General features: G+C 44.5%; 1 protein-coding gene across 1 annotated transcript; it reads right to left on the minus strand.

Moving 5' to 3' along the window:
• Positions 1–47,511: 47,511 nt before the first annotated feature.
• Positions 47,512–117,389, minus strand: tgfbi (transforming growth factor, beta-induced). Its single transcript, XM_055643202.1, has 17 exons — positions 117,197–117,389; positions 116,781–116,879; positions 81,459–81,523; positions 79,548–79,705; positions 76,791–76,955; positions 72,805–72,951; positions 70,699–70,840; positions 68,786–68,998; positions 64,619–64,756; positions 59,969–60,114; positions 56,620–56,756; positions 55,484–55,614; positions 53,629–53,744; positions 52,466–52,568; positions 50,358–50,437; positions 49,179–49,203; positions 47,512–48,891 (listed from the first exon to the last, which is right to left on the minus strand). Exons 1-17 carry the CDS (start codon positions 117,313–117,315, stop codon positions 48,857–48,859), a joined length of 2,019 nt encoding a protein of 672 aa, XP_055499177.1. The 5' UTR covers positions 117,316–117,389; the 3' UTR covers positions 47,512–48,856.
• Positions 117,390–144,179: the final 26,790 nt, after the last annotated feature.

The raw sequence follows: 144,179 nt of genomic DNA on the forward strand, positions 1-144,179 counted from the left end.
TGAGGAATGTGGACTCTATCAATTGGGAAGAGTAAAGTTAATTGTCACCATCCTAGAATCCTGCTCCCTAATTGAGATTAAACCAAAAGTGCTGCTCTTATATTGATCGTTGATTTATGCTTCTTTGGTGACTAAAGTGGCTTGTAAAATAACAACTCTGATCGATCCCAGCCCAGGAGTAAGGCCCGGGACCTCATGTTTAGTTTAAATTAGTTTAGTTTAGTTTAGTTTCGAGATAAAGTGCGGAAACTGGCCCTTCGGCCCACCTAGTCCACGCTGATCAGCGATCCCCGCACACAAACACTCCTACATACACCAGGGACAATTTGCAATGTTACCTAGCCAATTAACCTACGAACCTGTACGTCTTTGGAGTGTGGGAGGAAAGCGGAGCACCTGGAGAAAACCCACGTACAAACTCCGTACAGACAAGCAACTGTAATCAGGATCAAACCGGGGTCTCTGATGCTGTAAGGCAGCAACTCTACCGCTGCACCACCGTGCCACCATATAATGTAATGTTCTTTGTGGCTGAAGAACTGTGGTGCCCGAGAGCAAAGAGGGAAATTCTCTCTTGTGCCCTCAGTACAATAAAGGGTGTGCAACACAGTTAGAAGATCATTCATCACACAATTTTATTTCCCCACTGATATCTTGCAAAATATAATACCATGTTTGGGTTTGGCTTCAAGTTTGATGGGATGAGTAAGCCTGTAAAGCGTCTGGCAACTTTGTTGCGTCATCTTTTCCATTGTTATTCGATGTTATCCCTTTCCCACATCTATAAAAGAATGAAAGGAAACATTAATGCGAAGATCTTAATGGCCAACGTTAACCCTTTCAGCTTCCAACCCTAATTGCAATGAAAAAGTCAACTGAAAGCCAGATAATCAGGGAGTAAATTTGAGTTGAGTGTCTGATAGAGGCCTGGTTAGAGTGGATGTGGAGAGGATGTTTCCACTCGTGGGAGAGTCTAGGACCAGAGGTTGCAGCATCAGAATTAAAGGACATTCCTTTAGGAATGGGATGAGGAGGAATTTCTTTAATCAGATGATGGTGAATCTGTGGGATTCATTGCCACAGATGACTGTGGAGGCCAAGTCAATGAATATTTTTAAGTCAGAGATAGATAGATACTTGATTATTACAGGTGACAGAGGTTATGGAGAGTAGGCAGGAGAATGGGGTTAAGAGGAAGAGATAGATCAGCCAAGATTGAATGGCGGAGTAGATGATGGGCCAAATGGCCTATATTCTGATCCTATCATTTCTGAATTTATTATCACGTGTACTGAATTACAGTAAAAATATTTGTAGCATGTTGAGTGGCAAGAAATGAACACAATGGCAATGGTACACACTAATGCCCCTGTCCCACTTAGGAAACCTGAACGGAAACCTCTGGAGACTTTACGCCCCACCCAAGGTTTCCGTGAGGTTCCCGGAGGTTTTTGTCAGTCTCCCTACTTGCCTCCACTACCTGCAACCTCCGGCAACCACCTGCAACCTCCGGGAACCGCACTTACACCTTGGGTGGGGCGCAAAGTCTCCAGAGGTTTCCGTTCAGGTTTCCTAAGTGGGACAGGGGCATTACTCACTAATAATGGAAGAAGATGGGGATACAAAGCAGAGGACGGCTAAGGAACCTCTTGTCATCACTGCCACTGAATACAAATGTGGCTGATATTTTTCCTCACAAACACTTCCTATCCAATTTTTATATATCCATGGTATCCAAAAACGTTGCTGATATACACGTCCATGCACTTCCTCAAGATAGGTGCAGAAAACACAATTTCTGGGGCAGCACAGTGGCGCAGCGGTAGAGTTGCTGCCTTACAGCGTCAGAGAACTGGGTTTGATTCAGACTACGGGTGTTTCCTGTAATGGAGTTTGTACATTCTCCCTCAGACCACGTGGGTTTTCTCCGAGTGCTCTGGTTTCCTCCCACAATACAAATACATACAGGTTTGCAGGTTAATTGGCTTCGGTATGTTGTAAAATTGTCCCTAGTGGGGGTAGGTTAGTGTACGGGGTGATCGCTGGTCGGCGGGGAATCGATGGGCCGAAGGGTATTTTACCACGCTGCATCTCCAAAGTCGAATGTCATCCATGCTGACCAAAATGCCCTATCTAAACTAAATCCCATTTGGCCCAGATCCCTAAAGTAATCTAAAGTAAGGAATATTCCAATGAAAAATACCTATGACACTGTACTTGCACTAAAAGTTAAGAAACATACCAGAAAATCTTTCCCTTCTCTGTTATAAAGACATCATCTGATAGTGGTGAGTGATTGATTATTCATTGAGAATGTCCCTATCTCAAGGGATTTTGAAGGAAGCACTGAGCTGAAGCCAAAGCGTTCCCACAGGAAACAAAGTCTACTAATTCACCCTTGCGAACTTCCTGACGAAGATGAATAGAATAGTTTTGGCAGAGACTGGGAAGCAATTTGCCTGCCCTTCGTTTCCAGTGAAGCAGTGGCCTGTTTGTGTACAAATGCACTTTTCAGATTAACTGACCACTCAGAACTTTCAAGAGAAGTTGGAAAGTTTTGTCCTGTCCATGTGAAGCTGAGGAAAGCTCAGACTGACTACATTTGATGGATTGTTCTGAACCCATGACTGCATGTTTCCTCTGCCCTTCCCCGATGACCCATGGAATTACCAGCCTTGAGTAATCTTTTGAGTAATATTTAGTTTAGTTTAGTTTGGAGATGCAGCATGGAAACAGGTCCCTCGGCTCACCGAGTCCCAATCCCCGTACACTAGCACTATCCTACACACTAGGGACAATTTTCAATCTTTACCAAAACCATTTAAACTACAAAGCTGTACTTTGGAGTATGGGAGGACACTGGAGCACCCGGAGAAAACCCACGAGGTCACAGGGAGAATGTACGAACTCCATACAGACAGCACCCGTGGTCAGGATCGAACCCGGGTCTCTGGCGCTGTGAGGCACAGCGGTCTCTGCCGCTATGCCACCGTGCCGATGGTAGCACCTGGCACTGCATCGCCAACGTTCATTTAGACTGCAAGGAACTGAACTCCTGAGCACAAAAACAATAACCTTATTGCCTACAAATGTGGGATTTATTTTAAAATGAAGAATATATAAAATATACTGCAATATCGAAATGATATTGCATTGTGACTCACACCTCCAAACAAAACATATTGGTACTAAACTTCAGCAAGGTTTATACAATCTGACTGTTGTCTCACATGCAGTGAGTAAAAGTTGTTCGTCAATCTATAACTAGTTTTCAGTTTATTTTCTGCCAGGACCCATATATTTACACAGTAAAAATGTTTGGAGGTATTTACTTGAACTGTCAGTCTGAATTGACTTGAATTTAGCAAATGTTACAAACAAATCACAATAGTATAATGTACACGTTTTTGAATTTTGACATTTCCCAATTAATTATACCGTCGGAAATCATGAGAAATGAAAAACCCACTGAAGATGAGCAAATGAATGAATAATTAGTTTAGTATAGTTTAGTTTAGTTTAGTTTAGTTTATTGTCACGTGTACAAAGGTACAGTGAAATCCTTTTCAAGAGTTCAAGAGTTCAAGTTCAAGAGAGTTTATTGTCATGTGTCCCTGATAGGACAATGAAATTCTTGCTTTGCTTCAGCACAACAGAATATAGTAGGCATGAATACAGAACAGATCAGCGTGTCCATATACCATTATATAAATATATACACACATGAATAAATAAACTGGTGAAGTGCAAATAAACAGATAATGGGCTATTAATGTTCAGAGTTTTGTCCGAGCCGAGTTTAATAGCCTGATGGCTGTGAGGAAGTAGATATTCCTGAACCTGGTTGTTGCAGTCTTCAGGCTCCTGTACCTTCTACCTGAAGGTAGTGGGGAGATGAGTGTGTGGCCAGGATGGTGTGGGTTCTTGATGATTTCTTGCATGCTAACCAGTTAGTGGAAAGTTTATACATGATTACAATCGAGCCATCTAGATACAGATACATGATAAAGGAATAACGTTTGGTACAATTAAAAGTCCGATTAAAGATGGACCAAGGGTCTAGAATGAGGTAGGTAGAATGGGTCAGTTGCCTGATAACAACTCTACAGCCCTTCCCAAAGGCCCACCATTGTGCAGGTCCTGCCCTTGTTAGACTTTCCAAAATGCAACACCTCACACTTCTCTGTATTAAATTCCATCAACCCTTCCTCAGCCCACCTGGTTAACTATCAAGATCCGGCTACAAGTTTTGACAACCATCTTGACTATCTGCAATACCATCCTCTTTTATATCATCTGCACATTTGCTCATTTTGCCATGCACATTCTCATCCAAATCAGTGATATAGATGACAAACAGTAATGAGCTCAGCACCGAACCTTGAGGCACACCACTAGTCACAGGCCTCCAGTCCAGGAAGCAACCTTCCACCAACACCCTCTGCCCCCTTCCATGAAGTCATTTTCTGTCAATTCAGCTATCTTTCATCGGATCCGGTGGATGGTTAGATTGCATGTGAATGGGTGATCAGTGGCACGCATGGACTTGGTGGGCCAATGGCCTGTTTCCATGCTGTATCTAATTTATACTTTAGAGATACAGCGCGGAAATGTGACCTTCGGCCCACCGAGTCTACGCCAACCAGCGATCTCCCCAATCCTATCCTACACACAAGGGACAATATACAATTTTACCAAATCCAATGAACCTACATACCTGCACGTCTTTGGAGTGTGGGAGGAAACCATAGCACCCAGAGAAAACCCACGTGGTCTCAGGGAGAATGTGCCAACTCAATACGCACAGTACCCATAGTCAGGATGGAAACCCGGGTCACTGACACTATAAGGCAGCAATTCTACCACTGCGCCACTGTGCCACCCAACATAAATTCTCTAAGCTGCAGTGGAGCATAATGCGCCTACACCATTTTATCACTCACTTGACATGTTTGGCTTAGGATAGATTTCCGCCTGTGCATGTTTAATACCTTGAAATCTGTTTAATGGAGCTGATGGTTGCCCTTGTGATGAGTACAAGAATGTGGTTGGATGTGACTGTTTTTTCTCATAACACAGCCTGTCGACTCTCATAGTTTACATTAGTTCAGGACTTGGGTCAAGCACTAGGCTGCTGCTAACATACCTCCCACACTCTCCAGCGCGAGCCACCCGCCTCAACATAAATCACAGGGAAACGAGAAGGTGTGCAAACAAAATGTCTAATATGACTGCCTGCGGTCAGTGTTTAGCTTGCAAATGAAACTGATAATACCAACTGCCTACTCAGAGCAACAAAATATCCATCCGTGACTGTTAGCTTTGGTACTGAGCCATGCCAAGATGTTTGTTTGCAGGCCCCTGACTAAGATTTTTACACACTGTTCAAGCGTTTAGTGAACCATTGGCAACATGCTGACATTTTAATTACGGAGGCAGAATTTTAATCCTGTAATTTGTTGTGGCTCCCCCAATTTTACTTAGAAAAATTTTCAATGTCATTTGGGCAAGCGACTATGGTGGAAATGATAGGCTCAATGTTACAGGAGGCTAATCTTGCATGCCATTGCCACAGGGGGCAGATTTCTCAGACGTCGGTTAAACAAGGAAGGTCAAAATCTTGTCCAAACGTGATTTCAGAAATCGGAACTTGTCGAAAGTTCAGAGGACTATTTCATTTTTTTTTAAGTTTAGAGATTCAGCGCGGAAACAAGCCCTTCAGCCCACCGAGTCCGCACCGGCCAGCGATCCCCGCACATTAACACTACCCTACACACACACACACGGGACAATTTAACATATTTACCAAGCCAATTAACCTACAAACCTGTACCTGTACCTACAAACCTGTAGCGTGGATAGGGGAGAACCTGTGGATGTGGTGTATCTGGACTTCCAGAAGGCTTTCGACAAGGTCCCACATAAGAGATTAGTATACAAACTTAAAGCACACGGCATTGGGGGTTCAGTATTGATGTGGATAGAGAACTGGCTGGCAAACAGGAAGCAATGAGTAGGAGTAAACGGGTCCTGTTCACAATGGCAGGCAGTGACTAGTGGGGTACCGCAAGGCTCAGTGCTGGGACCCCAGCTATTTACAATATATATTAATGATCTGGATGAGGGAATTGAAGGCAATATCTCCAAATTTGCGGATGACACTAAGCTGGGGGGCAGTGTTAGCTGTGAGGAGGATGCTAGGAGACTGCAAGGTGACTTGGATAGGCTGGGTGAGTGGGCAAATGTTTGGCAGATGTAGTATAATGTGGATACATGTGAGGTTATCCATTTTGGTGGCAAAAACGGGAAAGCAGACTATTATCTAAATGGTGGCCGATTGGGAAAGGGGGAGATGCAGCGAGACCTGGGTGTCATGGTACACCAGTCATTGAAGGTAGGCATGCAGGTGCAGCAGGCAGTAAAGAAAGCGAATGGTATGTTGGCTTTCATAGCAAAAGGATTTGAGTATAGGAGCAGGGAGGTTCTACTGCAGTTGTACAGGGTCTTGGTGAGACCACACCTGGAGTATTGCGTACAGTTTGAAATGAAATGAAATGAAATGAAATGAAATGAAAAAATGATGAAAATGAAATGATTCAATTTATTGTCATTGTCAGTGTACAGTACAGAGACAACGAAATGCATTTTTAGCATCTCCCTTGAAAGGGAGACACAGGGCGTCGCGGTGTGCCCGCGCCTGCCGCCGTAACATTCCATTACAGGCAAAGGTGGGTGAAGTGTCTTGCCCAAGGACACAACGACAGTATGCACTCCAAGCGGGATTTGAACCGGCTACCCTCCGGTCGCCAGCCGAACTCTTAGCCCATTGTGCTATCTGTCGTCCTGGTCTCCAAATCTGAGGAAGGACATTATTGCCATAGAGGGAATGCAGAGAAGGTTCACCAGACTGATTCCTGGGATGTCAGGACTGTCTTATGAAGAAAGACTGGATAGACTTGGTTTATACTCTCTAGAATTTAGGAGATTGAGAGGGGATCTTATAGAAACTTACAAAATTCTTAAGGGGTTGTACAGGCTAGATGCAGGAAGATTGCTCCCGATGTTGGGGAAGTCCAGGACAAGGGGTCACAGCTTAAGGATCAGGGGGAAATCCTTTTAAAACCTAGATGAGGAGAACTTTTTTCACACAGAGAGTGGTGAATCTCTGGAACTCTCTGCCACAGAGGGTAGTTGAGGCCAGTTCATTGGCTATATTTAAGAGGGAGTTAGATGTGGCCCTTGTGGCCAAGGGGATCAGAGGGTATGGAGAGAAGGCAGGTACGGGATACTGAGTTGGATGATCAGCCATGATCATATTGAATGGCGGTGCAGGCTCGAAGGGCCGAATGGCCTACTCCTGCACCTAATTTCTATGTTTCTATGTACGTCTTTGGAGTGTGGGAAGAAAACTGTGATCCCGGAGAAAACCCACGCAGGTCACGGGGAGAAGGTACAAACTCCGTACAGACAGCACCCGTAGTCAGGATGGAGATCAGGTCCCTGGCGCTGAAAGGCAGTAGCTCTATCGCTGTGCCACCGTGCCGCACCAGTTGGTGATAGGATAGAAACATAGAAACATAGAAATTAGTTGCAGGAGTAGGCCATTCGGCCCTTCGAGCCTGCACCGCCATTCAATATGATCATGGCTGATCATCCAACTCAGTATCCTGTACCTGCCTTCTCTCCATACCCTCTGATCCCCTTAGCCATAAGGGTCACATCTAACTCCCTCTTAAATATAGCCAATGAACTGGCCTCGACTACCCTCAGTGGCAGAGAGTTCCAGAGATTCACCACTCTCTGTGTGAAAAAGGTTCTTCTCATCTCGGTTTTAAAGGATTTCTCCCTTATCCTTAAGCTGTGACCCCTTGTCCTGGACTTCCCCAACATCGGGAGCAATCTTCCTGCATCTAGCCTGTCCAACCCCTTAAGAATTTTGTAAGTTTCTATAAGATCCCCTCTCAATCTCCTAAATTCTAGAGAGTATAAACCAAGTCTTTCTTCATAAGACAGTCCTGACATCCCAGGATGGTGTATGTTATTCCCATGCTGTAAAATGACATTTTCTACTTCTACAACTAAGTGTTCGTTATATTTCCATTATTCCGTTTTGCAGACATGCCCTTCAGTAGTCTGTTGCTGCAAAAATAGACAACATCTACATGCACTCAACACAGAAGTGCCCGGCAACACAGAATACATTCTGTTTACCATATACTACACTTGCCAATGACGTCCTACTGGACAATTTTACGTGCACATTCAATCTCGTAAAGCTTAAATAATGCACGTTATGGAGCTGATTTTACTTTTGATTGTCATTTACTCAGAGACGATGAAACGATATATGCATTTCTTTTAAAAAGGGGATTACATGTTGAGAATGTCCCAAATGTGTTTTCCTCTGCCACTTTTGCGGGCTGGAAGAGTCTGTGTACCACGTGGAGTGCGTGACGCTGCAGCCACTGTTTGAATACCTAAAGGGGCTGCTCCTTGCCTTCTGGCTGCATTTTTCACCCACCATCCTCATCTTTGGACACCCTGTGCGTAGGGGAGAGGGTAGGGCTGAAGATGTCCTGGTTGTGTTGCTCCTGGGCCTGGCCAAGTTGACCATCCGCGAGTCAAGGCGCCAGAGGGTGGAGGGCTCTACCCGAGCCGGCTGCCTGCCCCTTTCCGGGGATACGTCCGTGCCCGGGTGCAGATGGAAAGGGAATACGCCCTGTCTACGGGCACCCTGAGGGAGCTCCGTGACCGCTGGGCACCGAGGGGGGTTGAATGTATCCTGGACAAGGATCGCAATATAGTTGTTTAGCAGTTGCTTAGCATATTTGTTCGTCTTGTATTATGGTGGTGTTTTGTTTTATTGTATTGTAAATACTATTTTAATATTTGAATAAATATTTTTGATTAAAACATTTTTTTTTAAATATAAAAAAATGTGTTTTCCTCATCCACTACGGTTTGCAGATAGACTGTTTATGTTGGTTTACCAAATATTATAGCAGTAGGGTTGTGACCAATGGCCCAAATCATAAAATAGTCCCTTGTTTCAAGAAGTCTGCAGCAGCCCATATGTTAGAATAAAGGTGTCTGTGAAGACTAATAAGGAATGTTGGAATACAAAGTGGGGGACTGTGGTTCACATTAAGTATGGTTACGTGAGAATTGCGATGTACTCCTCCTCCCTCCATCGACTGAATATTTTTGGGGTTTTACTGTGTGCATCGGACAGGAAGGCAACTCAAGCAGTCAAAATTAAAAATTATTTTGCTTTCAACCTTCCGAAGGCCAGTTTATCAGAAGGAAGTTTCCTGTAATGGGGGAAGGAGGGGGAGGGGTGGGGTGGAGGAGGGAGATGTCAGAACTTGGAATACTTTCAAGAACTGCAGCTCGAAGCACGAAAGCAAATCAGAAATACTGCAGGAAGCCTAAAATAGTGTGAGCTTCAACTTTCAAAATTGCTGAAGCCGAATGGTTGCAAAGTGCTGTTGGATTTTTTAAAATGTATCTGAATTAAATTTGCAAAGACAAGAAGTTTTTTAATTTCACTGGAATATAAATGAAAGAATTGACAAGTGAAAAACAACAAAGTAAAAGTGGATGGGCGTGTTGCAATGAGTATACTCACTGATGTTATGCAGTTCCCATTTTGCCTTGGCACCCGCAATGAAATATGACTGCTTCAGTTAAATGACCAAACCTGAATACTATTCCAATTCTCTGCAACTTCTCTCAATCACCCTTGCAGACTGAACTTCCAGTTGATTTTTCATTTAATTCTCTATTCCAATCCCAGTCTGACCTCTCATATGTATTTCCAATAAGGTCCAGTGGAAAGCCTTTCAGACTTTAGAGATGCAGTGTGGAAACGGGTCCCTCGGCCCACCGACCGAGTCTGCGCTGACCAGCGATCACTAGCACCACCCTACACAATAGGGACAATACATTTTAAAACTTTTTTATTTGTCTCCCTCTCTGCATAGTTTCTATTTGTCTCTCTGTCACTGTCTCTACCCCTGTCTCCGTCTGTCTATCTATCGCTATTGGAACCTATTCCAAATACATCAGTTGCAATAATGAATATCTCAACTAGCAGCACCGGCACTTCTTATTCAGTTTCTTCTGCTCTCTACCCTTTCAAGTCAAGTGTTTATTTTCATATGCACAAGTATGGGGAGGTGCACACACAATAGAAATCTTGCTTGCAGCAGCATCGCTGGGGCATAGACTCAGCCAATGCACAACAACAGAAATTATCCAAGGCAACATCATGAAAAGGAATGGGCAAAAAAACGCAATATTAGTGCAAAACACAGTTAGAAAACAAGTCTATGGCAGAGCGAGAGGTGGTCCACTGTATTTCATGGAGATGTTGCCAAACCAGGCTCTGATGCACCCCCGATAAGATGCTTTCTACAGCGCAGAAGTTGGTGAGGGATGTTGCATACATGCCTTCGAAGGACGTAGAGACATTGGGGTGTTTTCTTGGTGTAGGAAGGAACTGCCGATGCTGGTTTACACTGAAGATTGACAAAAAATGCTGGAGTAACTTAGCGGGACAGGCAACATCTCTGGAGAGAAGGAACGGGTGACGTTTCGGGTCGTGACCCTTCTTCAGACCTTTTCCGGGCTATAGCTTTGATGTGGCTGGTCCAGGACAAATTGCTGGCGATATTTATTCCGAGGCATTTCCTTGCAAACTTTCTTAAACAGAAGCAGAACATTAGCCGTCCATCAGTCTTCTGGCACCTGCCAAGTGACTTTCGATGATACAAGTACTCTACCAGTACCCCTGCAATTTCTTTCCCATCTTCCCACTATGTCCTCGGATACACTTGATCAGGTCCCATGGATTTATCTGCCTTAATCCGTTATGGGGAGAAGGCAGGAGAATGGCATTAAGAGGGGAAGATTGATCAACCATGATTGAATGGCAAATGGCCTAATTCTGCTCCAATCATTCATGAACTAATAAACTTCTGTAACGTTAACTCTCTGAAAATTAATATCTATTAATTTTCCCAAGTTCCCCAGCATTCGTGATAAATGCAGAAGAGGAATATTATAGACAATAGACAATAGGTGCAGGAGTAGGCCATTTGGGCCTTTAAGCCAGCACCGCCATTCACTGTGATCATGGATGATCATCCACAATCAGTAACCCTGTTCCTGCCTTCTCACCATATCCCCAGACTCCACTATCTTTACGAGCTCTATCTAATTCTCTTGAAAGCATTCAGAAAATTGTCCCCCACTGCCTTCTGAGGCAGAGAATTCCACAGATTCACAACTCTCTGGGTGAAAAGGTTTTTCCTCATCTCCGTTCCATGCCCATCTCCTGTGCCTCCACATATAAACATAATCCTTAATCTCTAAAGGGAGACTATTCCCTAGTTTTAGTTTTACTCTTAAAATATTTGTCGAATCTCTTTGGATTCTGTTTAACCAATGCTTTCTTATGTCCCTTTTTCTGACCTGATTTCTCATTTTACTATAATTAATGATGTCAATGAATGTGAACTTTCTTCCCTGCTGTTTGAAAGGTCATTAATCTTAAATATTTACTTCATTTCTCGAGTCACGCCTTCTAATCCTAACCCTTCCTGCATTTTTTAAATAAACAGATAGAGCCATAGAGTGGTGCATGCATCCATGTACCTGTCCACGTGTCTTTCAGATGTTGTTATTTGTGGGCCCCATCAATGTCTTGTACATCTGGAACATAAACGAATAAATCTTTCTTCTTCGCCAAATTTCCAACTATGCACATCTACCCCTTGATCCCTCTGGTCTGTAGCAGTCCCCAAGGCCTTATCATTCACTGTGAAGATCCTGCCTTGGTTTGACGTCTCAAAATGCAACGCATCCCACATGCTTGACCTCCATCGTGTAGAGATTTAATGAATGCTATTTTTGTCATCAACGGGAGTGGTGTTGATGTAAAAAATAAACTGCTGGAAGAATTCATTGGGTCAGTCAACATCTGTGGAAGGAAATGGACAATGTTTTTAGGCTGGGCCCCTTCTTTAGACCTCCCCCTCCATCGCCCATTCCCCACATGATCTTATATACCACTATATGATCACCACTCATCGCCCTGCGCTTCAAGGAACAAAGTCCTAGCCCGCCAAACCTCTCCCTATAGCTCTGGCCCTCAACTCGCTGCACCATCCTTGTAAATCTCTAACTTCAAGTAACCCCTACTTTCCTTCTCTCTCTGTCCCTCTCCTACACTAGTTCTCTGACTAGTTTCACTGTCCTCTTGATTAATGTTGCTGATTGTAGGCCTCGTTGTCACCTTCCCCTCAGCCACCAATGAACCATTCTCATCATGTGCTTTGATCTGTCATTTTCACATCTTGCCCTTCCACAAATATCTGGTCTCCCTCTTCCCTGACTCTCAGCCTGAAGAAGGGTCTTGACCAGAAACGTCAACCATCCCTTCTCTCCAGAGATGCTGCGTGACCCTCTGAGTTACTGTAGCATTTTGTGCCTATCTTCGGTGTAAACCAACATCAGCAGTTCTGTCCTACACTTATCAACATCCTTCCTATAGCAGGGTGATCAAAACTAAAGGCTGTACTCCAAATGCGACCTCACCAACATTTTGTACAATTGGGTTTTAGACAAGATTTTAAACAGAGTTTTAGACAAGGCGTGTATTCCCTAATGTAGAAGAATAAGAGGCGATCTCATTGAAATGTACATGCTAACTGTTGGGAGAATGTTTCTCTCTCTGAGAAGCCATGGACCAGTACAGGGCAGCAAGGTGGCGAAGTAGTAGAGTTGCTGCCTCACAGCCCCAGAGACCCAGGTTCAATCCCGACTACAGGTGTTGTCTGTACAGAGTTTGTATGTTCTCCCTGTGACTGTGTGGGTTTTCTCCGGATGCTCCCCAGTCCTCCCACACTCCAAAAACGTACAGGTTTGTAGGTTAATTCGCTTCAGTAAAATTATAAAATTATAAAATTACAATTACACATCCCTAGTGCGTGTAGGACAGACCTAGTGCACAGTGCAATCGCCGGTCTGTTTCGAAGGGCAAGTTTCCACGCTGTATCTTTAAAGTCTAGTCTAAAACATGGATCCCGAGCATCGGATACTTGAGTATAAAGTCAGGGATATATACAAAGTCACATTGAGTCGACGTTTCCCCATTGCAGATCAGTCATTGGGAAGAGAAAACTAATGAGTCTGACTTCTTCAAATGCACTCTCCAGCCCTGCTGTAAATGGAGTGGAAACCATGCCGAGCATGCTTGCAATTTGTGACACAGGTGACACAGTCAGTGGGAAGTGCACTCACAGCATCAGGTTAAATAGTCCAGTGCTTCAGGACGTTGACTCTAAATCAGGTTTGGTCTTCACAGGGAATCGTTTCTATATAACTAGACTTGTTGAAGGTCGATTTTTAAATCTGCTGAAAATTGTAATGGAAGAGAATTTCAGAAAACAACATTTCTATGTTGTAAATTACAGTGTTGCCTTACAGCGGCAGAGACCTAGGTTCGATCCTGACTATGGCTGCTGTCTGCACGGAGTTTGTACGTTCTCCCTGTGACCGCGTGGGTATTCCCCGGGTGCTCCAGATTCCTCCCACATTCTAAAGACGTGCAATTAGATCCTAAACCGAGTTCAGACAGGAGTAGTCTGGAGACTGGGTGTGCCGGTGACCGGAAATGTCCTCGTTCTTCAGGGAACAGAGATTCCCCTCCGCCACCATAGATGAGGCTCGCACCAGGGTCTCATCCATTCCCCGCAACACTGCTCTCTCTCCCCATCCCCGCACTCGCAACAAGGGCAGAGTCCCCCTGGTCCTCACCTTTCACCCCACCAGCCGGCAAATACAACACATAATCCTCCGCCATTTCCGCCACCTCCAACTTGACCCCACCACTCGCCACATCTTCCCATCTCCCCCCGTGTCTGCCTTCCGCAAAGACCGCTCCCTCCGCAACTCCCTTGTCAATTTTTCCCTTCCCTCCCGTACCACCCCCTCCCCGGGCACTTTCCGTTGCAACGGCAAGAAATGCAACACCTGTCCCTTCACCTCCCCCCTCGACTCCATTCAAGGTCCCAAGCAGTCGTTCCAGGTGCGACAAAGGTTCAGCTGTATCTCCTCCAACCTCATCTACTGCATCCGCTGCTCTAGATGTCAGCTGATTTACATCGGGGAGACTAAGCGACGGTTGGGCGATCGTTTCGCCGAAAACCTCCGCTCAGTCCGCAATAACCTACCTGAACTCCCGGTGGCTCAGCACTTCAACTCCCCCTCCCATTCCCAATCTGACCTCTCTGTCCTGGGTCTCCTCCATTGCCAGAGTGAGCAACACCGGAAATTGGAGGAACAGCACCTCATATTCCGCCTGGGCAGCTTGCATCCTGATGGCATGAATGTTGAATTCTCCCAATTTTGCTAGCCCTTGCTGTCTCCTCCCCTTCCTTAACCCTCGAGCTGTCTCCTCCCATCCCCTCGCCCTTGGGCTCCTCCTCCTCCCCTTTTTCCTTCCTTCTCCCCTCCCACCCCCCATCAGTCTGAAGAAGGGTTTTGGCCCGAAATGTCGCCTATTTTCTTCGCTCCATAGATGCTGCTGCACCCGCTGCGTTTCTCCAGCAATTTTGTGTACCTGTAATTGGAGACTTGCAGTTTAAGTTTTACAAGTGCAGCATGGAAACAGGCCCTTCAGCCCACCAAGTCCGCACCGACCGCCAATCACCCGTGCACCTGATCTCAGGCATGGAAATCGCTATCAAAACATGGGGAGGTGGGGGGGACACAATCTATTGGCGGCCACACGCGCGCGCGCGCACACACACACACACACACATACACACACACACACACACGCGCGCGCGCGCGCGCACATACACACACACACGCGCGCGCACACACACACACACACACACACACACACGCACACACACACACACACACACACACACACGCGAGGCTTCGGCCGTGGGCTATGTGGATGGTAACATCGGAAGCTGACCTGGTTGGTGACCGACTCCAGCAACAGCAGCTTCGTCCACCCCGAATCGTGGGGCTTGAATTGGCCCGTTCACGGGGGCTTTCATCAGCTGGCGGGGGCTTCAACATCGAGAGCCTCGATCGCCTCGATCGCCTCGATGCAGCAGTTTGATTTTAAGCCGTGCCGGGCGCTGAAAGGCACCGCGAACAGGCCGATTCAGCCCTTAGAAAGCTTCTGATGAAGTCCAGATTACAAAACATGGGGGGGAGAGGGGGGATTATCCCTCACCTCTCAAAGCATGGGGGGGGGGGATGTGACCTTCCCATCCTCCCAGGATTTCCGCCATGCCTGATCTATCCTACATGCTGGGGACAAATTACTGAAGCCAATTTACCTACAAACCTGCATGTCTTTGAAAAGTGGGAGGAAACCAGAGCACCAGGGGAAACCCACGCGGTCACAGGGAGAACGTACAAACTCCGTACAAACAGTACCCGTGAACCCAGGTGTCCAGCGCTGTAAGGCAGCAACTCTACCGCTGCGCCACTGAGTCAATTTGTTTTCCAATTGTGTTTTTTTATGCACAACCTTTTCTTTTCTTTCTCTGCCTTGTATAATTAATGGTTAGTGTGTTGAAATGTGATGCTGCTGTAGGCAAGATTTTTATTGCGACTACACCTCATTGTATTCGTGCATATGACAATAAATTCAACTTGACACTGACAATATGTTAAAATACTTTTTTAAAGAGCAAAATGTAGCTGGAGATGCAGAATTTTGCAATCTGCTTTGGATCGTAATGGATCCAGTCCATTGCCCAGGTCCGCTACCGATGAGACCCACAATCTGTAATGTCCCATGAGACAGAACAGGCCATGGTCAGTTGATCTCAAGGCTCTGAACCATGGAATGTCCCGAAAGCCTTTTGTCAGCTCACATCCATCATACAGTTGACTTGTTTTATTTGTATCCAATAATTAGTTAGGCGTAGAAATAGAAATAAAATAAAGAGGGAGTGAGAAATAGATGGAGAAAGGGATAGATAGTTAGAAATATAGAGAGAGATACACAGAGATAGATCAAGTACAATTATCTTTTACCCAGGGTAGGGAAACAAACAAATTAGGATATATGTTTATGGTGAGAGGGAGAAAATTTAATATGATCCTGAGGGGCAACCCCTTCACTCAGAGGACGATGAATATCTAGAACGAGCTGCCAGAGGAGATAGTTGATACAGATATTAGAACAGCATTTAAAAGGCACTTGGATGGGTGAATGGATAGGAAATGTATGGAGGGAAATGGGATTAGATTAGATGGGTGGCATTTTGAGTGTGTGGATGAGCTGGGCCAAAGGGCCAGTTTCAATGCAGTATGTCTCTATCCCTAAGAATGAACCCAAATTGCCATGATTTCAATCTAATCAGTCTATAGTCCTTCATTAGGACAGCACAGTTACGCAGTGATAGAATCACTGCCTTACGGTGCCAGAGACCCGGGTTCGATCCTGACTACGGGTGCGGTGCGTACCCCCGTGACCTGTGTGGGTTTTCTCCTGGTGCGCCAGTTTCCTCCCACATTTCAAAGACGTGCAGGTTTGTAGGTGAATTTGCTTTGGTAGAATTGTAAATTGTCCCTAGCGTGTGCGGGATAGTGTTAGCGTGCGGGGATCGCTGGTCGGCGCGGACTAGGTGGGTTGAAGATGTCAGTTTCCACGCTGTGTCTCTAAACACTAAGGGTGCCAGTACACATACCATCATTCCTTGCTCTTGGTGTCAATGGCAGACCATCCTGCCACAAACTGTGTAGGGCCCGACAGCCTAATGGGCTTGTCCCACTTGGCGGTTCTTTAGGCAACTGCCGACGACTGTCATAGTCATAGCAGGTCGCTGAAAAACCGGCGACAACCTCCAACAGCACCTACATCAGGAGAAGTCAAGCTATGCTCATTGGCGTTAAACCCACTGTTGCCGAAATGTTTTCAACATGTTGAAAATTTAGCGGCCTCAAGAAAGACGTTACGACTTTTTGTGCGACTGAGGAGACTACTCCCGGCGACCAGCGGCGAACATGTGGCGACAAACTAGTCGCCTGTAGTTGCCTAAAAAAATCGCCTATGTGGGACAGGCCCATAATTTACCTAATACATTTTATTTTATCGACAGGTGGCGCAATGGGCTAAGTGTTCGGCTGGCGACCGGAAGGTAGCCGGTTCGAATCCCGCTTGGAGTGCATACTGTCGTTGTGTCCTTTGGGCAAGACACTTCACCCACCTTTGCCTGTGTGTAAATGTAATGTAATTATGTGAAGCACTTTGGGGTCAATGCAAGTTGACTAAAAATGTGCTATATAAATAAGATTAAATATAATCTAAACTTTAGTAATCTTTCATTCCAAATTTTGAAACTCGAGTTTTGAACTTTTTAAAGAGGTGCCAGTGCCTTGTACCATCACATAGAACCATAGTCATAACGCACATAACAGGCCATTCGGCCCACCACATCCATGCTAACCATTGGGAATTCCTCTGATTTAATCTCATCTCCCAGAATTTATGCCTGGGCAATTTAAATGTTTGTCCAGACACATTAAACGCAGCCAATCAATCTGCATCCATCAGTTTCCCAGACGGTGTGTTCCAAGTACTCACTAAATCTACCACATCAATGTGTCAGGGTTCATAATTAACCAGACACTCAAGTGGACCCACCATATAAACACTTTGACTACAGGGGCACGTCAGAGGCTGGGTATCTTGTGGTAAATGATTCACTTCCTGACACTCCATGGTTTTTTCCACGATATTCAACATACAGGCCAGGAATGTGATGGAATATTCTCCACATGTCCGAACGAACGTTGCTGCAGGAAGTCTCTGGCGCCAAGTCGGCACCATCTAGGATGAAGCTGCCCGCTTGATTGGCATCTCAGCAGTCACCCGCAACCATCATCCCACCCAACATCATCACACTACGGCTGGAGGGTGTACCATCTGCTATTTGCACTTTCCACCCATGTGACATCTTCCACGTACACGTAGATCAGGTGGTCTCGCCCAGAGTATGGGAAATCGAGAACTAGAGGACATAGGTGAGGGGGTGAAAGATTTAATAGGAACCTGAGGGGGTAACATTTTCACGCAAAGGGTGGTAGGAGTATGGAACGAGCTGCCGTAGTTGAGTCAGGTACTTTCGCAATTTTAAGAAACATTTAGGCAGGTAGACGGATAGCATTGGTTTAGAGGGATATGGACCAACGGCAGGCAGGTGGGACTAGTGTGGATGGGACATGTTGGCCATTGTGGGCAAGTTGGGCCGGAGGGCCTGTTTCTATGACTCAATGCCTCCATCTCCAAAACCCATGATCACCCTAACCACCAATCTGAGATCCATGACCACCCACAATCCCATTGACTCACCCCACACCATCCCTACTCTTCATCCAATCACGACTCTAATCACCCATCGGTATGGAGAGAAACGGGGTCTGGCCAGACTTATCACGCCCCTCTTGGATATCGGGAGAGCATTGACAGGGGAGAGAAAAGACTTTGCCTTCCATCATGGATGGATGTTTGTGTGAATTAAATTGTGTGTATGTCTAGGAAATTGTCTTTGTTTGTATGGCTGTGGAAACAGAATTTCGTTTGAGCCTGGGGCTCAAATGACAATAAAATTGTATTGTATTGTATTGTTGACTTCCCCAACACATGACCCTATCAAGTCCCCACCATCGATACCCTGCTCTCACTTTCCCTGCCCGCTATTTGCCAGATCCCGTCATTGCCGGAGGTTGGACGTGTCCGTGGTGAGTGCTGGAGGTCAGTTGAGGACGCGCTGCTGAGAACAAAGAGGGGCCCAGCGTAGGGGGGGGGGGGCACCAAGAACCATGAGGGGCCATTAGGAACTGCATTGAACACCTTGTAAGCGCCCTTTACATGGTGACTCTTTGCATACTTTGCATATTGTACGCAAAACAAAGATTTTCACTGTGACTTGTCACGTGATAATAACGTAATAATCAATCAATCAATCAATCAATCAATCAATCAATCAATCAATCAATCAATCAATCAATCAATCAATCAACCAATCAATCAATCAATCAATCAATCAATCAATCAATCCCCACCTGTCAATCATGTGTAGCCTTCCCCCCAACACCCGGCCTTCAACCTTTACCACTGCTATACATAGAAACATAGAAAATAGGTGCAGGAGTAGGCCATTCGGCCCTTCGAGCCTGCACCGCCATTCATTGTGATCAAGGATGATCATCCAACTCAGTATCCTGTACCTGCCTTCTCTCCATACCCCCTGATCTCTTTAGCCACAAGGGCCACATTTAACTCCCTCTTAAATATAGCCAATGAACTGGCCTCAACTACCTTCTGTGGCAGAGAATTCCAGAGACTCACCACTCTCTGTGTAAAAAATGTTTTCCTCATCTCGGTCCTAAAGGATTTCCCCCTTATCCTTAAACTGTGACCCCTTGTTCTGGACTTCCCCAACATCGGGAACAATCTTCCTGCATCTAGCCTGTCCAACCCCTTAAGAACTGCCAGCACCCACTGTAACCTTGTCCTCCCATTCTGATCTGGAAACTCTCACCCTCCGAACCCTTAGGGCCTCTGTCCATTGCAATATCCTCACCTACCTGTGACCCTGGACCTATCTAATTCCCTTCACACTCATTGTACCAGCCAATTCAATAGCAACAAGCTCGGTGGAGAAGGGTCTTGACCCGAAACATCACCTTTTCCTTCTCTCCAGATATGCTGCCTGTGCCGCTGAGTTACTCAAGTATTTTGTGCCTTTCTTCGGTGTGCTTTGTGGACCAACACATTTACAAGATGTGGGCTTGTATCCAAAATGTTGGTGGATGTGGAATCTGTTTACTGTGTCTCTGCAGGCACGGAAAATAATTTAAGGCCAGTGAAATTCCAATAAAATTGCTACTGTGCTCGGCTATTAATTAAGGTTCTTAGAGATTTTATTAGAGGTAAAAAATAAGACTACTTGTGTTAAATTTCCTTTCCTGAAGCCAACCAGCTTTCTCTTGCTTCCAACTTCACGGTGCAATGCCAATCTCCTGTTACAGCTTCACAATAACTTCCTCGTTTCTTTCCAATACATTAAATATCTGTGTATTTCCATTGCCAGCTACTGTCCTTGCCATGGAAATACACAGAAAAGAGATTCAAATGTAGCTCTTTTAAAATAATTTTATATTGCAGCACTGTAGCTTTACAAAACTCTGGTTGGGCTGCGTTTGGCGTCTCTACAGAGTTTGTAAGTTCTCCCCGTGATCTGCTCTGGTTTCCTCCCATATTCCCAAAGAGGTGCATTTTGTAGGTTAATTTGTTGTGGTCAAATTGTAAGTTAACCCTAGTGTGTAGGATAGTGTTAGTGTTGGATACTGAACAGATCAAATAACTGAGACTATTTTATTTGGAATACATTTGTAGAAAAATAGGTCATACGTGAGGCTGACTATGAAAAGTGCCACAAATGCTGGAGTAACTCAGCGGGTAAGGCTTATATATATATCTATACACTAGACTAAGTGAAATATTAGAAAAGTTATGAAGGTTTAAAAAATCGTGAAATCAGCAGATTGGTCTTCTCGCCTGTCAGTCACCATGAAGATAAGGCCCTTTCCGTCACTGGCAGAGAATAATACCCCGGAGGCGGGGCTGAGTCCGTGAGCAGCGTGCGGGGAGTGAGCAGCGTGCGGGGAGTGAGTAGCGTGCGGGGAGTGAGTAGCGTGCAGGGAGTGAGCAGCGTGAGCCAGGAGCTCTTAAATTGAACCGGAAGTCTCTGAGTGAAGTCTGAGTGGGACCAGGAGCTGCCGCGTGAGGCTGAAAGCTGAAGGTGCAGGGTGAGCAGAGTGCGAGCTGCATCCACACCCCCCCACACCCCCCTTCCCACACCCCCCCCCCACACCCCCCCTTCCCCACACCCCCCTTTCCCCACAACCCTCCCACCGCCACGCCCCCCCCCCCCCCCACACACCCCCTCCCCTCCAGGAGAATGGTAAGGTGGCGAAAAATCATAGTGCTATCGTGTACCGTTTTTGCGCAAATCGGAAAAAAACGCAAAATCAGAAGAGCACAAGATTAGAGTTTTTGTTATGTATAGATAGAGGATATACAGTATGTGTGTCTTCTTTTTGCATATGGCGTGCATAGCCTAAAGTTGTAGGACAACTTGTTCTATTTGATCTTATTTGATTGTGCATGCCGGGTTGATTGCATTCGTCGAAACAGGGCGGACCACGTGAAGGTTGCAATCTTCCACCCCAGTATGTGTGTGTGTGTCTATACATAGTTGCACACATCCATTCAAACAAACATCAGATCCACACCTGACCCGGTGAGTTACTCCAGCACTTTGTGTCTTTTTTTTTGTAAACCAGCCTTTGCAGTTCCTTGTTTCTACATTAGAAATGAAGTAAACTATTTAACTCTAAAGCAGATGTTGAACTTATCTTGGTGCGTGTCAAAGAAACATCTGTGCTTTGTGGTCATATTCCATGGGAAGTGCCCTATTCCTTCTCCAACTTTGTGCACACATCCCTATAAGCCCACATCTATTGTGTCTTTGTTTAAGAAGGAAGTGCAGATGCTGGAAAATCGAAGGTAGACAAAAATGCTGGAGAAACTCAGCGGGTGAGGCAGCATCTATGGAACAAAGGAAATAGGCAACGTTTCGGGTCAAAACCCTTCTTCAGACTGATGAAGGGTTTCGACCCGAAACTTTGCCTATTTCCTTCACTCCATCGATGCTGCCTCACCCGCTGAGTTTCTCCAGCTTTTTTGTCTACTTTCTATTGTTACTTTGCCTCTATTAGAAATAGATCTGTGGAGATGAGTGCAACGCATTGCCCATAAATATGAGGTGCCAAAAATAAAAGTACAACTAGTTTCTCCCCCGCAACAGAAAGTGAGAGATTTTGTGCATTTCTCCAGAAGTTCCTGACCCTCACCTCAAAACCGCTGAGTCGAGTTTGGATGGTTGTTTTTCGCTATGTTCATTTTGCCTGAGGCTGACTTGGTTAATGAATCCCTCAAATCCTATCGTTATGTTTGGAGAGTTTGGGTAGCTGCATCAAAACGGTTTAAAGATTCGAGCAGCTGGTGCTGGATGCTGTCGTGTTTGGTGCTGTGGTGTCCTGTTTGGTCCGTTGCTATGCCGTCGCTAGGCTTTGTCTCTGTCTACGTGGCTTGAGCTCAGATGTTATATATTCAACAAAGGATAATCTGATGGAAGTAAGCAGATGGTAGGAAATCAGTCCCGGAGGAGAAATTAGTCAAGTGTAATCATTGAGTGCATATTCTCATAAATATTGGAATATAATTTAGCTTCACATCCAAAGAAAGAAGGGTTCCATATTTTTTGCCATCAGGTAAACTTCACATCTGATTGTAGACACAAAAAGCTGGAGTAGCTCATTCAACAGTACAGGCAGCATCAGAGTCTGAAGAAGGGTCTCCACCCAAAATGTCTCTAACCTTACAGCTATTCCCTTTAACCTTACACCTAAGCCCTTTAACCTTACAGCTAAGCCCTCTACCCTTACAGCTATGCCCTCTAACCTTACAGCTAAGCCCTCTAACCTTACAGCTATGCCCTCTAACCTTACAGCTAAGCCCTCTAACCTTACAGCTATGTCCTCTAACCTTACATCTATGCCCTCTAACCTTACAGCTATGCCCTCTAACCTTACACCTAAGCCCTCTACCCTTACAGCTATGCCCTCTAACCTTACAGCTAAGCCCTCTACCCTTACAGCTATGCCCTCTAACCTTACAGCTAAGCCCTCTTACCTTACAGCTATGTCCTTTAACCTTACATCTATGCCCTCTAACCTTACAGCTATGCCCTCTACATACAATACAATTTATTTGTCATTTGGACCCCGTTGAGGTCCAAACGAAATGTCGTTTCTGCAGCCATACATTACAAAACGGAAAAGACCCGAGACACAACACAATTTACACATACATCCATCACATCGCTGTGATGGAAGGCAAAAAAAACTTATCTCTCCAGTGCACTTCCCCCCGATGTCAGAGTCAAAGTCAAAGCCTCCGGCGGGCGATGGTGATTGTCCCGCGGCCATTAAAGCCACGCCGGGTGATGCAAGGTCGCGCACCGGGTCTTGGTGTTGGAGCCCCGGCTGGCGCTCGCAAAGTCCCGCGGCCATTCCAAGCCGTGCGGGGCGATGGTAAATACCCGCTCCAGGTGCTCTTCAACCCCGCAACTCGGGCGGGAGAAGTCGCCGCTGCGGAACCCCCCGAAAAGCGGTCTCCCACCAGGGACCCGCGGGCTTCCGGTGTTGCCGTCCGCCAGACCCGCGGTTGTAGCCTCCGAATCTCCGGGGGTCGGGTCGCAGCAGCGCTCCACCACAGCTCCACCCGCTCCGGACTCGGCCAGCTCCGCGACGGTGAGTAGGACCGCAGCTCCGCAACTGGAACCCCAGGTCGTTCCTGTTGGAGGCCGCTCCACGTTGCAGCCCCAACGACAACGGAGACCCGACAAGAAAAGGTCGGGTCTCCCGTGCAGGGGAAAGATTTTAAAGTTTACCCCCCCCACACACATACCCCGACAAAAAAAATAATAAAAACTACATAGAAACGAGACAAAAATAATAAAAATACAGACGGACTGCAGAGGCTGCTGCTGACGAAAGTCGCGCCGCCCACCGAATCACAGCTATGCCCTCTAACCTTGCCCCCTAACCTTACAGCTATGCCCTCTAACCTTACAGCATGCCCTCTAATCTATGCCCTCTAATCTTACAGCTAAGCCCTCTAACCTTACACCTATGCCCACTAACCTTATAGGTTTGTGCTCTAGTGGTGGACATTTCCACCTTGAGGAAAAGGATTTGATTGTCTATCATATCTCTCACTACTTTATACACTCTACACCTGCACTGATGTAAAGCATTTGGTCAGGTTTGCATGCTTTCACAGAAAACAATCCAAGCCAAGGGTTGCACGGTGGTGCAGGGATAAAGTTGCTGCTTTACAGCATCACGGACCCAGGTTCGATCCTGACTACGTACACAATTTGTAAGTTCTCCCGATAACTTGCATGGGTTTTCTCCGGGTGCTCCGATTTCCTCCCACACTTCAAATATGTATAGATTTGTAGGTTAATTGGCTTTCTAAAATCGTAAATTGTCCTTAGCGTGTGCAGGATAGTGTTAGTGTGTGGAGGTCGCTGGTGTGGACTCGGTGGGCCGAATGGCCTGTTTCTGTGCTGTATCTCCAAACCAAACAAACTTATGTATGTATTGTTAGATCTATGTATCACTGTATGTAGCACGCTAGTACCTGCACAGATGTAAAGCACTTTGGTCAACGAGAGTTGTTTTTAAATGTGCTATAGAAATAAAATTGACTTGACTTGACAACTTGACTTGACTTGACAAACTAAACTAATCTAGCCAACCTCTCCTTGTAGTTGAGATCCCCTAATCCAGACAGCAATCTGGTAAACCTCCTTTGCACCCTCTCAAATGCTTCCACATCTTTCCTCTATTGAGGCGACCAAAACTACATGCCATACTCCAAATGCAGCCTAATTTGAATCGTACACAGTTGCAATATGACGTCCGAACGATTATACACAAGTTTGTATCTTTTGTGCAAATGTTTGTACTGCTAACTTTAATTTATCTATACCAGGTCTGATCTCATACACTTTTATTAAATCTCTGCTCATATTTCAAATGCAAAGAGAATAACCCCAGCTTCTTCAATCTAATCTGACATTTTAGATATTATATTTCTGCAACCAAAGTATTTAATCTTTTCTGGACACGCTCTGAATCTGGAGTCGATGTTTAGGGATCAGCCTTTGAAAAGCAGCCTGCCATCTGGAATTAATGGTAAAAGATGTGACCACAAGTCGGTATCTTATTACTGCACCTCATTGTATTCCGTATGGATTCCAGTACATCAAACCATTAAAGCCCTGTCCCACGGTACGCGTTCATTCTAAGAGCTCTCCCGAGTTTTAAAAAAATCAAACTCGTGGTAAGCATGGTGAATGAATGTAGCGGGTACATCGGAGCTCGAGTACATCACTTAGCGGCCCGTAACGCTAACGGCGGGCACTCGGGAAGACTCGCTAATGGCAGGTAAGCACGGGAAGACTCGTGAAGATTTTTCAACATGTTGAAAAATGTCCACGAGAGCCCCGAGTACCGACAAGTGGCCATCACCGTAAATCTCCGAGTTCAAATCAGGGCAAACTCGGGAGAGCTCTTGGAATGAACTCGTACCGTGGGACAGGGCTTTAACAACACATTGCCATCGTAATATCATGCTCTGCACTTTTTAGAAAGTAATAAATTGGTAAAAGAAATCTTTAAAGCAAATAATTTATAACAAATGTTTTACTTTCCTTTTCCACTCTCCCTCTCATCCCTGTGCCCCACCTGAATTTACATTCATTTCTCTCCTTCCCCCTCCCTTCTGCCCCCTTCCACCTGTATTCCTTCCTCTGTCTGCACACTTCTCATCTCTTCTATCCCTATCTCACACTTATTGTCTTTTCATCTCTGGTCTTTGTCAACCCATCTGCCTATTAAACCCCCCACTCAACTGCATCCACCTATCGCTCACCGGACTTTGCCTTGCTCCCACCTCTCTTCCAGCATTCCCCATCTCCCCACCGCAATCAGTCTGAAGAGGAATCCCGACCTGAAATGTCACCTGTTCATGTTCTCCAGGGATCGCTGCTTGACTCGTTGAGTTACTCCGGCACTTTGTGTCTTTTTTTTTGTTGTAAACCAGCACCTGCAGTTCCTTGCATCTCACTTTATTTTATTGTTGTTCTGGATATTTTCAAGTAAGTGGCGGTAGACTTTCTTCTTGAAATGCAAGACTCCAGCAGGTAAAAGTATGTCTGCAATGCTGTTAGCCAGAGAGTTTTGGAATCGGCAATTCTTGCATCTGCTTCATTAAAGGATACATCACAGGGGGAAATGGAGATAGTTATTTTGTACGAGGCAGGGGATGAAACTCTGGTGAGGATGCAATTACCATGTTCAGAATCTATTCAAAGTAACTGTTGCATCTTCTGTCTTTCAAGAGCCATCCCTTTTCTTGTTTCATTTTATAAATGTAATTAAAGTATATGACTGCCTTGTGCTTTTTAATTGGAAGGAATATGAATACTTGATTGTCATATGTGACTAGGCACAGTGAAATTCTTTGCTTGCAATGTATACAAATAGCAGCCACCTTCGGAACTGACAAAGTTACAAAGTGCGCCTTCTCCTCCTTTTATTCTACCCCTCCCCCCCCCCCCCACCCACATAGTAGTTCCCCCTAGTCGGGACCCTATTAGTCATTGTTATCCCCCCGCCTCCTAATCTAATTTACTTGTCATCTATTTTACGAAGTGTTTCAGTGAGGCTGGGACTATCCTAGTTGAGGCTGGGACTATCCCATCGTTTAAGAAACAGTTGGACAGGTACATGGATAGGACAGGTTTGGAGGGTTATGGACAGGCGCAGGCAAGTGGGACTAGAGTAGCTGGGACATTGTTGGCCGTTTTGGGCGAGTTGGGCCAAAGGGCCTGTTTCCACACTGTATCACTATGACTCTATGATTAACTACATGTTCATAAGTTCTAAGAGCAGAATTAAGCCATTTGGCCCATCGGGTCTACTCTGCCATTCAATCATGGATGATCTATCTTTCCCTCTCAACCCCATTCTCCTGCTTTCTCCCCATAACCCCTGACTCCCATACTAATCACATTTCTCATTTTATCTATGAGCCCGAGTGTTTTGGTTTCTATGAAGTCTTTCCTTGTTGACCCTTGCCTCAGATTGCTGACCAAAGGTACTTTTAGTCTTTATGTCTTTAAATAAAAATTCCTTCTGCCACTGAGACTCAGAAAAGCTCAGTGTAAAAAAACTCATTAAAATGCACACAATTCATATAAAGTGCAAATCACGTAAACAGTATTTCCAGTCTGATATTATACTGTAATATAAATAATTAATTATACTAATTAATCCTTTAATTAATTTTTAATTCAGTACGTTTTTATTTAGTTAAAATAATAAAGATTTTAAAATAAACATATAGCTACAAATAAAATATGGAAACACAAGGGTCTGCAGGTACTGGACACCAGTCCGAAGACAGGTCCCGACTCGAAACTACCTATGCATTCCCTTTACCTCCCGCTGAGTTCCTCCACTACTTTGAGTTTTACCAAAATATATATTTTCTTCTCTGAATGCAAGCCTACAAAAAAGCTTGCGGTATTGTTTTATGTTAGTGAAAGTGTTCTTTCTTCAACGTACGACATAAAACATTACACAGTACAGCACAGGAACAGGTCCTTTGGCTCACAGTGTATAGAGCCCTTCTGCAACAGATTGGCTCCACCAAGGAGCAGCCAAAGGAGACCCATTTTCCCTGTGTCTATCAAACTGGACAATTCCTCCCCCTTCTGTTGTGGGGTAGATTGACTTTGGTAATGATTATAAATGTAGGATAGTGTTAATGTGTGGGGATTGCTGGCCGGTGCGGACCCGGTGGGCCGAAGGGCCTGTTTCCCGTGCAGTATCTCTAAACTAAGACTAAAATGAGCATTCTCCAACTTTTCTATTCCTGAACCAATTAGTTTATACACCTCGCCTGAGGAAGGGTCATGACAAAATTTACAAAAAGGGTTGAAAACTGAAAAGGGTTGCAGGGTAATTGTAAAATTGTCCCTGGCGTGTGTAGGATAGTGTTAATGTGCGGGGATCACTGGTCAGTGTGGACTCGGCGGGCCGAAGGGCCTGTTTCCGCGCTGTATCTCTAAATTAAAAATACTAAAATAAATAGGCCTTGGGAGATGACAGCATACTGAGCAGGGACCATCTACAGGTCTTGAGAATTAAATCAGTAGCATGTAGGATCAGGAGGAGCTAAAGCAGCCCCAGGCAGATTCACTTAAAATTAACCGATATATTTTCACTAATGACTGCAGTTATGTCAGAATCAATTTATTTGTTGCTCTATGGTGAATACGATGTTGTTAAATCATTGCTTCCACATCAGTGAATGGACGTGTCCTAGTTTTTACCGATCTAGAAGTGTTGCCCAATATTTCCAACTTCTGTTATTATTAATTTTAATCAGCAGGAAGGCCCTTGTGAGACATTTTCTGTTGTTCTGAAAATGATTGTTGGCATTAATGTAACGTTTCATTATTCATTTACCTTATGCATCCCATGTTTCAGAACTGCCTCGGATGCAAAGAGAGATGGAAACAATCCAGGCTGAATCTTTCACGTTGTGTTGCGCAAAGGGTTTGTATTTAAATGTTAACTACCTGGAACTTGGGACCTGCAATTACATTAAATGGCCCAAAGAGAAAGTATAGTGGACCCTATTATCAAAGGTATCAAAGGTATCAAAGGTATTTTATTAGTCACAATCGCATACACCCAGGTGTAGTGAAGTGAAATGCTTTTTGCCATTTTGCAGCACACAAAAAAAGAATGCAGACATAACACCAATGAGAGTCTTAAACACATAGAACATCCCCCCACAATGGCTCCCACCATGAGGGAAGGCACAAAGTCCAGTCCCCAACCCCAGTTCACCCATAGTCGGGCCTATTGAGGCCTCCACAGTTGCCTCTACGGAGGCCCGATGTTCCAGGCCGTTCTCGCCAGGTGATGTTGCTCCTGCGTCGGGAGAGGCAAAGTATGAACCCATTTGTAGGTGAACAATATTATTATTATTATTCTCAATCACGCTTCTGTAATGATCTCATTCATGGTCTTTGGGGAACTTTTACTTGCATAAATTTAAAATGGATGTCACGATTAATTTTTCTTTTCAAATACAGTAGCATGATCAGAACAACCATGGCAAATATTCTCAATGTATGGCGTTCATAGAGGGCATATAAATCCTTGCCGGCCGTCAATCACCCATTCACTGTTGTTCTATGTTATCCACTCCCTATACACAAGGGGCCAATTAACCTGCAGTCCTGCACGTCGTTAGGATATCGGAGGAAACAGGATCAATGAGAAGAAACCCACGCAGTGAAAGGGAGAACATGCAAACTCCGCACAGACAGCACCCAAGGTCAGGATCGAACCTGGGTCTCCCTCTGCCGGCTGTGCCACAGTGCTAACCGGTGGAGTAGTGGTATAGACCACAGTAGTCCTGTGGCCCACTCCTTTGGTTTTTCTGTGACATATTTTCATGAAAAGTGGAGAAAAGTGAGTAATGATTTGGAAAATGTGGAAAATTAAATCACCTTGCATTGTAGAATTTTCAAAACCTCACAGATTATTCCATTTTCTTGCTGGGACACCCCCACATTATCCGGGCCGTGGGAAAGTGATTTGATGTGACATGGGGCAGAGGTAGAGTCACTGCCTTACAGCACCAGAGACCCGGGTTTGATCCTGACGACGGATGCTGTCCTAACAGAGTTTGTACGTTCTCCCTGTGACTGTGTGGGGTTTCTCCAAGCGCTCCGGTTTTTTTCCTCACTCCAAAGACATTCAGGTTTGTAGGTTGATTGACTTCGGTAAAGATTATAAATTGTCTCTAGAGTGCAGGATAGTGCTAGTGTGTGTGGCGTGATCGGTGGTCGGCAGGAGTCGGTGGGCCGAAGGGCCTGTATCTCTAAACTCTGAACAATAGCTTTCAGGTAATCAAGCAATCCAATGATACACTGTGAACAGTCGTTAGCCTCATGTAGTTCAGAGATGAGGGGGTCAACATATGATGAGTGTTTGACAGCTCTGGGCCTCTACTCACTCCACATCCTCGTGGAGTTTAGAAGGATGAGGGGGTCACCATTGAAACTTACCAAATAGTGAAAGGCCTAGATAGAGTGGATGTGGAGAGGATGTTTCCACTAGTGGGAGAGCCTAGGACTAGAGGCCATAGCTTCAGAATAAAAGGACTTTCCTTTAGGAAGATAAAGAGGAATTTATTTAGTCAGAGGGTGCTAAATCTGTGAAATTCATTGCCACAGAAGGCTTTGGAGGCTGTCAATTGATATTTTTAAGGCAGGGATAGATAGATTCTTGATTAGTACAGGTTTCAGGGAAAATGGGGTTAAGATGATAGGATAGATCAGCCATGAATGAATGACGGAGTAGACTTGATGGGCCGATGGGCCTAATTTATTCCTGTCACTTATGAACTTATGAACGCATGAACTTACACAACAGAGCTGACTGTTGTACTTAGTTTTTCTATCTTTGTGGCAATTGAATAATGCTTCTGATCTGACCTTTTACCAGTGGATGGGCTGTTTCCAGGTGGGGAGTCTGTTTTATCATTTATGTTTGCAGCCAACTAAGTTCTTGGCTTGCAGTCTTCCTCCAGTCTGCATTGGATCAAGACCTGAACTTGGCTAAAACCCCAGACTTCCACACAGTCTGGGGAAAATCAAATGCAGGCTATGTCAAGCCATCAGTCAATAATCATGGGCCTTCAACAGTTTTCACAGATTTTTTTCTCGGGGCATTATTTTTGCCAAATGTATAAATTGCTCAAAAGGCATTTTCAAACTGAACCTTCACATGCCCCAATGGGTATGTTGCAGACGTTAGTGAATTATGTTGTCATTTTTGATAAGAAATTGATAAGGGCGGAATGTTGGTGCAGCGGTAGAGTTGCTGCCTTGCAGCGCCAGAGACTCGGGTTCGATCCGGACTATGAGTGCTGTATGTACGGATTTCTTTCGTTCTCCCCAATGACCTGCGTTGGTTTCCTCCCACACTCCAAGGACATGCAGGATTGTTGGTTAATTGGCTTTGGTAAAATTCTAAATCATCCCTAGTGTGTAGGATCGCGCTAGTGTACGGGGATTGCTGGTTAGCGCGGACTCGATGGGCCGACCGGCCTGATTCCATGCTGTATCTTTAAACTAAACTCAACTAAATTGATCAGTATGCATGAAAGAAACCAAACAAATCGTGTAAACTGCAGTAGAGATTTCTTTTAAGCAACTTGCAGCGATTTTAAATCAGGGATCATCGTATAGGTGGCACAGTTGACATATTAAAAACAAAATATTTTGGTGATGTCCACTATTGTCACATCAAATTATAACCTTTAATGCAAAATGGAAACTACATTTGTACATTATTGGGATGGGTTATGGAAGAGATTAGTCTCAAAGTTAGATTTGCTGGATTCACTTGGCTGGAAAACTGGCTTCCCCCTGAAGAGCTTGTGATTGAAACCATTTCCAGGCTATTTTCCACCAAAACTAAAAGCCCTGTCCCCACGGTATGAGTTCATTCCAAGAGCTCTCTGAAGTTTGCCCTGATTCGAACTCGGAGATTTACGGTAATGGCCACTCGTCGGTACTCGGGGCTCTCGTGGACATTTTTCAATATGTTGAAAAATCTTCACGAGTCTTCCCGTGCTTACCTGCCGTTAGCGAGTCTTCCCGAGTACCTGCCATTAGCGTTACGAGCCGCTAAGAGACATTCCCGAGCTCCAACGTACCCGCTACGTTCATTCTCCGTGCTTACCATGAGTTAGATTTTTTTTTAACTCGGGTGAGCTCTTGGAATAAACTCGCACTGTGGGACAGGGCTATAACACCATCCTGCACACACTAGGGACAATTTACAATTTTACTGAAGCCAATTAACCTATAAACGGGTACGTCTTTGGAGTGTGGGACGAGACCGGAGCACCCGGAGAAACCCACGCGGTTACAGGGAGAACATACAAGCTCCGACAGACAGCATCCCTAGTTAAGATTGAACCTGGGTGCCTGGCGTTATAAGGCAGCGGCTCTCCCACTGCTCCACTGTTCCTGGTTATGGGTCTTGCTCACTGAGCCCAGAGAGGTAAATGTAAATGTTTGCAGTGAATGTTTGCACTTAGATGAATCAAATTGCACAAACCTTTCCGTTTCTGCTCCATTTGTTTAAAACATTACCATCTTTTCACTCTTCAAATGTCCTTGGACATAAGTAATGTCAAAATTGAGGGAACTATAATAGTGTGGCGTCTTCACGCCCACGTTGGTTTTGCATACAGCCTGTCACCGTTGGTGATTTGCCAGCAGCCTCACGAGAAGGTCCAGCCACAAGACCTCAATAACATCGTCAAGGTCAGACGCACTAATTGGCCTTATCTGCACATGGGTTATGATTGGTGAGAATGTAGGTGAAAGGGGCTTCAGGAATAAACGTGACACAAGGTGTCTGGCTCAGCTAAGTGTCGTTTGTTCTTTACTTTCTGTCGTGGGATTCAGTAGATCCTACAATAGCACAACTGTAGCTTTGATTGCTTCATTTACCCTGACTGGCACAAATCTGGCTCACTAAATTGATTCTCTGAGGAATTAATCTACATCTGGGTGGCACGGTGGCGCAGCAGTAGAGTTATTGCCTTACAGTGCCAGAGACCGGGGCTCGATCCTGACCACGGGTGCTTGTCTCGACGGAGTTTGTATGTTCGCCCCGTAACCTGCATGGGTTTTCTCTGAGATCTTTGGTTTCCTCCCACGCTCCAAAGACATGCAGTTTTGTAGGGTAATACAGTATGCATGGTATTAATGTAAATTTGTCCCTAGTAAGTGTAGGGTAATGTTAATGTGAGGAGAATGCTGGTCGGTGCAGACTCGGTGGGCCGAAGTGCCTGTTTCCGCGCTGTATCTCTAAACTAAACTAAAATAAAAAGTAAAAACACGATTCTTGGTGGAATTAATTTACAACTGAGCAAAGTCCTCTCAGTATTATTTGCAGCAGCATTCGTTGATCCCGACTCAACCCCAAATACTGATGCCTCCTGTTCATAATACAAAATACCAATAAACTTCAAAGTCCAGGACTTGGATGGGAGGACTAGGTGGATGGGAGGACTAGGTGGATGGGAGGACTAGGTGGATGGGAGGACTAGGTGGATGGGAGGACCAGGTGGATAGGAGGACCAGGTGGATGGGAGGACCAGGTGGATGGGAGGACCAGGTGGATGGGAGGACCAGGTGGATGGGAGGACCAGGTGGATGGGAGGACCAGGTGGATGGGAGGACTAGGTGGATGGGAGGACTAGGGAGGGTGGCACACATTCAGCCGTAGGCTTTGAGTACAGCTGAAGTCAACTACAGGAGATAATAGGACGATGACCCAAATAATTCTTGCCACTGTGTTGTTGTGCTATCATTGCACAGCCTAACCATAGCACGCTTTTTGAAATATTTTTGCATCTGTATCTATGATTATGCAAATGGTAAGTGCAGAAACTTGAAACAGAAAATCACACTGGAAAAATTAGCATAATTTCAAGTGCCATTTGCAGCCAATTTACTGATTGCAGAATCCCTGTACCAAATCGCCTTAAGATAATATTGTAATAAATTTCTGGGCACAGAACTCTGGTATCTGCTACTCTTCAAGAATTTCTGAGCTCAGACAAGGAGTGGAATTACTTTGGAAAGAGAGGCTTTCAAAAAGAACCATCTGCTTCAATGCTGATAAAGATGGGATGGGTTCAGACACATGTACAAATGTAAGTAGGAGAGCATCTTCAACTCTCCTTTATCAGACAAAATTACCGCGTTACCCAAGCTAGAGTTTTGCAGCTGGAAGATGAGTAGCATTACTGAGAATGGGCGTGTGTGTATGAGGTGGAACAGTAGTGTAGCGGTAGCGTTGCTGCATTACAGCGCCAGAGACCCGGGTTCGATCCTGACACGGGTGCTGTCTGTATGGAGTTTGTATGTTCTCCCTGTGACCACGTGGGTTTTCTCTGGCAGCTCCGGTTTCCTCCTACACTCCAAAGACGGATAGGTTTGTAGGTTAATTGGCCACGATAAAATTGTAAATTGTCCCTAGTGTTTAGGATAGTGTTAGCATATGCGGCGATTTCTGGCCGATGTGGTTTTGGTGGGCCGAGGGGCCTGTTCTCTAAAGTTCTCTAATCTCTAAAGTCTAAAGCTCTGCAAAAGACTGCAAGAAATTGTAGAGTTGTGTATGTTTGTCTCGTCCCAAAATATCACCTGTCCATGTTCTCCTGAGATGTTACCTGACCCACTGAGTTACTCCAGCACTTTGTGTCCTTTTTGGTAATAACTAGCACCTGCAAGTCTTTGTTTCTCCCTTCTATAGTTATGATTTCATTTTTCCTAAAAATGATCTAACCAGAATGCTGCCTGGATTAGAGGGTTTCAGCAACAGGGAGAGGCTGCGTAGACCTACAATGTTTTGTCAGCAATGTCAGAGATGGAGAAGAGACCAGAAAGACATCTATATATTCATGAGAGGCATAGATAGGGGAGACAGTCAGAACAGTTTTCCCCATGGTGGAAATGTGGAATACTAGCGGGAATAGCTATTAGCGTTGCTGCATTAGTTTAATGGAGAGTACCGGGTTCGTATCCTGACCTTCCGAAGGTACCAGAGTCTGTATGGAGTTTGTATGTTCTCCCCTGTGACCACGTGGGTTTTCTCTGGCAGCTCCGGTTTCCTCCTACACTCCAAAGACGGATAGGTTTGTAGGTTAATTGGCCACGATAAAATTGTAAATTGTCCCTAGTGTTTAGGATAGTGTTAGCAAATGCGGCGATTTCGGAGCCCACGCAGGTCACGGGGGTGGCACAAACCCTGAAGAGACAGGCCGTGTTCATCTAAAGTTCTGCTTTTGCTGTCTAGCAAGTCTAAAGCTCTGCCACCGTGACTAAGTGCGGGGCAAGAAATTGTAGGGTGATGGGTGCCTGGGTTTGGTGGTGGATAATGATGTTTAAGAGCCGTTCAGATCGGCACATGGAAGTGCAGGGAATAGAGGGATATGTAGCAATGTTACAAAATTTGAGATTTAAAAAATCCAGTCTGCAATTTATCCATCACTAAAGCATCCTTTTAAGTTTAACTTGACACCTAATGCACTTTCATATCTCAAGTTCTAAAATAGTATGGCCATTTCATACTCGGAAAAATGCATCTTGTTCCCTATTGATTTTCTGGATGGACATTTCAAAAACAGCTGTGATCGTGGCGTCAGAGCCTACAACCTGCTTAAAAATTAATGAGAACTGAGAGATGGAGAAGAGACCCAGAAAGACATCTATATAATCTCATTGGAGGCCTAGATAGGGGAGATAGTCAGTTAATTTTTTGTCCCTAATTTGGAAACTTCAATTTACTAGCAGGAATAACTATTCCATTTCTTAATAAGGGGGGGAAGTTTAATTTTAAATACCCCAAGTGTACCAAATAATATTCCAAAGAGTTCACAAGAAACTGTAAATCTCATTTACATCAATTTATAGGACAATTTGAAGGAATATAGTGTTCAATTTTTTTACATTAAGTCAATTTAAAGCCGATTAGTGGGTTCCCTGAACAAACCTGGTTTAGAATTTTTGGAATGCGCTGGATTTGTGCCCTCATATGCCCAGAAAAATACTGCGGGATATAAAGAGCCCAAAATGAGCTACTCGCTATAGAAAACTTTAATAACAGGGTTATATACATGCCCCATTTAATGTAAAAATAAGGTACATACCTTTAATTGTTTGCTTTATAAAACCCTGGGGCTGCGAGAGGTTGCGAGATTAGAGAGTGATTTTTAAACTACTCTAACTATTTTACAAGGCCATAAAAACGAATAATACCTTTTGCGACGGGGTCTTTCAGCGATTTTCCGTTAATGATTTACTAGGTTAGGCTGAACATTTTCGATTGCAACAGCCTAGTAAAAATCGCGTTTTAAACCCGCCCCCTCTAAACAGCGCCAAAATCACACACAAGGGGTGGGGCAGATGCTCAGACACGATTCAGGTAGGTTTTGTAACATACCTAGGATATGGATCACTTGCAGGCAGATGAGATCAATTCAGCCAAGGACCATGATGGGAACAAACATTGTGGACCGAAAGACCCGTTCCTGTGCTATCCTTTTCTGTTCTATATTCTATGTTAGATAGATCACACAGAACGAAATAAGACCAACGCAACTTTTTAGGAGCGGAGGTAGAATCCCAAACCTTTGAAAGCAAGATAAATAACTGAAGGATGCAAATTCTGACAGGGATTCAGAGAAGCTGTAACTGTTACAGTTGCTTATTGTTGAACCTTTCAAAATGAATGGGGACCATTAATTCAGAGCAGATGGTATAGTTCAAAGCACCAGCCCATTGAAGTGAAGTACTACCTCCTACAGAGAGGAACATCTTCAATAGTCTTCTAAGGATTTAAAAGACTCTGGCAACAATATGGTTCGATGTCTGTAGCTGAATTGTTAGATTCACTTAAAAACCTCTTTGAGTTTGGTAATTCTCAGATGACAGTGCTTTTGAGTCAGATGGCCCAATCCATCACATCATCGCTCTGCTAATTCAGGAGAGCTCGCGTTGTGATGAAATGATGTACAGTGAAATTACAAATCCGGGAAAAGCTCTTTTGAAAAATTAATGTGATGGACTTTAAATTCCGGTGGAGCTTATTCTTCCAGAAGGAACATTTGAGTGAATTATGAGCTGTTGAACTATGCAATCGAGTCCACTCTCCATGACAAATTGCTAGCAAAAACTTCTTCATCTGTTTGTTAAACAGAGCAATAAATCCCTTTTTTTTTAACATGCAACTTTCAATGGATTTAATTGTGTTTAATAAAAGAAAATGTACAATGGGTGTGGAGTCAAGAACTGGAACTGTTTAGTTTAGTTTAGCTTAGTTTACAGATACTACACGGAAACAGGCCCATCGGCCCACCAAGTTCACCCCAACATAACCTACATATCCAGGCATCTTGGCGATGTGGGAGGAAAACTATTTGAATTTTTAGGCCTATTTTAGATATGGTAATTTTAATTTTTAAAGCTCTATGTAATTATTCTGTTTTTATTAACCACACTGATGGGAACTGATTGAGAAACATTTTTTTTTGTTTCATCTGTGTATGTAAGTACTCAGTTAAAATTACATTAAAGTAAATACTGAAAATACTAAAAATACTGAAACCAGAGCACCGGGAGGAAACCACGTGGTCACAGGAAGAACATGCAAACTCCACACAGACAGTACCCAAGGTCAGGATCAAACCAGGATCTCTGGTGCCATTAGGCAGCAGCTCTGCCACTGTGCCACCATAAGGCAGTAAATGCATGGGATTACTATTATATCCAGATTCCCCTCAAGTCAAATGCTACCCTGGATCAGAAACATATTTCACTTTTCTTCATTCTTGTTGTTTCAACATCCTGAAACTACCTTCCAAAAAAATACTGTGGGTGTAACTTCCCTTCAAGAACTGAAGCAATTGATGGTGCAGCTGAACAACTTCTCCATAGCACGGTGGATCAGCAGGAGAGTTGCTGCCCTACAGCGCTAGACACCCAGGTTTGATCCTGACTACGGATACTGTCTGTACATTCTCCCTGTGACTGCACGGGTTTTCTCTGGGTGCTCCGGTTTCCACCCATCTTCCATAGACATACAGGTTTGTAGGTTAATTGGCTTCAGCAATTCTATACTTATTAAAAAAATCCCCTAGTGTGTAGGATAATGCTAGTGTACGGGCTAGTCGCTGGTCGGTGTGGACTTGTTAGGCTGAAGGACTTGTTTCTGTACCATATCTCTAAAAAATGAAAACGGTAAAGGATGTGTGGTTAATGAATGGCAATGTTCATCATATCCATAACTCACGCAAGAGCAAAACAAAATTAACTGCCCACCCACTCGACTTCACAGAGACTAAACATAGTTATCATGGGTGACTTTAATCTACATATAGATTGGGCCAACCAAATTGGTAACAGTGCTGAGGAGGAGGATTTCCTGCAATGTATACAGGATGTGTTTTTAAACCAATATGTAGAGGAACCGACTAGAGGCCGGCCAGCCTAGATTGGGCATTGTGTAATGTGGAAGGATTAGTTAGCGACCTTGTTGTGCAAAGTCCATTGGGCAACAGTGACCATAATACGGTGGAAGTCTGCAGTAGGATGGAGAGTGAATGAGATAATTCAGAGACTTAAGGGCCTGTCCCACGAGCATGCGACTGCATGCGGCAAGCGCGACCAAACCGTAAGCGGGGGTCGCGCGGAGGTCGAGTGATCCCCGTTCAGGGCCGGTCCCACCAGCATGCGACTGCATGCGGCGAGCGTGACCAAACCAGAAGCGGGGGCCGTGCGGAGGTCGAGTGAGTGACGTGAAGTTCGAGCGAAGTCCGTGGGAGGTTTGCGCGTGATGTACGGCGTCAAGACGCTGCGTACGGCGTCAAGACCTGCGTATGCCCGTCGAGGCGGTGTGTACAGCCTCAATGCGGCTGCGGGCCGGCAGGCCGTTGCCGCGCGGAATTTTTGAACACTGTCAGTTTTCCAGAGCCCCGCGCGATGTCGGGACCAGCTCCAAACAACTCCATACGGCTCCGGCGATCGAAGTTGGACCGGCCCTGCAAGGCCGTTTGGCTCAAGCGACCATGTTAGGTCGCGCTTGCTGCATGGAGTCGCATGCTCGTGGGACAGGCCCTTAAGGCCCTGAACTGAAATAAAGGACACTTTGAAGGTACGAGATGGGAATTGACAGAATAGACCAACAAATTATACTTAAAGAGTTGACAGTCTGGCGGAAAAATAAGTCTGGCGGAAAAATAAAACTGGGAAGGCTGATGAGGGAAGTCAAGGATAGTGTTAAATCCAAGGAAGAGGCGTATAAATTGGCCAGAGGAAGTGGCAAACCAGAGGACTGGGAGAAATTTAGAACTCATCAGAGGAGGACAAAGGGGTTAATTAAGAGGGGGAAGATAGAGCATGAAAGAAAGCTCGCGGGGAATATAAAAACTGACTGTAAAATCTTCTATTGGTATGTAAAAAGGAAAAGATTAGTGAAGACGAATGTAGGTTCTTCACAGTCAGAGACGGGTGAATTTATATTGGGAAACAATGAAATGGCAGAATAGTTAAACAAGTACTTTGGTTCTGTCCCGGGATGGCGGGACTGAGGTATGTTGAAAGAATGGGTCGACTGGGCTTATATTCGCTTGAATTTAGCAGGATGAGAGGGAATTTTATAGAAATTATTAGAGGATTGGATAGGGTAGATGCAGGAAAAATGTTCCTGATGTTGGGGGAATCCAGAACCAGGGGTCACAGTTTAAGAATAAGGGGTAGCCCATTTAGGACTGAGATGAGGAAAACCTTTTTTCACCCAGGGAGTTGTGAATCTGTGGAATTCTCCGCCACAGAAGGCAATGGAGGCCAATTCACTGGATGTTTTCAAGAGATAGTTAGATTTAGCTCTTAGGGCTAAGGGAATATGGGGAAAAAGCCGGAATGGGGCACTGATTTTGGATGATCGGCCATGATCATATTGAATGGCGGTGCTGGCCTGAAGGCACCTATTTTCTATTTTTCTATGTTTCTATAAACTAACACAAACCACAACATCAAAATAATAATGAAAATATAATTTAAAATGGAAGTTCTTCTCTAATGTCTTGCAGTTGTTGACATGGATTAAATGAAAGCTGTTATGGATATTTATGAGTAGGATGGAACTGCAGATGCTGCTTTAAACCGAAGATAGACACAAAATGTTGGAGTAACTCAGCGGGACAGGCAACATCTCTGGAAGGAAGGAATGGGTGACGTTTCGGGTCAAGACCCTTCTTCAGACCGGGTCAGGGGAGAGGGAGATAGAGAGATAAGGAAGGTAAGGTGTGAAAACGAGACATAGGGGATTGAGATCAAGGAAATGTAGAATAGATCATTGTTAGCTAGGAGTAGATAACACAAAGCAAACAGAGTTAAAATGTAAACAATGACAGTCAAACTGGTCGGAGTACTGGGAAGGCGGAAGGGATGGAGAGGGATGGAAAGCAAGGGTTATTTGAAGTTAGAGAAGTCAATATTCATACCGCTGGGCTATAAGCTGCCCAACCAAAATATGAGGTGTTGTTCCTCCAATTTGTGCTGGGCCTCACTCAGACAATAGAGGAGGCCCTGGACAGTGAGGTCAGTGTGGGAATGGGAGGGGGGAAGCTAAAATGTTTAGCAACTGGGAGATCAGGTAGGTATAGGTGGACTGAGTGGAGGTATTCAGCAAAATGATCGCCGAGCCTGCGCTTGGTCTTGCCGATATATAGGAGTGCACAGCTGGAACAGAGGATACAGTAGATCAGGTTGGGGGAGGTCCAAATGAAATTCTGCCTCACCTGAAAAGACTGCCAGGGTCCTTGGATTTAGTCGAGGGGAGAATCACAGGGACAGGTGTTGCATCTCCTACGGTTGTTGGGGAAAGTACCTGAGGAGGGGGTGGTTTGGGTGAGATGGGATGAGTTTACCAGGGAGTTGGGGAGGGAACAGTCCCTACGGAAAGTGAAAAGGGGTGAAGATGGGAAGATGTGGCTATTAGTGGGATCCCGTTGGAGGTGGCGTAAATGTCAGAGGGTTATGTGCGGTATGTGGCAGATGATGGGGTGAAAGGTGAGGACTAAGAGGCTCTGACCCTGTTGCAACGGGGTGGGAGGGTGGGGGAGGGGGAGCAAGAGCGGAGCTGCGAGATATCGAGAAGATCCAAGGGAGGGCCTCATCTATGATGGAAGAGGGGAAAACCCGTTCTCTAAAGAATGAGGACATATCAGATGTCCTGGTATGGAACACCTCATCTTGCGTGCACATGCAACGTAGACGGAGGAATTGGGAGTAGGGGATAGAGTCCTTCCAGGAAGCAGGGTGGGAAGAAGTGTAATCTAGATAGCTGTGGGAGTCAGTCGGTTTATAATAAATGAAGTGGTCACTAGAAACATAACAATTACAGTGTGAGATAAGATTGGATCAGCAAAATTATTGCTTCAAAATCAATGGGTCAGGCAGCATCTGCGGAGATCAAAGATTTCAATTTAAAAGATTCAAAGGACTTGATGGGCCAAAGGGCTTGTTTCTGCACTACACGGCACCGCAGTAAACTAAAAGCTAAATAATCTTTCTGTACTCATCCAAGAAGTTGGTGTTCATGTTCCTTAATAAAATGTGTCAAATGCAAAATTCTAAACCATTTCCTCTCCATTATCAATCTCGACACGTCTCTTACGTCAACACTCACTTGCTAATTGAAATATTCTTCAACTGCAAAGAAAAACAATCCGTTTTATGTGGCAAGCCTGATAGTGCTTTAGAGTTGGACCCAGTATTGTGTCAATCACATTCATTTTACATAGGACTCGGGTGGCACAGTGGTGCAGCGGTAGAGTTGCTGCCTTACAGCACCAGAGACCTGGGTTCGATCCTGACTATGGGTGCTGTCTGTACGGAGTTTGTATGTTCTCCCGGTGACCCGCATGGATTTTCTCTGGATCCCCGATTTCCTCCCACACTCCGCAGATGTACAGGTTTGTATAATTGTAAATTGTCCCCAGCAGGCGTACGATAGCATTAGCAAGTGGGAATCGCTGGTCGGCGCGGACTTAGTGGGCCGAAGGGCCTGCTTCCACATTGTATCTCCAAACTAAACTAAGCTAAAAGACTCTTAAGGGCCTGTCCCACGAGCATGCGACTCCATGCGGCAAGCGCAACCAAACCAGAAGTGGGAGCCGTGCGGAGGTCGAGTGAATGATACGGCGTCGAGGCGGCTACGGACCGGCAGGCCGTTGTCGCGCGGAATTTTTAAACACGGTCAGTTCTTCGGAGCCCCGCACGATGTCGGGACCAGCTCCACACAACTCCATACGGCTCCGCCGATCAAAGTGGGACCGGCCCCGCGAGGCCGTACGGCTCAAGTGACCACGTTAGTTCGTGCTTGCCGCATGCAGTCAGTCGCATGCTGGTGGGACCGGCCCTTTAGGTCGCGCTTGCCGCACGGAGTCGCATGCTCGTGGGACAGGCCCTTTACAACTAGTTCCAGAAAATAAAGGACTATTGTCACTATTAAGTGCTCTAGATACTTGACTGTTAATAGTTAAACTTTATAAAATGAAATAATATATACTGGTTTTAAAACAATTTGAGATGTGGAGAAGGTGGGTACTAACTTCGAAAGAGGTAACTAAATAAAGAAGTTCATTCAAAATGATATTCCTACTAATAGATAGAGATTAGCCAAATTCCTGGAATGGTGAGTGCAAATTTGGCATGGAATGAATAGTGGCTTTAAAACGATTTAGCGTTGTGGGCAAGTTTCCAGTGCTGTGAGACTTTACTGTAAATGGGCATTTAGAAAATTGGATGATATAAACACAAACGAATATCTCAGACTGATTTAATGACTGGGTGACTTAAATGTTGGCAGACACTTCAAACAACAAAGGGACCCGCAAGGAAATGCCAACCGCAGCCACCATTACATTTTAGGAATCGCATAACTGACTTTGAATTTAACGACACAAACATCAAGACAGTTCCTCACAATCAACGCAAACAAAGGGAAACAAAGAAGATTGGAGATTTAAAATTATCTGGATCTTTAGTGATTTTAGACAGATTTAAATACAGATCCTGGTAAGGCATATCAAACCCCCAACTTATGTTAATATGTCCAACAACATAACTAACTGTTCCAAAATGCTGGAGTAACTCTGCAGGACAGGTAGCATATCTGGAGAGAAGGAATGGGTGACATTTTGGGTCGAGACCCCTTCTTCAGTCTGAAGAAACGTCACCCATTCCTTCTCTCCAGAGATGCTGCCTGTCCCCCTTGAGTTACTCCAGCATTGTGCAGTTCCCTCTTCAGTTCTATCTTTGGTGTAAACCAGCATCTGCAGCCCCCTCCTACACATAACTAATAGTTTGGTCACAACCGCCTGACATTCCTTCCTCTGTCTATGTTTATCTTTCGCTTTGGCAATTTCACCTTAGTGAAATTGTTGGAACTCCTTGCCCGCACATAGATCACAAGGCTTCCTGCCTTTGATGGCTTCCTTCCCATTGCTCCAAGTTTGACTTGAAACTGCTGCCTTCCGATGTAGATCTGCAATTCCCCTTTGCTGATCTCAGCCCACAACAAGGTATAGACAATTATTCATATTACAATGACCATCGGACACATTTTATAGTGCTGAAGATTAAAATATGTTATCCGCGAATAAAATGGCCACTAGCAAACAAAGTTCGTGTATCCTGTATTCTTTTTTTTCTCCTTTTTCATAGAATTTGTTTTAAATTTGTAGCTACTATTTTATAAAACTTTAGAACCAGCTTGCATAACTCTCGGTCAAGAAGTAGACAATGAATAATGTAGAGCAATCTTGGAGTCACTTTCACTTCACACGAACAAATGGGAACCATCCTAGTAGATTGAAACTTTAGTCAATAACTAAAAGGAGTCTGGCTTTGAACTGCAGCCACATATTTTGATGATAATCTTATTAAAATGTGATTATTTCATCCCAAAAGCCCGAAGGTATGGTTGTCTTTATCAGTCAGGGCATTGAATTTGAGTCAGGACACTAAACGTTATTCCCTTATCATGTATCTATTCTATACACTGTAAATGGCTCGTAGTAATTCTGCAGGCTGGTTAGCATGCAACAAAAACTTTTCACTGTACCTCGGTACATGTGACAATAAACTAAACTAAGAAGTCATGTTGCAGCTTTATAGTATTTTGGTTAAACCACAGAAGGCTGCGGAGGCCGAGTCAGTGGATATACTTTGAGTCAGAGATAGATACCGTAGATTTTTGATTAGTACAGGTGTCAGAGGTTATGGGGAGAAGGCAGGAGAATGGGGTTAGGAGGGAGAGATACTGTAGTTCAGCCTTGATTGAATTGGTGAAGTAGACTTGATGGGCCAAATGGCCAAATTCTACTCCTATCACCTATGACCTTATGACATTTGGAGTATTGCGTGTAGTTCTGGTTGCTCCTTTCAAGGAAGGATTTGGAGGTTTTGATGAGGATGCACAAGAGGTTTGTCAGAACACTGCCTGCATTAGAGGGTGTTAGCTTGTAGGGCCTGTCCCACTATGGCGACCTTATTTGCGTGTTTAGGAGACTGTCATGGTCTTGTTATATCGCCGAAAATTTGGCATCCTTCGACTAAGTAGAAGACTTCCAACGGCCTTCTTCAACTATGTGGAGAACTTCCTACGACTATGTCGAAGACCTCCTTCGACCTTCTTCGACTATGTTGAAGACTAGCTTCGACTATCTACGATTTAATTGCCGTTGCTCCCGGGAAAATTGGACACCCAGTAGTGGAGACTGAAGATGACCACCTTCGACTTCAGACGACAACACCGAAAACAAACTACGACAAGCTACAAGTGGCTACAGCTCAAATGATCACTTACAAAACTGACGTCATGTTTACAATGTAATTTCACTATAAAATGGCTTGCAGGGCGTTGTTTAAAATCATCCCAAGCCATGTGTGCAAGGGAGGAACCCGTAAAGAAAATGCTCGCAGTAAAAATACAATCCCTGCTTCTTGCAGCAACCCTTTTGCTTTGCGGAAGGCAGAAGTACAAGAACAAGGGTGAAAAGGTAGCCCAAGAAGAGGTCTCAGTGGGTGAAGCCCCTCTTCCAAAGGAGATTCAGGTTGGGACAGTATGAAAACCTGATAAATGTGCTGCATGAAGAAGATTTGGCTGCTTTTAAAAACTTTAGCAGAATACCACCTGAGCTGTTTCAGGAGTTGAAGAAAAAGGTGCAAAGGAGAAATAATAACACTATCTACGACTATCTTGACTACCTTCGATTGCCTACGATAACATGCCGACCTACTATGGCCTACTTCGACTAGACCTACGACTAAAAAAGTATCAATTTTCTCCATGCTGTCCAATTTTTGTTCGCAGAAAATGTTTCAACATGTTTTTCAACATTTCAACAACTCCTCTCGACCATGAACTTACAAAACTTACAAAATTCTTAAGGGGTTGGACAGGCTAATGCAGGAAGATTGTTCCCAATGTTGGGGAAGTTCAGAACAAGGGGTCACAGTTTAAGGATAAGGGGGAAATCTTTTAGGACCGAGATGAGGAAAATATTTTTCACACAGAGAGTGGTCAGTCTCTGGAATTCTCTGCCACAGAAGGTAGTTGAGGCCAGTTCATTGGCTATATTTAAGAGGGAGTTAGATGTGGCCCTTGTGGCTAAAGGGATCAGGGGGTATGGAGAGAAGGCAGGTACAGGATACTGAGTTGGATGATCAGCCATGATCATATTGAATGGCGGTGCAGGCTCGAAGGGCCGAATGGCCTACTCCTGTACCTATTTTCTATGTTTCTATGAAGGAGACTAACCAGTGACCACCTACGACCATGTGTCGACCATGCTGCGAGCTTGTAGCGAGCGCAGACTCTCCTAAACTCGCCAATAAGGTTGCCATAGTGGGACAGGCCCAACAGGGAGGGGTTGGACAAACTAAGATTGATTTCTCGAGAGAGTTGGAAGCTGAAGGGACACTTAATGAAAGCATATACAATTATGGTGAAGCATAGATAGGGTACACAGCCAGAACCTTTTGTTCAATGATGGAAATGTCAAGGCTGAAGGGTAAGAAGGGGAATGTTTAAAGGAGATGTGCAGGCAAGTTATTTTTTTACACAGTGGTGTGTGCCTAGAATGTGTTACCAGGGGTGGCAGGTACAATAGTGGGATTTAAGAGGCTGGTGAATAGGCATATGGATATGCAGGAAATGAAGGGATATAGTTCATATGTAGGCAGTGGAGATTGGTTTAAAGGAACATAGAACATGGAACAGTACAGCACCGGAACTGGCCCTTGCGCCCACAATGTCTTTGCCAAGACCATCACATATCTACTCGCACATTGACATCTTCTTAAAGTAACACTTATTTTGAATGGCTCCCATTCCTCAGATTGTAACAGAATATCTGACTACGTCTCAACAAATTTAAACCACTCTGCAAGATATCTGCTGGGAAAATGAGAGAAGTGGTGTTATAGACCCCAACGATAACACTTGGGTTATTCAAAGTTCTGCTCCACAACTGGAGACGCTTTCGAAATGTTCCAATGTTGGTAAATTGCACAACAATGAACTTCAGTTTATAAATTGGATGACATCCAAAGCAGCTGTCTACCATTTAGATTCATGATGTGTGACAATGAAATGCAGATTATTAAATAAATTGGATAGGCATATGGATGAGAAGGGAATGGAGGATTATGGTATGAGTGCAGGCAGGTGGGACTAAAGGGAAAAAAATTTTGTTCGGCACGGACTTGTAGGGCCGAGATGGCCTGTTTCCGTGCTGTAATTGTTATATGGTTATATGGTTATTTGATTTTACTGTTTAAATGAATTGTTACCGATGATACTTGTTCCAGCCAGGATGTGTTAATGTGTATTGGGATTGTTCGAGATATCAGATGCTGAATTCAAAGTGCTTGCAGGGTGGCGCAGTGGCAGTGTTGCTGTTTTACAGGTTTGATCCTGACTACAGGTGCTGTCAGTTTGGAGTTTGTATTTTCTCCCTGTGGACCACACAGGTTTTCTCCAGGTGTTTAGTTTAGTTTAATTTAAAGATACAGCGCGGAAACAGGCTCTTCAATCCCAAGTCCGCACCGACCAGCGATCTCCTCACAGTAATACTATTCTACACATACTAGGGACAATTTACATTTATACCAAGCCAATTAACCTACAAACCTGTACGTCTTTTGGAGTGTGGGAAGAAACCAAAGATCTCAGAGAAAACCCATGCGGTCACAGGGAGAACGTACAGACCGCACCCGTAGTCGGGATTGAACCCGGGTCTCCAGCGCTGCAAGCGCTATACAGCAGCAACTCTAACGCTGCGCCACCATGCTCTGGTTTTGTCCCACAGTCCAAAGACATGCAGGTTTGTAGGTTCAATTCAACTCAACTTTAACTTTAATGTCATTGCACAAATACGAGTATGGGTACAACGAAATGCAGTTTAGCGTCAGTCCGTAGTATAGTGCAATATAGAAATAAAAATAAAAATACAGAATAGTCAAATAATAATCGAACAATGTGGACGGAGAGACCGGAGAAGTCTATCGGCGGGACTCCAAGTTCAGCAATGTGATGGTATTATTGTAGAAGCTGTTCCTCATCCTACTGGTACGAGACCCGAGGCTCCTGTATCGCCTCCCTGATGGGAGGAGGGCAAACAGTCCATGGTTGGGGTGGGAGGGGTCTTTAATGATCTTCCCAGCCCGTCACAGACACCGTTTTTGGTGGAGGGCATCCATGGCACAGAGCGGGGCACCGATGATGTACTGCGCGGTTTTCACCACCCGTTGTAGTGCCTTCGGTTAATTGGCTTTGGGAAATTGCCCCTTGTATGTAGAATAGAACTAGTGTTCGTAAGTTAATTGGCTTTGGTAAAATTATAAATTATCCCTAATGTGTAGGATAGTGTTAGTGTACGGGGTGATCGCTGGACGGCAAGGACTCGGTGGGCCGAAGGGCCTGTTTCCACCCTGTATTAAACTCAACCACAGCATAAGTGAAAATACTGTCACCACATCCCAAAACAAAGAACAATATTCCCTTTATATGACAGAGCATTGTTCAGGCAATCCAATAAATATGGTATCATCATTATCATAAGACTGTTAGATCTCCAATTAATAAAGAATCAGATTTAATTAAAAAACTGAACTTTTTATGGTAGCTGGAAATTGCCTCGAGGAAACAGCATTTTAAGAACATATTACAGAGGAAATTGTAAAGATAAATACACAGTTAAAAAATTATTTTCCAACAAATTTGGAAATACGTATCCTTAACCTTACCAAAGCGTAAGTGAAACAGCGTAACACCAAACAGCAGCTCGTGACATGCAAATATCTTAATACTGTTAGGAAGCATTAAAGTCTATAAACACAACCACATGCACATGTATCATAGAGGTTACAAGGTGCCCAACCCAGGCGACTTTGTGTGCTAACCATAGAGGTGGATGATCATCACAAACGCATTGCAATCAATTGCTCCACACTTTAAAATCTCTACTCCAACAGCAACATTTCATACTTTAACTATTCACGTTATTCCCTTTATCATATATCTGTACACTGTGGATGGCTCGATTGTAATCATGGATTGTCTTTCCACTGACTGGTTAGCAGGCAACAAAAGCTTTTCACTGTCGGAGATGAGAAAGAAGATGAGGAAGAATTTCTTTGGTGATTCTGTGGAATTCATTGCCACAGACGGCCGTGGAGGCCAAGTCAATGGATATTTTTAAGGGGAGTCAGGGGTTATGGGGAGAAGGCAAGAGAATGGGGTTGAGAGGGAGAGATAGATCAGCCATAATTGAATGGCGGAATAGAATGGCCTAATTCCGCTCCAACAATTTATGAACCTCCGAACGGGTGACAATAAACTAAACTCAAACACAAACCTAAATATTAAAGGGAATTAATATTATTGATACTGTAGAAAATATTTCCTTGCAGATAAATGCTGGCTAATATCTTTAACAGCATTTTGGAAAGCAAGACATATCCACAGAAACATTCTGCTAACTGGCAAATGTATCAAATGAAATAAAATTATTTGCTACACATACACAAATACATCCGAAACACACTCCTACCTTTACAACCTGACACAAAATACAGACATGAATAATGTGCAGACGCCTACACAGCAGTTACACACATTTGCACTTTAGTGTATACATGCATAGTGTACAGAGATACCATACTATCGGTGATTAAAGTTATCTACCTCCCTTGTAAGAGTCACCCTACGTTCAAACAAGATTCCACATTAATAAAGCAAAATGTAATCACAAGCGGTGTATAAAAAGTAACAACGCAGTTTCGATTCCAACAAAAATGTACAAACAAGCAGGCTATGTGAATTCATAATGAGGCAATGAAATACTATGGCTAATGAACATTCGAGATAGAAAACTCCGCCATATTCAATGTTTCTGAAAGAAGTTGGGATGATTCAGTGGCTGTTTTTCCAAGTCTTACTATTTGCTTTTCTTCTGATGAGCACCTCTGGTAACTGAAATTTAAAAGCACAATTTAATTAGAGTTTTAATTAGACGCAAGGAACTGCAGATGCCGGTTTACAAATGGAGAAAAAAAAGACAAATTGCTGGAGTAACTCAGCGGGTCAGGCAGAATATTTGGAGATCATGGATAGGCAATGTTTCAGGTCGGGACCCTTCTTCAGGCTGATGGATGAATACGGTTTCAAACGTAATACATTCAGTTGTATAACAAAACTATATCGTGAGTTTTGATGCCACAAAATTAAAACCCATAATTATTTCAGGATGCTTGACATACCTTTTCGAATCCTGATATTTGGAATCTGCAACACAAAAAAAAAAGTTTAGATTTTGATTTTCCTGAAGGTTGTCCATAAAAATAAGAATTATTCTCAAGGACGTTGGGTCCATCACTTGTGGCTTATGATTGTGCAGATCAGAAGCCTATTCTGTTTGTCCCTTCTGTGGACATTTCATCTATCCTTTGAGTGCCTCTTCATTACACATTCATTATTGGAAAATCTCTCTCACCAATTCCTTTACCTATTCTCAATCATGGGAGAAACTTAGTGGCGTAGTGGTAGAAACGGTGACGGTGCCTTACTGCGCCAGAGACACAGGTTCAATCCTGACTTTGGGTGCTGTCTATACAGAGTTTTCACGTTCTCCCCGTGACCTGTGTGGGTTTTCTCTGCAAGCTTTGGTTTCCTTGCGCACTCCACAGATGTACATGTTTTTGTAGGTTTATTGGCTTGGCATAAATGTAAAATTGTCCCTAGTGTGTGTAGGATAGTGTTAATGTGTAGAGATCGCTGGTTGGCGCGGACTCGGTGGGGCCTGTTTCCGCACTGTATCTCTAAACTAATCTAAACCTTGATTGGGGGGATGTTATCAAACAGTCGCAATCTTCACAGATGAGATTGCTGGCTTATTACGCGGATTGATGCTGTGACCTGTTTGGAGATGGTGCACCCCAACCCAATACCCAGTAAATGTTTCTTACCAAACACTTTACCTTTGCTTCAAAAACTTCCGCATTGTATTAGTTGGCATAATTACATGGGCCATGTGAATTGATAATGTTTTCTGTAATGATTGATTGATTGAAAAAGACAGCATGGAAACAGGCCCTTCGGCCCCCCCTAGTCCACACTGGCCATCGATCCCCCGTTCGATGTTATCCCACTTTCCCAATCCCAACACACTCGGGGCTGTTTACAGGCAACGCCAATTAAGCTGCAAACCCGCACGTCTTTGGGATGTGGGAGGAATCTGGAGCACCCGGAGAAAGTCCACACGGTCAAAGGGAGAAGGTGCAAACTCCACGCAGACAGCACCTGAGATCATGATCAAACCCTGTCTCTGGCCCAGCGAGACAGCAGCTCTACCCGCTGCATCACTGTGCCGCCCTCTACAATGTAGTGACAAAAAATCTTTTTTTTTGTATTTTTTAATGGAAAACGTCACTGAATCCTACCTTGGCAGGCCGTACTCTGAAACGCAAGATATCTTCACTGCTGATCTCCATGCCATTTAGACTCTCAGTTTGTCTTGCAGCTTATAAATGAAACATAACATTCCATTAAGAGCCAGTGGGTGCATATACCAATGAGTTAAACCATTGGCCAAATAAATAATAGATTATATAATAATAATAATAATAATAATAATAATAATAATAATAATAATAATAATAATAATAATAATAATAATAATAATAATAAATGTTATTGTCAGATTTATATGCAGCTTCCAACCGATGTAAAAAGAAATAAATAAATAAATAGATAAATAAATAAATAGATAGATAAATAAATAAACAAATAGATAGATAAATAAATAAATAGGTAAATAAATAAATAAATAAATAAATAAACGGATAGATGGATAAATAAATAAATAAATAAATAAATAGATGAATTGACTGTACGACGTGACCATCCGAGGGAGACAGTCCAGGGGGGATGGGGGGCACTCAGCAGGGCCGGTTCAGAGCCGCTATAGCTCTGGGAATAAAGCTGTTTCTGAGTCTGGAGGTTCGGGTGTAGAAGTACCAGCTCTAAACCAACTCTAAACTAAAAGTACACTTCTGCAATTTCAAATTAAATACGAACATTTCCACCCATTCACTCCATGATCATATTTTTTTTAAGGTAACGCCAACTCAACATGGTACCAATTCTCTTCTTTACAATTGAAAGCTGTAACTGGCACTGAATAGGGATGATCAAAATAAATATCACCAGCAACTTGTCCAGAACCAGCTGCACCAAACATATGCCCAAGAAAACACACCAACGCCTCTAGCTCCTTAGAAGTTCAGCATGTCCCCAACAACCCACACTAACTTCTACAGATGCGCCGTGGAAAGCATTTCATCTGGTTTTGGAGCCGTTCCATCCAGGGCCACAAGAAATTGCAGAGAGTTGTGGACGTAGCCCAGACCATCACACCAAACAACATCCTTCCCATCGATTCCACCTATATACTTCAGGCTGTCTCGACAATGCTGTCCAATATAATCAGGGACCGGTCAATTTAAAGTATTTCTTAAGGTACATTATTTTATTCTGAGGCTATACTCTCTGGCCCGACATTCTCCCACTAGCGAAAACATCTTCTCTGCATTTACTCTATCCAGACCTTTCACTATTTGGTAAGTTTCACTGAAGTCTCCCCTCATCCTTCTAATCACCAGCGAGTACAGGCCCACTGCCTTCAAACAGTCATCATACATTAACCTAATAATTCCCTGGATCATTCTCGTAAACCTCCTCTGGACCCTCTCCAATGCCAGCACATCCTTCCACAGATATGGGCCCCCAAAGTCCCTTTAGGACAGTGAATCTTCCAACAGTTTTGTACAGATACTCCTAAATGCACCTGACCAGCATCTTATAAAGCATAGAAACACAGAAACATGACCCCTGGTTCTGGACTCCCCCAACATCAGGAACATTTTTCCTGCATCTTGCCTGTCCAATCCCTGAAGAATTTTATATGTTTCTATAAGATCTCCTCTCATCCTTCTAAATTCCAGTGAATATAAGCCCATCATCTATCAGTCCCGCCATCCCGGGAAATAACCTGGTAAACCTATGCTGCACTCCCTCAAAGCAAAAATGTACTTCCCCAAATTAGGACACCAAAACTGCACACAATTCTCCACGTATGGCCTCACCAGGGCCCTGTACAACTGCAGGAGGTCCTCCTTGCTCCTACACTCAAATCCTCTTGCTATGAAGGCCAACATGCCATTAGCGGTCTTCACTGCCTGCTGTACCTGCATGCTTACTTTCAGTGACTGATGGACAATGACACCCAGGTCTTGTTGCACCTCCCCTATTCCTAATCTGACAATATTCAGATAATAACTGCCTTATTGTTCTTGCCGCCAAAGTGGATAACCTCACAACCTGTAAAGCCTCAGTATTTCCAGTAATATTTGTTTTTATTTCAGATTTACAGCATCCATAGTATTTTATCTCAGTTTTAATTAGGTGTGTTATTCACTGTATCCCACAGACACAGTGGTGTCTTTACCTAAAACAGTTTGTCATTCTTTTAACATATCCTGATGCTTACCAGAGATCTGCAGAACACTATCGATGGCATGGATGACACCATTGGTGGCCATCAGGTCCGCATCCACAACTGGAATTTTATTTACATTGATAACGTGATTTTTCTGAAAGAGAACACAGCCTTTAGACATTACTTTAGACTTCAGAGAGATACAGCATGTAAACAGGCCTTTTAGCCAACCGAGTCCGTGCCAACCAGCGATTTCCCTATACACGAACGCTATCCTATACAAATGGGACAATTTACAATTTTAAGTAAGCCAATTGACCTACAAACCTGCATGTCTTTGGAGTGTGAGGACAATCCGGAGCACACGGAGACAACTCATGTGGTCACGGGGATAATGTACAAACTCCGTACAGACAGCACCTGCAGTCAGGATCGAACTGGGTCTTTGGCACTGTAAGGTAGCAATTCTACCGCTGCTCCACTGTGCCACCAAGTAGTATTGAACAAATTGATTGAACTGATTGAATATTGATTGAATTGATTAAAAGATACAGCATAGAAACAAACCTTTTGACCCATCGAGTCCACGCCAACCATCCATCACCGTTTCATACTAGTTCCATGCTATTCCTCTTTCACATCTACCCCCTACACACTAGGGCTAATTTACTGATGCCAATTAACTATATGTCTTTGGGATGTGGGAGGAAACTGGAGCAACCGGAGGAAATCTATGTGGTTTCAGAAAAAACGTGCAAACTCTGCAGAGACAGCACCTAAGGTCAGGAACAAATCCAGGTCTATGGCACTTCGAGGAACTGAACCATCCTAACACCAACGAGAGAACAGTCCTGAACTACCTCGGACTATCTTTGATCGGACTTTACTGGCTTTATCTTGCACTAAATGTTATTCATGTTATTCCATGTATCTTTTCACTGTAGATGGCTCGATTGTAATCAAGGATTGTTTTTCAGCAGACTGGTTAGCACGCAACAAAATCACTTCACTGAACCTCGGTGCGTGCAGGTGACTATAAAACTAAACTCAAACTCAAACCACTGCGCTGCCCAAATAGTAATCCCAGTCAGACACGAAAAGCCAAAGTAACTCAGCAGGACAGGCAGCATCTCGGGAGAGGAGGAATGGGTGACGTTTCGGGTCGAGACCCTTCTTCTGAATGGGAGAATTGAATGGTAACACTAAATACTCACACTTCTCATTTCCAAGTTGGAACCTTGCAGGGTTTTCAACAGCACAATCTGGCTGGCTACTCCGCCACTGACCAAGATTTGCTCACCGATATGATACTTCAACAATGTGGGATCCGCTGCAGGGAAGGAAGGAGAGGCAAAGAAACCAAAACGTCAGCAACAGCAACATTTTTTTGTGGGCTTTAATAACTACTTCTTCTCAACAAAACATACTTATCCGAGTGAGATTGAAAGAGAAAATGCTGGAAATAAACTTTTCAATTCTGACCACAGTCTGGGGTCCTTCCGCTGCTGGACAATGCGGTGGAGACACTACTTTAACAAGGGATGGGATATCATCCCAGGGGGGCACATGACTACAAGGGTGCCTGGTACAAAGATCGATCTGTGAACACCGTTACCAAAGGCAACGCTAATGCATGTACGTATAGCGGCTCAGAATGTCCAAAGAGTTTTTCACTGTTTGTGGCCAATATGTCCCATCTACATAAGTTCCACAGGACAGGTACTCCACACAGACTGCAGCACCCAATGTTGATTCATGAGGCCATAAGATCATAAGAGATAGATCATAAGACCATTCAATCATGGCTGATCCATCTCTCCCTCCTAACCCCCATTCTCCTGCCTTCTCTCCATAACCCCTGACACCCGCACTAATCAAGAATCTATCTATCTCTGTCTTAAATATATCCACTGCTTGGCCTCCACGGCCTTCTGTGGCAAAGAATTCCACAGATTCACTCCCCAGGCATTGGGACTACATGTCACACAGAAGCTACTGTATCTGGTGGAAAAGATCTGGGGAGAGAGGCTCACCCAGCTACTGAATCCTTTGAGAGATTTGTGAATCAGAAGTTAAAAGGCAGTTACTGCAGAAAACCTGGATCTTGGTTAACTAAATCGACACAGTGCTGGAGTAACACAGCACGTCAAGCAATATCTCATGGATAGGTGACTTTTCAGGTCAGGTCCTTCCTTCTTCTGAAGGAGAAAAAGGGTCTTGACCCGAAACGTCACCTCTCCAGAGATGCTGCCTGACCCACTGAGTTTTTTTATTTTTTTATTTCAAAGATACAGCGTGGAAACATGCCCTTCAGCCCAACGAGTCTGCGTTGATCAGCAATCATCCATGCACTAGCTCTATCCTACACACAAGACCAATTTTGCAGAAGCCAATTAACCTACAGACCTGTACGTCTTTGGAGTGTGGCAGGAAACGGGAGCACCTGGAGAAAACCCACACGGTCACTGGGACAATGTGCAAACTCTGTACAGACAGCACCCATAGTCAGCATCGAACCCGGGTCTCTGGCACTGTAAGACAGCAACTCTACTGTGCCACTGTGCCACCCAGTCACTCCAGCACAGTGTCCTTCTGTGTAAACCGGCATTTGCAATTCCTTGTTTCTACCTCTGGGTTGACCAGTCCTAGAAACACCAGGTTCTGGGCTTCCATTATTGTCACCACATCATCATTTGTGCAATGCAAAGTAATGGATCGAGTTTGTTCGTATTCTACAATATCTTTAGTCATAGAGTCATAGAGTCATAGAAAGACACAGTGTGGAATCAGGTCCTTTGGCCCAACTTGCCAACACCGGCCAACATGTCCCAACTACACTAATCCCACCTGCCTGCATTTGGTCCGTATCCCTCTAAACCTGTCCTATCCATGTACCTGTCTAACTGTTTCTGTTGGGATAGTCTCTGCCGCAACTATCTTCTCTGGCAGTTTGTTCCATACACCCACCACCCTTTGTGTGAAAAAATTACCCTCAAATTCCTATTGAATCTTTTCCCCTTCACCTTAAACCTTATTGCAAGCGAAACTATGGCGTGCTAGAGCTTTTACCCATCACTCTGATCTGCTCCCTGTTAGGAAGAGCAAGGATGGCATCATTGGTCGGTGCAAAGATCGTGAAGGTCCCAGGCCTGTTAAGGGTCTCGGTGAGTCCTGCTGTCTGGATAGCTCCCACCAGCATGCTGTAATAATCAACAAAGAACAATGAATGAAACCTGAGAACATAAATATATCTCTCTCCATCCTTCCCCCATCCTAGTCGTTGCACTAGCTTCACTCACCCAGCTACTGAATCCTTTGAGAGATTTGTTAAACAGGAGTTTAAAGGCAGTTACTACAGAAAACTTGGATCTTGGTTAACTAAATCGACACAGTGCTGGAGTAACACAGCCCGTCAAGCAATATCTCTAGAAAACATGGATAGGTGACTTTTCGGGTCAGGTCCTTCCTTCTTCTGAAGGAGAAAAAGGGTCTTGACCCGAAACGTCACCTCTCCAGAGATGCTGCCTGACCCACTGAATTTTTTCTTTTTTTATTTCAAAGATACAGCGTGGAAACATGCCCTTCAGCCCAACAAGTCCGCTTCGATCAGCAATCATCCATCGACCTCATCGGAGACCGTCGCACTATCTTTAAACGGATATTACTGGTGCTAAATGTTCTTCCCTTCATCCTGTATCTGTACACTGTGGACGGCTTGACTGTAATCATGTATAGTTTTTCTGCTGACTGGATAGCATGCAACTTTAGTTTAGTTTATAGAGATACAGTGAGGAAACAGGCCCTTCGGCCCACCTAATCTGCCCTGACCAGCGATCCCCGCACATTAACACTACCCTACACACACAAGGGCCAATTTTACATTTTGTACCAAGCCAATTAACCTATAAGTCTGTACAACTTTGGAGTGCGGGAGGAAACCAAAGATCTCGGAGAAACCCACGCAGGTATAGAGGAGAATGTACAAACTCCGTACAGACAAACACCTGTAGTCAGCATCAAACCCGAGTCTCTGGCGCTGTAAGGCAGCAACTCTACCGCTGCACACCCTGCCGCCCATGATTGTAATCATGCATAGTCTTTCCGCTGACGGACTAGCACACAGCTAAAAAGCTTTTGACTGTACCTCGGTACATGTGACAATAAACTAAACTAAACTAAGCGTTGTTTTCCATATAACTGCATACCTGAAGCGGTCATCAGCTTTCAGGATGTCCATGATGGTGCCGACGGGAGGGGTTAGTATCTTGTCCATTATCATCATGGCACCAAATCTTCCTTTTCTATCATGTGCAGCAATACATGTGTTCTCCACACACAAAGCCTTAAAGGAACAGAGAATTCCTCAGGTCAGAAGACATTTTCACATGTCCTAATGGAAACATACAGTAATCCTAGGATTTTTGAAAGATTGATCGAAAGACACAGCATGAAAACAGGCCCTTCGGCCCACCGAGTCCACGCCAACCATTGATCACACGTTCCCAGTAGTTCTATGTTATCCCACTTCCGTACCCACTTAGCTATGCACGAGGAGCAATTTAGAGAGTTCACCTGCAATCCCGCTTGTCTTTGGGATGTGGGAGGAAACCCACGCAGTCACAGGAAGAACATGCAAACTTCCGAGGTCAGAATCAAGCCTGGGTCACACTAGTTCTGTGTAATCACATGTCTCTAGCCCATTGGAAAATTCTTCTTAAGAAGAACTGGCGTCATTGTTTCAGACCAGTCATCTCACCCCAAGGACCACAACAGTGGAGACACATGGAACAGCAGATGTTGGAAACTTGAGCAAAGCACTAAGTGCAGGAGGAACTCAGGGGGTCAGGCAGCATCTGTGGAGGGAATGGACGAACATTTTGGTCGGGAACCTTCTTCGGACCGGACTGGAGTTCCTCAGAGCAGTCTCTTAGGGTCTAACCATGTTCAACCTCATCATCAATGACCTTGAACCATGTGCTCATAGATGAACATGGATTTGCGATATTTAACTTCTTCAACCCTCTACAGAGAATGAAACTGCCATGCCCATAGGCAGCGATATGTAGTCAACATCACTCATGGCCTGATCAGTGGGAAATTGTTGGGATGATAAGACTATATTCAAATGTAATAGCTTATGTTTAACTGCTTCCACATTCTCAGTTCAAGTCTGAAGAAGGGTCCCGACCTGAAATGTCACCCATCCCATATCTTCAAGAGATGCCGCCCGACCCATTGAGTTACTCCAGCATTTTGTGTCTATCTTCCATCTTCTCAATGTCAGCCCAAGAATATGTGATAGTATGATTTTTTATACTCCTGAATGTATATGAATGTCAGTCATGATGAAAAAGGATGGCATGTGAGTCACGCAACAATGGAACCTGCTAATCATTAAATCTAAATCTCAATGATATAGGATACATTTATTTCTAGTTTCAAATTAATTCTGTCATTTACAGGATATTCATGAACCTGTTATCTGCCCTTAATGTGTCAGTCATCTGTATTTGATGCATCTACCATCAACATCATTAGATGTAATTGACGCTGTTATTGATCCAGTAGATTTTGAGTTGCTCTTCAAAGCTTTGTGCTTAGAATCTAGGTTCATACTGCACGAAGTGATGACTTAAATCAGGACTGTCTTTTGGAAGAGAGGTTGATAAGTCTGTTCCTTTGCGTGGATATACAAGGGAACTTTTGGAAAAAGAGTAGGGACATTCTTATACGGGAAAGAACTAGGGATGCTGGTTTAAACTGAAGATAGACACAAAACGCTGGAGTAACTCAGCGGGTCAGACAGCATCTCTGGAGAAAAGGAATAGGTGACGTTTCGATTCGAGACCCTTCTTCAGAATGAGAATCCGGGGAGAGGGAAATGGGAGATATAGACTGTGATATAGAGAGATATAGAGCAAATGAATGGATGATATGCAAAAAAAGACTATGGTGATAGAAACAGGCCGTTGATGGCTGTGGGCCAGGTGAAACCGAGTTCTATAGACAATGAAACTCAACAGGACGGCAGTGAAACTAGTACAACAACCAGGGTGGGAGAGGGACGGAGAGAGGGAGGGAATGCAAGGATTCCCCGTCATTCTTGTGTTCAAGAAGGAACTGCAGATGCTGGAAGATCGAAGGTACACAAAAATGCTGGAGAAGCTCAGCGGGTGCAGCAGCATCTATGGAGCGAAGGAAATAGGCGACGTTTCGGGCCGAAACCCTTCTTCAGACTGAAGAAGGGTTTCGGTCTGAAACGTCGCCTATTACCTTCGTTCCATAGATGCTGCTGCACCCGCTGAGTTTCTCCAGCATTTTTGTGTACCTTCCCCGTCATTCATTCCGCTTTCCAACATTCTGGCCCATATTAATCTTTTAACCAATATCTCTAACGCCTTTGGATCCACCATTTAGATTGACAAGAACAGGATGGGAGACATTTACATGGTTTAGCAAGGCCTTTGGCAAAATACCTCCAAGAGATGAGTCATAGAGTCATGCAGGTGGAACCTGGCCCATCGGCCCAACTTGCCCACACCGACCTACATGTCCCATCTGCACTAGTCCTACCTGTATGTATTTGACCCATATCCTTCTAAACCTATCCTATCCATGAACCTGTCTAAATGTTTCTTAAACGTTGCAATAGTACCTGCCTCAACTACCTCCTTCAGCATCTCGTTCCATGCACCCACTACCTTTTGTGTAAAAACGTTACCCCTCGGGTTCCTATTAAATCTTCCTCCCCTCACCTTGAACCTATGTCCCCTGGTTCTCAATTCCCCTGGGATCACTTGGGATCCAGGGAGAGCCACCCAAATGGGTATAACATTGACTTGGTGGAAGGAGTCAGAGGAACTGAGAGTTCGAAAAGTGCTCTTCTATACCCATACAAAGGAGCAGATTAAGCAACCTCTTTAGTTTAGTTTAGTTTAGTTTAGAGATATAGCACAGAAACAGGCCCTTCGGCCCACCGAGTCTGCACCAACCAGCGACCCCCGCACACTAACACCATCCATTTATCCAAAACACAATTTTCATTTATACCAAGCCAATTAACCTACAAACCTGTACGTGTGGGAGGAAACCGGAGCTCACAGAGAAAACACACACAGTCCACGGGGAGAATATACAAACTCTGTAGTCAGGATGGAACCCGGGTCTCCAACGCTGTATGCGCTGTAAGGCAGCATCTCTACCGCTGCGCCATGTGCCGCCCCCTCTATTCCAAAGGACAGTTATGATTTTAGTCGCCGTTCAGTGCAGTATCAGCCTAGATTGTAAGCACCAGGCTTTGAAGTGGAACTCAAGCCCTCCATTTCAGGTAACATCACAAATTGTCTCCGCTCCCTTTCCGATTTGATGCTATCTTTCCCAATAGGTTTATTAGCTTTGGTAAATTGTCCCTAGTATGTAGGAGAGTGCTAGTATGCCGAGATCCTGGTCGGCGCAGACTTAGTGGTGCCGAAGGGCTTGTTTCCACGCTGTAACTATAAACTAAACAGTAATACTAAACAGTGATATTTAGGGGGGAAAAAAATGAATACATACGTTACGATAAACAAAGACTCTGAGTTTTTTGCCACTCAAGGTATCAAGTATCTGCCCATGGTACATGTATTTAGATGAGAGTTGATTCTTCACGATATGGTCCAGCAGTAGATTACGCAGATCTTCATTGACAACTGTCGTTTCCTCTACATAAAAACACAGCAGAAAAACGTTAGACTAAGTAGTTCACTCAGACAATTTTCCACGCTAAATCTATTTGTGGACCTGCTTGTGTTCCTGTTCTAACCATGTCTATAGAAAGAACATGACCATGGTGGGCGGCACGGTGGAACAGTGGTGGAGTTGCTGCCTCACAGCGCCAGAGACCCAGATTCGATCCCGACTACGGGTGTTGTCTGTATGGAGTTGGTACGTTCTCCCCGTGGGTGGGTGTTCTACGGGAACTTCGGTTTCTTCCTAAACTCCAAAGACGTGCCGTGGAGGCTAATTGGCTTTGGTAAAATTGTAAATTGCCTCTAGTGCATGCCGGATAGTGTTCGCATGCTGGGATCGCTGGTTTAAGGATAAGGGGGAAATCTTTTAGGACCGAGATGAGAAAAACATTTTTTACACAGAATGGTGAATCTGTGGAATTCTCTGCCACAGAAGGTAGTTGAGGCCAGTTCATTGGCTATATTTAAGGGGGAGTTAGATGTGGCCCTTGTGGCTAAGGGGATCAGGGGGTATGGAGAGAAGGCAGGTACAGGAGTTGGATGATCAGCCATGATCATATTGAATGGCGGTGCAGGCTCGAAGGGCAGAATGGCCTACTCCTGCACCAATTTTCTATGTTTCTATGTTTCTAAACCCTATATCTGTACACTGTGGACAGTATTGTAGGCATGTGCAACTCAGCACCATAAAAAAAACTCAGGTGTTTGACATATAGTTACATTTGAGATGGAGCTAGAAAAATACATTGGGTGAGAAGAAAATTCACTGAAGAAAGATGGCATGAGCCTATTGCGGATCTGTACCAGGGTGGAAAGGTGGCACAGCGGTAGAGTTGCTTCCTTACAATGTCGGAGACCTGGTTTCGATCCTTGACTATGGGTATTGTCTGTACGGAGTTTGTATGTACGTTCTCCGCGTGACCTGCTTGGGGTTTCTCCGAGATCTTTGGTTTCCTCCCACACTCCAAAGACGCGCAGGTTTGTAGGTTAATTGGCTTGGTATAGATGTAATTTGTCCCTAGTTTGTAGGGTAGTTTTAATGTGCGGGGATAGCTTGTCCGTGCGGCCTCGGTTTCTGTGCCGTATCTCTAAACTAAAACTAAACACATGGAACATGTCAGTCAGCAGGTGGTAACCTAGACTGTCACCAGAAGATGGCATCATGGTATGTTGGCCTTCATAGCGAGAGAATTTGAGTATAGGAGCAAAGAGGTCCTTCTGCAGTTGTACAGGGTCCTGGTGAAACCATACCTCGAGCATTGTGTGCAGTTTTGGTCTCCTAATTTGAGGAAGGACATTGTTGCTATTGAGGGAGTGCAGCGTGGGTTCACCAGGTAAATTCCCGGGATGGCGGGACTGTCATTTGATGAAAGAATGGAATGACTGGGCTTGTATTCACTGGAATTTAGAAGGATTAGAGGGTATCTGATAGTAACATATAAAATTATTAAGGGGTTGGACAAGTTAGATGCAGGAAATATGTTCCCGATGTTGGGGGAATCCAGAACCCGGGCCACAGTTTAAGAATAAGGGGTAGGTAGGCATTTAGGATTGAGATGAGGAAAAACTTTTTCACCCAGAGAGTTGTGAATTTGTGGAATCCTCTGCCTCAGAAGGCAGTGGAGGCCGATTCACTGGATGTATTTAAAAGAGAGTTAGATAGAGCTCTGGGGGCTAGTGGAATAAAGGGATATGGGGAGAAAGCAGGAACGGGGTACTGATTGTGGATGAAGGCTTGAAGGGCCGATTGGCCTACTCCTGCACCAATTTTCTATGTATCTACTATATGTATCCATGTAAGATGTTAATGGATTGCTCAGTAAGACAGCAGGCAGTTGAATAGTGTGATCAGAAGTGATACCTTATCAGATTGATCACTGCAATGATTACAATTCTCAGCTCATAATACTGATGGATGGGCAGTGAGGACATCATTGTGTCAGACTTTACTTTAGTCTTTGGAGATCCAGCGTGACCCACCGTGTCGATGCCGCCCATTGTCCACCCCGCACACTAGTACTATCCTACACACACTAGGGACAATTTACAATCTTTACCAAAGCCATTTAAGCTATAAACCTGTACATCTTTGGAGTGTGAGAGGAAACCAGAGCACCGGGTGAAAACCCATGCAGTCAGTCACAGGGAGACGTACAAACTCCTTATAGACAGCACCCACAGTCAGGATCGAACCTGGGTCTCTGGCGCTGTAAGGCAGCAACTCTACCGCTGTGCCATGGCATCATTACGTTCACGTTAAAGTTTATACATTCTCCCAATCTCAGGTAAAGAGAGATCACCTCAAAATCAGGAATTGTTTTTTTTTTGTCATTTATTCAAGTCTCTGGGTCAGATATCTTATTCTGCTGGGGGTAGTTCATTCCTGGGCTGTTGTAAAGAAAGTAGTCAAGGGGGGAAAAACTTGTCCTGTAAGATGCAACTAATCATCAAATGTTGTATTACCGTGCAGCATTGCATTCATTCCAAATGGATGGGCCACTGGGGAGATCAGACATCACGAGCTACAAAGTATGGATTTCTGTTGAAGTTCAAGGTGCCAGGCAGTCCATTAGACTTCTAGAGACACTGCAAATGGATTCTCCCATAGACAGAGGCAGCAAAACTGCTCGGTAATAAAATCAGAGGCAGGTGAATCTGTGGGATTCTTTGCCACAGAAAGCTGTGGCCAAGTCAGTGGATATATATAAGGCAGGGATAGATAGATGCTTGATTAGTGCAGGTGTCAGAGGTTATGGGAGAAGGCAGGAGAATGGGGTTAGGAGGGAGAGATAGATCAGCCATGATTGAATGGCGGAGTAGACTTGATGGCCTAAGTCTACTCCTATCACTTTTGACGTCATGAATTAACCAGCAGTTGCTGTTCTATGTTCTAACCACCGCAAATCTTACCAACTAAACTTGCATAAAAGATTTGTCGACCCAGCACTGCTGAACATTCTGATACAACATTATTTGTTTTGAAAGTTTATAAAATATAAATGATGTCTCAGTGGGAACAAAGATATTTTGGTCAAATTAATTTGAACAATTTTTGAACAAATGATCAGAGCGATCCCAGGACAACAGATTTTATTCCACAAGGCATGACAATTTTTGACTAATAGATATTTACATGAGACTATCACGAATACCAACTACTTTCAGTGTCTGATGTGTGGAAATGTGTGGAACCTTTGATGGGTTTCAAAAACATGTCATTCAATCTGAAGAAAACACACAAGGGTTTACAGCGAAAACCAAAGGAGCAATTAAAATTACAAAACAAATCACAAAAACCAAAAGGCATCAGGTTGTTTTAAAATGATTAATTGTGATTAATTATATGATTAAAAAGAAAATCATGAGTCAATTGTGGTTTTGAATCAGACTCCAAACGCATCACAACAAAGAATAATTTGTACAGAACAAATGTGAAATGATTACATTTCCTATTTTCACGTTTTGAGGGACTTATTATAGACAATAGACAATAGGTGCAGGAGTAGGACATTCGGCCCTTCGAGCCAGCACCGCCATTCAATGCAATCATGGCTGATCATCCACAATCAGTACCCCGTTCCTGCCTTCTCCCCATATCCCCTGACTCCGCTACCTTTAAGAGCTCTATCTAACTCTCTCTTGAAAGCATCCATAGAACTGGCCTCCACTGCCATCTGAGGCAGAGAATTCAACATATTCCCAACTCTCTGTGTGAAAAAGTTTTTCCTTTGTGGAGTAACTCAGCGGGACAGGCAGCATCTCTGGGTAGAAGGAATGAGTGCCATTTTGGGTTGAGACCCTTCTTCAAGCCCTTCTTCTTCTCTCCAGAGATGCTGCCTGTCCCGCTGAGTTGCCCCAGCATTTTGTGTCTACATTCGATTTAAACCAACATCTGCAGTTATTTCCTACAAATTCGAAAGCACTGTGGTTTTGACGGGTCTGACCATTAGTTAAGCTGGGATGTGGCGGATCAAATTATCCCTTGTGTTGTTTTGTGGACGGAGCTGGCTATACATCATTACGCCCCACCCTGTCTCCCTTGTGAAGGGGAATGACACCAGCAGAGCCAGGCCTCTGTGCCGAGGAGTCAGGGTGGCCTTGGTTTTGTTTAGATCCAGCATGGAAACAGCCTTCAACCCATGGAATCCACAGATTCACCACCCTCTGCCTAATGAAATTCCTCCTCATCTCCTTTCTAAAGGTACGTCCTTTTATTCTGAGGCTGTGCCCTCTAGTCCTAGACTCTCCCACTAGTGGAAACATCCTCTCCACGTTCACTCTATCCAGGCCTTTCACTATTCTGTAAGTTTCAATGGGGTGCCCCCTCATTCTATGCACAGGGATTTCTAGTGTTAAGAACAGGACTGTTAATTACACTGATGTGTTAAAGTTTTTGTTGAAAACCTTGCTTTATAGTTTAAGTGTTAAAAGAAATAGTCAATATTCATGATGCAAGCGGTGCGCAGTTTCCACTTACCCTTGAAGGCAACATCCTGAGGAGCAAGAAGAGTTAAAGGCTCTTTTTTCTCCAGATAGGTGGTCAGACCTGCTTGCTTGAAGAGGCTGCCTATTTTGGTGACACCAGCGTTTTCAGTCAACTCCAAGAGGGTCTTAGCTGTAAAGCAGTCAAGACAAATCATTCAAAATTACAAATGCAGAAAATAAAAATCCTTACACACACATAAATAGACACTTCACAGTGGCGCAGCGGCAGAGTTACTGCCTCACAGCTCCAGAGACCTGGGTTCGATCCTGACCACGGGTGCTTGTCTGCACGGACTTTGTACGTTCTTCCCGTCACCTGCGTTGGTTTCCTCCGGGTGCTCCGGATTCCTCACACACTATAATGACGTCAAATGATCCTTTAGTTTTAGAAAGTCACAATTTTATGGATCGATTTAGTTTGTAAGATTTTCAGAGTGACATGATATTTATTTAATGTGATTTTTTAAAACTTAAATACATTTAGACATCCGGGTTTGTTTTATGAAGGAACGTACAGCGTGGATTTTGTTCAACAATCTTTACATGCCAATGGGAAACTTTGCTGATCTTCACAATTCAGTTCTGCCTAACGTGATCTAGTTATTTGGGTAGGAATTGCAAACGTGCATTTCCTGGTTTGGAACATGGTGGCGCAACGGTAGAAGGAACTGCAGAAGCGAATGCGGCGCCGGAGACCCGGGTTCAATCCCGACTACGGGTGCTGTCTGTATGGAGTTTGTACGTTCCCACCGTGACATGCGTGGGTTTTCTCCGAGATCTTCGGTTTCCTCCCATACTCCAAAGACGTACAGGTTTGAAGGTTAATTGGCTTGGTAAATGGAAAAAAATGTCCCTAGTGGGTGTAGGATGGTGTTAATGTGCGGGGATCGCTGGTCGGCGCGAACCTGGTGGGCCGAAGGGCCTGTTTCCTCGCTGTATCTCTAAACTAAACTAAACAGGGTCAGGCTAGAAGTTATCAGAGGCAGGACAGACACAAAATGCTGGAGCAGGTCAGGCAGTATCGTTGGAGGAAAGGAATAGGTGATGTTTCGGGTTGAGACCCTTCTTCAGACTGGATATCAGGATGGGAGAGGAAAGGGGTATGTTTTGTGGCCAGTTAGATGCTGGGGCTCCTTGATTGTCGATACTGATGATTAAAGATTTTGTCTGCATTTAAAGGTTTGTCAGAGATTTTATTTATGTTTGGTTTAACTAACACATCATTGAATGTTGCCATGTGTAGGAAGGAACAGCAGAAGCTGGTGTAAACCGAAAGTAGACACAAACTGCTGGAGTAACTCATTGGGACAAGCAGCATCTCTGGAGAGAATGAATGGGGGACGTTTCGGATCGAGATCCTTCTTGTCAACTGTCCTTCATTCTGTAGCTCTCATGTATCCATCTGCATCGCACATGAGCGTTCTCCATCTATTCTATTGCTGAACCAGGTTGGTTACACACCTCACCTGAGGACGGGTTGTGAGAGGTTGTGAATTTACTAAAAGATTTTAAAAATGAACAGTTTTGCTGATTTTTGAATTTCCATTGCAGATCCTACATTGGTGAGACTCAATGCATTTGCAGGCAGATTTGCACAAGAAACTGCATCCCCACGGCCAAAAGATTATTTCTAGGATAACTTAATTGAGAAAATGCAGATGAATGCAGTGTCCATGTATTGGGACCAAGTATGTTTCCAATCAAGTGCAGCACGGTAGCACAGCGGTAGAGTTGCTGCCTTACAGCGCCAGAGACGCAGGTTCAATCCTGACTACGGGTGTTGTCTGTACAGAGTTTGTACGTTCTCCTCGTGACCGCGTGGGTTTTCTCTGGGTGCTCCGGTTTCTTCCTACACTCCAAAGACTTAAGGGCCTGTCCCATCAGCATGCAATAGCATGCGTCTAGCGCGAGCAAACGTGGTCGCTTGAGGCGTACGGCCCCGCACAGCTGGTCCCACTTCAATCGCCGGAGGCGTATGGAGTTGTGCAGAGCTGGTCCCGACATCACACGGGGCGCCGCAAATATTGCACTGTCTGAAAATCCCGCGCGCCAATGGCCTGTCGGCCCGCAGCTGCATTGAGGCCGAACGCAGCGCCTCAACGGACGTACAATGTCTTGACGTCGTACACAGCGTCTTGACGTCGTACGCAGCGTCTTGACGTCATACGCAGTGTCTTGATGGATGATATACGTCTAGCGCGTGGCGTTGCCCGATGACGTCACCGCCTGGCGTGCCGTTGCATGATGACGTCACCGTCCGACGCCGTGCGACGTCCAAATTCAGTCGGCCCGCCTCCTCCCCTGCTGATTCATGAGTATGATGTCGGGACCATCCCCGCACAACTCCATACGCCTCCGCGGTTGGAATTGGGACCGGCCCCGCGAGGCCGTACGCCTCAAGCGACCACGTTTGTTCGCGCTAGATGCATGCAATCGCATGCTCGTGGGCCAGGCTAATTGGCTTCAGTAAAATTGTAAATTGTCCCTGGTGTGTAGAATTGTCCGTGCAAGTGTACCGTTGTCATTGATCGGCACGGACTCGGTGGGCCAAAGGGCCTGGTTCACTAAACTAAATTAATAAGCTAAACTCATTTTTTTTCCAAACGGAGGGGGTGAAAAGGTATGCTTGTTTATGTGCACATGCACACTAAATTTGTGAGGTGCAGCCTGCTCCTCAACCATCTTGCCTTTGCCTCCTTCGAGTCTGTGAAATGTAGTCTGCAAGGGAAATCCCACTAAAATAATTCATGAGGAATCATCTTCTGCTCCTCAGAACAGGAGAGAGAACAAGGTGCTCTCAATCCCAGGGGTTCTTTAGTAACTTGTCAGTTTCTTTGTTGAACTAAATTAAGGCGCATGTTGCAATCAAAAGCGCTTGAACAATTGGTTGGGAAGAAAGCCAAACTGTAAGAAAGATGACTGCGCCTCCTTTTCAAGAGCAGCCAGCTCTTGCACGGTCGGTGCCAAAGCATCAACATGACCCTTAAACGTGCTCAAACAGGTGAATCCTTGCTACGATGAGTCAACTTGACTTGCTAAAACATGCTTGATCTCCATAGAGGTAGGTATGGAAGTAAACTAGAGTTTATGTTTTCCCTAAATCAGTTTAGTTTAGTTTGGTTCAAAGATACAGGCGCGGAAACAGGCCCATCGGCCCACCGAGTCCGCGCCGATCAGAGCTCCCCGCACATTAACACTACCCTACACTTTACACTTACACCAAGCCAATTAACCAACATACCTGTACGTATTTGAAGTGTGGGAGGGAACCGAAGATCTTGGAGCTAACCCACGCGGTCAGGGGGTGAACATACAAACTCTATACAGACAGCTCCCATGGTCTGGATCGAACCTGGGTCTATGGCACTGCAAGCGTTGTAAGGCAGCAACTCTACCGCTGCGCCACCGTGCCACCCTAATTGCCATGGCATTTTCTCTGAAGAAGGGTTCCGGCCCGAAATGCCACCTATACCTTTTCTCTAGAGATGCTGTCTGACCCGCTGAGTTTTTCGTGTCTGTCTATGGCATTTTCTTCTCTTGTTTTTTTTTCTTCTTTCTAGAGAGCCTGCTTGGTTATTTGGGGAACGACAGATGGAAGGATCACGTTGTACCATGACAAAGTACTCAGGCATTATCATAGGTGCAAAAAATTAACAATGATCACCTAACGTTACCTGATCACCAGATGTATCTGTACAGCAAAATAAACCAAAATGAAGGGTTACTGAAAATATATTCAGAGTATTAAAATTTTACAATCGTATTATTTAAAGGATATCTATTCTAGCTGTTACATGAAGGCGGCACGGTGGCACAGCAGTAGAGTTGCTGCCTTACAGCACCAGGGTCCCGAGTTCGATCCCGACTACGGGCGCTGTCTGTACAGAGCTTTACGTTCTCCCGATGACCGCATGGGTTTTCTCCGGATGTTCTGGTTTCATCCCACACTCCAGAAACGTGCATGTTTGTGGGTTATTTGGCTTCCATACATTGTCCCTCGTGTGTAGGATGGAACTATCGTACAGGGGGATCGGCGCAGACTCAGTGGGCCGAAGGGTCTGTTTCCACGCTGTATCTCGAAACTAAACTAAACTAAATTAGATCATTAATATGCAAAATGAATCAGATGCAGCAATAATAAGTTTGCACTTCTGCTTACCGGAATCGGGGATCAAAAGCTCGTCGATCATATGAATAACCCCGTTTGTCGTGAGTATGTCCTTGTCAATGATGATGCTCTTGCTGTTGAGCGTAAGAGAGTCACCACTGCAGCCCACTTCCAGAGACATGCCCTCCAAGGTCACCATGGGTGTGCCCGAGATGATGGCTTCTGCACATTGGATATTTCTCAAAATGTGGTAATTCAGCAGAGCTGTGGATAGAAGAGAGTTACGGAATATTCACTCTTTCACTAAATTAAATGGCACTTCTTTAATCTATGTTTGGCGAGTCTATTTAGAATGTGTATCTTTGTTGAGAAGAGATTTAAATGAATACGTGGGGTGGTCCAGTTATGAAGGGGCAGAGTTGCTGCCTTGCAGCGCCAGAGACCTGTGTTCGATCCTAACTATAGGTCCTTGTCTGCACAGAGTATGTACATTCTTCCTGTGACCTGCCAGGGTTTCCTCCCACATTCCAAAGACGTGCAGGATTGTAGGTTAATTGGCCTCTGTAAATTGTCCTTAGTGCGTAGGGTAGAACTGGTGTACAGGGGAGTGTTGGTCAGCCTAACCTCTATGGGCCGAAGGGCCTGTTTGCACAAGGTACCTCTAAACTAAACTGAACAAATAATCTGACAAATATAGAGGGGAACCGTTACAAAATCTAGGAAAATGGCTCCATTATATTTGGAAGAGAATAAAGATTAGGTATTCTTTGGAAAATATCAGAATGTGTTGAAGAACAGGTATCTAGAATGCAGGCACGAAAATCAATTAAGATGCATGGGATTAACAGTGACTTAGTTGTGTGGAGTCAGAACTGGCTTACTGATGGAGGACAGAGGGATGTGGTGGAACGTCAATATACAGGCTGGAGGCCTGTAACCAGTGGAGTTCCACAGGGATCTGTGCTGGGACCGCTGCTGTTTGTGATATGTATAAATGACTTGGATGTAAATGTAGGTGGTTTGGTTAGTAAATTTGCAGATTACACCAATATTACTGGGATTGCAGACTGTGAGGAAGGTTTTCAAAGTTTACAGTGAGATATAGATCAGATACTGAAATATAGTCATAGTCATAGACATATAGCGTGGAAACAGGCCCTCCGACCCAACTTGCTCTCACCGGCCAACGTGTCTCATCTACACTAGTTCCACCTGCCTGCATGTGGTCCATATCCCTCTAAACCTGTTCTATCCATGTACCTGTCTAACTGTTTCTTAAAATGGGCGGAGAAATGGCAGATGGAGTTTAAACCGAGCAAGTATGAAGTATTGCTCTTTGGGAGGTCAAATGGAAAGAAAATATACAATGAATGGTGTGACCCTGAACAGTGTTGTAGGCATGTGCAACTCAGCACCATAAATAAGACTCAGGTGTTTGACATATAGTCACATTTGAGATGGAGCTAGAAAAATACATTGGGTAAGAAGGGAAATACACTGAAGAAAGATGGCATGAGCCTTTTGTAGGTCTGTACAAGGGTGGAACGGTGGCACAGCAGTAGAGTTGCTACCTACAGCGCCAGAGACCTGGTTTCGATCCTTAACTATGGGTGTTGTTTGTACGGATTTTATACATTCTCCCCGTGACCTGCATGGGTTTTCTCCGAGATCTTCGGTTTCCTCCCACACTCCAAAGACGTACAGGTTTGTAGGTCAATTGGCTTGGTATAAATATAAATTGGCCCGAGTGTGTGTAGGATAGCATTAGTGGGCGGCGATCGCTGGTCGGTGCGGTCTCGGTGGGCCGAAGGGCCTGTTTCCATGCTGTATCTCTGAACTAAACTAAACTAAATCTGCTGAAATGAATAGCATGCAAAATCACTGCAAATGTCATATTAGCATAGACGAAGATGCATTAGATTATACTTCTCATAACACGATGACTTGGTAAAATGTAGGCTTACATTTCAAAGCCTCTGGGTCTCCTAGGATCCTGTTCAGAGCAGCAGGTGGTATTTTGCTGAAGGCTTTGTCGGTGGGAGCAAAGAGCGTGTATTCTCCTTTACTGCGAAGCATATCCTCAAGACCTGCAGCAGCTACTGCAGCCTAGAGAACACAACACAGAAGAGCCCAGGAGAAAGCCAAGTCAGATATCACAACATAGAGCACAATGATCATCCTCAGAATTCCATTTTATTAATTTCTTAAAATATTTCCCCTAAAGCGCTGCTTTCATTAAGCTGATTAATGTGGCTCTTGGTCACCGGGGAATTGTCAAAAGAATCCCAGATCTTTACTTTACACGTTACTTCAGAGATAAGGTGCGGAGAAAGGCCCTTCGGCCCACCGTGCTAGCACCGGCCAGCGATCACACGGTACACTAGCACTATCCTACACACGCTAGGGACTATTTACAACTCTTGCCAATAGTATGTCTTTGTAGTGTGGGAGGAAACCGGAGTACCCGGAGAAAACCCACGTGGTCACAGGGAGAAAGTCCAAACTCCGTGCAGACAGTACCCATAGTCAGGATTGAACCCGGGTCTCTGGCGCTGTGAGGCAGCAACTCTACTGCTGCACCACCGTGCCGCCCCTTCCTATAGATTTCCCTTCCAATATTTGGTTGCAGCATTTAACCCTTCCCATCATCAAAATAAGCTTATCAAATTAACCTTGAAAAATAACGTAATCATTTGTTGAAAACAAAAAAAAAAACATTTTGAATATCCAAACATGATGCCAATTTGTCTTTAACCCATGGGCGGCCATCTTGAAACCCCCCAATGGTAAGTTTTGAATCAATGGTTTCAACCATTTCTTTGGATAATGGTAAATGGGGAATGAAACGTTTCACTGCTCATTACAACATTACTGCATAATTGCTATATTATCCAAATTTGTTTACAGCAGGAAGGACAAAATTAAAACATCAACATCATAACATTAAAGTCATTCACCTGTCATTTACTTGCAAAGCAAATTTCAAAGTAAATTGTGAAACTACAGATTGCTGGCTCTTATTGACTATAGAACTGAGGCAAATTAGTTTATAACGAGCAAAAATTCAAATATACAAGTAATTGGAAATTCAAATTAAGTTAACAAAGTAGAGGATAAGATGCAAGTCCCAAAGTGAGTTCAGATTAGTTTAATTTAGAGATATAGCGTGGAAACAGGTCGTTAAGTCCACCGAGCCCGTGCCGACCAACGATCCCCATACATGAGCACAATCCTACACGCTGGGGACAATTTATAATTTTACCGACACAAATTTGCCTACAAACCTGCATGTCTTTGGAGTGTGGGAGGAAACCGGGGCACCCAGGGAAAACCCACGCAGGTCATGGGGAGTACAGACAGCACCCGTAGTCAGGATCGAACTGGGGTCTCGGGTGCTGTCAGGCATTAACTCTACCTCTGCACCAACATGCCACCGCTATCATTGTTTCAATCATTATTCTTCTGTGGTCTGTGCCAGTTTATAGCCAATTACAATTATTTTAATCTAATACTGACTATATAGTTTACCAATTCTTTTTTACCATTATCTGGTGCACTGTAAGGGTGCAGACATAAAACTGACATCCAGTTAGATAAAATCCAGTTCTATGGCCCACACTGCGAGCTGCCAAATCAAACTCAGAGACTTGGACAAAAACACAGTAAAAAACAATATAGTCATTGGGATGCGAATCATGAGATGCGGATCATGGTTTGTGCATGGTTTGAGATAGCTACAAGAAGAGCAAACAGCTGCTGCATCAAACAGCATAAGACAATGGCTGGGAAACTAAACTCCAAGATGACGGGTTGCAAATATAGAATCCTCACATTAAGAAGACATAAGGAATTGCAGATGCTGGAATCTTGAACAAACCAGCATCGGCAGTTGTCAGTTTCGAACATCGAACTAGCATGGGTCTGTTTGCATGCTGCATCTCTAAACTAGTCTCCAAACAAAGTGGACAAGATGATGAAAATGAGAACAGAAGCAGATAAGCATTTAGCACAGTCACTTGCTCATCCTTAATCTGCTACTTTAATAGAAGTCTCATTCCTTCTGTACGTACTCGAAGCTGCTGAAAGTTATCATCAATTTCCAGCGTGTCCTGTATCGAGTTTGCAACTGCCATGAGGACTCGGTCAATGACATGCACAACTCCATTAGTAGCCAGTTGGTCCGCCTTCATTATTCGTGCACAGTTGGCAGTAACAATCTGTATTGGACATAAACAATGTTTGATCAGGTCCTTAAAACACCAAAGATGAATGGATACAGAGAAAGACCAACAAGATGATGCAAGATAATAGAACATAGAACAGTGGAGCACAGGAACAGGCCCTTTGGCCTACAATGTCTGTGCCAAACATGATGCTTAGTTCAACTGATCTCATGTCTGTATATGATCCATAGCACTCTATTCATATGTTCAAAAGTGATAGGAGCAGAATTTGACCATTCGGCCCATCGGGTCAAATCTGGCATTCAATCATGACTCATTCATTAATCGCATTCATTAACAAATATCCTCTCCACATCCACTCTGTCAGGCCTTTCACTATTCGGTAAATTTCAATGAGGTCCCCTCTCAACCTTCTAAACTCCAGCGAGTAGCGGCCTAGTGCAGCCAAATGCTCATCATATGTTAACCCACTCACTAATGGGATCACTCTCGGTGGTGGAGCACTGCTGCTGCTGCGGCCCGACCTTCGGAGATTCGGAGGCTGCAACTGCGGGTCTGGTGGACGGCGGCACCGGGAGCCCGCGGGTCCCTGGAGGGAGACCGCTTTTCAGGGCTCCCGCAACAGCGACTTCTCCCGCCCGAGTTGCGGGGTTGAAGAGCTCCTGGAGCGGGGCCTTACAGCACAGCCCCGCGCGGCTTGGAATGGCCGCGGGACTCTGCGAGCGCATGTCGGGGGCTATAACATCAAGAACCCGGTGTGCGACCTTGCATCACCCGGCGTGGCTTTAATGGCTGCGGGACAATCGCCATCGCCAGCCGGGGGCTTTGACTTTGACTCTGACATCGGGGGGAGGGAGTGCAGTGGAGAGATAAGTTTTTTTGGCCTTCCATCACAGCGATGTGATGGATGTTTATGTAAATTATGTTGTGTCTTGGGTCTATTTGTTTGTAATCTATGGCTGCAGAAACGTCATTTTGTTTGGACCTCAAGGGGTCCAAATGACAAATAAATTGTATCTTGTATCTTGTATCTTGTATCTTGTAAACCTCCTCTGGACCCTCTCCAGCGCCAGCACATTCTTCCTCAGATATGGGGCCCAAAACGGCTCACAATACTCCAAATGCGGTCTGACCAGTGTTTTATTAAGCCTCAGCCCTCACTAAAAGCCTCTTACACACCACCTTCATATCTGCCTCTAGCACCACCCCTAGTAATGCATTCCAGGCCCCCACCACTCTCTGTGGAAAACAGAGTTCCTCGCCCATCTCCATTCAACTTTCCCCCTCTTACCTTTTGGCTGTGCCCTCTAGTTTAATGTAGTTTAGTTTATTGTTGTCAAGTGTACTGAGGTACAGTGAAAAGCTTTTTAGTTGCATGCCATCCAGTCAGAAAAAAAGACTGTACATGACTGCAATCAAGCCGTCCAAAATGCACAGATACAGGACAAAGGGTATAACATTTAGTGGAAGATAAAGTCCAATAAAGTCTGATTAAAGATAGTTAGAAGGTCCAATGCGGGAGATGGGTGGTCAGGACTGCTCTATTGTTGAACATTTCTACCCTCGGAAAAAGATTCTGACTGTCTACCCTTTCTATGCCTCTCAGAATTTTTATATATTATATCAAGTCTCCCCTCAACCACCTAACCAACATTCCAGAAAAGATACTTCAAGTCTATTCAAAGGTAGACATAAAATGCTGGAGAAACTCAGCGGATGAGGCAGCATCTATGGAGAGAAGGAATAGGCGACATTTCAATAGACAATAGACAATAGACAATAGGTGCAGGAGGAGGCCATTCAGCCCTTCGAGCCAACACCGCCATTCACTGTGATCATGGCTGATCATCGCCAATGAGTACCCTGCCTTCTCCCCATATCCCCTGACTCCGCTATCTTTAAGAGCACTATATAGCTCTCTCTTTAAAGTATCCAGAGAACCGGCCTCCACCACCCTCTGAGGCAGAGAATTCCACAGACTCACAACTCTCTGTGGGAAAAAAGTGTTTCCTCGTCTCCGTTCTAAATGGCTTGCCACTTATTCTTAAACTGTGGCCCCTGGTTCTGGATTCCGCCAACATCTGGAACATGTTTCCTGCCTCTAGCGTGTCCACATCCTTAACAATCTTGTATGTTTCAATAAGATGCCCTCTCACCTTCTAAACTCCACAGTGTAAAATCCCAGCCGCTCCATTCTCTCAGCATATGACAGTCCCGCCATCCCGGGAATTAACCTTGTAAACCTATGCTGCACTCCCTCAATAGCAAGAAAGTCCTTCCTCAAATTAGGGGACCAAAACTGCACACATTACTCCAGGTGTGGTCTCACTAATGCCCTGTGCAACTGCAGAAGGACCTCTTTGCTCCTATACTCATATGCATTGCCAAAATCAGACCCTCTCTCACACCTCCCGCTGCTGAAAGACTCATCCATGCCTTCATCTCCTCCCGACTGGACTATTGCAACTCACTTCTCCTTGGCATCAGCTCCACCTACATCAACCGACTCCAACTGGTCCAGAACGCAGCCGCCCGACTCATCACCCACACCAAATCCTGGCATCACATCACTCCAGTCCTCAAACAACTTCACTGGCTTCCCATCTCCCACCGGATCACCTACAAAATCCTGGTCCTCACCTACAAAGCCCTCCACCATCTGGTCCCCCCCATATCTCACTGACCTCCTCTCTCCCTACCAACCCTCACAGTCCCTCAGATCCACATCAGCCGGTCACCTCTCCATCCACAAGTCCAACCTCCGCAGTTTTGGGGACAGAGCCTTCTCCAGGGCAGCTCCCAGGCTCTGGAACTCCCTCCCCCAACTGATCCGCAATTCCGTGTCCCTCACCATCTTCCAGTCCCGCCTCAAGACCCATCTCTTCACCTCTGCCTATCCTTAGCCCCCACGTCCCCCTCCCTTTTCATCTGTGCTTGAATTGCCTCATATTGTGTTTTGAATTGAATTCTGTCTTTAATTTGTGTACTAGTCATGTCTCTACTATTTATTTCATTCCGCTTACATGTTTTTCCTCTACTTGCTAAATTTTTGTAAGGTGTCCTTGAGACTCTTGAAAGGCGCCCATAAATAATTTAATTATTATTATTATTATTATTATACTCGACTCCTCTTGTTATAAAGGTCAACGTGCCATTCGTTTTCTTCACTGCCTGCTGTACCTGCATGCTTACTTTCATGGACTGATAAACAAGGACCCCCAGATCCCATTTTACTTCCCCTTTTCCCAACGACGGCATTTAGATAGTAATCTGCCTTCCTGTTTTTGATACCAAAGTGGATAACCGCACATTTATCCACATTAAACTTCATCTGCCATGCATCTGCCCACTCCCCCAACCTGTCCAAGTCACCCTGCATTCTCATAGTTTCAGGTAGAGACCCTTCTTCAGACCTTTTCCCGTTGCTAAAATCTAGAGAGCAACCTATAGAGCAGTCTTGAGCTACTATCTACTTTAAGACACGAAACTATCTTGGATAAGACTTTCCTGGACTTTATCTAGCACTAAGCGTTATTCACGCTATTCTCTTTATCATGTGTCAGTACAGTGGATGGCTCGATTGTAATCATGTTTAACCTTTCTGCTGACTGGTTAGCGCGCAACAAAAGCTTTTATTGCACCTGTGACAATAAACTAAACTAAACGAAAAAAAACCTAAAGTTAACACGGTACTTCGGTACACGTGACAATAAACTAAACTCAAACTGTAATCCAAACAGTATTCTGGTAAACCTCCTCTGCACCATTTCCCAAGCCTCTGCATCTCTCCTGTAATGGGGTGAGTGGAAATGCAGGCAACACTCCAATATAATGCGTTTGCAGAATAGGTACAAAGGATAAATCGTTCTTACGCCATTAGGATAGTGGTGTATATATATGTTTAAATCCTGGTACATTGACCTCAGTGATGTGCCATGCCCCAGCTCCTCCGTGAGAATGCGCCTGTCCACCATGTGGTAGTGAAGGGCGTTGAGCAATTCAATGTTAACGTTGCTCACGAGGGCATCAATAGTTTCCTATAATTGAGATTAAAAAAAGACAAATAGATCAAATTATAAATATTCTTCAGTCACAAAATATTCTACTAACAGTGCAGCGGTAGAGCTGCTGCCTTACAGCACCAGAGACCCGAGTTTGATCCTGACTAAGGGTGGTGTCTGGACGGAGTTTGCATGTTCTCTCTGTGACCCGCGTGGGTTTTCCCCGGGTGCTCCGGTTTCCTCCCACACTCCAAAGACGTGCAGGTTTGTATTCGCAGCGAGAGGATTTAAGTATAGGAACCCTACTGCAGTTGTACAGGACCCTGGCGAGACCACATGTGGAGTCAGTTGTGTGCAGTTTTGGTCTTCTAATTTGAGGAAGGACGTTCTTGCTATTGATGGAGTGCAGCGCAGGTTCACCAGGTTAGTTCCCAGAATGGCTGGACTGACATACGATGAAAGAATGGGTCGACTGGGCTTGTGTTCACTGGAATTTAGAAGAATGAGAGGGGATCTTGCAGAAGCATATAACATTCTTAAGGGATTGGATAGTGTAGATACAGGAAAAATGTTGCCCATGTTGGGAGTCACTGTTTAAGAATAAGGGGTAGGTTATGTGGGATTGAAATGAGAAAAAAACGTTTTCACCCAGAGAGTTGTAAATCTGTGGAATTCTCTGCCACAGAAGGCAGTGGAGGCCAATTCACTGGATATTTTCAAGAGAGTGTTAGATTTAGCTCTTAGGTCTAAAGAAATCAGGGGATATGGGGCGAAAGCAAGAACGGGGTAGTGATTTAGGATGAACAGCCAAGATCAGATTGAATGCTGGCTCGAAGGGCCGATTGGCCTACTCCTGCACCTATTTTCTATGTTTCTATGTTAATTGGCTTAGGTAAAAAAACATATAATTGTTTCTACTGTGTAGGATAGAGCTAGTGTGCGGGGTGATTGCTGGTCGGCACGGACTCGATGTGTCGAAGGGCCTGTTTCCACGCTGTATCTCTAAAGTCTAAAGTTTAAAGTTTAGGTCTTCTTCTTTCTCAAGTGTCTCTGGCATGTAGCTACGGCATACAAATCAAAAATATATATTTCTGATCCCAATTTAAGGAAAATGAAATAGCACCTACAGTATTTCATTCGGTTTCATATTCCTGCTTAAATTGCAAACAAGAATCATTGTTCCCCTTTATGATCGTTGTCTACTGACCCTTGGCCCTGAAAGTAGCCAGGAAATGCTCTCTGTTTTAGCTGATATTTAAGAACTGTCTAGATTTTGACGTGTGAGGTTTGCCGATGCCAAATTGGCATTCTGAGACAGCATTATATCTCTGAACCCTGCTGGAAAGCTATGCTTTACGTGGGATCATAAAATTAACTCAATACAGTATGTACTTTATAGCGCTTCGGATACCCGAAACCTATTGGGCTTTTGCTTACACAGTAAGATCTTGACATTTATGTTAAGAGGCCTATAAACAACACAGGTTCCATTGATAGACACAAAGTGCTGGAGTAACTCAACGAGTCGGGCAGAGTCCCTGGAGAAAAAATTCTCTGGAGGATTCATAGAAACATAGAAAATAGGTGCAGGGGTAGGCCATTCGGCCCTTCGAGCCTGCACCGCCATTCGATATGATCATGACTGATCATCCAACTCAGTATCCTATCCCTGCCTTCTCTCCATACCCCCTGATCCATTTAGCTACAAGGGCCACACCTAACTCTCTCTTAAATATAGTTTGCATGTTCTCTCTGTGACCGCGTGGGTTTTCCCCGGGTGCTCCGGTTTCCTCCCACACTCCAAAGACATGCAGGTTTGTATTCACAGCGAGAGGATTTAAGTATAGGAGCCCTACTGCAGTTGTACAGGGCCCTAAAGGACTTCCCTCTTATCCTTAAACTGTGACCCCTAGTTCTGGACTTCCCCGACATCAGGAATAATCAGGACCCTTCTTCAGACTGAAAGTGGGGTGTGGGGGAGGGTGTGCGAGAGGGGGAGGTGGTGAAGAGCTGGAGGCAAGAAAAGACCATAACCTATCAAGGCCCGCCACAAATGACCTCAGGCTGGGTCGGTGGCAGGTGCCCTGGTAGGTCCATTGGTGGCTGGGGAAGGTGGGATCTCAGGAGGGATACAATGTTGAGAGCTATGGAACTAGTTCAATGACTTGTCAGAAGGGTCAAGAAGGGAGGGCGGACAGGAGAGGAGTGTAAGTGGAAGTTATTTAAAATTAGAGAATTTAATGTTGATATCGCTGGGTTGTAAGTTGCCCAAGTGAAATATGAGGTGCTGTTTCTCCAATTTGCGTTTGGCCTCACTCTGACGATGGAGGAGGCCCAGGACAGAAAGGTTAGTGTAGGAATGGAGCGGGGAGTGGAAATAGTTGACAACCAGGAAGTTCACACCAACCATTTGCCAATGCAGGTAGGTGGGACTAGTGTAGATGGGCCATGTTGGGCAATGTGGGCAAGTTGGGTCAAAGGGCCTGTTTCCATGCTGCATAACTTCATGACTCTACAGAAGTGTCCCCATAGGCAGTGAAATGCTTTGGCATCTTCTGAGGGTGTGAAAGGCTGTGTCTTGCTATCGCTCCCTTTAAAGTAAAGTGGGAAGGTGCCATGAATACTTACCTCAGGCAGCGCAGCCCAGGCTTCATTACTGGGAGCGAAGATTGTGAAACTGCCAGGTCCCTCAATCTCTGCTTTAAGCTTGGCACGGTCAGAGTACAGCTGAGTGGAACTGGAACCAACATTTCCCAGCGTGTTGTAAATATTGGTAATTGGTAATGCTGTAAAGGTGAAGAAGGACACACAACGTCAGAACATGTTGATAGATGAATTCAAGAGAGAGTTAGATATAGCTCTGAGAGCCAACAGATCCTATGGACATGGGGAGAAAGCAGGAACGAGCCACTGATTTTGGATGGTCAGCCAAGATCATATTGAAAGGCGGTGCTAGCTCGGAGGGCCAAATGGCCTACTCCTGCACCTATTTTCCATGTTTCTATGTTTATTTGCAATAACTGCAACGTGAAACAACATGAAACGTTGCCTGAATAAATATAGACTAATATGGTTAAATGGGACCAGCCCAGAATGCCAACTAGATCAATATGGCGGACATGGTGGGCCAAACGATGTGTTTCCATGTTGTATAGCTCCATGAGCAATGGACAATGACTCAATGGCCCCCCATGTTGGCAGAGGAGCTACAATATCTGCAATGACAATTAGGTCAGAAATCATCCTGCATATAAATGTTTTTCAACCTCAGAGCAAAGAATCTTGGACGTATGGAATTCCTTTACAGAGTAAAGATATACCGATTTTCCAATTCTGACAACGTTGGGAATAAAAGCAGAACTTTTTGGAAACTCAGCACGACAAGTAATATCAATCAATGAAACTCACTAGAAATCCATTGGTACCTATTATAGAAATCCATTGGTACCTAGTATTGGTTATAACTGACCAATAATCATTGGGATCAATAATAATAATTCTTATTATAATTCTTATTATTATACAATTATTGGTATAATTGCAATTGGTACAATTATAATGCCTACAATTGGAACCTAGATTTAGTTTAGTTTAGTTCAGAGATATAGCTCAGAAACAGGCCTTTCAACCCACCGAGTTCGCACAGACCAGTGACTAACACTATCCTACACACAATAGGAACAATTTTATACCACGCCAATGAAACCATGGACTTGTACATCTTTGGAGTGTGGGTGTAAACCAAAGATCTCGGAGAAAACCCACTCAGTCGCGGGGAGAACGTAAAACTCCATACAGACAGCAGCCGCAGTCAGGATCGAACCTGGGTCTTTGGCGCTGCAGCAACTTCACCGCTGCACCATTGTGCCGCCCCATGATTGATCGTGCTTGATCAACATGAAGAGGTAATAAGAAGGACCTTACTGGGCAAGAGGTTTCGGAGGTGATGGAATTTGCTGTTTCAGATGTCCCAAAGATCCTGGGACTTCTGGAGAAGTGAATGAGTGTGAGTTAGACCCAACATCTAAACTTAAATCAACTTTGGACCAAGCTCCAATTTTAAGATCATGTGCCATTTCTGGATTCCCTACTGGTGAAATTGTAGGGAGAACTAAATAGATAAAGTCATAGATTGTGGAAACAGGCCCTTCTGCCCCACTTGCCAATACCGACCAACATGTCCCATCTCCACTGGTCCCACCTGCCTGCATTTGGCCTATATCCCTCTAAACCTGTCCTATCCATGTACCTGTCTAAATGTTTCTCAAACGTTGTTTCTCAAACCAGCCTCTACTGCCTCCTCTGGCAGGTCGTTCCATACACCCACCACCCTTTGCGTGAAAACATTACCCCTCAGGTTCCTAATACATTTTTAGATTGTGCTCCACTAATAGAAATATACTGGACATATTGTAGTCTATAGTTTTGCCTGCCAGCGTTGCTCTGTATCTAACCCAGTATATACTTCAATTTAATGATTAAATTAGATCAGCCCATTAAATTCTATGAAAGTATAAATATGTATTGAGAATATCTTACCAACAGGGCAGCCCTTCTGACCCTGCACCCTGGAGTATCCTGGACAGCACTCATAGCTTATGATCCTGTAAAACAAATCAGTCATGGGTTTCCAAATGCAGACATTTGACTTTTGCTGTCCCAGGTAAAATACACTTAAATCTAGTAAAATTCGCTGAATAACATTTTAAGTTATTGCATTGACAACCAATATCTCACATCAATTACTTAACATAGAATATTTTGTTGCAGTTCAGTTTTGGTCTCAACCATTAACTTTGGAGTTCATTGAAAGAGACTAAATACAAGAAAGATTTCATATATGTAAGGTTGAAAAAAATGCTGGAGAAACTCAGCGGATGAGGCAGCATCTATGGAGCGAAGGAAATAGGCAACGTTTCGGGTCGAGACCCTTCTTCAGACTGATGTGAGGGTGGGGAGAGGGGATGGGGCGGGGCGGGAAGAAGAAAGGAAGAGCTGGAGCCAGTGGGCTGAGGGAGAGTTGAGAAGGGGAGGAGAAAGTAGGGACTACCTGAAATTAGAGAAGTCAATGTTCATACCGCTGGGGTGCAAACTGCCCAAGCGAAATATGAGGTGCTGCTCCTCCAATTTACGGTGGTCCTCACTCTGGCCATGGAGGAGGCCCAGGACAGAAAGGTCGGATTCGGAATGGGAGGGGGAGTTGAAGTGCTGAGCCACCGGGAGATCAGGTTGGTTATTGCGAACCGAGCGGAGGTGTTGGGCGAAGCGATCGCCAAGCCTACGCTTGGTCTCACCGATGTAGAGCAGCTGACATCTAGAGCAGCGGATGCAATAGATGAAATTGGAGAAGGTGCAGGTGAACTTGGAATGACTGCTTGGGTTCTTGAATGGAGTCAAGGGGGGAGGTAAAGCGACAAGTGTAGCATTTTCTTCGGTTGTCACGAGGTATAGGAGAGACCCTGGTGATAGCCTCTTCTATAGTAGAAGAGGGGAAGCCCCCTTCCCTGAAGAATGAGGACATCACCTGCAATGGAGAAAGTGAGGTCAAGAAATGGTAGGGAAATGTCGGAAATGGTTCAGGTGTATTTGAGTGCCGGATGGAAGTTAGTGGTGGAATGGATGAAGTCAGTGACTGGGCGGGTACTTGTCTGTAGCACCAATGAGTTATCGATATAGTACTTCCAGATGTGAATCATATACCTTTTTTTCTTTTATTTTTGGGCTCACAGTAACGTAATTGGAGATTCCTCCCAGCGCCTCTAACCCAGGTTCCACTGTACAGGTACTTGTTGTACGGAGTTTGTAAGTAACCTGCTTAGGTTCTCCGAACCAATGGGATTCCTCCCACACTCAATCAGTTTGTAGGTTAATTCTTCGGTATCAAACCATATCAATCAATGCAGTCAGTTTGAATTCATCACATACACATGTAGGTGCAGTGAAATGAATTATAATGTAGGTTGTCCCTAGTGTGTGTAGGATAGTGTTGGTGTGCGGGGATCGCTGGTCGGCACGGACTTGGTAGGCCGAAGGGCCTGTTTCTGCACCGTATCTCTAAACTAAATTAAAATAAACAGAGAAGGAGGCTGCTCAGGCCATCAAGTCTGCTCAGAATTTCTCCCCATCTGTCTCATTTTTCATATGGCCATTAACTCCTCTCTAATTAACTATTCAATTAATTTAGCAGCAGCATAGTTTGGGATGCGGTTCCAAGGTGACAGGAGCACCCAGGAGTAAGGGAGAACACTAGTGAGACCACGTTTAGACACTTGGCCTGTTGCTCCAATGGACAAATGATATGAGTCGTTACATGACATCCACGTGTTGTTCTTGGTGAGATTGTTGACCACATTGTTCATAGGTTCACAAGTGATAGGAGCAGAATTAGGTCATTCAGCCCATCAAGTCTACTCCGCCATTCAATCATGGCTGATCTATCTCTCCCTCCTAACCCCATTCTCCTGCCTTCTCCCCATAACCCCTGACGCCCGTACTAATCAAGAATCTATCTATCTCTGCCTTGCAAATATCCATTGACTTAAAGGCCTGTCCCACTTACGTGATTTTTGTCGGCGACTGCTGGCACCCGTCATAGTCACAACAGGTCACCGAAAATGTTAAAAACGTTGAAAATCCAGCGGCGACCAGAAAAAGGTACGACTCTTTGGGTGATTACTCACGACCAAACAGGTGTCACTCCGCAACATGTCGCCTGTATGGTTGTGAATAGTCGCCCAAAAAGTCGTACCTTTCTCTGGTCACCGCTGGATTTTCAATATTTGTAACATTTTCGGCGACCTACTGTGACTATGATGGGTGCCGGCAAGTCGCCGAAAAAATTGCGTGTGGGACAGGCCCTTAAGTCTCCAAGGCCTTCTGTGGCAATGAATTTCACAGATTAACCACCGTCAGACTCAAGAAATTCCTCCTCAATGCCTTCCTAAAGGATTATTTTATTCTTTTATTCTGGGGCTATCACCTCTGATTCTATACTCTCCCACTAGTGGAAACATCCTCTCGGCATCCACTCTAACTAGGCCTTTCACTTCAGTAAGTTTCAATGGGGTCCCCCATCATCCTTCTAAACTCCAGCGAGTACAGGCCCAGCGACGCCGCCGCCGCCAATCCACTCATTCCTGGATTTTAAACACTTTTCTTTCATTGAGTAAACAGCGTTAAAAAAATGCTGAACACTCAAAGTGCGTGTTATTTAAAGAGTCTGACGCATTTCACCGGCAACACCAGATGCAATGTCGTACAAACACGCCAAGCAAACCTTAGGATGACTGACCCATATTGAGTTCCTGGTCAGAACTCTCACTCGACCCCTGAATCCCCCTGATCCTCACCTCACCCACCCTAATGATTTCAGCAGTTTCCTTCCCAAAATAAAGTGAAAGAAAGAAGTCATGCAAAGGACAAGTGCTTCCAAGCTGATAAACTGGAAGCGAGTACAGATCATCAGAAAGACTCCAAATAAAAAGGGTTGTACCATGAACCTTCCTCATCTTACCATATATCTCCGACCTCAGGATCAAACCTCTACACAACCAGTACTCTTGCAGGCCATGGCCTCTGTGAGTGAGGGGCTAACCCAGACTAATCGAGGACAGGATAGGACTCGTGTGGGCTTTTCTTTTAATTTGGTTTAGAGATACAGTGCGGAAAAAGGCCCTTCGGCCCACCGAGTCCACGCTGACCAGCAATCACCCCGCACACTAACACTATCCTACATTCACTAAGGACAATTTACAATATTACAGAAGCCAAATTAACCTAAAAACCTGCACAAACCTGGAGTGTGGGAGGAAACCGGAGCAGCGAAAGAAAACCCACGCGGTCACGGGGACAACGTACAAACTCCATAGAGACTGCTACCGCAGTCAGGATCAAATCCGGATCTCCAGCGCTGTAAGGCAACAACTCTACCACTGCGCCACCATCTTGTCAAAGTTTCCACTGAAAAAACTCAAGGAGGATGAGGAGTGATCGTATAGAGGTGAAAAAATAATGGGAGGAATAGATCGGGTAAATGCACAGAGTCTCTTGCCCAGAGTAGGTGAATTGAGGAACAGAGGACATACGTTTACGGTGAAGGGGAAAAGATTTATTAGGAATCTGAAAGGCAACTTTTTCACACAAAGTGTGGTGTGTGCCTGGAACAAGCTGCCAGAGGAGATAGTTGAGGCTGGGACTATCCCAATGTTTTAAGAAACAGTTAGACAGGCACATGGATTGGACAGGTATGGAGGGATATTGACTAAACGGAGGCAGGTGGGACTTGAGTAGCTGGGACATGTTGGCCGGTGTGGGCAAGTTGGGCTGAAGGCCCGTTTCCATGCTGTATCACTCTATGAACCAAACAAACATTTCTCCAAAAGCTAAGTCGGAATCACCCTGACTCTCACAATCCTTGCTTGTTGATCCCTGCCTCTGCCACTGCTGAAATATGTTGTATTTATTTCTCTGCTGCTCACTGTTGCAAGAATAGTTCCACCAGTAAAGCGGGAGATTTTTTGATAGTTTCTGTGTTTGCACTCAGACTTGGAAGATACAGTGGCACTGTGAAGCTCGTAAAACGGCAGGCATTCATTGAAGGCAATCATGCTTACAGGCACTTCCCTGGGAGATCTTTATTGTATCTTGCACAAGAAATGAGCTGGCGCTGGTGGCTACATGTCTGCATCTAACCCGAAAACCACCCGCAAGGTGCTGGCTCGTCGGTCAGCAGGACCCCTCCCCCCCATAGGTTGGTCAGTCGGTGGGACCGGGAACCCGCCCAAAGGCTCATTTAATGGCGTAACCAGGAGGGAGCTGGAGACGTTGGATGTGTGCAGCAAGTACCGGTGGGAGGATGAACCGGGTTAACGCCTCCAGCACCTCCAAGGTTGGCTACGGCAAAGATCCTATAGCAAGCTAGACAGATCACTCGACGAAAAATACGTGGTACGGTCATGGGTAGATTCATTGGTAATTTTCGGCCCCATTTCCGTAACCGGCTTCCGTCTCCGCACCAAAGATCCCATAGCGGAGCAAGGATACAAGTGCGGAGACGGAAGCCAGTTACGGAAACATCCTCGTAAAGAAAAATGATATTTGGTAAAAATCTTCTCCTCATTTTCAGAATTATAATTTATTAACACAAACTGTTCCCCCGCAACGTTGATTACACTGCGAGTCGGGTCGGGTCGGATTACTGAAATGGATGAAAAAAAGGCCCACGTTCCGTTCCGTTGTGTACTATACGTTCGGCCATTGCAAGGAGTGGTCTGTCTTGCTCCACTATAGGATCTTTGCCTCCAAGGTTGGCTGCAGGAGGTGCCCACACGGGACACAAAGATGGCCGGGCGAGGCGAGGAGAGGAGAGAGGCGTCATTGGCCCCAGTACATCGAGCGCGCGGGCTGACCGGACTTAGGACTTTGAATAATTGGGCTAAAAATGGCGGTGCCCACGTGAGTAGTATATGTGAAAAATAATTTCACTGTGCAGTTGCACAAGTGAGAAATAAAGCACTGTTGAACCATTGACGGAACATGCCTCTGTGTGCATGGTTCTTCAGGGGGCCTGCACAGGTTCCTCTGCCTCGAGAGGACCTTTCCACCGGTTCCACGCCTTCCATCCCTACACAAGCCTTGGGAGAAGAATGAGGCCCAGCTGAACCGTGATACTTCAAAGCCTATAAACTAAAAGGAAAATCCCTACGGATCTTGGAAATTCAACCCCTAACACTAGCTGTTCTTATCTTTAGTTTAGCTTTGAGATGCAGCGCGGAATTATTAGTGCAGGTGTCCGAGGTTATGGGGAGAAGGCAGGAAAATGGGGTTAGGAGTGAGAGATAGATCAGCCATGATTGAATGGCAGAGTAGTCTTGATGGGCCGAATGGCCTATTTCTACTCCTATCATTTATGAAATAGGCCCTTCGACCCACCGAGTCCATACTGTCCAGCGATCCCCGCACATTAACACTACCCTACACACACTAGGGACAATCGTTACATTTATACCAAGCCAATTAACCTACAAACCTGTACGTCTTTGCAGCGTGAAGAAAAAAACGATGATCTTGGGGAAAACCCACACGGTCATAAGGAGAACGTACAAACTCCATACGGGCAGCACCCGTAGTCGGGATCTAACCCGGGTCTCCGGTGCTGCAAGCGCTGTAAAGCCAATAACTCCACCGCTGCGCCATCGTGCCGCCCTATGTGCAGATGCCAGTTTATATCGAATATAGATGCAAAATACTGGAGTAACTCCTCCCTGATGGACATCTACACCTCCCGCTGCCTTAGCAGGGCAAAGAAGATCACCAAAGACAGCTCCCATCCTGCGTTTGGACTGTTCGACCTGCTGCCCTCTGGAAGGCGCTATAGGTGCATCAAATCCAGGACAAACAGACTCAGGAATAGCTGCTTCCCGAGAATTATATCTACCATAAATTCAAATCCACACATGCACTGACTACACCGCCCAACACGGACTTCCATCTGTATATATGTATATATGTATGTAGCGCCGTAGAATTTGTGCACCTATTCCCCCCCCCCCCATCTCCCTTCTGTTTTGTTTTTCTGTTTCTTGTTTTTTGTGTAAAATTGTATGTATGCACTGAGTACGAGCAGCTTTCAGTTTCACTGTACATGTATAGTGACAATAAATGGCATATCATATCATATCAACTCAGCGGGTCGGGCAGCATCTCTGGAGAAAAATAATAGATGCAGTTTCGGCTCGTAACCCGAAGGAACACAACTGGCATTGTATTGGAACATGTGCATTGTATTGGAATCTTGCAGCATTTTCTGAACAACATCAGAGAAAATACTTAACACCATATTATTGCTGGCAAAATAGACTGATGACTTATTTCTAGGCTTTGCACAAAGAAAGTACTTCATGCTGAGAAGATTAACAATGGGTTTAGACTGATAAGATCATGCTGTTAGTACATCAGATAGCAAGTACAACACTTGGTGGCACCTTCACATTTATTAAACAGTCTTTAACACTGGGAGTGGTGCTGGTACTTTGTACAGGCCACTCATTACAATGATTGAATACTTCACTGACTGTTCTTCAGATTAATGAGTTTAGACAAAATGCATCAGCGTTCTCACTGTCAGCGATCCCCTCTTGAATGTTCCATCTTCCAATGTAATTTCACTATAAAATGGCTTGCAGGGCGTTGTTTAAAATCACCCCAAGCCATGTGTGCAAGGGAGGAACCCGTAAAGAAAATGCTTGCAATAAAAATACAATCCCTGCTTCTTGCAGCAACCCTTTTGCTTTGCGGAAGGCAGAAGTACAAGAACAAGGGTGAAAAGGTAGCCCAAGAAGAGGTCTCAGTGGGTGAAACCCCTCTTCCAAAGGAGATTCAGGTTGGGACAGTATGAAAACCTGATAAATGTGCTGCATGAAGAAGATTTGGCTGCTTTTAAAAACTTTAGCAGAATACCACCTGAGCTGTTTCAGGAGTTGAAGAAAAAGGTGCAATGGAGAAATAATAACACTATCTACGACTATCTTGACTACCTTCGATTGCCTACGATAACATGCCGACCTACTAAGGCCTACTTCGACTAGACCTACGACTAAAAAAATATCGATTTTCTCCATGCTGACCAATTTTTGCTCGCAGAAAATGTTTCAACATGTTTTTCAACATTTCAACAACTCCTCTCGACCATGAACTTACAAAACTTACAAAATTCTTAAGGGGTTGGACAGGCTAGATGCAGGAAGATTGTTCCCGATGTTGGGGAAGTCCAGAACAAGGGGTCACAGTTTAAGGATAAGGGGGAAATCTTTTAGGACCGAGATGAGGAAAATATTTTTCACACAGAGAGTGGTCATTCTCTGGAATTCTCTGCCACAGAAGGTAGTTGAGGCCAGTTCATTGGCTATATTTAAGAGGGAGTTAGATGTGGCCCTTGTGGCTAAAGGGATCAGGGGGTATGGAGAGAAAGCAGGTACAGGATACTGAGTTGGATGATCAGCCATGATCATATTGAATGGCGGTGCAGGCTCGAAGGACCGAATGGCCTACTCCTGCACCTATTTTCTATGTTTCTATGTTTCTATCTCTTGCCAAGACTACTTATGTACTTACTATTACATACGAATTACTTGTGTATGCATTTATGTCGCTGGTAAAAGCTGTAGTTTTCCCTCTGCTAACTGGACCATTCTACATATCCTCAATCATCGTACCCTTAGATCTGTGTTTCCACACCCCACCCTTCCATATCTTTTATGTCTCCCACTCCCCTGACTCTCAGTCTGAAGAAGGGTCTCGACCCGAGTTGTCACCCATTCCTTCTCTCCACAGATGCTGCCTGTCCCACTGAGTTACTCCAGCATTTTGTGTCTATCGCAAGTTTTAAAAGTTGCAAGGGATTCTGTGTACATCTTGTTCAAAGACAAATGGAGCCATTCACTTTAAATTAGCATTCACTTTTTCAGGTTACTGTTAAATATAGCAGAGATATAACCATAAATTAGAAATTCGCACCTGAATTATTTATAGCCAAAACTGTGTGATATTCATGAACATCAAAAAACTATTTAAATGTAACATCTCTAAGTTTGCAAATGACACAAAGCTGGGTGGCAGTGTGAACTGCGAGGAGGATGCTATGAGGCTGCAGGGTGACTTGGATAGGTTGGGTGAGTGGGCAAAAGCATGGCTGGCAGATGCAGTATAATGTGGATAAATGTGAGATTATCCACTTTGGTGGCAAGAACAGGAAGGCAGATTATTATCTGACGAGTGTCAGATTAGGAGAAGGGGAGGTGCAACGAGACCTGGGTGTGCTTGTACATCAGTCACTGAAAGTAAGCATGCAGGTACAGGAGGCAGTGAAGAAAGGCAATGCCATGTTGGTCTTCATTGTGAGAGGATTTGAGTTTAGGAGCAAGGAGGTCCTACTGCAGTTGTACAGGGCCCTGGTGAGTGCACGTGGAGTATTGTGTGCAATTTTTGTCTCCTAATTTGAGGGAGGACATTATTGCTATTGAGGGAGTGCAGTGTAGATTCACCAGGTTAATTCCTGGGGTGGAGGGACTGATGTATGATGAAAGAATGGGTCGACTGGGCTAGCATTCATTGGAATTTAGAAGGATGGGAGGGGATCTTATAGAAACACATAACATTCTTAGAGGATTGGACAGGGTAGATGCAGGAAAAATGTTCCTGATGTTGGGGGAGTCCAGAACCAGGGGTCACAGTTTAAGAATAAAGGGTGGGCCATTTAGGACTGAGATGAGGAAACATTTTTTCACAGACTCACCCACTAGTGAAAACATCCACTCCACATTAACTCCATCCAGGCCTTTCACAGGTTTCAATGAGGTCTTCCCTCATCCTTCTAAACTCCAGTGAGTACAGGCCCAGAGGCATGGGTGGATATCCTGGGGGAGACAGGGGAGGGGGCACGTTTCCCCCCCATGCTTCGAGAGGTGGGGGGACAATCCCCCCCCCCCCCCCATTTTTTGAAGTCCGGACTTTATCAGACGCTTTCTAAGGGCTGAATTGGTCCGTTCGCGGGGCCTTTCAGCACCTGGCGCGGCTTAAAATTAAACTGCTGCATCGAGGCGATCGAGGCTCCCGATGTTGAAGCCCCCGCCGGCCAATAAAAGCCCCCGCGAACGGGCCGATTCAAGCCGCACGAGTCGGGGCAGACGAAGCTGCTGTTGCTGGAGTCAGTCACCAACCAGGTCAGCTTCTGATGTTACCGTCCACAGGGCCCACGGCCGAAGCCTCACGTGTGTGCGCATGCGCGCGTGCCTGTGTGTGTGTGTGCGCATGTGCATGCGCGGCCTGCCAAGAAATTGTGTCCCCCTCCCATGATTTGATAGCGATTTCCGTGCCTGCCCAGAGCTTTCAAACATTCATCATGCTGACCCAATCATTCCTGGGATCATTCTCGTAAACTTCCTCGCCAACGCCAGCACATCCCTCCTCACAATACTGTAAACTATGACGATGACACTCTCTGTCTCTCTTCCTTTCAGGCACCGTGTCACTAATCCCTACTTCCCACAGGATGAATAAAGATCCTCACCTTCCCTCAGATCATTCTACCAATTACCATAACACTGTGCCCTCTGTACTATCAGTTCAGTTCAGTTTAGATTATTGTCACGTACACCGAGGTACAGGGAAAATCTTTTGTTGCGTGCTAACCAGCCAGCAGAGGCAATGCATGATTACAATCGAGCCATTCACAGTGTATAGATCTGTAGGAGTAGGGATTTAAAAGTGTGAAGCAACTATAATAGTGATTGTAGATCTGCTTCTGTGGCTAACACGCTAATAGTCGCCTTGGTTGGGTGCCATCTTGGAAGTCTTTGTCTCCTCGGCTAAGAAAAAAATATATCCTTCCTACTTATTTGAGCCCCATTCATCTCAATTAAATTTTCCTTCAGTTTTCTCTGCTCCAAAGATTACAACAACAACAACGTATCCAACTTTTCTTCTCAGATGGAACATTCTGGTCATGGCAAAATCCTTGTTAGTGATAACAGAACTCTGGAAGAGACTAGGAACAGCAGATGGTGGTTTACAAAAAAAAGACACACAGCACTGGAGTAACTCAGTGGGCCAGACAGTGCAGGAGATGCTGTCGATCGCTGGAAGAACTGGGCAGGTCGAGCAGCATCTATGGAGGTGCGAGTTATATGTTAATGCATCGGGTCCGAGAGGGGAGAAAAAAAAGTTCTTAAAAAAACATTTTTTTTTTTTAATATGTCTATTTTGTTAGAAGCAATTGTACAAGAATAAAGCAATCGGCATGGGAGTTATACCATTTTCGTACTTCAGTTTTAGCATTTTGTAAATTGATACATAAATCGAGAAGAGTAAATTGATACATCAAACAAGAAAAAGAGGGAAAAAGGAAAGAATGAAGAAAAGGAAGAAAGATGCAAAAGAGATAGAAGAAATGACCCATGAACTACTAAAGAAATTCGAGAAGAATATAGAGAAAGAAGAAAAAAACCCGGAGATATGCCCCACTGACCTTATTCCCCCCCCCCCCCCCCCCCCCCCCCCCCCTCCCCCGCTCCCACCCATCCCAATCATCGGTTTTAGGGGAGAAAAAAGTTCAACAGTCCATGACAGTATGAGGGAGATATGGGTTTCCACTAGAGGTTGGTAGATGATTTAGCCTTTAGACTATAGAGATACAGTGCGGAAATAGGCCCTTTCGCCCACCGAGTCCGTGCCGACCAGCAATCACCACGCACACTAACATCATCCTACACAAACTGGGGACGATTTACAATTTTATCAACTTACAAACCTGTCCGTCTTTGGAGCGCGGGAGGAGACCAAAGATCTCAGAGAAAACCCACACAGGTCACGGGGCAGAACATACCAACTCCGTACAGACAAGCACCCATAGTCAGGATTGAACCCGGGTCTCTGGCGCTGTAATGCCCCTGTCCCACTTAGGAAACCTGAACGGAAACCTCCGGAGACTTTGCGCCCCACCCAAGGTTTCCGTGCGGTTCCCGGAGGTTCCCAGAGGTGTTTGTCAGTCTCCCTACCTGCTTCCACTACCAGCAATCCTCCGGCAACCACCTGCAACCTCCGGGAACCGCACGGAAACCTTGGGTGGGGCGCAAAGTCTCCAGAGGTTTCCGTTCAGGTTTCCTAAGTGGGACAGGGGCATAAGGCAGCAACTCCACCGCTGCGCCACCTTGACACCCAAATGTAAAAGGACTGTGAGCCGGAGGTGGGGGAGGAATGGTTTTCTGGGATTGGAATAGTTTTGGCTGCAAGTTGGATGTGAATTGTCAATTGCCCCCACAGCATACAGTAAGGTCTACATGAAAGCTACCTTTCATAAAACAAGGGCAAAAACAGAACCATGCATTGAATGCTTAATTATATTTTTCTCATCTACAGAAAATTTAGCCCCGAGGAGCTTCCTTCACTCTTGATGAGTGCTCATTATTTCCACAAGCTGTTGTAATGTTCTTACCTCCTCTGGAAATATGCTCCAAGCTATCCTTCTATGGAGAGACCTCTTCCTATTCAGCATGCCTAATAAAGATCGAGTATTTCTGCGTAATGTAGTGGTTAATTCTACTGAGAACATCATTACCTCACTACATTATTCTAAGTCAGTTTCCAATTCTGCGTGGCATCCATTCATATTTTAAAAAAAAATAGCTTCTATAAACAAAGGCTGCAGTTCTGGTGAGGTCCTGTTTCTTTTCTGCCAGAGAGAAACTTGCCTTCCAGTGAAACAGTATTTGATTTATTGATGTGTTATGATTAATTTAGCAGCACCATTTCCTGATCTCCAAACTGTGATCGAGATTCTGCAGTGCATTCTAATCTGACGGATCAGGGCTTCATTGCGTTCTCAACATATGCGGGTTAACACACAAATTCCCCGAGTTAGTGCTGCAACGGTGAAGAGTATGCACCATATAACTGCAGAATTTTACAGCACAGAAGTGTCCCCGTAGTCTCGGGCAACATTATTTCACAGTCGATCAACTTGGTAAAATAAATTTCTCCAAAGTACTCTCCTCACTCAATTTAAATTGATCCCTCACCAGCAATCCTTACTGCGATAATCTATTTGCTCAATCAAAAAGCCCTTCATAATTTTCAAAACCTTTATTATATCTTAATTAGTCTTCCCTGCATCAATGGAAGTACTTTACTTTAGTGATACAGCGTGGTAACAGGCCCTTTGGCCCACCAAGTCCATGCCGCCCAGCGATCTCCTCATACAGTAGCACTATCCTGCACACGAGGGATAAAAAAATATAAAATAAAATAAACAAATAAATTAATAAATAGATTGCTGTTTTTTCCCCCTTTTTCCTTCCGCCCACAATATTTAATATGAAAAAGAATATGTGATTCTGTTCCATTCTGTTTGTAGTTTGTTTGGTTGTTTGTTTGTTTGTCTTTTTGCACAAAGTCCGCGAGCAGTGCCACTTTTCATTTCACTGCACATCTCGTATGTGTAGGTGACGAATAGACTTGACTTGACTTGACTTGAGGGACTATTTACACTTTACAGAAGCCAAATTAACCTGCATTACTTGCACATCTTTGCAGTGTGGGAGGAAACCGGAGCACCCAGAGAAAACCATAGAGTGGTGGAGTTGCTGCCTTACAGCGCCAGAGACACTGGTTTGATCCTGTCCACGGGTGCTGTCTGGACATTCTAGCTGTGACCGCATGAGTTTTCTCCAGGTGCTCCTGTTTCTAAAGTCGTACAGGTTTGTAGGCTAATTGACTGCCGTAAAATTGTTAATTGTCCCTAGTGTGTGCAGGATAGTGCTAGTGCAGTGGTTCCCAACCTTTTTTTGGCCATTGCCACCTAATCACCTCTAAAATACTGATGACCCCCCCCCTTGCTTTCCCTTGAGAGAAAATGGAGGAAATAGATATTATAAGGGTAACTTAGCAAAAGCTCTTTGAATCGCATTTCTAAATCCAATTCAATAAATAAGGTTCTCCCATGACCTCGCGCGCTTCGTGCAACGTGCATGAAGAGCGATGGCGCGGTGATTATGTAATAACTACACAATAAAGACCTTTTTTACCCCCAAAAAATTATTTACTCAAAATAACATCTGAAACATAAACTACATATGTTTACCTGATGGAAAATCCAAAAAAATAAAAATCGAAAATTTGGACCCAGACCTCCGCAGTCGCACTCAATTGCCCCCCTTAAAAATCAAATTGCCCCCCCTGTGGGGCGTACGCCCCACGTTGGGAACCACTGTGCTAGTGTAAGGGGTGATTGCTGTGTCGAGGAGGCCGCTTTCCATACTCTACCTCTAAAGTCTAAAGTGTAATAAGATGACCCAGTTTTTACACACATAGTTCCCCTCAACAGGAATGTGGTTGATGGATTCATACACAGGACGCCTGGAGAGCAGTGAGTGGACCAGTGAGGAATGCTGTTGAAGAAAGTCTACTTGCTCCTCCACCAACTATTTGCTGAACAGCACATTCCTAAACATCAGGAGCGTCTCAGGATCTCTGCCCAGTCTGTGTCTGGTTTAGCTGGTGACGTAAGGACTTGGGGAGTAATCAGTCAGAGTTCTGACTAGGAAGCCCACATAGGCACAAGCCCAGAGAAGGCAACAGAGGTCTCGAATGTAATCTCCTGTGTGAGTAACTAGCGACTGACTCCGCCAAATCTCACACCAAAAAGGATATTTGATGGAGGAAGGCTGCTGAAGGAAACTGGAATGGCAGCCTTTCACGGAGCAGGCAGGGAGTAGAGAATTGGCAGGAAGAGGCTTAGGCTTGGCCAAGGATTTTACAGGCCAAAACAACCAGTCTGGGACCCATTTTCAAACTGGAATTGATCTTTCTTTGAATGAATTGTTGTTTAAATACTACACCGCTGGGGCCCACATCCAGATTGCTCTCTGTGTTATATGGGCTTATTTTCTTGCATCTCCAGAGATACTGCCTGGCCCGCCTTGAACTTGAACTTGAACTTGAGTTGCTCCAGCATTTTGTGTCTGCCTTCAGTATAAACCAGCATCTGCAGTTCCTTCTTAGATATTGATAGATGAAGGTTTGGATCAGGAACCTTCCTCAAAGTGATGTCAGAGGAAGCGGCACTGACCCGAAATGTCGCCTGTCTATGTTGTCCACAGATGCTGCCTGACCCACTGAGTTACTCCAACACTCTGTGTCTATTTTTACAACCAGCATCTGCAGTTCCTTGTGTCTCCAGACTTAAGAATGTCCCTGCATTGATAGTCCCTGGTGACAAGGTGGCGCAGCGGTAGAGTTGCTGCCTTACAGCGCCAGGGACCCAGGTTCGATCCTGACTACAGGTGCTTGTCTGTATGGAGTTTGTACGTTCTCCCCGTGACCTGTGCGGGTTTTCTCCGAGATCTTCGGTTTCCTCCCACACTCCAAAGACGTACAGATTTGTAGGTTAATCGGCTTGATATAAATGTAAAATTGTCCCCGGTGTGTGTAGGATAGTGTTAATGTGCGGGGACCGCTGGCTGGTGTGGATTCATTGGGGCAAAGGTCCTGTTTCCGCGCTGTATCTCTAAACTAAACTAAACTAAACTAAACTAGACTTGTCATAAATAATGCAAAAAATGGTTCTTATTGCCTTTCATTCTGTCCACGTTTATTTTCACTCTCGTAACACTGAAATAAACATTCTCATCCAATCTACTTTAACGGAATGAATTTCAGAAGCAGCGTGCCGAGCAGTATGATTGTTTAGCACTATTGACCGGGGAAGAATTTCTATGCAGACCCCGTTTTTGTGATATAACATCTATGTAAACACAAAAGAAAGGAAAGGCTTTTGATTACCGAGCAACCCCGAAGCAATTTACAGCCAATCGAATAATGGACGTGTTATTCATTGCAATTCTATTGAAAAATCATGAGTCATCACTTTAGCACAGCAAGATCCCACCAACAGTGATGAGATAATATTCAGTTTCACAACACTCATGGGATTGGGTCGGGGATGTGTGCAATTATAAATATACTTTGCCCAAGTATCTTTGCCAAATATCCAAGGTCTCCTCCATTATCAGAGTGAGGCCAAATGCAATTAGGAGGTACAGCACCTCATATTTCGCTTGGACAGCTTACAATCCAGTGGTATGACAACTGATCTCTCTAGCTTCAACTTACCCTTGCATCCCCTCTCTCCCTGTCTCTCCCCCACCCTAGTTGCTGTACTAGTTTCAACGTCGTCCTGTTGAGTTTCATTGTCTGTAACTGGTTCTCACCTTGCCCATACCTAACAATGTTCTGTTTCCTTTATCATTGTTACTTTTCTACATATCTTTCATTCACTTGTTCTATATCTTTCTATATCACCGTCTATATACTCTTGTTTCCCTTCCCCCTGACTCTCAGTCTGAAGAAGGGTCTTGACCTATTCCTTTTTTCCAAAGATACTGCCTAACCCGCTGAGTTACTCCAGCTTCTGTGAGAATTAGCCGGGTCTTCCAGTAAATACATTTCACATTATATGTTGCACAAAAATGCTGGAGAAACTCAGCGGGTGCAGCAGCATGTATGGAGCGAAGGCAATAGGCAACGTTTCGGGCCGAAACCCTTCTTCAGACTGAAGAATCGTTGCCTATTTCCTTCACTCTATAGATGCTGCTGCACCCGCTGAGTTTCTCCAGCATTTTTGTCGTAATCACATTATATGTTACTAGATATTTTGGTCACATTTCTGGGCTAGCTGCCGAAGATCAGGCGTGTAGGTCTGAAGTAATGAATTTGAATGTTTCCACTAGTGGGAAAATCTGGGACCAGTGACCACAGCCTCAGAATAAAAGGATGTATCTTTAGGAAGGAGATGAGGAGGAATTTATTTAGTCAGAGGGTGGCGAATCTGTGGTATTCATTGCCACAGAAGGCTGTGGAGGCCAAGTTAATCGATATTTTAAGGCGGAGGTAAACAGATTCTTGATTAGTACGGGTGTCCGTAGTTATGGAGAGAAGGCAAGAGAATGTGGTTGAGACCCATCTAATCAGTCAGCGGATAAACAAATCATGATTACAATGGAGCCACCCACATGATACATGAAAAGTGTAGAAAAGAACTGCAGAAGCTGCTTTAAGGTCCCTGACTCTCAGAAGAAGGGTCTCGACCCAAATCGTCACCTAATCCTTTTCTCCAGAGATGCTGTCTGTCCCACTGAGTGACTTCAGCTTTTTGTGTGTATATTCATGATGAAGGGAATAATGTGAATAACATTTAGTGCAAAACAATGCCAGTAAAGTCCAATTACAGATAGCCCGAGGGTCTCCAATGAGGTAGATAGTAGTTCAAGACATTTCTAAGGAATGAGAATAGATTTTCTGTTTTCATTTCAGATGTTGCAATTCTGCAATTTTATTTTTTGCATTTAAGATCCAAGGAAGGTTGACTATAAAGTTATCATGTATAAAGTTACAAAGCAAAAGGTTAAAGGGGCAGTGTAAGATGGACTTTATTACAAGCAAATTAAATTGCCAGCTGCAATACAATTTGAATTTGTTATAAAATATGACTTACAACTTAATCTTTCTTAAGTTTTGCCAAGTCTTTGACACACCCACTGACTCCAAGAAATAGACACACCGAGACCTAAGTAATATTAGCTTTTCCTTCTGGGAAGAGAAGAAGCCTTCATCGGTCCTTTCTATCCTAATTCTCTACATATTGTGAATCTTCAACTCTTTGTAGATCTGTAGATGGGGGGGGGGGCTCACAGCTCTGGACTCAACTCTCACTCATGGCTTCCGGGCTGACTGACTCATACCCCGCCTCCGGGGCTTTATTCTCCTTGTCCCCGGAAGGGGCTTTATCTTCATGGTGACTGACTGGCAAGAAGACCAATCTGCTGATCGCACAATTCTTTAAACCTTCAAAACTTTTCTAATGTTCCACTGATCGGAACAAAGCTTGGTGCGCTTGGAGCAGAGGAGAACGGTGAGTAAGGTGGCAAATAAATCCTAGTGATATAGGGTACCATTTTTGCACAAATTTAAAAACAACGCAGTGGTCAAGATGAGATTTTTAGGATAGATAGATAGATAGATAGATAGATAGATAGATAGATAGATAGATAGATAGATAGATAGATAGATAGATAGATAGATAGATAGATAGATAGATAGATAAATAAACAGACAGATAGATGTATGTGGGATGTTATGTTACAGAGTGATATCTAAACTAAATGAAGAACTGGAACTTATTTGCTGGTGAAGAACCACGCATAGCAAGAGCAATTAAAAAATGGGTTTAATATCAGAACTGGCAACTAACCTTTGGATGGGGAGGGATGGAAGAGGTGTGCTATATTTAACACTGTATTAATAGACTAATGGGGTAAGTTGAAGGAACTGCAGATGTTGGTTTACAATGAAGATAGACACAAAATGCTGGAGTGACTCAGCGGGTCAAGCAGCATCTCTGGAGAGAAGGAATGGGTAACATTTCGGGTCAAGGCTCTTCTTCAGACTGAGATTCAGGGGAGAGGGAAACCAGAGGTAGAAAAAGATACAAAGAACACATCAATCAAAGGTATGAAAAGAACAAATCAAAGATAAAAATCAATGCCTCCAAATCTTCACTTCCCTCCTCCCACCCCCACCCCATACCCTTAATTGGAAGAAGGGTCCAAGAATGAGTAGGTTAATCTATGATGAGCGTTTGTCGGCACTGGGCCTGTACTCGCTGGAGTTTAGAAGAATGAGGGGGGGTCTTATTGAAACATACAGAAGATTGAAAGGCTTGGATAGAGTGGATGTGGAGAGGATGTTTCCACTAGTGGGAGAGTATAGGACTAGAGGTCATCGCCTCAGAATTACAGGACATTGTTTTAGGAAAGAGAAGAGGAGAAATTTCTTTAGTCAGAGGGTGGTGAATCTGTGGAATTCTTTGCCACAGAAGGTTGCGGAGGCCAAGTCAGTGAAGATTTTTTAAGGCAGAGATAGATAGATTCTTGATTAGCACGGGTGTCAGAGGTTATGGGAAGAAGGCAGGAGAATGGGGTTAGGAAGTAGAGATAGATCAGCCATGATTGAATGGTGGTGTAGACTTGATCTCCTGAGATGCTATAGGACCCATTGAGTTACTCTAGCGCTTTGTGTCCATCTTTGATATTAACCAGCATCTGCAGTTCCTTGTTTCTGCGTCTTATCTCTGCAAAAATCCTGTCCAGTCCCCATTGACAGTAATGGTAATGAAATCTATCAACACGTCCAAGGAACTATATCAAGAGGAAATGACACATTTTGACATTGCCAGTAATGTGCTTGTATTGGAGTGCAGCCACCTCTAATTTTTCCACTCATCTTCAAGAAGTTATTGATAATAAAAGTCCCTCAGTGCCATAAACCCATCACAAGCACCAACTCTCTCTTTCACAGTGTGGACCATCTTCAAGCAAAATAAATGAACTACTGGAGAAAGAATCAAGAGCGTTTTATTGTAAAATGTCCCGAAACGGAAGAATGAAATTCTTACTTGCTGCAACCCAACAGATATAACATGATACTCTGCAAACACAATTATTCACCTTGGATCCATCTATTCCCCCCCCCCCCCCCCCCCCCCCCCCCCCCCCCCCCCCCCCCCCCCCCCCCCCCCCCCCCCCCCCCCCCCCGTCAGTTCTTTATACTGGCTACCTCACCTGTACTATTTTAATCCGATCAGAAATGTTGACTGCCCAGTTCCCTCCTGACCAGCTGAGTATGCATTTTTTATATACTGTATATTATACGGAACTTTGTTTTTGTTGAAGCCAGACATCAAAAGCTGGAGTAACTCAATGCCCATTCCTTCTCTCCAGAGATGCTGACTGCCCCGCTGAGTTACTCCAGCTTTTTGTGTCTATATTCAGTTTAAACCAGCATCTGCAGTTCCTTCCTACTTATTTTGTTCTATTGATTTCTGCTAAAGGGTGGGAGTAATATTTGTCTTGATAATGCAAAGTAGTGCTGCTAAATTGCCAGCCCTTCAGCCCTGTGGTGTTTTTTTTCCATTGGAAGTACACAACTTAACTACTTCTAGCTCAGAGTTTGCAGAAGGTCTGGATATGATTGCAAAGGGATCATTCCAATCAGCATTTAGAGTATTGTGTTCAGTTCTGGGCACCATGCAATAGGAAAGATGTTGTCAAGCCGGAAAGGGTGCAGACAAGATTTATGAGGATGTCGCCAGGACTTGAGGGCCTGAGCTATAGGGAGAGGTTAGGCAGGCTAGGATTCTATTACTTGGAGCGGAGGAGGATGACGGATGATCTTATAGAGGTGTACAAAATCATGAGATGATTAGATTGGTTAGACACACAGAGGCTCTAGCCCAGCAGAGGAGAAATCAAGAACCAGAGGGCATCGTTTTAATGTGAGGGGGGAAAGAATTAATAGGAACCAGAAGGGAATTATATTTACATAGGGTGGTGGGTGTATTGAACGAGCTGCCGGAGGAGGTAGTTGAGACAGGTAGTATTGCAACATTTTAGAAACATTTGGACAGGCACATGGATAGGACAGGTTTAGAGGGATACGGGCCTAATGCAGGCTGGTGGGACTAGTGTAGATGGGACATGTTGCAGGTGAGGGCAGGTCGGGCTGAAGGGCCTGTTTCCACACTGTTTCACTCTATGACTCTAAGCATGGGTTCACTGTAGGTGTTGTCATCATTGAGGATTCAATGTGCGACAGGAGCTTTAGCATCAACAACAAATGTGGAGGCAACAACATGACATTTTTATGCTCAATCATTCCCATGGTGTCCTCACCCAGATCTCAGACCCTCATGTATAGAAATGTACAATAGGGTTTCCTCCCACAATACGAAGAGTGTGGGTTCTTGGGTTAATTGGTCTCTATAAATTGCCCCTAATATATAGGGAATGTTTGCGCAAGTGGGATAACATAGAGCTTGTATGAAAGGGTTTAGTTTCATTTAGTTTATTGTCACTTTTAGCTTATTGTCAAACATTCTTTGTTACGCACCACCCAGTCAACGGATAGATTATACATGTGCTTATACACAGTGTACAGATACAGGATAAAGGGAATAACTTGAGGTGAAAGTGAGAAATGCTGGTGTTGGAGTAGAGGTTTCAAAGAGTGCCGCGATTGTAGTGAGTGTTGGCAGATCTACTTCTAGGACCAGCGCGCAGAGTCGCCTGGTTTGGGCGCCAGCTTAATCTGGGTCAGTGGTTAGCGTGGACTTGTTGGGCCGAAGGGCCTGTTTCCATGAACTAAAAAAACGTCCTTAACTAGGACTACTGAAGAAAAAAACATTTATAAAACAGCTTTGTATGTTTTGTTTAGTTTAGAGATACAGTGTGGAAACAGGCCATTCGGCCCACCGAGTCCGCGCCAACCAGTGCTCCCCATACACTAGCATTATCCTACATACTAGGGACAATTTACAATTTTCATCTGTAAATCTTTGGTGCGTGGGTGGAAACTAGAGCAGCCAGAGAAAGCCCACGTGGTCTCAGAGAGAATGTACAAATTCCATACAGGCAGCACCAGTAGTCAGGATCGAACCCTGCCCTGTAAGGCAGCAATTCTACCTCTGCGCCACCATGCCACTTGATGTCTTAAAATAACTTTTATTTCTAAGCATCTAACATTAGTTATATTCACACCTGACTGTTTGCCATTTAAAAACCACACTGGAACAGAATTTCATAACATTGTCTACAGCAAAGCACCCAGGAGGACTCATGCTCCAGGAACCATATGTACATGTCTCCAAGCTCCAGAGAGCTTCGATACTTTCTAAATGAGAATGTTCTGACTCAATGATCGCGCAGCTGTTGCTGCTATCTGCTTTCTCAGAGATGATTACTTTCCTCCTTTACACGATTTATGAAATCTTGTCTTCTTGGCAGATCTGACTTCCAGTGACAACGGTTCATTCCTGTACTGTGTAGGAAGGAACTGCGGATGCTAGCTTAAACCGAAGATGGACACAGAAAGCTGGAGTAACTCAGCGGGTCAGACAGCATCTCTGGAGAAAAGGAATAGGGGATGTTTTGGCTCGAGAACCTTCTTCCGACCTGTGGCCCATACAGACATTCCATGTCCAGCCGATGTTTTCTCAGTCTCACTGTTTGCTTAAGCATTATATATATTCTCCGTGGATTGTCACCTTTATCTTCTCCATGGATTGTCACCTTGTCGTGGTGGAGAAGCTTGTGTGGACCTGAGATCCTGAGAGCGATGCCGTCTGGAGCTATGCTCCTGGTAGGGCCACCCATGGCGGTAAGGTCAAGGGGGAGGTCTCTGACAAAGAGAAATCCAACCAAGGCCTCAATGGTGGAACAGGCGGAGGACGACGGCTGACCTTAGTGGAGCGTCACAACGGCTGGGAAGGCGGCTGAAGGCTGCAGCAGAAAAGGGGCTCCGGTCATCTTGGACTCCATGCCACCGGATCCTGACCCAGATCTGTCAAGGACCGTGTGGTGGCTGTCTGTGCACCAGTCTCCCCACGTTAAGTAAAGTCACGCACAGGCGTCCTCCATAAAGGGAATAGCACACTGGAGACATATCTTAGGCCCCCTTCATATCATAGGCCTCCTTCAGCCATGACCGAAGGGGTGCCTAAGATACATTTTATCTAGTGTGGTTGTGTTGTGGATAGTAATAAAGTCAGAGAGTCATACTGTATGCAAACAGGCCCTTCAGCCCAACGTGTCCATTCCAACCAAGATGCCCCATCAATGCTAGTGCTACCTGCCCGTGTTTAGCCCATATTCTTCTAATGTACCTGTCCAATTGTCTTTTCAGTGTTGTTACGGTCCTGCATTGTAGATGCTTGAGTTTGAGTTTAGCTTATTGTCGCATGTACTGAAGTAACCAGTCAGCGGTAAGACAATACATGATTACAATTGAGCCATCCACAGTGTACAGATATTTAAAAGAGTGGAGCGATTGTAATGCGTGATTACGGATCCACTTCTGTGACTTGCACACAAAGAGTCACCTGGGTTGTCACCCAGAGGGATGTGAATCTGTGGAATTCTCTGCCACAGAAAGCAGTGGAGGCCAATTCATAATCATAATCATCATAATCACACTTTATTAGCCGTATGTTTTGCATCATACAAGGAATATTCACTGGATATATTCAAGAGAGACTTAGGTATAGATCTTAGGGCCAACGGAAACAAGGGATATGGGAAGAAAGCAGGAACGGGATACTGATTTTGAATGATTAGCCATGATCATATTAAATGGCGGTGCTTGCTCGAAGGGCCGAATGGCCTACTCCTGCACCTATTTTCTATGTTTCTATGTCACCATTTTGGAGGGTTTATTGGAGAGAAGGAGGGATATGAATTATTAACATTGTAATGTGTTCCTAAAATCAAAGTATAAATCTTAAAGATGAATTTTATCGCTCTTATCAAATAGTTATTCTTGCAAATTATTATTTGATGGGGTATCAATACAATGGCATTTATAAAATGGAAAATGCATTGGTTGCAACATAGAAATAAAGGACCCACGTAACAAGAGATGCGATGTGATATATATTTAAGAGGACCCAACTATTCAAGTAACTGTACTTATAACATGCAAGTACGAGATGCAAGTAAGATTAGCTATAAGCATACTGCTAAACTCCAGAACGACTGTAGAAGGAACGGCATAGTGGTGCAGCGGTAGAGTTGCTGCATTACAACGCCAGGGTCCCAGGTTCGATGCTGACTATGGGTGCTGTCTGCACAGTTTCTCCCTGTGATTGCGTGGGTTTTCTTTGGGTGCTCAGGTTTCCTCCCACATTCGAAATGCATACAGGTTTGTAGATTAATTGGCTTCTGTAACTTGTCCCTAGTGAGTAGGATAGAAGTAGTGCGTGAGGTGAGCGATGGTCGGCACAGACTCGGCGGGGCCAAAGAACCTGTTTCCGTGCTGTACGACTATGACTCTCCATGAAAGATGGAGGTGTCTTGTTTGTTACAACAGTGCCCGATTTCAAACAAGATAGTGTTATTAATTAACTCTGTGTCAGCCTGAAGAAGTGTCCCGACCTGAAACATCACCCTTCCTTTATTTCCCAGAGATGCTGCCTGACCTATTGAGTTATTCCAGCACTTTGTGTCTATCTCAAAAGTCGTTTCTGGAGATGCACTGCGCTTTGTTGAACACTGACGAGATTCTCGTTCCATTCTTGCTTTCTGCGGCAGTAGTTCCAAGGAACCTAGAACTAAAATCACGGATTTTGCAGACCACATTTTCCACTCTTGAATTTCACAAATGATTTTTTTTTTTTAATATGATTATGCAAGACACCAAAATAGTCAACTTTCTTAGCAACCAAGTCTTATTGATTGCAATGGAGAAAAACACAGATGTTGTATATGGTAAGGAACTAATAGAATAATGCACAAAACGTTGGAGTAACTCAGCTGGTCGGGTAGCTGCTCTGGGAAAAAAAGAATAGGTGACGTTTCTGGTCAAGACCCTTCTTTAGACCGAAGAAGATGTCACCTATTCCTTTTCTCCAGAGATGCTGCCTGACCCACTGAGTAACTCCAGCTTTTTGTGTCTATCTTCGGTTTGAACCAGCATCTGCCGTTCCATCTTACACAGAACGTGGCCCATTTCTCATAACTGTTCAGCTTCTACATGTGCAATACATCCTTACTTCAGAGGCAAGTCATTATATAAAAGCATTGTTTAACCATGACATAAGGAAACATGAATCTGTACAGCAAAAGGTTGCATTGGAAATCTGGCAGTGTTTATCGTGTGATCAGAGTGAATTATGACGAGGGTATATAATTACTTGGAAGCAAATTTCCAACCACTACAACTTTGTGACTCATGAAAGCAACCCACGGATAAATCCGAGTCATATCACCCGGCTAAGATTCCTGTATCAAGGAATGATCATACAGCAAATATAATAATTAGGTAGAAACAAAGAACTGCAGATGCTGGTCTGTACCAAAGATGGACGCAAAGTGCTGGAGTAACTCAGTGGGTATAATATAATAATTAGCACACTTATATCTTCGTTTTGAAGCTTAATGCATTATGTTTCCAATTAAAAAGGAAAGTCTTGCGATTATATCTGTCTGAAGAAGGGTACAGACCCAAATAGTTTGTCTGTCCATTCCCTCCACAGATGTTCAGTTCAATTCAGTTCAGTTCAGTTTAGTTTATTGTCACGTGCTGAAAAGATTTTGTTACACGCTAACCAGTCAGCAGAAGGACAATATATGATTACAACCAAGCCATTTACAGTGTATATATCCATGATGGGGGAATAACGTTTAGTGCAAGATAAAGCCAGCAAAGTCCGATCAAGAATAGTCCGGTCACCAAAGAGGTGGACAGTACTTCAGCACTGCTCTCTAGTTGTGGTAGGATGATTCAGTTGCCAGATAACAGCTGGGAAGAAATTGTCCCTGTATCTGGTAGGCCATTCGGCCTTCGAGCCTGCACCACCATTCAATATGATCATGGCTGATCATCCAACTCAGTATCCCGTACCTTGCCTTCTCTCGATACCCCCTGATCCCCTTAGCCACAAGGGCCACATCTAACTCCCTCTTAAATCTGAACTGGCCTCAACTACCCCCCTGAGGGGGGGGGTCCCCCCAGGAATCCAGTCTGGGTGAACCGTCTCCTGCCCGGAAATCATAAGTCCAGACCTTAAAAAAATATATGGGCTTCATGAATTGGTCCTGACCCCAGATTCAGTCTGACTTGTTAACGCAATACTCTCCCCTCCCTATGGTGTTCATAAATGATCCTTGTCCTCAGAAATTGCCAGTACCAAAACTGTAAAAACGCAATACTCCTAGGTGTCCCCTCACCAAGACCCCCTGTTAACAACTGCAAGTAAGACCCTCCCTGCTCCTATATACTCAAATCCTTTTGCAATGAAAAGCTTAACATAGCCCACCAATTTCGCTTTCTTTACTGCCTGCGTGCACCTGCAGGTGCCTACTTTTCAAAAGGACTGGTGTACCATGCCACACCTAGTCTCCGCTGCATGGCCTCGCCCCCCCCTTTCCCAATCGGCCACCCATTTAGATATAATAGGTCTTGCTTCTTTCCCGTTTGTTTTTGGCCACCAAAAAAGGGTGTGATAACCGCCACATTATCCACATTATACTGGGCATCTGCCCAAACATTTTGCCCCCACTCACAACCCAGGCCTAATCCAAGTCACCTTGCAGTCCCCCTCCTAGCATCCTCCTCACAGCTAACACACTGCCCCCCAGCTTAGTGTCCATCCCCAACCGCAACTTGGAGATATTTGCCTTCCAATTCCCCCCCTCATCCAGATCATTAATATATATTGTAAATAGCTGGGGTTCCCAGCACTGAGCCTTGCTGTACCCCACCTAGTCACTGCCTGCCTCCATTGTGAAAAGGACCCCGTTTACGTCCTACTCTTTGCTTTCCTGTTTTGCCAGCCCCAGTTCTCTACCACCAATCAACTGAACCCCAATGGGGCCGTGTGTTTTAAGTTTGTATACTAATCTTCTTATGTGGGACCTCGTGTCAAAAGCCTTCCTGCTAAGTCCAGATACACCACCTCCCACGGTTTCTCTCCCCCTAATCCCACGGCTCCTAGTTTACATCCCTCGAAAACTCTATCAAAGATTCGTCAGACCATGGAAATTTACCCTTTTCGTAATCCATGCTGAACCTTTGGGTCCATTGATTTTTCACCACTGTTTCCCCAATTTGGTGCTGCTATCCCCCCTTTGTCTTTTTTAATAACTTGACTCTAGCAGTTTCCCCTCCCCACTAAACCGATTACTGCCTTGCCTTGCCGATGCAAGTGTGAGGTATAAATGGAGTCAAATGGAAGGGAGTGGTTGGTTTTTGTGTGACTGTCCCCTGGGCTGCGTCCAACACCACAATTCGTGGGGGCTGCAAAATTTTCCTTGCGGCCTTGGATTGGAGCTGTTCACAGGGACACAACCACAAGCTGTCCTGGCATCCTAATTCAAATTATTACATTTCTATGGTGCAGTCTGTAGTAAAGTTGTGAGAGAGTGTAGGGAGGGCAGCTGCATGACGGTTCCGTATCAGCCTTATCTATGGTAAGTAAGAGGGATAGGGCCCGGCTTTTTCTTTGGTCCGTTTGCCTTCTTTCAATATGTATCTTGTCCTGGGAGAAGCATTTTTTTGGTGATATTGGACTCCAAGTAAATGCAAAGTTTTCCACTCATAGCTACTTTGGCGCTGTCATGCAAACTGGGGTATGTGTACCACTAGGGCGCCATGTCCCATTTGAGTGTCCTCGGACACACAGCGTAATTTTACGAATAACGATTACCAGCAGTCGTGCAGTTCACTTTCTGTATCACGCTTCTTGCATTCATATTACATACTGTATAACTGTGTGCTCAAGGAAATCAAGTCAGCCCTGCGGACCGCTGCAGCGCAAGAAAACAGGCAAGCACCAGTCGTGGTTCATTGTTCAGAGTCTTCTTCACACACTATAGTGCCTTTATTACACCGCGGGTAAGGCGATCAATACTCCGTTAAAGTCAGCCTGCCCCACCATCACGACCCAGTCCAAGAAATGAAAGAAATTTTTTTTGTGAGTGTAGGAAAATACACATAAGAGTCGTGGGAGAGTTCTCAGCGGTAGAACAAGAAACGATAGGACCGAACAGAAACGAGTGACAAGTTAGTGGACGACCAGGGAAAAAGCGAGCAGGGGTGCTATGGTAAGTATGAGAGCCTGGGTATACATTGCTTGGGGTGGTGAGAGACCACGTGCAATAATCATACGCGCTCGGATACCATGGAAGAGGAAAAACACAGAAGACGGGAATAGGTGAAGGTGTGCAGGAGCCAGAAGGGAGAAAGCAGTCAAGAGGAAAACGTGTACACTGGTAACCTGTGTGGTTGGGCTGCATGGGGGGAAGAAAAAAAAGGAACAGAGGACAGGGAAGGGACAGGGGAAGGAGGAAAGCGGAAGCGGATTTAGATAGGACGAGTCATACTATTGACAAGACGTCAGAGAGACGGAGAGAGATGAGAGGTAATGACAGTGTAGAGAGAGGGAGACACGAGGGGAACGAATAGCCACAAGTTCCTTAATGTAGAGAGGTAAGAGAGTGATGATGAGATAGAGAGGATTACAGAGAGAAATGGTAGAGAGAGACAGATGGTGAGGATAGAACAGCTCTAGCATAGACAACAGAAGAGGGAAGAGGGAGAGAACCTAGAGACAAATTAAAACAGCCTAGTGTAAGACTGCCCAGAGCGAAATCATACATGGCTGCTGCTTCAATTTTACTTGGGCCTTCACAGCTGAACGTGGCGACATAGAGACCAGGACGGAGAAAAGGTCGTGTGGGAAGGGAGGGGGGCGTTAGTGTATCTTACGATACAACTCCACAGCAGAAGATCTGGCGGTGGTCTGGACCGACTGAGACGGAGGTGGATATCGGGCAAAAAAAGATGAACTCCTAAAAGGGGCGAGAAGGTACAGGCCGAAGCAACATCACAACGCTTTGGTCTCACCAGACCATAAATAAGTGTAGTGAATTGGGCCACAACCTAGGAACAGCGGATTCAGTCGAGGTGGAGAGGTGCAAAAAGAAGGTGATAATGTTTTTCATGTTTGATTGAGGGTGAAATACTGAACGTGGTCGCCGAGAGGGGAAACAACTGAGCACAATATAAGTAGTGCAATCACAATGTATTCAATAGGGGACCGCTTTGCCACAAAATGAGGCATCCTGTTGGAATTAGAAAGACAAGCGTGCACTAAAACGGCGGTACTCAGTAAGGGATAGGTGTACCGAGTAAAAATTCAGAAGGACACGGTGAACCTCAGGGCCAGATGCCTTCAAACTAAAAAAACCCCCCAGTCCGAGACCCAAGGTCAAAGGCCGCGCGGAATCGGCACTCGAGTTCAGGTAATAATCCCAGAATTTGCAAAAGCAGGAACTTCTTGTCTGGGCACAGGAGAAGCGACTAACACTGCATTACTACCTGGTTTTTTTAAACGTAGGCCACCATAGGGTTCATGAAATGCACCCACCAAGGGAGAGTCGATTGAAATACATCTAAGGAGGATTAAGATTAATTCCCAAGGCCTGGCCAGGTGATAACCTGCAGATGTTATGGGAGTTGACAAGAGAAAATGTGAGCTGGAGGTCTGGCCCAAGATTTTGTAATAAAAAAGAACTGAGAAAGCAGATGCGGGGTTTATACCAAAGGACTAGACACAAAAAGCGCTAGGGAGTAAACTCAGCAGCTCACGGCAGCATCTCTGGAGGAAAATGGATAGGTGATGTTTTATTTATAAGTCATAGGAGACCCAGAATTAGGCATACCTTGGCCCCATCCAGTCAACTCCGCCAGTTCAATCATGGCTAGGATATATCCCTCCCTCCCTTCCTAACCCAGTTCTCCCTGCCTTCTCCCCATAACCCTTGACACCCGTACTAATCAAGTGGCAATTAATTTCACAAAATCACCAGCCTCTAAAGAAATTCCTCCTCTTCTCCTTTCTACAGGTCCGTCCTCTTATTCTGAGGCTATGGTCTCTGGTCCTAGACTCTCCCACTAGTGGAAACATCTTCTCCACATTCACTCTGTCCATGCCTTTCGCTGTGCGGTAAGTTTCAATGGATCCCCCCTCAGGTTTCGGGTCAGAACACTGATTGTAGTGGGTGGGGGTGGGGGAAATAATGCAGCACCTGTCCTCATACCCCCTCCTTCGACTACATCCAGGGACCCCCCCGACAGTCCTTCCAGGTGAGGCAGAGGTTCACATGCACCTCCTCTAACCTCTACTGCAGCTGGTGTTCCCAATGTGGGCCACTGTACAAACTAACCCTGCTCCATCGTGCTGCCCGTATCCTTGTTTAATTATAATACACCCTATCATTAAACATAAAAGTTAGCACAATTTAGTCATGCATTGCCTTATAGTGGATAATAGCCTCACAGAGTCTTCCATAATTCTACAGAGCAGGGGAATTATGCAGAGCAGATGCATGTGTGTGGGAGTTATAGGCATGCTTTCGCAGGCAGAAATGACTACATTGATTTGAACATCAAAGAAAATTATCGAGCTGTTTGCAGTGAGCAGAGGACCCCTGACATGATGTTACAATTCAAATAAGAAGGGAATGCAATTAATTCGTCCCTGAGTAATACTATTAGACAATTAAATATACCAATATTAAGTCAGCTTCCATCAATAAAGGCCCCTGAATGCTTAAACGAGCAATTAAAAATACAGAATATAGAACAGTACAGCACAGGAAAAGGCCCCACAGCCCACCATGACTGTACTGAACGTAATGCTAAGTTCAACTGATCTCTCCTGCTTACACGAGATCCATATCCCTTCATTTCCCTGCATTTCCACGTGCCTATCCAAAAGCCTCTCAAATGCCACTATGGTATCTGCACTACACACCTGGCAGCACGTTCCAAGCAGCCACCACTCACTGTGTAAATAAACTTGCCCAGCATGTCCCCTTTAGTTCGGTTTAGTTTAGATTTACAGCGTGGAAACAGGCCCTTCGGCCCGCCAAGTCCGCACCGACCAGCGACCCCCGCACACTGGCATAATCCTACACACACGAGGGACAATTTTGACGTTTATACCAAGCCAATTAACCTACAAACCTGCACTTCTTTGGAGTGTGGGAGGAAACCGGAGCACCTGGAGAAAACCCACGTGATTCAGGGGAGAACGCGCAAACTCCGGAACAGACAACACCTGTAGCCAGGACTAAACCAGGGTATTTGGTGCTGTAAACGCTCTAAGGCGGCGACTCCACCGCTCCGCCACCGTGCCACCCTATGCCCTTCTCACCTTAAAGCTATACCCCCTAGTCTTTGACATTTCCACCCGGGAAAATGGTTCTGATTGTCTACTGATGCTAGTGACCTGAGAATTATTCACACCAAGGAGAACATGTTATATGAAGAAAGATCAACTTTGGTAATGTTGCTCTCAATTTTTAAGTAACAAACATTCACAGATTAGACTTACAAGGTTTCACAGTCTTATGCCCCTGTCCCACTTAGGAAACCTGAACGGAAACCTCTGGAGACTTTGCGCCCCACCCAGGTTTCCGTGAGGTTCCCGGAGGTTGCTGGTGGTTGCCGGAGGTTGTAGGTAGTGGAAGCAGGTAGGGAGACTGACAAAAACCTCCGGGAACTGCACGGAAACCTTGGATGGGGCGCAAAGTCTCCAGAGGTTTCCGTTCAGGTTTCCTAAGTGGGACAAGGGCATTACAGCTACAGAGATCCAGGTTCGATCCTGACTATGGGTGCTATCTGTATGGATGCTGTATGTTCTCCCTGTGACCTGTGTGAGTTTTGTCCAGGTGCTCAGGTTTCCTCCCAAAGTCCACCAGGTTAGTAGGCTACTTGGCTTCAGTAAAATTGTAAATTGTCCCTAGTGTGTGTGTGTAGGATAGTGTTAGTGTACAGGAATTGCAAGTTGGCGCAGACTCGGTGTGCCAAAGAGCCTATTTCCCCCCGCTATATCTCTAAACTAAACTAGTGTGTACAATTAGCTGAATTTGTACAGAGATGTTAATACCCGGTTTCCCAGCAAAAAGGTGCTCTATTTGAATGATTGTGTTAAATGTGATAAATACATTTTAAAAACGGAAAGGAAGTGAAAGAACACAAGCGTGGACACTGAGCTATGGAGAGATAAAAGGCGTTCTAATTATCATTCCTGTGAGCATGATCAACAAATTGGTTCAAGACTCAGAATTCTCTTACATCCTGCTGATAAAATGAAGATGAGAGAGCGAGGGGGCAAGTAACAAAACCGCTGCCTCACAGCTGGAACAGCTGGAGTTCTATGATGACTGACCTCCAGCGCTGTTTGTGTGGACTCTGTACGTTTCCTCTCTGGCTGTGTGGGTTTCCCCTTGGTGCTCCACATTCCTAGCACACTCCTAGCTCACACACACACAGACAGACAGGCTGGTAGGTTTATTGGCTACTGTCAATTGTCTATTGTGTGAAGAGAGCACAACCAGAGGGAGGTCCTGAACTACTATTGGATGTTAAGTAGGAAAGAACTGCAGATGCTGGTTTAAATCGAAGGCAGACACAAAATGCTGGAGTAACTCAGCGGGACAGGCAGCGTCTCTGGAGAGAAGGAATGGGTGGCGTTTCGGGTCGAGACCCCTCTTCAGACTGATGAAGGGTCTCGATCCGAAACGTCACCCATTCCTTCTCTCTAGAGATGTTGCCTGTCCCACTGGGTTACTCCAGCATTTTGTGTCTGCTATCGGACTATCTTCGATTGGACTTTACTGGCTTTACCTTGCATTAAATATTCTTCTCTTATCATGCATCTCTGCACTGCGAATGGCTCGATTGTATTAATCTATTGTCTTTCCGCTGGATGGTAAGCACGCAGCAAAAGCTTTTCACAGTACCTCGACACACGTGACAATAAACTAAACTAATCTGGATGAGCAATTGAATCTGTGAGGAGTTGATGGGAATGTGGAAAGAATAAAATGGGATTAGCCAAAATGTGTATGAAGGAATCCTACACACACACACACTAGGGACACTCTTCGTCAGACTGAGAGTCAGGGAAAAGGGAAATGAGAGAACAAATTAATGTAAAATATGCAAAAGAGTAATGATGATCAAGGAAAGGTGGAGCCCACAATGGTCCATTGTTGGTGGTGGGCTAGGTGATAACGAGTTATACAGACAATGAAACTCAACAGGTCGACAGTGAAACTAGTACAACGACTAGGGTAGGGGAGGGACAGAGAGAGAGAGAGGGGTTGCAAGGGTTACTTGAAGTTAGAGAAATCAAAACCCATACCGCTGGGTTGTAGGTGGCCACAGCAAAATACAAGGAGCTGTACCTCCAATTTGCACTTGGCCTCAGTCTGACAGTGAAGGAGGTCCAGGACAGATAGATAGCCTTTTATTGTCATTCAGAAATCTGAACGAAATTGCAGCAGTCATACATATAATACCATACAATAAAACAACAATAAACACACATTAACATCCACCACAGTGAGTCCACCCAGCATCTCCTCACTGTGATGGAGGCAAAAGTCTTAGGTCGCAGTCTCTTCCCTCCTCTTCTCCCTCTGCGCTGGGGCGATACCCCACCAGTAAGGTCAGTATGGGAATGGGAAGGGGAGTTAAAGTGTTTAGCAACCGGGAGATCACATGTCTATAATGGGATTAGCGTTGGATTTATGTAAACGGAAGTTTAATGGCTTGATGGATTTAGTTTAACTGTGGAACTCAAAAGGTGCTGATGAGATTTACCAGAATATTGCCGGGCCAGAATCATTTCAGTTTTCAGGAGAGATTGGAGACACAAGATGCTGCAGATGCTGGTAAACACGATCCAAAACACTAATTGTTACAGGAACTCATCAGGCCAGGCAGCATCTGTGGGGGGAAATTGATAGATGACATTTCGGGTAAGGATCCTTCTTTAGGCTGATGGAGTTGTGGGCAGAAAACCGGAAAAGAGATTTATGGGCGAGGCAAAGCTTGGCAATTGGATACAGGTAAGGGGGAGGTAACTGGTAGACGGGTGGAGTAAGTGACATAGGTCGGAGGTGAAATTAGAGTACAGGGCATTGAGAGAGCAATCTGATTGAGGTATACATAATTATGAGCGTCATAGACAGGAGAGATAGTAGGAAAAATGGGTGTAAAGTGCTGGAGTAACTCAGCGGATTAGGCAGCATCACCGGAGAACATGGATGATTGATGTTTCGACTGTGGATCTCTTGATTCTCCAGAGACGCTGCCTGACCCACCCACCCCGAGTTACTCCAGCACTTTGTGTTCTTTTGTGCAACCCAGCATCTACAGTTCCTCGTTACTGCTGAGATAGTAAGTAAAGTCTCTGCGTGGCAAAGCTATCTAAGACTAGAGGGAATAGATTTAAACTTTGTGGTATGGAGGGGATCTGAGGAAGAATCATATAGTCAAGGTGGTTGCAATCTGGTACAACTGAACTGAGGTGATGGTGGAAGCACTTACTCTCACCACATTTCAGAAGCATCTTGAAGTTCACTTAAATCATCAAGGCATTGTAATCTCTGGACCAATTGTTAGTAACTAGGACTATAATGGATAGGACCAGGTGGTCAAAGACCCTGTTTCTGTATTGCATGCCTCTGTGAATTATATGGTATTCCATTACGAAATAAACTCATAAGGTGTGGAGCTGTGGAGGCCAAGTCATTGGGTGTTTTTAAGTGAAGATTGATAGGTTCTTAGTGAGAACAGTCTTGAATCTCCAGTCAAAGGTTACGGGGAGAAGGCAGAACAATGGGGTTGAGAGGAAATAATAGATCAGCCATGATCCAATGGCAGAGCAGACTCAATGGGCCGAATGGCCTTATTCTGCTCCTGTGCTCGATGTCGTTATTTACATTTTTTTTTGTTTAATGTAAAAAAAAGAACACTGAAATATCTACTCTATAAGGTGGGGTAACGGTAGAGTTGCTGCCTTACAGTGCCAGAGACCCACTTTCAATCCTGACTAGGGGAGCTATCTGCACTGAGTGTGTACGTCCTCTCCGTGACCTGCGTGGGTTTTCTCCTGGAGCTGCAGTTCCCTCCCACACCCCACAGATATACAAGTTTGTAGGTTATTTGGCATGGTAAAATTACAAATTGTCCCTAGAGTGTGTGTGGGATAGTGCTAGTGTGTGGGGATCGCTGGGTGGAGTGGAGTCAGTGGGCCGTAGGGCCTGTTTCCGCGCTGTATCTCTAAACTAAACTAATCTACTCTATAGTCATTTGCGTGAGAGGCACAATATCATTTCAAACTCTGATCTGAACGTTGTACTGGCTGCCAATTCCTTGTAGTGTTTGAAGTTTGCAATGCTTGAAGCTCCTTGTTATTTCTGAAGTACTCCATATATAACCTACGCACTCTTGCCTTGATATGAAAGCTTTGTTTAGTCCTTCATCTGGTTATTAACTAAATAAATTGATGGATATTTCATTTCAGCATTCCCTTCAATGCTTCCTTCATTCATTGCACACACCTATCTGACTAATACATTGATCAGTGTGTAAGTACCAACGCTGTGGAATTTTTTTTCTCATGCCATTTGTTCTTGATTACGATGCTGCTGCACATGTATAAACATTAAACATTTCTACAGAGAATTGGAAATAAATTGACTTTCATCCCAACAGATGATGAAGAATATGGAACATTTGTTCTTTCCCCACTCAAAAAATTATGGGCAACCCATCAAGATTTCTTTTACGTGTAGCAAGGAACTGCAGATGTTGGTTTAAACCGAAGATAGACACAGAAAGCTGGAGTAACTCAGCGGGGTCAGGCAGCATCTCTGGAGAAAAGGAATAGATGACGTTTCGGTTCGAGACCCTCCTTCAGATCCTTCTGTCTCGACCCGAAACGTCACCTATTCCTTTTCTCCAGAGGTGCTGCCTGACCCGCTGAGTTACTCCAGCCATTTGTGTCAAGATTTAATTTACATTGTGGGGACATATTGATCCAATTTAGACTTCAATGTTCCATAAACTCGGGTTTCTGCCATTATTTATTATTTTCCACCTCCGTTACCTACTGTTGTGAAATGGCAACATGTGCATGTGAGGTATCCAACGGCAGTTTTAAGTTGAAAACCTTCAGCTCCAGCAACAAAGGGAAGTATGTGAAAAAGTTACACAACTGGTCACTTTCTGCCAACTCCCATACTATTCGGTGTTGTGATATTTCATCTAAAAAAAGCTTCACTTTCCAGAAACATTTCCCCTACAGAAATCCAATTTTCTCATAATGCATATTTATTGCCACTGGACTCAGTATATCCAGACAAAGGAAAACTGAAACCTTTTTTTATAATCATCTGTCTGAGGAAATCAGACCTGCCTACTCAAGAAAAGCACATTCACAGTCAAACATCCTTTTGTAATTTACTTCTGCCAGTGCAGTTCTGAACGGGATCTTTTGCTCATTGTTTACCATTAAATCCCAAAGACATTTGGTGAAGTATAATATTATGTTTTTTATCTTGGGCGGATCAATTGCCAATTCAAGAATTATTCCCTCACGGTTTAAAACAATTTCATTTCTTTTAAATCTTTAAAAAAAATATATATAAATTATAGATCCCGATCAAAATGATACCTGGAGGAGTAAATTACAAAAGGAAGCTGAAAATGTTGTTATTTTTTTTTAAATCTTTGCACATATTGCCAGTAAAAGTACTTTAACAATGTAGGCTGGATAATGAATTCTACACAGTTGTTATGACCATTACTAACATGATTAAGAATCAACAGGATATAATTCCCCGAATATTTTCGGTCTCATGTTTGAAACCTCAGATAAACTTTAGGTTCTAAGTAGCTCACGTGGGTTTGCCGCAGATTTTCCGATGGTACCACTGTTTGCAGTTGGAGAAGTATTTCTTGTTGGACCCTGCGACTTGCTGCATTGCGCACACATTGGGGCTGGAGTGGGGGGAAGAACACACATATTTTTCTTTTTAACCATGGAAAGCTGAACAGGAGTAGCTCGGGAAGGAGCTGAAGCATAATCCATCTACCACACAGCCATTCAATGAATCTATTGTTTCAAGTTTAGACTCACTCAAAACCTCGCACCAAATTCGTTTTTTAACTTTCAAAAGCGTTAAAGTCATTTAGCCAAGACTAGCTCAAGTAGTGTGATTTAAGCACCACAAGGCATCTGGTTTACAATAACCTGGCTATAAAGTTTATAAACTTCAGGGAAAAGTTCTGTTAAAATTGCTTTAAAAGTTTCTCACCCATGCTGCCTGCCTCTGATCCTGCTGTGCTGCAATACTTGTTTGTAGGGGGATATCGCTCTGGTCAGGGTAATGCAAAAGAAAGCTAAGGCAAAACCAAAGAGAACAAGGTACTTCATTCTGACTGTTTTCCCCAGCAAAAACCTAGGCTGTCTGCTGAGGTAAGAGACTGCCTTTTACACAGTTGCAATTTATAGAGCCCTGGACTGGAGGGGCGGAGAGGAGAATTAACATGCAGGATCTCACTGATGTAACTTGTGGGCAGGTCAGGACCCTGCTTGCCGGGGGAGTAACACGCAGAACTGTCATCTAAACTTTAAAGAACCCTCTCTCCTTCTCCCTTGCTTACTTTGGCAGGATGTTTGCTTGATTTCTAGGCTTTTGAAACTGAAGTTAAAGAAATTCACAGAATTACATTCAATGGAATTTAGAAGGAGGAGAGGGCATCTTACAGAAACATATTAAATTATTAAGGGATTGGACAGGCTTGATGCAGGAAAAATGTTCCCGACGTTGGGGGAGTCCTGAACCAGGGGGTTGCAGTTTAAGAATAATGGGTAGGCCGTTTAGGACTCAGATGGGGTAAAACCTTTTCACCCAGAGATTTGTGAGATTCGCTGCCACAGAAGGCATTGGAGGCCAATTCACTGGACGTATTCAAGAGAGAGTTGGATATAGCTCTTAGGGCTAACGGAATCCAGGGAGGAGAAAGCAGGAACAGGGTAATGATTCTGGATTATCAGCCATGATCATATTTAAATGGCGGTGCTGGCTCGAAGGGCCGAATGGCCAACTCCTGCACCCACTTTCTGTTTCTATGTTTCTAACGCAATAGATTACACATAGAGTAACAAACTCCCGGGGAATTAAAAAAATTGGAAAGAGGCAGAATTGGTTTTGAAATATATGAAGGTCATGTTGGGAGGTCATGTTGCAGTTATATGATACGTTGGTGAGGCCTCATTTAGAGTATTGTGTTCAGTTCTGGACACCATGTTATAGGAAAGATGTTGTCAAGTTGGAAAGGCTGCAGAGAAGATTTACGAGGGTGTTGCCGGGATTTGAGGGTCTGAGCTATTGGGAGAGGTAAAGTAGGAGCTTGAGTGGTGATCTAATAGAGCTATATAAAATCATGAGAGGAATAGATCGGGAAGACGCATAAAGTCTCGTGCACAGAGTAGGAGAATCGAGAACCAGATGACATACTGTAGATTTAGGTTGAAGGGGAAAAGATTTAATAGGAATATGTAGGATAACTTTACACACTAAAGATGGTGGTTGCATGGAACAGGCTCTGGAGTAGGTACTTGAGGCAGGGATTATCGCAATGTTTAAGAAACAATCAGACAGCCACATGGATAGGACAGGTTTCGAGGGATATGGGCCAAACGCAGGCAGGTGGGACTAGTATAGATGAGACATGTTGGTTGGCATGGGTAAGTTGGGCCGAAGGGCCTGTTTCTACGCTGTGTGACTTGTATGGCTCTAACAGAAGCAGCACATCAGTCCCACAAGTATGCCCCATCATCAAGCATGGTATCACAATGCAAACTGTTTTATTATAATCTGTATCATCTGTAAACAGGCCAATTGGCCCACCACGTGTATACTGACCAGTGAGCGCCCATCCTTATTGATCCCATCTTCTTCACTTGGCCTTTGGCCTTCAATTGTTTATCTAGTGACCGACAGCAACTCTACTTCCACCATTCTCTCCTTCAGAGCATTCTGTTAATATTGTCAGGTAATATTGGCCAATGCATCTGGTGTTGGTCTTATTGCAACCCTTTGTAGCACTTTGAACCCATTGGGTGGCTTACATCATCGCTATTGCTTGCGCTAGATTTTCATTCAAATCTGGGCAACACGATGGCGCAGAGGTAGAAAGTTGCTGCCTTACAGCGCATGCAGCGCCGGAGTCACGGGTTCGATCCCGTATACGGGTGCTGTCTGCATAAAGTTTGTACATTCTCCCCGTGTCCACGTGGGTTTTTTCCGTGATCTTCGGATTCCTCCCGCACTCCAAAGATATACAGGATTGTAGGTTAATTGTGTTGGTGTGAGTGTAAATTGTCCCCAGTGTGTTTGGACTGGGTGTGCCGAAGGGCCTGTTTCCACACTGTATCTCTAAACTAAACTAAATTAAACTAAAACTAAACTAAACTCAATACTGGGTGAAGAATATTCTCCTCAGATCCTCTCTGAATCTCTTATTTATTTTCCTAAATCTCTGTCCTCTAGTTTTATCTGCCTTGATACTAAAAAACTCTCCTTCAGTCAACCCTTTGTACATCCCTCATAATTTTAACTACATCAATTATATCCCATCTTCTCCTAATGACAAGTTACAGAAGCCAATTAACCTATAAACTTGTACATCTTTGGGGTGTGGGAAGAAATCGATGCAACCAGAGAAAGCTCCCACAGTGTGTAAGAAGGAACTGCAGATGATAGCAGATATCGAAGATAGGCACAAAATGCTGGAGTAACTCAGTGGGACAGGCAGCATCTCGGGATAGTTGGAATTGGTGACTGAAGAAGGGTCTCGAACCAAAACGTCACCCATTTCTTCTATCCGTGGGTGCTGCCTGTCACACTGAGTAGTACACACAGTCACAGGGAGAACATGCAAACTCCGTACAGGCAGCACCCGTAGTCAGGATCGGACGCAGGTCGCTGCAGTTGAAAGGCAGTAAAGGGGCTGTCCCACTTGGGCAACCTAATCTGCGAGTTTAGAAGAGTGTCTTCAACCTTCAAATTCGCAGCATGGTCGACACGTGGTCTTATGAGGTGGCACTCTCCTTCATGCTCAAGGGAAGTTCCTGAATACTCGTGGCCTCAGTTAGGTCGCGGGAAACTTTGCAGCATATTGAAAAATTTTCCGAGAGTAAAACTTGTTCAGCATTGGTCTTTTTAACTCATAGTGCAGTGGAGTGGGGTCGCTTTTTACTTACAGGCAGTCGAGGGCAGCCGTAGGCAATCTCCTTCGCTGCCACAGAGGGTAGTTGATGCCAGTTAATTGTCTATATTCAAGAGGGAGTTAGATGTAGCCCTTGTGGCTAAAGGGATCAGGGGGTATGGAGAGAAGGCAGGTACGGGATACTGAGTTGGATGATCTGCCATGATCATATTGAATGGTGGTGCAGGCTCGAAGGGCCGAATGGCCTACTCCTGCACCTATTTTCTATGTTTCTATGTATCTATGTAAGTAGAAAGGTTTAGTTAGTTTATTGTCACGTGTGCCGAGGTAAAGTGAAAATCTTTTGTTTCATGCTAACCAGTCAGCAAAAAGACAGAACATGATTACAAACAACCCATCCACAGTGCATGGATACAGGATAAGGGGAATAACGTTTAGTGCAAGACAAAGTCCGGTAAAGTCCGATTAAAGATAGCTCAAGGGTCTCCAGTGAGGTAGACGGAAATCCAGGACTCTCTGGTTGTTGTTGGGACGATTCAGTTGCCCGATAAGAGCTGGGAAGAAACTGCCCCTTAATCTGGAGGTTTCAGAAAAGATGAAATGAAGTCAGTTATTTAGCTCCTTAAACTTGTTCCACCAGTGCTGCATCTATTAAACTGACAAAGTCATCTTCTGCAGCTTATATATTTTTTGGAGCGTCTCCAAAGCTTTCAAGTCTGATCTGAGTGTTTCAGTCTGACTCCCCCTGCGGTAGTAAGCCCATGCCTACAGTGATATTCTTCATAAGATCTTGCAGTCATCTTCTCTTTATGCTTTCCTAACAGTCTCAGCCAACATTACCGCCCTGCAAATCACTTGCTGAGCTTTTCATTTTTCGCTTTGAGGTGACATCCGTTCTCTCAAAGTGCTTGAAATCTGCTTTGTCACGCAGTTCATGGGTTGCACACACTTTCTCTGAAATGCCTCTGAGCAGTCCCATTGATCTGAGCTTGTATGGTATTATCAAGGCAATGACTTGACTCCCGCTGCTCACAATGGTAGCAGACTGTGGACGTCCTTGCTTCTGGGGACAATACGCCCTGATCTAATTCATTGAAAAGAATGCTCCTGTGCTCCGCAGATCTGGTTCTCAACTATGTGCTGGGTATAAGCTCTAACATGGTCTGTAGACGCCATCCTCGTGTTGCATGTCGGGAAAGATGCAGAATATTCCCCCACTTGACTGAGAAAGTGCTGCTCCAATAATATTTAACCAACTCGATGCCTTAGAGGATATCTAACGCTGCATTGAGACCCAATATCTTAAACAATTATCCAACTTAAAAAGTCACCAGCAGAGGGATATAACCTTAAGTAATGGCACTTACAACTACCTGCACTGGGTGGCACGGTGGCATAGGGGTAGAGTTGCTGCCTTACAGCGGCAGAGACCCGGGTTCGATCCTGACTCTGGGTGCTTGTCTGTACGGAGTTTGTATGTTCTCCCTGTGAACTGCATGGGTTTTCTCCGAGATCTTCGGATTCCTCCCACACTCCAAAACCTGTAGAAACATAGAAACATAGAACATAGGTGCAGGAGTAGGCCATTCGGCCCTTCGAGCCTGCACCGCCATTCAATATCATTATGGCTGATCATCCAACTCAGTATCCCATCCCTGCCTTCTCTCCATACCCCCTGATCCCTTTAGCCACAAGGGCCACATCTAACTCCCTCTTAAATATAGCCAATGAACTGGCCTCAACTACCTTCTGTGGCAGAGAATTCCATAGATTCACCACTCTCTGTGTAAAAAATGATTTTCTCATCTCAGTCCTAAAAGACTTCTCTCTTATCCTTAAACTGTGACCCCTAGTTCTGGACTTCCCCAACATCGGGAATAATCTTCCTGCATCTAGCCTGTCCAACCCCTTAAGAATTTTGTACGTATCTATAAGATCCCCCCTCAATCTTCTAAATTCTAGCGTGTACTGTAGGCTAATGTTTGCCTAATTAGGCTAAGGTTTGTAGGCTAATTTGCTTGGTATAAATGTAAATCGCCCCTAGTGTGTGTAGGATAGTGTTGGTGTGCCGGGATTGCTGGTTGGTGTGGACTCGGTGGGCCAAAGGGCCTGTTTCCGCGGTGTATCTCGAAACTAAACTAAACTAAACCAACCCTAAACCTAATACCTTAAACATTGATCCAAATTTACAAGTCACCAGCAGAGGAATATAACCTTAAGTAATGACACCCACAACTACTAGGCTGACTCTATGAAGTTAATTTTCCTTTTCTTGATTTGCAATCCATCTGAAGGGCAGAGAGCAGCTTCCCCACATCAGCCAGCAATGAAGATATCACTAAGCCAACTGCACGTCAAATAAGACAAAAAAAACTCTTAGAAAGTAAGAGGAGAAACAAAGAACTGCAGATGCTGGTTTATACTGAAGATAGACACAAAGTGCTGGTGTAACTCAGCGGGTCAGGCAGCATCTCTGGAGAAAAAGGATGGGTGATGTTTCAGGTCGAGTCTGAAGAAGGGTCCCGACCCAGCACTTTGTGTCTGTCTTCTCATTGAAAGTAAAATGTATTCATTTTGTTTGATCTTTCTAGATATTTTCAGGGAAGTAAATGGCAGATAAAGGCATTCACGCAGAACTACATCGAATCTCAGGTGTGATAAACATTAATTTCAAAATATTTTAATTTCCGAGAAATTGTTATAATTGAATAGAGAAAATAGTTGTCCACGTTGGATTGCAACCTGGTCGTGGTCGGGAGCTTGTGTGTCTCAGTGACCCCTAGAGCTATGCCAGCGGGAGATTCGTCTCCTGTTAGGGTCTCCCATGCTGGACAGGTCGAAGGGTAGAGGCGAGATCGAAGGGCGATCCACTGGTCCTCCAGGTTGGAGGTTGAGCACAGGGCTAACAATCCTGTCTCGTAAAACAAATATGTTACGGAAACAGCATCTGAAGGAATCAACACTACTGGGTGTGATGGACTTCCAGGGCTATCAACAGATGCTAGGATGAATGTCAATGGTGAAGAGAGCCAGACAGCATCCCAAGAATAGCACTGCACTGGACACTGGAAGGGAAAAGGAAAAGAGGGAGACTCAAAACCACCTGGCGTCGAACTGTAGAGGAGGGAATGAAAACCATGTACCTGACCTGGGGTAGTGTCCAGAAGCTAGCCCAGAACACACAGGAGTGGAGGACCTTTGTTGCTGCCCTACATGCCAGGAGGCATCATAGGCAGTAAGTAAGTAAGTAAGTAAAAGGTAACTTACAAAATTCTTAAGGGTTTGGACAGGCTAGATGCAGGAAGATTATTCCCGATGTTGCGGAAGTCCAGAACTAGGGGTCACAGTTTAAGGATAAGAGGGAAGTCTTTTAGGACCGAGATGAGAAAATCATTTTTTACACAGAGAGTAGTGAATCTGTGGAATTCTCTGCCACAGAAGGTAGTTGAGGCCAGTTCATTGGCTATATTTAAGAGGGAGTTAGATGTGGCCCTTGTGGCTAAAGGGATCAGGAGGTATGGAGAGAAGGCAGGGACGGGATACTGAGTTGGATGATCAGCCATGATCATATCGAATGGCGGTGCAGGCTCGAAGGGCCGAATGGCCTACTCCTGCATTTTCTATGTTTCTATGTTTCTAGAGAAAATAGTTATCCACACTTCAAAAAGGTGTTGTTAGAATCAGGGAAGTTATTCATCTGTAATCATATTTGCTTACCCCGTTAAAACCATTCAACAAGGTTTAACATTTTCATTGAGGCACAAGGAAGCACAGATGTGCGAGTCGATCAAAACGCAAAGTGCTGGAGGAACTTTGTGGGCCAGGCAGCATCTGTGGAGAGAATGGCGTGTGTAGGAAGGAACTGCAGATGCTGGTTTAAACCGAAGATAGACACAAAAATCTGGAGTAACTCAGCGGGTCAGGCAGCATCTCTGGAGAAAAGGAATGGGTGACATTTCGGGTCGAGATCCATCTTCAGACTGGTTAGGGATAAGGGAAACGAGAGATATAGGCGGTAATGTAGAGAGATAAAGAACAATGAATAAAAGATGTGCAAAAAAGTAATCATGATAAAGGAAACAGGCCATTGGTAGCTCTTTGTTGGGTGAAAACGAGAAGCTAGTGTGACTTGGGTGGCGGAGGGGTGGAGAGAGAGAGAATGCCGGGGCTACCTGAAGTGAGAGAAATCAATAGTCATACCACTGGGCTGTAAGCTGCCCAAGCAAAATATGAGATGCTGTTCCTCCAATTTGCATTTAGTCTCACTCTGACAATGGAGGAAGCCTAGGACAGAAACGTCTGTGTGGGAATGGGAAGGAGAATGAAAGTGGGACTGGAGTGATTGATAAAGGGTTCTGGCCCAAAACAACAACTTTCCATTGCCTCTATAAATTCTACCTGATCCGTTAAGTTACTCCAGCACTTTGTGATTTGCTAAACATTTCCATTGTTGTTTTTATAATGGGGATAACATGTGTAAAGCTTCAGTTCACAGTAAATCCATGGTTCGCATTGATTGCAACTAAAATGATTTCTGCATCACATTTTGTGAAGGAGTAGTTTAGTTTTGGCTTAGACTTACATCGCGGAAACAGGCCCTTCGGCCTGCCGAGTACACACCGGCCAGCAATGTTGTCAGTACACTAACACTATCCTACGAACTTGGGCCAATTTTTTAAAACATTTATACCAAATCAATTAACCTACAAATCTGTACATCTTGGGAATGTGGGAGGAAACCCGCAGTTGTATATTGCTCTGGTGAGACCACATCTGGAGTATTGTGTTCCTCTCCTAATTTGAGGAAGGACATCCTTGTGATTGAGGCAGTGCAGCGTAGGTTCATGAGATTGATCCCTGGGATGGCGGGACTGTCATATGAGGCAAGATTGAAAAGACTAGGCTTGTAATCAGTGGAGTTTAGAAGGATGAGGGGGATTTCTTATAGAAACATATAACATTATAAAAGGACTGGACAAGCTAGATGCAGGGAAAATGTCCCCAATGTTGGGCGAGTCCAGAACCAGGGGCCACAGTCTTAGAATAAAGGGGAGGTCATTTAAGACTGAGGTGAGAAAAAACTTTTTCACCCAGAGAGTTGTGAATTTATGGAATTCCCTGCCACAGACAGTGGAGGCCAAGTCACTGGATGGATTTAAGAGAGAGTTAGATAGAGCTCTAGGGGCTGGTGGAGTCAAGGGATATGGGGAGAAGGCAGGCACGGGTTATTGATCGGGGACGATCAGCCATGATCACAATGAATGGCGGTGCTGGCTCGAAGGGCCGAATGGCCTCCTACTGCACCTATTTTCTATGTTTCTATGTTTCTATGAAACCAAAGATCTCAAAGAAAACCCACGCAGGTCTCGGGGAGAACGTACAGACTATGAACATACAGCACTCGTAGTCAGGATCGAACCAGAGTCTCTGGCACTGTAAAGCAGTAACTCTACCGCTGCGCCACCGTGTCGCCCGTGTGGATCGGGATCATAAAGGTTATAATCAGATGAGCCAATGGCTTATTTAACGGAAGAGCAGAAATAAGGAGCTAAGTGGCCAACTCCTGTTCCTAACATAGGTTTGAAAATTGGAATTCCTAGGTTTTTCTGTTCACATGCATATGTACAGACATTACACCATGACCACAAATTCCAAGCCCATGTTTCTTGTGGTCAGCAAAGAAATAAATCGTCAGTAACAAGTTTATGCAAGAGTGTTCAAAGTCTGGGGGCATCTCAGCGTGCCAGTAAAATGTCAGTCAGTATGATAAATTCTACTGCATTTAATTGAGCCAAACTGAGCCAAGGCAACAGAACCGAAAAGTTAACTTTCAAGATTGTATCTTAGAATAAGGAATGGGGTATTATGCAGGAGCATTGTGTGTGACTGGACTAAGAGGGAGAGAAGGATTTGCCGACAAATAGCTGGAGTCCAGGAATTGAGCAGCTAAATATTTGACTTACATCCCATGAGTAAATTGAGGGTTGGAATAGTACAATGTACGTCTGCCATCTCTCAATAACTCAAACTAGAAATTCAACCATAAAATCTCGGCCATTTATGCTAAATGTGCATCAGAGCAGCACCTCCAAAATTTTAGTTTGTTAACTTCATTGCGAGCACTACATCTGAAATTTCCACCAGGAGTCATACAAACATAGAAACATAGAAAATAGGTGCAGGAGTAGGCCATTCGGCCCTTCGAGCCTGCACCACCATTCAATATGATCATCGCTTATCATCCAACTCAGTAGAGAAACATAGAAACAATTGGTGCAGGAGTAGGCCATTCGGCCCTTCAAGCCTGCACCGCGATTCAATATGATCATGGCTGATCATCCAACTCAGTATCCTGTACCTGCCTTCTCTCCATATCCCCTGATCCCTTTAGCCACAAGGGCCACATCTAACTCCTTCCTAAATATAGCCAATGAACTGACCTCAACTAGCTTCTGTGGCAGAGAATTCCAGAGATTCACCACTCGTATACAAAGGTTGGCAATCTTCGGTTCAATCCAGCATTTGCAGTTCCTTCCTACACGTTGATTATTTGAAATGTCTGCACATTCTTTCAACTTTGGGGTGGCACGGGTGGCAAGGTGGTGCAGTGGTGGAGTTGCTGCCTCACAACACCAGACCCGGGTTCGATCCTGACTACGGGTGCTGTCTGTACAGAGTTTTTACTTCTCCCCCAACCTGCGGGGTTTTCTGCAGGTGCTCTATTTCCTCCCACACTCCAAAATCGACAGGTACACAAAATTGCTGGTGAAATGTAAAGCCTAATGTGTAGGATAGTGTTTGTGTCTGGGATCGAAGAAAATGGTGCTGACGGGCCCGGGGCGAAACTAAACTTCTAACTTTAAAATACACTGGATGCCTTTTTGTTACCTTCAGCCCCCACATCATAGCGTGAGAATTTTCTCGCCAGGATTATGGCTCATGAATTGATTCCCACAACATATGGCCAAAAACAATAGACACTGGGTTTGTAGGTTAATTGGCTTTGGTGAAAAACAAAATTGTCAGAGTAATGTGTAGGATAGTGTAGTTTTGTGTGTGCGGGGGAGTTTGCTGGTGCAGCACGAAAGTGGACCCTTTGGCCCACCGGGTCTGCCAAGGGCCCGTTCCCACAAACTAAATCCTACAACTAAACTTTACAAATACATTTGGTACATGCCTTTGGCGCACCTTGAGTGAATTCAGCAACTCGGTACATCATAGTAACTCTGTACAGAATACACCCTCGCCATACCTGGATTATGGTGTATTCGTTGAACATGCCGGTGGGATTCACTGACAGACCCTATCCATCATTGGCCTTGAAATTAGCTGAAAATGATGAGGGCTTGGAGAGTCCCGCTTGGAGCACACTGTGTTGGTCCTTGTTAGAGATGCATCTACTCGGTTTGCATGAATACAACTGCAATCTGTCAGAGTTTTGGATTATTTTTTGTCTGTGTTTTTATGTTTTTTTTAGTTTATGTTGGGGTGTGTAGTTTAGGGGGGGGTGGGGGTTTAGGTGGGAGTGGGGGTGGAAACTTTTGAGATGCAGCACTGGAAACCGACCTTTTTGTCCCACCAAGTCTGCGCCGCAACCAGCGATTCCCACGGAAACCAACACTATCCTACACCGCGGTGGGAAAATTTACGGGTGGAATTTTACCAAACCAATTAGCCTACAAACCTGTGGGCGCAGCTGGAGAGAACCCACACAGGTCACGGGGAGAATGTACAAACTCTGTACAGACTACACCCATAGTCAGCATCGATTCTGGGTCTCTGGTGCTGTAATAGGCAGCAACTCTACCGTTGCACCAACATGCCGCCCTTTGGGACATGCACTGATAGACCCTATCCAGCTCATTGTATTCCTTGAAATACAAGCTGAAAATGAGGTATGAGGGCTTGGAGAGTCCCGCTTGGAGTGCATACTGTCGTTGTGTCCTTGGGCAAGACACTTCACCCACCTTTGCCTGTGTGTGAATGTGTATGAATGTGTGTGAGTGACTGGTGGTGGTCGGAGGGGCCGTAGGCGCAGATTAGCAGCCACGCTTCTGTCAGTCTGCCCCAGGGCAGCTGTGGCTAGAGAAGTAGCTCACCACCACCGAGTGTGACTGAGGAGTGAATGAATAATGCGATGTAAAGCGCCTTGAGTATCTAGAAAGGCGCTATATAAATCCCATCCATTATTATTATTATTAGGGACATTGAAGTTCATAACATCATGGAAATCGAAATAGACCTGCTGCACAATCTTCTACATAGTCGTCTTAAAATCGTTGTTTGACAAAATCTCCATATCCTGTTGCATTCAGATAATTCTCCTTGCAGCTTTTCTGTCTGCTCATTTGTTGAACCAATTAGATTTTTATGGGACTGAGAACCACATGGCTGCGTTCAAAATGCTAACGTTGGATTTTATTTTTCCTCGATTTTAGAAGATTGAAGGGGGATCTTATAGAAACTTACAAATTTCTTAGGGGTTGGACAGGCTAGATGCAGGAAGATTATTCCCGATGTTGGGGAAGTCCAGAACAAGGGGTCACAGTTTAAGGATAAGAGGGAAGTCTTTTAGGACCGAGATGAGAAAATCATTTTTTACACAGAGAGCGGTGAATCTGTGGAATTCTCTGCCACAGAAGGTAATTGAGGCCAGTTCATTGGCTATATTTAAGAGGGAGTTAGATGTGGCCCTTGCGGCTACAGGGATCAGGGGGCTTGGAGAGAAGGCAGGTACGGGATACTGAGTTGGATGATCAGTCATGATCATATTGAATGGTGGTACAGGCTCGAAGGGCCGAATGTTTCTATGTTTCTATGATTTCTGCTCAGCACTCCAGTAATGCACTGGAGTACATGCTCAGGATAAGTTCTAGGAGCAGGATTAGGCCATTCGGCCCATCAAGTCTACTCCGTCATTCAATCGTGGCTGATCTATCTTCCCCTCTCAACCCCATTCTCCTGCCTTCTTCCTGTAAACTCTGACACCCGTACAAATCAAGAAACTGTCAATCTCCACCTTAAGAACATCTATTGATGGCCTCCATGGCCATCAATGGCAATGAATTCCACAGATTCACCACCCTATTAGTGAATAAATTCCTCCTCATTTCCCTTCTAAAAGTATGTCATTTTATTCTCAGGCTATGTCACTGGACCTGGACTCCCACTGGTGGAAACATCCTCTCCACACTCATTCCATCCAAGTCTTTCACTATCAGTATGTGGCAGTGAATCTTCCAACTGTTGTGTACAGAGTGAGATAGCATCTGGTGTGCAAAGTCATTTACAAAGGATGAGCATTCATTTAAATGAGTTATTTCTTACATTCCTTTTCACTAGCAGAGAATGCAGTTCCTGCCCGTATCTGTGCACTGTAAATGGCTCGATTGTAATCATGTATGGTGTCTGGTTAGCACGAAACAAAAGCTTTTCACTGTACCTCAATACGCATGACAATAAATTAAACTAAACTAAACCAAAACAATATAAAGCATATAAAGAGTGTAAAAAGGAACTGTAGATGCTGGTTTACACCAAAGATAGACATAAAATGCTGGAGTAACTCAGTGGGTCAGGCAGCATCTCTGGAGAGAGGGATAGGTGGCAGCATCTCTGGAGAATAGGAAGAGGGCCTTCTCTCCAGAGATGCTGCCTGACCCGCTGAGTAACTCCAGCATTTTGTGTCTAAGATGTATAAAGTGTTTCTCCACCACTACACCAGCTGTGTGGCAGACTGAGACTGCACGAGAATCTTCTTCTTGTTTGCCACATGTTATCAAGACAATGATTCATCTTCAGCTGTGGTGGTTTTGCTTTTCCCACTGCTAGCCAACTCTAAATGAGCTTCAGTCACATTCGAAGTGTGGGTGGCTGCAACGGGACCAGCCCATCCATCACATTTATCTCCCATCTATACACTAATCCCACTGAGTGGGAGGCAGCTGGCAACTCTGTCCCACAGCTGTTTTCTAGAACGCAAGTCGTACAAGATGAAAGGTTTCTCCTCAACGTACGAAGTGGCAGCTCTTTCCTTGAGCTGGGCTCTGCTTACAAATAGATAAATAGGAAACTGTGCTCTCACTTAGTTCGATAGATCTTCAATGTGTGCGATAGTGTAGGATGGATGTCGTTAAGCTTTAGTTTTACTTTTTAGAGATACAGCATGGAAACAGGCCCTTCGGCCCGCCGAGGTGGCTATGAGCAGTGATCCCCACACATTAACACTATCCAACACACACTGGGGACAATTTGCACCTACAAACTTGTACGTCTTTGGAGGGTGGGGGGAAGCCGAAGATCTCGGAGAAAACCCACGCAGTCAATGGAAGAACGTACAAACTCCATACGGACAGCATCCGTAGTCGGGATTGAACCCGGGTCTCCAGCGCTGCAAGCGCTGTAAGGCAGCAAGTCTACCGCTGTGCCACCGTGCCGCCATTATAGAGTCACGTCAAACAAGATGCCTCATCTAATCAAACCTCATTTCCCCGTGTGTGACCTAAATCCGTCTAAACTTTGGACTTTAGAGATACAGCGCGGAAGCAGGCCCTTCAGCCCACCGAGTCCGTGCCGACCAGCGATCACCCCGCACACTAGCACTATCCTACACACACAAGGGACAATTTACAATTTTTACTAAAGCCAATTAATCTACAAACCTGTATGTCTTTGGAGTGTGGGAGCAAACCCTCACGGTCACAGGGTGAACGTACAAACTCCGTACAGACAGCACCTGTAATCAGGATCAAACCCGGGTCTCTTGGCAATAAACTAAATTCAACTCAATTTCAGTAAAGGTTTGAACTTCTCGAGCAGCCCTGTCCCAAAAAACTGGTCTTTAATTCTCAATCTATAAGTCTCTGCATTTCCAGATTTCATTAATATTTATCATTGAAGGTTATAACAGATTCCAGATGGTGTTATCACTGATATAAAATTTTAAAACCTGTCTCAACTACTTGTCAAACTCAAAGAAATAAAAACTGAGTCAAGAGCTTTGTCACAGCTTCCTATGAAAGATTGTTGCTAATGCTCTCGAGCTGTCTTATGCCGTAAAATCTGTGTGAAAGTGACTGAACGTTTTCATATTTGGTTTTACTTCTACAAATTATATTTGACATTAGGGCAAACTCGTGCAACGAATCTTTCTAATATGTGGCTAGACACTCATTACTGTTTATTATGAGAATTCCTCAAAGAGAATTGTATTCAACATTGGATATTTTAAACCATTAAAACCCTTTTACAAATGTGTTCAATACCCAGTGACTCTCCGATGTAGACACAAAGTGCTGGAGTAACTCAGCGGATCAGGCAGCATCACTAGAGAAAAGGAAAAGGTGACGTTTCCGGTCGAGATCCTTCCTCAGACCCGAAAACAACCTGAAATTTATTTCGACCCGAAATGTCACCTTAGTTTTGTATTGTTTCGAGATACAGCTTGGAAACAGGCCCTTCGGCCCACTGGCTCTGCGCCGACCAGCGATCCCCATACACCAGCAGTATTCTGCCAACACCAGCAAGAATGTTTACAATTTCACAACCATAGAAATAACATGTTTCAGAATCAGGTGGTGAGTGGCCTGGAACATAAAATAGTTATATAGCTTTCAATCTCCTTCTTCCTTTTCTTCTTTTATTTTTATTTTCTCTTTTTCGTCTCTTTCTCCTTCTACTTCTTCTCTTTCTTCTTCCTTCTTTTGGCCTATCTTTCTATCTCACGCACCACTTATGTCAATCTCTTCTCTTCTACTCTTTCCTTCCTTATTCCTGTTTTGCTATTAAATTAAAAAATAAGAAGTTGTATATGAAATGTACTATGTCAACAAGTATTAGATACTGAGGTACCACAGTATTGTACTTACTTCTAACAAAAATAAAAAAAAGAAGAAAAAAAAAGAATTTTTATAGTTTTACCGAAGCTGATTGGCCTACAAACCTGTATGTCTTTGGTGTGTGGGAGGAAACCGGAGCACCCGGAGAAAACCCACGGGATGACGTACAAACTCCTTAGTCAGGATCGAACCCGGGACTCTGCCGTAGTTACATTTGGGTTTTTTGCAAAAAAAAATAGGCTAAGAGCAAAGGCTAAGAGGCACATACTGTGAACTTTATAAAATCAGAATAAGACATCTAAGAACAGCCATAGAAATTGTTGTGCCATTAGTAAGGTTCGCCATTCAGAAACCAGATGATAATTCCAATTCCAAAGAGATTTCATTCTGGGACAGCCAGTTTGAGGTCAAGAAATTTCCGGTTCACCGACTTCTACAGATGTGCCGCAGAAAGCATTTTATCGGGATGCATCACAGCATGGTTTGGGAACAGCTCCATCCAAGACCACAACAAATTGCAGAGAGTTTAGTTTTGTTTAGCTTAGATAATTGCAGTTTAGCTTAGATAAAAGACAGTTGTGGACGCAGTGCAGCGGTAGATTTGCTGCCTTGCAGCGCATGCAGCGCCGAACACCCGGGTTCAATCCTGACTATGGGTGCTTTCTGTACCAAGTTTGTATGTTCTCCCCGTGATTACATGGGTTTTCTTAGAGATCTTCGGTTTCCTCCATAAACGTACAGGTTTGTAGGTTAATTGGCTTGGTGTAAGTGTAGCAATGTTACAACATTTTGAGATTTTAAAAATCAAGTCTGTAATTTATCCCATCAGATAAAGCATAAAAATAAGTTTATTTGACACCAAATTCACTTTCATATATTCTGCATTAAAAAAGTTATGGCCATTTTCATACTCGGGAATTAGCATCTTGTTCCCTATTGCTTTTCCATTGACTTAACACAAAAGCTGTGATCGAGGACAGTCAAAAGCTCATAACTTTCTTAAAAATTAAGAGAACTGAAAGAATTGCAGCGCCGCTGAAGGTAAGTATTGTAACATACCTAATAAGTGTAAGTTGTCTCTCGTGTGTGTTGTCCTGTAGTGCAGGCAGTGAAGAAGGCGAATGGTATGTTAGCATTCATAGCAAAAGGATTTGAGTATAGGAGCAGGGAGGTTCTACTGCAGTTGTACAGGGTCTTGGTGAGACGACACCTGGAGTATTGCGTACAGTTTTGGTCTCCTAATCTGAGGAAAGACATTCTTGCCATAGAGGGAGTACAGAGAAGGTGCACCAGACTGACTTCTGGGATGTCAGGACTTTCATATGAAGAAAGACTGGATAGACTCGGTTTGTACTCGCTGGAATTTAGAAGGTTGAGGGGGGATCTTATAGAAACTTCCAAAATTCTTAAGGGGTCGGACAGGCTAGATGCAGGAAGATTGTTCCCGATGTTGGGGAAGTCCAGAACAAGGGGTCACAGCTTAAGGATAAGGGGGAAATCTTTTACGACCGAGATGAGGAAAGCTTTTTTCACACAGAGTGGTGAATCTCTGGATTTCTCTGCTGCAGAAGGTAGTTGAGGCCAGTTCATTGGCTATATTTAAGAGGGAATTAGATGTGGCCCTTGTGGCTAAAGGGATCAGGGGGTCTGGAGAGAAGGCAGGTACAGGATACTGAGTTGGATGATCAGCCATGATCATATTGAATGGCGGTGCAGGCTCGAAGGGTCGAATGGCCTACTCCTGCATCTATTTTCTATGTTTCTATGTTTCTATGTTAATGTGCGGGGATCGCTGGTTGGCGTGGACTCGGTGGGCTGAAGGGCCTGTTTCCGCGCTGAACCCCTAAACTAAAAAAAATAAACTAAACCATCACACAAGTCAACCTCCCATCCTTTGACTGCACTTCACGCTGCCTCGGCAAGGCCACCAGCATAATGAAAGACAAGTCTCATCCCAGTCACTCCCTCTTCTCCCCTTTCCCATCGGACAAGAGGTGCTGAAGTGTAAAAACGCACAGATTCAGGGACAGTTTTTTCCCAGCTGTACCATCCTAGAAAGTGGGCCTGAGCTACCATCTACCTCATTGGAGACCCTCAAACTATCTTGTACTAAATATTATTCCCTTTATCTGTACACTGTGGATGACTCGATCGTAATCTTGTATAGTCTCTCTGTTGGCTGGATAGCACGCAACACATGACACTAAACTAAACTAAACTAAAGTAGCTTGGCCTTAACCCCAGTCCTCCTATCTTTCTTTCTCTCTCTCCTTCCAATCCGTCCCTCATCCTCCCATTTTCTGTTCACTTTTCCAATATCCTGTACGGAGTTTGTACGTTCTTCCCGTGACCTGCGTGGGTTTTCTCCGAGATCTTCGGTTTCCTCTCACACTCCAAAGGCGAACAGGTTTGTAGGTTAAGCATTTCAATATAATTATGAACTGCAGGATAGTAATAGTGTGCGGGAATCGCTGGACTGTGCGGACTTGATGGGTTGAAGGGCCTGATGGAGCAGTAGCAGCAGGAACTGTCTCAAAATTAAAGTCAACTAAACTCCATCCAGCCTTTTTCACCTCCCTCCTCATTCCGATTCCCTCTACTACACATCCATGATACCCACCTGATCTTCTCCCCCATTTGGTTTCATCTGATCTAAGCCAGTGATCTACAAAGGTTTACATAGGTTTTGTACCTTCCGATTGAATATCTAAAAAAGATCTCACATTTTATCATTTAAGAGTTTTATTTCCTGCTTTGACACATTGAAAGGAAGTAATGGATGTAAAAGTCAGATTCTAAAGATCTAGTGATTTTTTAACAAGCCTCCAATGATAAACTAAATCAATACCTTTTCAACTGATATCCAACAAGCGTATTGTACTGATGATTAATATATGATTCGTAGAATTGATAAATGCTTGCCAGATGATATAGTGTATTTGGACTTTCAGAGGCGTTCACTAAGATGTCACGTAAGAGTTTATTAAAACATATTATTGAAAATAAATTAGAGGCCGTACATGCAAAAAATTAGAGGCCGTACATGGAGTATTGTGTTTAAGAAGGAACTGCAGATGCTGGAAAATCAAAGGTACACAAAAAAGCTGGAGAAACTCAGCAAGCGGGTGCAGTGGGGAAAGGGGTGCAGCAGCAGCATGCTGTGATGGAGTATGTGTCAAAGTCAGTGATTGTGGCCATTCACCCGGGTATGCAAAGTACCGGTCTTGATGAAAGCCCCCGGCGTGCGCTCGCAGAGTGCATTCCAAGCCGCGCGGGGCCGGCCCCGCTCCAGAGCACTTCACTCGGGCGGGAAAGTCGCCGTTGCGGGAGCCCTGAAAAGCGAGGATGCCGGTTGCCGTCCGCCAGACTTGCAGCCTCCGCTCGGGCTGCCAGGGACATCCACCCGCTTGGACAGGCTCCGCGACGGTGAGGTGAGTAGAACCAGAGTCCCCGGTCTCTTCCTGTTTCCGTGGAACGACAATGACAAAGAAAAGGTTTGCAGGGGAGATTTAAAAGTTACCCCCTCCCTCCCACCCCACCCCACCCCCCCACACAATAAAGGTCTACATAAAAAATCAAAAAATAATAAAAATGCAGACGGGGGAGGCCGCTGCTGACGAAAGCATCCAGATCCGGCCTGAAAGAGCTCAGAAAAGATTTACGAGGATAGTTGCAAGACTTGAGCTCCAGGGACATGTTGGACAGGCTAGAACTTTATTCCGTGGAGCGCTGAAGATTTAGGGGTGATATAATAGAGGTCTATAAAATCATGAGGGGGATGAATGAACAGTCTTTTATCCAGAGTAGGGGAATTACGAACCAGAGGACATAGGTTCAAAGTGAGAGGGGAAAGATTTATCAGATACCCGAGGGCGACTATTTTCACACAGAGGGTGATGGGTGTATGGAACGAGCTGCAGGAGGAACTAGTTGAGGGAAGTGTAATAACAACATTTAAAAGAAACGTTGACAGGAACATGGATAAGAAAGCTTTGTGTGGCATGTGTGGCATGTGCTGGCAAATGGGACTAGCTTAGATGGGGCATTTAAGTCAGCATGGACAAGTTGGAACAAAGGGCCGTGTTTCCATGCTGTATGATTCAATCATAACATTAGAGGTAATAAACTGAAGAAGATTGAAGGCCAGTAAATGAACACATAACTGGAGTAAATGGAACATTTTTCAAATTGGACAAGTATGATTTTAGATTTGGTGCAGATTATGAGGCCTTAACTGTATGTCATTTGTACCAGGTATTTGAATGCAGGATCACGTCACATATGTACAATTTATATATGGGCTTGTCATGTAGAGTTTGGGAATCATCCAGGGTGGAAACGGGCCCTTCGGCCCAACTTGCCCATACCGGCCATCATGTCCCATCAACACCAGACCCATCTGCCTGCATTTGACCCATAACCCTCTAAACCTGTCCCATTCAAATACCTGTCTAAATGTTTCTTAAACGTTGCGTTAGTGCCTGCCTAAACTATCTCCTCCGGCAGCTCGTTCCATACACCCACCACCCTTTATGTAAAAAAAGTTACCCCTCAGGTTCCTATTAAATCTGTTCCCCCTCGCCTTAAATCTATGTCCTCTGGTTCTCGATTCCCCTGCATTAGTTTTAGTTTAGTTTAGTTTAGAGATACAGCTCGGAAACACGTCCTTTGCCCCATAGAGTCTGTGTCGACCAATAATCATCCTGTACACTAGCACTATTCTACACACTAGAGATAATCGACAATCTTTAGCAAAGCCAATTAACCTACAAACCTACTCTGAGCATGTGCGTTTACCTGATCTATTCCTCTCACAATTTTGTACTCCTCTATAAGATCACCCCTTAAGGAATAGAGTCCTAGAATCCTATGAGAGTTTAAAAACAATTGTGACTTCTTTCAGGCTAACCAGTTATGATGTTACTTTGGCTGGAGACATAAGGGATCAGTCATACTAGAAAGAGATCATCGGGCGGCACGGTGAGGCAGCGGTAGAGTTGCTGCCTTACAGCGCCAGAGACCCGGGTTCAATCCTGACTACGGGTGCTGTCTGTACAGATTTGTACGTTCTCCTCGTGACCTGCGTGGGTTTTGTAGGTTGTCGCTGGTGTGCAGGATAGTGCTAGTGTATGAGGTGATCGCTGGTCGGAGTGGGCTGAAGGGCCTGTGTCTGCGCTGTATCTCTAAAGTCTAAAGTCGAGATTAGGACAAATTGTAACATTACAATGGTGCCTTAAGTATGCTTTACCCAAGAGGACTGCGGACACATAGTCACTGAGTGGATTCAAGGAGGAGATCAACAGCTTTTCAGATGTTAATGGAATTAAGGTATATAGGGTAAGTGCAGAAAATAGCGATGTAATTGTACTGAATAGTGGGGCAGACTAATGAGTTGAAAGCCCTCCTACTTCTTCAGTTCTTGTGTTCTTGCCTTTATACAATCAACGATTAATAATGTTAACTTTAAGTCAGAGTTTTATTTCATGTTGATGCATGCCAGATGGTTAAAAATAACATGCCAGTATCTAAGACAAACAGTTACAGTTTGGGTTTTCATATTGTCTGAAGATTTGGCAACAATGAGTTGCTAGGAGGTCATAATGAGTCTTCGAATGCTGTCTCTGAGTGTAACTGATGAGGTAAAGTACCTGAAGCTCTTTTGGATTTGCTAAAGCTACATAATCAGAAGGTACAGTACACCAGTCCAATGTACAGAGACACTGAAGGAATACAAGCCAGGCTGCTAGACTAAACATCCCCAAACTCTTCACGATTATATCAAGAGCAAATGTTATTTGATTTTTCGTGCAATATGTTAAATGATATATTACATGTGTCGGAATGATCCAAACTGAAGTGGAATAATGGATAATCCAAGTTCTAGGTCATAACATTTCTCCCCTTTACAATGTAAACTCATGGATCTATTTATTTCCAGCTTCAGCCCTTTCTTTCCTGCTATGTTGAGGATCTATCTCCAAGCCTCTTTTAGTTTAGTTTAGTTTAGTTTAGTTTAGTTTAGTTTAGTTTAGTTTAGTTTAGTTTAGCTTAGAGATACAGCGCAGAAACAGACTTCTCAGCCCCCCGAGTCCGCGCAGACCAGCGATTGCCACACACTAGCACTATCCTACACACTAGGAACAATTTACAATTTCGCTGGTTTTGACGTCCTTTAAGTGGTCTGTTGGGTATTTTTCTAACTGTTTTAGATTATCAGCAGCATCATTAAATCAGTAGAAATTTGACAAGGTGAAAATTGAATTAGAATCAAAAGTCATTTTCTACTTTAAAGAACAGTTCGAACAATTAATAAAAGGTTAACCTCCCAGTGTATAGCATATTGAAGTGCAATCTATAATAGCACTAATGTGTATTAAAATATGGCTCATTTCATATGAGATATTTTATATACATTGTCATCACCCAGAACTTTACAGTAACCAGTGAAAATCATTTTTCCCCAGAGTTCGTTTCTCGAAAGCAGATCCTGTTATTTGACAATGGTCAATTTCCCTTAATAAGAACATAGAACGGTATGGTACAGGAACAGGCCCTTTGGCCCACAATGTCCATGCTGAATATGATGCAAAGTTAAACTAATCTCCTGTGCCTACATATGATCCATAACCCTCCATTCCCTGCATATCCATATGCCTATCTAAAAGCCACTATTGTATCACCACCCCTGCATACCTCCAGATTCAGGGACAGTTTCTTCCCAGCTGTTATCAGGCAGCTGAATCATCCTACCAACAACTAGAGAGCAGTCCTCAACCACCTCATATGTGACCCTCTTTGTAGCTGGGTTTTCTTTGTGCGCTCCGGTTTCCTCCCATATTCCAAAGACGTGTAGCTTTGTGGGTATTTTAGCCTCTATAAATTGCCCTTAGAGTGTAGGATAGAACTAGTATGTATGGATGATCCTTGGTCGGTGTGGACTCGGTGGGCTGAAGGGCCTGTTTCGACCCTGTATATCTAAGAAAGAAGAATGATTTTCGAATTGAGTGTAAAACTATCAGGAAAAGCCTGGCAGGGGAGAGCTGAAAGAATTCTATCAATTCCACGGACACAACTCGAAGATAATTTGATATGGTAGATGTGGAAAACGCATTGCTACAGCCAGGAAAGTCAAAGGAGAGATACTTGCATGGAGTATGGTAACTATATGGAAGTAATAAAGAGGAATAGCATAGAATTATTGAAGGGGAAGCTAGATAAGAGCATCAAGGAGAAAGGACTGGGAGGATGTTCTGATGGGATGAGATGAAGGAAATAGATTGAGAGAAACTTTGTAGATAATGGGATAAGTGCTCTTTAGCTATCATCTTAACTGCTGCACCGGAAAAATGTTTCCCTTTTTCCCAGGAATTATAACATAGTAAAGGGCAATTTTCTTGTCTCTTAAATTGCCTTCTGTGATTAAGAGGATTCTTGAAGTAATTTTCATTGGATTCATGGAGCTTGTCAACTTTCTATCTTTCACCCTCAATAAATTTGAGGTTATTCAGAATTCAGCAGAACGTAATCCTCACTCTTTGCTCCCAATGCGTCGATGACTTCATTTAAACTAAAGGTTTATAAATTTCTTCAAACCCTTTATCCGTCACCTTTCTTACAACCCTTCAAGATCGCTCAACATCTCCAGTTCTTACCTCTTGTTTGTTTCATTTCGTTTGCAAATTCCGTTGTCAGTTCTAAGCTCTGGACTTCGCTCCCAAATCTATACTGCTACATTACCACTCCACTTTTAAGATGCAGCTTTAAGCCCACTATTTTTACCAAGCTTTTGATCACACAGTCGAAACATTCCATGTGTAGGTCAGCATCAAATTCTGTTTGGTAACTTTCACGTGAAGTACCCCAGAATATTGTATTACATTATAGGTGGGACACAGTGGCGCAGCGGTAGAGTTGCTACCTTTCAGCGATGGAGACCCAGGTTCAATCCTGACTATGTTGAGGGTGCTGCCTGTACGGAGTTTGCCCGTTCTCCCTCTGACCGCTTGGGTTTACTCCGGACGGGGGGGTGCTCCGATTTCCTCCCACATCCAATAATACATTGATACAATTTATTTGTTGTCATTTGAACCTCAAATGGCTGCGGGACTTGCTAGTGCCCTCTGGGGGCTCCAACATCAAGGGGCTGCAGAGATACAAACAAGTAGAAGAACCAAGACACAACACAATTTACACAAACATCCATCACAGCAAATCTCCTCCTCACTATGATGGAAGGCAAAGTCTTATCTCTCCCCTGCACTCCCCATTCTCCTCCCGATGTCAAAGTCAAAGCCCCCGACGAGCGATGGTAAATAAGTCCCGCGGCCATTAAAGCCGCGCCGGGCGATGCAAGGCCACACTCCGGGTCTTGATGTTGGAGCTCCCGGTGGGAGCTAGCAAGTCCCGCAGCCATTTAAAGCCATGCCGGACAATGCAAGGGCATCCCAAAGACATGGAGGTTTGTCGTCTAATTAGATTCTGTAAATTATCCTAGAGTGTTGGATAGAATTAGCGCATGGGCGATTGCTGGTCAGCGCAGACTCGATGGGCCAAATGGCCAGTTTCCAAGCTGTATCTCTAAACTAAACTAACAACTAAATGTGCTTTGGAAGTAAACTCTTTGTTCATATTTATGAGTTTGATCTCCAACCATCAATAGAAGGAAAGTTTGGGGTCTGGTATCAAAACATTGAACATAGAAAACAGAACAGTGCAACACAAGAACAGGCCCTTCGGCCCACAGTATCTATGCCAAACACAATGCCAAGACCATCACTTATCTTCCTGCCCATAACCCATATACCTCCATTCTCCACATAACCATAGAGAAACATAGAAACATAGAAAATATGTGCAGGAGTAGGCCATTAGCCCTTCGAGCCTGCACCACCATTCAATAAGATCATGGCTCATCACCAAGAATCAGTACCCCGTTCCTGCTTTCTCCCCATAACCCATGATTACGTGAGCCCTAAGAGCTATATCCAACTCTCCCTCGAATACATCCAGTGAATTGGCCTCCACTGCCTTCTGTGGCTGGGAATTCCACAGATTCACAACTCCCAACCAAATATATGCCAATCCAAAAGTATTTTAAATGCCACTAATGTATCTGCTTCAACCCATTATACCAGGCAGCGTGCTCCAGGGACTCATCAAGTGGACTCACAAGCCACTCTATGGGAGATTTTATAGCTGAAATATTATTTGTTATTCAGAAAGCATTGCAGACTCCTTGTCTTTTTTCATATCTAATACTTTGAATTAGTTTATTATTCCAATACATATTCATCAGTTGCTGATGTCCATCTACCAAAGTCATCTAAATTGCCTCAGTCATATCCTCTGACATATTTTGAACCTTTCGATGATTACATGAATGGAATAATATTTGCAACAATTTCTATGGATCCTGCGATTTTTTATATGCAATGGTTTTTACAGCTAACTGCTGCTAACATTATCAGAATTATTAGTTGGCCAAAATTGGCCCTGTAGTGATGTCTGAATACATAATTATGCTGCTCCATGTCTCTCTGTTTATTAAGTCTTTGAAGCAAAATTGCAAGTTTGACGAATTGCAAATTCCGATTGTTAGATTTCTTAAAATGCAGTTTGCAAATTGCAATTAACATTAAAAATTAAACATGTCAGCTGTTTAAATGTTACTGCTAATGAAGCCAGTTCCATGTTCATTTTAATTAGTTTTTGTGCTGTAAGTAAAAAGGTTCCTCATTCATTATAGAGGATCATGTGTTACGAGTGATAAGTAAAGTGGATTGCAGGCAATTAGTATATACTGTGATGGAGAGACTTTATCCCCTCTCCTTTTCCTCCGCTTTTATTAATGCTGACCTTAAGAAGACGGTGTATTCCTAAAAAGGCATGTTTCGTGATTTCTCCTTGTAAGGCTTTGTTTCAAGGCAGTAAAGCCCACGGATAGAAACAGTGGAGCAGAGATTGGAAGACTCGCACCATCTCACAGCCCTTCCTGACTTCCCCTCAAAGCAATGACTTCCAGATGTCAGTTCTGTGCTGTGTAAGTCACACAGCGACTTTTCATTACTGATAAATTGGCCCTGTCTCATTAAATGGTGGCTGCCGTACCCCGGCAGAACAGGAAATCTTTTGTTTGACGGTGCAGCAAAGGACTTGATGCTGGCTGCACAGAAACAGTTGAATTAAACCCTCGTCGTACAGAGAACAAGTAAAAGCATTTTACTCAAACCCGCAAAATCCCATGTTAAAAGTTTGGGATGGAGGGTGGTCTGTTAGAAAGAGATACTTTAATTAGTGTTGCAGCAGCACTCGAGTTTATAATTGAGGAATATCCTGGTTTGGGCAGCAATATTACTTTGGCTTAAGTTGCATGGATACTGTTGTTTTAGCTCTTGATATATAGGTTCACACTGTGAAATGCCCTAAGTTTATACTGCAAAGACACACAGGAGTTCATTGAGGGATGTGATTGCTTAGGCACTCAGGGAACTGTGCTGCTGACAGACGGATGAGGTTTAAAAACTTCACGTAACAGGTCATAAAAATGCCCTGTTAAAAGAAGCAAGGTTTTCTGTTGCCAGACTTCTCCAGTGAGTTCTTCATAACAACTGTGTTTCCTGGTAACTCTTCCTTTGAAAGAGGCTGCTCGTATCCAGTTGCGCGGAATGGTGGCGCAACGGTAGAGTTGCTGCCTTACAACGCTTGTGGTGCCAGAGACCCAGCTTCGAGCCCGACTACGGGTGTTTGTCTGAACAGAGTTTGTCCGTTCTCCCCGTGACCGCGTGGGTTTTCTCCGAGATCTTCGGTGTCCTCCCACTCTAGAAAGACGTACAGGTTTGTAGGTAAATTGGCTTGGTATAAGTGTAAATTGTCCCCAGGGTGTGTAGGATAGTATTAATGTTCGGGGGTCGCTGGTCAGTGTGGACTCGGTGGGCCGAGGGGCCTGGTTCCACGCTGTATCTCTAAACTAAGCTGCACATGTTGATACGGTGCTCAATTCTCCTCTCTCCAAGCCTAAGTCGATTGTCCTTTTCGTCTACAGTGGTGGCACAACATTACCTACAGACCTAGGTCTGGTGCTTGTTAAATCATTGTGTGGTCTGGCCCAGTCACAAGTGCAGCAATGTTGCCAGAATAAAGTGCGCAGAAGCAAGCAGCTGCAAATCTACTTTCGACATTCCTCAATCAATAGCAATGTTTAGTTTTGTTCAGAGATACAGCGTGGAAACAGCCCCTTTGGCCCACTGAGTCTGTGCTGACCAGCGATCCCCATACACCAGCACCAACCTGCACAATTTTAACCAAGTCAATTAGCCTGCAAACCTGTACATCTCTGGAGTGTGGGGGGAAACCGGAGCACCAAGAGAAAACGCACGGGGTCGCAGGGAGAACGTACAAACTCAATACAGACAGCACCTGTAGTCAGGATTGAATCTGGATCTCTGGGGCTGTAAGGCAACAACTCTGCCACTGCGCCACCGTGCCGTCCAAAGAATAGACTGCGAGTGGAGGAGGCTGATGGGGGCAACTTTAGTTTAGTTTGGTTTAGAGATACAGGGCGGAAACAGGCCCTTCGGCCCACCGTGTCCACGTCAACGTCAACCAGCGATCCCCGCACGCTTACACCATCCTACACCCACTAGGGACAATTTACAATTACACCAAGCCAATTAACCTACAAACTTGTACATGTTTGGAGTGTGGGTGGAAACTGGAGATCCCAGATAAAACCCACGCAGTTCACAGGGAGAACGAACAAACTCCGTACAGGCAAACACCCTTAGTCAGGATCGAACTGTAAGGCAGCAACTTTACCGTTGCACCACCGTGTTGCCCCAAACCCAAGAATACACAACAAATGGAGGAGGCTGATGGGGGAGGGGATGGGGGAGGGGATGGGGGGGGGAGGTGGGGGAGGAGGTGGGTGAGGAGGTGGGGATGAATGAACTGATAGAGATATACAAAATTATGAAGGGCATAGAATAGGTAAATGATGGAAAACATTACCCAATAGCAGATGAGTCATAAGGTCGTAAGTAATTGGAGCAGAATTAGGCCATTTGGCCCATCAAGTCTACTCCGCCGTTCAATCATGGCTGATCTATCTCACCCTCCTAACATTAGACTCCTGCCTTCTCCCCATAACCCCTTACACCCGTACTAATCAAGAATCTATCTATCTCTACTTTAAAAATATCCATTGACTTGGCCTCCACGGCCTTCTGTG

The sequence above is a fragment of the Leucoraja erinacea genome, chromosome 11 (genome assembly GCF_028641065.1).
Source record: "Leucoraja erinacea ecotype New England chromosome 11, Leri_hhj_1, whole genome shotgun sequence".
NCBI lineage: Eukaryota > Metazoa > Chordata > Chondrichthyes > Rajiformes > Rajidae > Leucoraja > Leucoraja erinaceus.

Coding starts and splice junctions, on each gene's coding strand:
- tgfbi (XM_055643202.1), bottom strand. CDS start 117,315: ATGAAGTACCTTGTTCTCTTTGGTTTTGCCTTAGCTTTCTTTTGCATT. Junction 68,999..70,698: donor AGACCCAGAGGCTTTGAAAT/GTAAGCCTACAT, acceptor TTCTATCCACAG/CTCTGCTGAATTACCACATT. Junction 55,615..56,619: donor AAAGCTGATGACCGCTTCAG/GTATGCAGTTAT, acceptor TGATTATTACAG/CATGCTGGTGGGAGCTATCC.